At 45.8% G+C, this 144,179-nt stretch overlaps 3 protein-coding genes across 4 annotated transcripts in view; 1 reads left to right on the forward strand and 2 right to left on the reverse strand.

The window, feature by feature from the left end:
• Positions 1–17,367: 17,367 nt before the first annotated feature.
• Positions 17,368–111,332, reverse strand: IFI35 (interferon induced protein 35). Of its 2 annotated transcripts, XM_040434672.1 has the most exons (11): positions 111,247–111,332; positions 82,495–82,543; positions 75,133–75,204; positions 72,435–72,506; positions 42,363–42,521; positions 29,600–29,707; positions 28,533–28,680; positions 26,182–26,297; positions 25,286–25,472; positions 19,027–19,136; positions 17,368–17,583 (listed from the first exon to the last, which is right to left on the reverse strand). In XM_040434672.1, the coding sequence occupies exons 1-11, from the start codon at positions 111,309–111,311 to the stop codon at positions 17,374–17,376; spliced, it is 1,296 nt and encodes a 431-aa protein (XP_040290606.1). In that variant the 5' UTR covers positions 111,312–111,332; the 3' UTR covers positions 17,368–17,373. The 2 variants fall into 2 exon arrangements, with proteins under 2 accessions (XP_040290606.1, XP_040290607.1); XM_040434673.1 differs by lacking the exon at positions 75,133–75,204.
• Positions 60,364–63,644, forward strand: LOC121003097 (catenin alpha-1-like). The gene has a single exon (XM_040434671.1). It carries the CDS (start codon positions 60,516–60,518, stop codon positions 63,222–63,224), a length of 2,709 nt encoding a protein of 902 aa, XP_040290605.1. The 5' UTR covers positions 60,364–60,515; the 3' UTR covers positions 63,225–63,644.
• Positions 111,333–143,483: 32,151 nt separating the features above from the next.
• Positions 143,484–144,179, reverse strand: part of RPL27 (ribosomal protein L27) — a 5,826-nt gene continuing 5,130 nt past the window's right edge. The window contains exon 5 of the mRNA XM_040434674.1: positions 143,484–143,576. Within this exon, the coding sequence (XP_040290608.1) occupies positions 143,528–143,576 (49 nt within the window). The 3' untranslated portion in view covers positions 143,484–143,527. The remainder of the gene's footprint in view (positions 143,577–144,179) is intronic.

Genomic DNA, 144,179 nt, shown 5'->3' on the forward strand with positions numbered 1-144,179 from the left:
GTGTGTTTGGGCAGCTGTCATGTGTATAGATGTAGTAGTGCTGGGTGTGTTTGGGCAGCTGTCATGTGTATAGATGTAGCAGAGCTGGGTTTGTTGGGGCAGCTGTCATATATAGAGATATAGTAGAGCTGAGTGTGCTGGTGCAGCTGTCATGTGTATTAGATGTAGTAGAGCTGGGTGTGTTTGGGCAGCTGTCGTGTATAGATGTAGCAGAGCTGGGTTTGCTGGGGCAGCTGTCATATATAGAGATATAGCAGAGCTGAGTGTGCTGGGGCAGCTGTCATGTGTATAGATGTAGCAGAGCTGGGTGTGTTTGGGCAGCTGTCATGTGTATAGATGTAGCAAAGCTGGGTTTGCTGGGGCAGCTGTCATATATAGAGATATAGCAGAGCTGAGTGTGCTGGGGCAGCTGTCATGTGTATTAGATGTAGCAGAGCTGGGTGTGTTTCGGCAGCTGTCATATGTATAGATGTAGCAGAGCTGGGTGTGTTTGGGCAGCTGTCATGTGTATAGATGTAGCAGAGCTGGGTTTGCTGGGACAGCTGTCATATAGAGATATAGCAGTGCTGGGTGTGTTAGGGCAGCTGTCATGTGTATAGATGTACACTTGGCCAGCTATAACAGTAGAAGTCTCATATTTGTTCAGTCAGTCGCAATGCAGCTCTTATGGCTGTGTGGGTAAGTGCTTTGCCTCTGATACAGAAGGTTGTGGGTTCGAATCCCAGACACATCTCTCCCTCTCCTGAGGACGGCAATACAAATGACTATGCCTTAACGTACATACGTACATATACCGTAGAGACACAAGGGCAGGCCCGGGTCGGAGGTCGGGAGGAGGAGCTAGCATGGCACTGGCCGGCAGACTCAGCAGTAAGTAATAGTAATTGACAGACAAGTCCTTCACTAATGCGAGCAGCGAGCCACACGCCGCTCGCTCGCATAGACAACAAGTGAATGTGGGAGTCGGGAAACGGAGCTGCCCCGGGCCCCCAGGAGCAACTGGGCCCGGGGCAGCTGCCCCTTTTGCCCTGCGGCAAAGACGGCCCTGCTTATTAAGTAGAGTACCTGTACCATCTCCAGATGCTGTAGCCATTCCATCTGTCAGGTTTTTAGTCTGCACTACACAATGTATAACTCCCTTATTAGGTAGAGTACCTGTACCATCTCCACATGCTGTAGCCATTTCATCTGTCTGGTTTTTAGTCTGCACTGCACAATGTATTACTCCCTTATTAGGTAGAGTACCTGTACCATCTCCAGATGCTGTGGCCATTCCATCTGTCTGGTTTTTAGTATGCACTACACAATGTATTACTTCCTTATTAGGTAGAGTACCTGTACCATCTCCAGATGCTGTAGCCATTCCATCTGTCTGGTTTTTAGTCTGCACTACACAATGTATTACTCCCTTATTGGGTAGAGTACCTGTACCATTTCCAGATGCTATAGCCTTTACACCTGTCTGTTTTTTAGTCTGCATTATCGTGTGCATCATGCAATCAGATTACTCCCATTCAGGCAGAGTATTTATAGTATCTCCAAGTGCTGTGCCTTATTGGTACAATCTGTGGTCCATACTGCTCCTGCATTACTGGGTGTATTTTCCTGGCTCTAATGTGTGCTAGGCAATCATGGGGCCCCTCTTCATTCTGAGTGATGGTAGTTTTCTGGTTCTAGTATGCATCTGGCAGCTCATTACCATCGTGCTCGGCGGTGTACTTGTACTATCTCAAGGCACTGTATCTGACAGGCCATCGTGGTTGGAGTATGTATCTGGCAACCATATGTTCTCCCCCCTTTTTGGGCGGAGTAGATTTGCAACTCCTAGATCCAGTATATGGCTGGCCTCTTCAGATCTGACACCCGGTGCAATACCTCCAAGTCTTCTCATTGCCCCTGTACTAGGCATGATTTTTACTTTATTGCTTGTCGCGCACCAGACAACCACACTCCCCTCGCGTACTCAGGTTGTTGGCTGTCATGATAGATTTTCAACCCTATAAAGTACTACTGTATTCCGCACAGTCGCGTTACCGCATTTCATGATGGAGTACTTGCGTTGTTTTTACTGCTTTTCTGTTTTGTTTTCAGAGTTACGTGGTCCAGTCCTGACAGAGTTCCTGGATCTCCACTGAATGCTCTATCCTGCAGGGATACGAAGCTTTGTGAGCACCAGCCGCTACTGCAGTTTTCGGGTCATCGCTGGATGTCCTCGCTGATATGGCTGTGACAGGACTAGTGAGCGCACACCTACTTGGTGGGTGGAATTTTCTGCTACTCGCCCTGGTATCAGATATGGTCCGGTAGTTCTTCCATGGTCCGGGCGTTCTTGTACGCCCTTAGATTCGCAGATGAGTGGTGCTACATGACAGTAGTGCCGTCCCCTTGGGCCTTGCTGTTTTCTGCACCTGTCAGTTTCTTCCCCCTTCCTTGGGGGTTTCATTGTGCTCTGCTGGTAGATAGTTTCTACATGTCAGTGTAGTCTATCCCGGGTTCCCCTGGCGAATTCTGCATCCTCTTCTGACATATGGATGTCTGGCCTTTCTTTTACAAAATCCAGGCTGCTGTACCTTCCCATTTCAGAGCAGTGTTATACAGTATGCTAGCCACTACACTTGGGATGGTTGGTTAACCATGGCCGATTGTTTTTTTTTTTTCCTATGGTGGATACATTTCATTTTTTCCTTGATAATCTGGCTATTATTGTCCTCATGTGGTCCAGTTCTGTGGACCCTACTTGAGCCTCCGTCTGGGTAATCTTGCTTGGAGTCCCTGCCCCAATGATTCTTTGACCATCTAGCTGGCAAGTTACCTCTGGGGAATCTACTCGTGGCATCTCTGACCGCACATGCTTTGTATGACAGCTGCTTCTTTGGGCCCGGTTTGGTTCTTTTCCCTCCTGGGTCCCCATAGTCTCTTTCTGTCTCCCCAGGTCAAGTACCTGGTATCTGGGAGTTTAATGCTACGGTTTGCAATTTGGATCGTATTGGTCACTTTCGGGATGGAGCTTCCCTCGTTTTGAGAACTGTTCCTCCTTAGGCTGTTTGGAGTCCTCTCCCTTCTACTCCAATATTTCTCAAACGTGTGTCTCTGCTTGTATTACCAGGGCCTGCTACTGTTTGCCTTTTCCCTGAGACTTCATGTGGCCAGGTATATCTCTGGTCTAACATTTCACAGAGATATTTTGTTAGTTTTTAGAGGCTCGATCCTAGTCTCTTTTTTTTTATGGGCAGCAGGCCTTATAGAAGCACCTTCCTTTTGCCGAGGGGCGGTCCACAGGGTCTTTTAGCTTGTTTCCAGGAAGTTTTTCTCCCTGGTTAAGGACTCCTCCGTCCTTTTTCCAGGCATTTTTCCTTCTGCCAGGTACCCTCATAGTCTAATTTTCTTGTTGGGTTTGTCCTCTTATGGATTCTCCTCCTGGAGCATCCTTCCATATGCAGAGTGCTAGGTCGTTACCGACAGACGTTGCTGTGCTACTCTCCTGTTTCTTCAGGAGGGGTCCTGGTTCTTCCAGATCCTTCCTCGAGCTCTTTAGTGCGCACTTGTTCAACTCTTGGTTCTTGCACAGGACATCTGCCTTGCTCCCTATCCCACCTCGGGAGAAACCAGGGGTTTCCCCTTGTTCCTTCTTGGTCTCTTTTCCCAGGAACTTGTCCTTGGAATCCTGACTGTCTCCTATATTTTTTCCTTTGAAACCATTTCATGCTATGGCCTCTCCTGGTCCAGTTGGGTCACAGGGTTCTCCAGCACCTGTGCGTCCAACTTTTTGCATGAGATTTCCTTCCCACCCTCGGGGACTGCATTGGGAGGTCCCATGGTGCTGTGTCCCCCAATGACATTAACAAGAAAATTTGATTTTTGTACTTACTGTAAAATCCCTTTCTCGTTCATTGGGGACACAGGTCCCACCCTTTGTTTTGACTTATTATCCTGTCACCGGGCTGCTGTTCTCGTTTCCTTTCCCGGTCCAGGACATGTTGGTTCTTCGCTTTTGTTTCTCTCTCCTACTGCTATTGGTACAAACTGATTAGCCTAGTGGCTGTGGAGAGGGTATAGTCCACCTGGGCGGAGCCAACCTTTTTGATATCTAGTGTCGCCTCCTAGTGGTAGCTGGGCATATACCCATGGTGCTGTGTCCCCCAATGAGAAAGGGATTTTATGGTAAGTACAAAAATCCAATTATTTTCTGATATTTTCCGTTATAACATGGTTATAATAAAGTAATTCAAGAAACACCCAAACTGGGACTTCAGTGAAAAAGTTCGGGTCCGGGTACCCGAACTCGCAAAGTTCGGTACGAACCCGAACTTTGCAGTTTAGGTTCGCTCATTCCTATTCCTTACACAATCTGATGCTGTCAGCACTAGAGGTCATTTATCAAAGACCTCTATTTTACAGCGGGCTTTGACATCGTCTGCACTTAATTAGGCTATACTCTGACAGTCCATGTGCCTAGATTAAAATCTGCTGCAGCTCGTAGCTGGAGTAGATTTCAGTCATAGTTTACGCCAGTAAAATTGTATAAATAGTAGTGAATGTGCCGGGGCCGATGTCCTCACCCACACCATGTCCAATCACTCCCCCTTTTTTGTGAATAATCATTTTTATTAAGTTTCACAGAGGTACTTAGTTAACAATAAAGTGTGTCATTCGGTTAAAAGAAAGTATATGCAGCATACATGTACACAAATTAGAGAGAATACCACAAGTACTTAGATATACATATGAGTTACCTCCGACAATAAAATTGAGACTGAAACATAAACTGTCCAAGGGGAAAGTTTCAAAGTCACTTTCCCTCAGATGTAGATGTAGCATGTTAACATTCAGTTTATAATAAACAAAAGGGAAAAAGAAAATAAACAGGGATAAAAGGAGCATTTCTCTCAGGCAGAAAACAACATTCAGGTGTGTCAAAAAGACACAGATCATTCTTCACGGGGTGTAAAGAGGATGAACCGGACATATGGCCCAAGTTTTATCTCTCTTTCTGGGATCAATGATGGAGGGTGGAAGACGTTTTTCATGTCTACACGTGGTATTTACAGTGAGTATAACTTCCTGTATACTTAGAGGAGTTACTGACTTCCAATGTCTAGTGATAACTAACTTGGCGCTCAATAATATATGTCCCAACAGATTAATATGGGTATGGTGGAATTTGTGAATGCCTATAAATAAAAGGGCTAGTTCCGGGGAGGGTTGAACTGCGGCCAAAGAGATCTGGGACACCAAATTAAAGATTTGTTGCCAGTAGTTATACAGTTTAGGGCAGGACCACAGGGTATGATATAAAGTGCCCGTATTTCCACATTCTCTCCAGCAACAGGCCGATACCCCTGGATACATTTGATTTAACCTGTCCGGTGTGAAGTACCATCTCAATAAGGTCTTCACCCCTGCTTCATAATGCATGATGCATTTAAAGTTGGAGGAAATAAAACCAATGGCTTGAGACCACTCCTCCTCCGGGTAAATTTGTCTTAAATCTGATTCCCACTTTAAAATGGGATTGGATTTGACAAACGTTGCTCAATCATTAATCAGATCATATACATGCCTAGTGCATTGTTTTTTTTTATGTAAAAGAGGTTTTTGGAAGAGTCTAATTATGTCAGGGTTTAACCTTAAAGGTGATTTTAGGCATGTGTTGTAGAAATTTCTCACTCTTAAGTATTTGTAAAATTCCTTATGAGAGATGGAATAACAGCTTTGTATTGACTCAAAAGGAAGCAACGAGCCTCCTTGGACAATCTGATCCAGGGTGTGTATGCCCGTCCAGCGCCAAGCAGATAGGTCCAGACCCTCAGAGCCACGGTTCGGGTGGAAACCAAATTATCCGGAAGGTTACCCATCTCACCATGAGAGTGGTGAAACCGGTGCCACACCAACCCTGCCTAGGCTACAGTGAGTAAGGTAGGTTTGGGAGGCCTGGGGTTCCATAGTAATTGAACCAGGTAGTCTTTCAAAGAGCGACTTATTATGGATTCCAATTCAATTTGGACCCAGGGTTTAGAAAATTAGTCGCTCCACCATTCTCTCAGGAATTATAGGCCAATTGCGCAATGGTAATCTTTCATAGATGGAAGGCCCAATCCTCCCGCTCCCCTCCTCCTTATCATCAAGTTATGAGCTATCGGTGGTCGACCCGATTTCCAAAGAAACCTATTCAGGAGTGTCTGTGCTTTCATAAATAAGGATTCTGGGGTAGGAATGGGAAGGGCTCGGAAGACATAAATCAGTTTAGGTAGTGTCATCATCTGAAAAGAGGCTATTCTACCAACCCAAGATATATTCTTCATAGCAAAGCTGTTAAGATCTTGCGCTAAGATGGACAAGAGGGGCTCGTAGTTTGTTTGTATTGAAGAGAGCAAGGATTAGTAGGTTTGATGCCCTCAACTCTGGCATCAACTCTGAAGTTTGCCAATCTAGAGGATAAAGAGCTTTTAGTTTTCTAACATCAGATAAGGGAATATTAATTGGAAGTGGTTGTGCTTTAGACTCGTTGACTTTTTAGTAGGACAGGGAACCAAAATGAGAGATGAATTTTAATGCGACTCCAAGGGATTCTGTTGGGTTAGATAAGGTAAGTATAATGTAATCCGCATATAATGAGATAGTATGGGTAGATGATCCCACAGCAAACCTGTGTATCCCAACTATATGTCTTATATGTTGTGCTAGGGGCTCCAGTGCTAAAATAAAAAGGAGGGGTGATAGTGGGCATCCCTGACGGGACCCATTAGTGATTGGGAAGCTGTTAGAAATTACACCATCCACGAAGACCTTCGCGGTCGGGGTAGAATATAGGCTAAATATGGCATTTAAAATGCAACCCTGGAACCCCATTCCCTCCAGTACAGAGAAGGCAAATGACCAGTGTAGGCAGCCAAACGCCTTCTCTGCATCCAGTGCCACTGCCAGTAGAGGGGAGTTCTGAGATTCAGCATAGTTGAAAAGATCCATTACCCTACGGATGTTATCGGAAGCTAAGCGTCCTTTAACGAAGCCAGTTTGGTCCGTCTTTAACGAGGGGAGGATGAGGGAAAGCCTAGTGGCTAGTAACTTCGCAAATATTTTGATGTCCGAATTTAACAAGGAAATCGGTCTAAAGTTTTGCGGGATGTCGTTGGATTTGCCTGATTAAGGAAGCGTTACGATCAACGCCTGTAGCATATCTGTTGGGAAAGGAGTGCCCAGAATACATTGTTTAAAAATAGACAGGAGGTGAGGGGATAATACAGAATGGAACTGCTTGTAATATTCATTTGATAGTCCATCAGGTCCTGGGGATTTTCCTTGGGGTAGGGCTGATATTAGTTTTCGAATCTCCAAATCAGTAGGGGGGGAAGTTCAGAGCTTCCAGCTGGACCTGATTAAGCGAAGGCAGAGCTGCCTTTGCCAGGAACTCCAAAACCAGGGAGGAGTAATTCTCCGGCAAACGGCAAAGTGTTAGAGTCCCTTAGATTATAGAGATTCATATAGAAAAGCCTAAATTGTTCAGCAATGTCTCTAGGGTCTAATAATTTTGCCCAAGTATGAGGATAAGTTATATAAGGGATCTTAGATTTGGTTTGCTGGGCTTTTGAGCTGTCTAGCTAGTAGTCGCCCGGCTTTATTGCCTTGAGCATAGTAGGTACGTATTTTTCGCCCTATAAGATGCACCGGCCCATAAGACTCACCTAGGTTTTTGAGGAGGAAAATAAGAAAAAAAATATTTTGAACCAAGTGGTGTGCTTTTGGTGGGCTTTGAACTAATGGTAGCCTGTGAATGACACTATTATGGGGGTCTGTGGATGACACTGTTATGGGGGCGTCTGTGGATGGCACTGTTATGGGGCGTCTGTGGATGGCACTGTTATGGGGGCTTATGTGGATGGCACTGTTATGGGGGCGTCTGTGGATGGTATGACACTGCTATGGGGGGATCTGTGGATGACATATAAATAGCATCTTATGCTATTTGACATCCACAGATCCCCCCCATAACAGTGTCAGCCACTGTGAATGACCCCCAATACAGGGGGTGGGGGCTGGCATCTACACTAGTTTTTAAATGGCAGCGGGGGCCCAGTGCAGTCATTGTATTCCATTGCACCGGGCCCCGCTCACTGTACTAATGGTATCTACTGTAACTGCAGGCATGCAATGGTCAACTATAGATATGTTCGATCCAGCACTGAGAAGCCTGTACTTACGATCATAGCAGGCTGGAGGCAGGAGGCTGGGAGGGCGGGCTGGAGGCTGGGCCGTAACCTTCTACGTCACGTGCCTGCGCCACCTGCTTCATTCATAAAGTGGGCGGAGCAGGCACATGACGTAGAAAGTTACGCTGCCAGTGCCCGCCCGCCCAGCCTCCTGCCTCCAGCCTGCTATGATCGTAAGTACAGGCTGCTCAGCGCTGGATCGAACATATCTATAGTTGACCATTGCATGCCTGCAATTACAGTAGATACCATTACTACAGTGAGCGGGACCCGGTGCAATAGAATACAGTAACTGCACCGGGCCCCGCTGCCATTACAAAACTAAAGGCCGGCCCCCAGCCCCTCCTCGCTGATGCACGCGCCGGCTGCGCTGGGCAGCTTGCGGTCGGCGGTGTATCAGTGTAAAAATGCCAGCCTTCGCCCCATAAGACGCACTGCCATTTTACTCTCACTTTTGGTATGGGGGGGGGAGTGCGTCTTATACGGTAGATCTTAGCCTGAATAGACCTTTTTTGTAATCCTGCAGCAATGCCAATCTCAGTTTATCCCTTTCTAGTCTTAGTTCCTCTGAAATTAGGGCTTCAGGGTTCTGTTTATTTGTCTTTTCTAGTTTAGAGATTTTTTTCTAGTAGTGTTTTAGCCATCTGCTCCTTTCTTTTCCTCTCTATATGGTTTATTTTGATAAGCAGGCCACGAATATAGGCCTTGTGCGCTTGCCAAACTACAAAAGGGTCTGAAACGGATTCCTCATTGAATAGAAAATATTCCTGCAATGATTGTGTGATATCAGTCTTGTAGGAAGGGAGGTTAAACAGGAAGGAATTATTTCTCCACACAGGGGCTGTGTGAGTCTGATATTGATCTTCTAAAGTGATGGTGATGGGAGCATGATCTGAGCCGCTGATGAAACCGATTTCCGACGATGTGGTATGGAAGAGAGTATGACTTGACTATGACTTGTGGAACGGGGAGAAGTAGGTCTAATCCCTCTGAAGACTATGCTGTGCGCGCCAAAGATCTATAAGGCCTTGAGAGCGGATAAAGGAGGACAAACTGCTTGAGGAGCGTCTAGAAGGGTTAGTGGAGTCCAAGGAGGGGTCTATTATAGAATTAAAGTCCCCACACAAGTTTAACTTGCCTTGTTTGAGAGAATGAACTTGCCTCATTACTTTGTGGAGGAAGGATAATTGGCGTTCATTAGGGGAATAGAGATTAACCAAGTGTACACAATATTGTTGATGGAGCAAACCATAATGATGAATCTCCCATTCTTGTCCACCTGATGGGAGATGGGTGTAAAAGAAACTGTGTTTTTAATCGCAATGAAAACACCTCTAGCTTTTTTGGAGTGGTGTGAGTGTATTATGTTAGGGAACAGACTATGTTTAATCCGATGGGCATCACTACTTAAGAGATGAGACTCCTGAATGCATAGGATATCAGTTTTCAAAGACAACGCTTCCCTCCATACAAATGCCCTTTTTTTTTAGGACAATTTAGCCCCCTGACATTTAAGGACATTATCTTGATTCCCATAGTGCAGGATGACTCCGCTTTATAATAATGGGGTACTGCCTGGGAGAATCAACATAATGTGTCTGAAAACCTATTGAAGTAGTCAACAGAATGAAAGAACATAACCATTGTAATAACAGTAACAAGAACATAGCAACCTGAACGGTGTAACCCGTGTAAGGTTAGGTGAAGCAGAGGTCCTTGCAAGAAGCCGGGAATGCAGAACGCAGGGGTGAGTAAACACTTCAGCAGAACAAGTGAAGAAGAAACTGTACCTATAAAGAAAGAATAATATGGAAAAAAAAAACTCTAAATCATCAAACAGTAAGGCCCACCAAGGCTTATTGTCCTCCACAAATAGGTCTATATAGGTGAGAAGCCTTCAGCACAGAGATTTAAATAATAGATGAGAGGCTGTTACAATGCCTCTGAGAGTCTCCTCAGGTTTTTTGGCTTCTCCCGTGGGACACTTGTTTCCATTCCTGTGGGGTCGAGGAGACAGTGAAGGGAGATTTAGATTCCGGATGAGACAGCGGGATTCTCCAGTCTTTGAGCAAGCTTTTGCCTTCTTCCAGGGTGTGGATCACATGCATGCGCCCATCTCTGAGTATCAGCAGCTTTAAGGGGAAGCCCCAACGATAAGGGATATTGGAATTGCGTAGGGAAAGGTAGGCAGATAGGTCTTGGGGGGAGGAACATCTTCTGGTATGCCCCTAAGTTTGATATTGTTCCTACGCGAACGATCTTAAAAGTCGGCCATTTTTCTTTTAATAGCTTCAACCTCCTCTACCATATCGTTGTGAGCATCTATCACAGTGTTTTGAGATGCGGCGAATTCGCCCATTTTCGTTTCCACGTGCAGGACTCTGCATCCAGCATTCTCCCCTGCCTCCATGCTGGATGAGGCATTGGTGTACATTTTGGCCAAAGCTTAATAAGCCACTCACCACGTCAAGGTCGCCTCTATGGAGTGGTCCCTAACACTAGTTCCTACCTGTTTATGGGCCACGACAGCCACACAAAGTCCAGGGAATGCAGGTCAGCATGCACGCCAAGCACACTCTGCTTTTAACCCTGTCCGGTGCCATTACAGCTTCCATCTGTGGGCTCAGCGTGCATGTTGGTACTTGCATCCCTGGATCCGATGAAAGCTGTAATGGCACCGGACGGGGTTAAAAGCAGAGTGTGCTTGGCTTGCATGCTGACCTGCATTCCCTGGACTTTGTGTGGCTGTCATGGCCCATAAACAGGTAGGAACTAGTGTTAGGGACCACTCCATAGAGGCGACCTTGACGTGGTGAGTGGCTTATTACGCTTTGGCCAAAATGTACACCAATGTCTCATCCAGCATGGAGGCAGGGCAGAATGCTGGATGTAGATTGCAATCACATTTGTATATGTATTTTGCCATAGTGATGTGCACCTACATACAGGTTGTGCTGACCCAATCCCCCACATTTTTCTTTAAATTCTTGTTTGAGGGATTTTCATCCATCCTTCCTTGCAAAAGTCTTCCAGTTCTGTGAGATTTCTGGGCCATCTTGCATGCACTGCTCTTCTGAAGGTCTATCCACAGATTTAATGGAACCTGTCAGCAGCACTATGCTGCACTCACTAAGGGAAGCCTAGTGTGTTGACAGACCCGCTGATTTCAGTGGTCTGTCACTACTGTGATGGTGCGTGCCAGCGCTCAGACAGAGATGAGTCCGATGCTGCTCCTGATGATTGACAGGTTTCTTTTTCATGCACAACAGGAAAGGAATCTGTCAATCATCACCCGGACGCAGGAGCATCGAGCAGCATCTGATTCATCTGTCACACGCTGGCGCAAACTGTGGGCCTCGGCAAGTCAGTACTATAAGGATGAATGCACACGACTAGGATTTATGTGTGGACAATCCGCACTGAAATCCGTGCAGTCAATCTGCATCAATTGGTGCGGATTTTACTCTCCTCATTGAAGTGAATGGAGAAAATCCAGACAGGAAAAATTGACAAGCTGTGGATTTTAAAATCCGCACTGCAGGTCAAAACCCGCATCGTGTGCATAAGAATTTCAAATTCTCATAGAATACAATGTACGTGACCTACAGGGCAGATTGTCCGTGCGGAAAATCTGCACGCAATCCTGATCGTGTGCATTTACCCTAAGGCCCCTTGCAGACGAGCATTCCTTCCGCAGAGTCCGCATCGAAGCACCTGGCCTGACCTCCCAGCACTGACAGGATTCACACCCTTATGCCAGTGTTATCCAATACATTCCAGAACTGTAAGGGTTACATAGCATCATAAATCAATATAATGCTATGTGACCCCCGGCAGCGCTGGGATGTCAGGCCGGAAGCTGCGTTGCGGACTCGCTGCAGAAGGAACGCTTGTCTGCAAGGGGCCTAAGGGTAAATCAATGTGTACTGGAAATTGTAGTGGAAAAGTTGCCAATAAAAAATAAAAAAAACACAACAAAAACGCAGGTAGATGTGGGTTCTGCAGTGGAAAAGCAAGGTGATTTCACCCTCTATATTGCAAAGGTAGCATAAGGCCAGAACTACACTGCAACATGTGTCGCGCGACAATGTCACACAGCATACTTTATAATACTAGTCTATGGTATCGCACTGCGACACAACAGTAGCACAAAAATCTATTTTGGATGTTTTTTTTAGCGACTGTGGTGTCGCAGTGCGACACATAGACTAGCATTATAAAGTAGGTTGAGCGACATTACGAATAGTCGCGCAAAAAATGTCATTTTGTAGCTGTAGCCTAAATTGACAGGCTGCAGAATTCAAATCCGAACTGCAGGGCAATTTACGCTGCAGTTTTTGTATGCAGCATGTGGGGCAGACTTCAATCTCATTCACTTTGCTGGTACTGTACAAGGCCGTGGATTTGTCACACGAAAACCGGCAATGGCAAATCCACTGACATCAGCGGGTATGTCAGTACACTGGGCTGCCATTATCAGCCCCCTCCTGCCAAACCTCAGACACTAGCATTGCTAGGAATGTAACTGACGCTGACCCTATAACCTACAGGGGACACAGCTGTTACACGTGGTCACCGGGACAGGTGCCTACCAGTATCCCAGCCATGACATGTACTGCTCAGCTCATGTATGATCAGTCATTTGGGCATCCTCTATCCATGGGAACTATAACTCCCAACATACCTTATTACTTGACGTGAACGATAAGTGTCTAGTGCAAGTGTCACTGGCGTCTGCAGATTTTAGCCTATTCCTATGGGGATGGTCACACAACGGAATTTAAAAACGCTCTGAAAAAATCAGCACAGAATCCGCTAGTTTCTTTTTTTTCTAGCCCATTTTTCACATGTTTTTTTCGTGTGGTTTTTGATGTGGGTTTTTTTAACCAATGAGTGTTCACTTCAATACAAAGCTGCATTTTCAGTTCAAGGTTTTTGGTGTGGATCCGCATTAAAAAAATGCTCGGAAAACGCACAAAAACACATGGACTTACATGGAGCAGTTTTTTTTATGCTCATTCATTTTAGCCCCAAGATATGGCATGCTGCTTCTTTTCTCCACATGGAAAAAAAAAATGCTACTTCCCATTGAAATGAATGGGAGTCTGTTTTGAGGCATTTTTGGAGCTGATTTTGAGGCTGAAACGGTCCAAAATAAACACCAAAAAACTGCGTGTGAACTGGCTCTAACATGTGGCATTTGCTGAGGAGCGACTCTTCTTTCTGCTGTTTGAGGAATAAATTAAAATGGTGAACCCCTCCTTCCCAAACTGGAGATGAGAAGGAAGTCAGGTACGTGGTGACATGTTCTCAGGACCCATCCTTGAATATTCTGGGTTCACGTCCTTCTAAGGACTCATGCACACGAACACATTTTCTTTCTGTGCCTATTCCTTTTTTTTTGCGGACCGTATGTGGAACCATTCATTTCAATGGGTCCCCAAAAAAACTGAAGATACTCCGTGTGCATTCCGTTTCCATATGTCCATTCAGCAAAAAATAGAACATTTCCTATTATTGTCCGCATTACGGACAGGATAGGGCTGTTCTATAAGGGGCCAGCTGTTCCGATCCGCAAAATACAAAATGCACACGGATGTCCTACGTATTTTTTGAGGATCCCTGTTCTTCGGACCTCAAATTACATACGGTTGTGTGCATGAGCCCTTAGTCATTCCTCCTGATGACATAAAAAAAAAGTACTGACAATACTCCCAATGGTGCCCACAAGTGCCTAGAGCACCGCAGGACACGTACCTGTACAAAACTAACATCTCTTGATAGATTGATTGCAGGGGTATTACGCTATACACTGTTATCGAGGGGGTGGTCTCCGACCTGTCAGTGCACATATTGTATAATTATAATTGGTAGAATTAGAGGTTTATTACAGATGGTAATTTTGTCACACCATCTACATTAGCAGGTGAAGTGAAACAGCCAAGCAAATGTGGATTTTTTTTCTATCCATTTTTCACTTTATTAGGCTCCATTCAGACATCCGTAACGTGTTTTGCGGATCCACGGATCTGCAAAACACGGACAGCGGCAATGTGCGTTCCGCATTTTGCGGACCGCACATTTCTGGCACTAATAGAATATGCCTATTCTTGTCCACAATTGCGGACAAGAATAGGACATGTTCTATTTTTTTCGGGAACGGAATTGCGGACCCGAAAGTGCGGGTCCGCAATTCCGTATCCGGGCAGCACTTTGTGCAGCCCCATAGAAATGAATGGGTCCGCAATTCCGTTCCGCAAAATGCGGAATGAAATTGCGGACGTGTGAATGGAGCCTTATGCTGAAAACCTGGTCCATTTTGGTGATGCATGAAGAAGTTGGCTGCAAAACGTGTAAAAAATATTATTCCAAAGCACATCCATGAGCTTAAGGGTCCATTCACCCGTCCGTAGTGTATTGCGGATCCACAATACACCCGGCCGGCACCCACATAGAACTGCCTTTTCTTGTCCGCAATGTTCTATTTTTTTCCGGAGCCGCGGACCAGAAGATCGGGGCCGCGCTTCGGAAATGCGGATAGCACACTGTGTGCTGTCCGCATCCATTCCTGCCCTATAGAGAATAAATGGGTCCGCACCCGTTCCGCAATTTGCGGAATGGGTGCGGACACATTCACGGACGTGTGAATGGACCCTAAGTCATGAAAGCGTTAAAGGGGTTGTCCAGGCTGCAGACATTGATCATCTGTCCTCACGATAGGTCATCAATATCAGATCGGTGGAGTTTCCATCGGGCACACCGCAGCACCCGCAGCGCTGGAAACTATACAGGGTGCGGAGCTGGAAGCAGATAGCTCCATAATCTGTGTAATGGCCGTGCTGGGGTACTGCAGCTCAGTTCCATTTATAAGAAATGAGCTGCAGTATGCCAGCACCAGAAACTACACAGTGTATAGAGCCTTCTGCTTACGTGCCGACCCCACTGTGTAGGTGCCAAAAACAGCTGAATGTGGGTGTGTCAGTTGTCGGACCCCTGCCGATCTGACATTAATGACTTATCGTGAGGACTGATGATCAATGTCTGTAGCCTGGACAAATGACTTTAAATAAAAACTCGGTCAGTTTCTGTAAGGGCTCATGCACACGGCTTTAGGAGTCATGTGATCCGCAAAACATGGATCCCTGCCACCATTTTTTCTTAACTCCTGCAGAGATGTCCTATCCGCAAAACGCACAAAAATAGGACATGTTCTATTCTTTTGCGGGGCTGCGGAATGGACTTACAGATACGGACAGAACATGGGTGTGCTGACCGCATTTTTTGCGGCCCCCATTGAGATGAATGGGTCAGCATTAGATCCGCGTACCAAAACTATGGCCTTGTGCATGGACCCTAAATGTGATAAAATATCAAAAGAAGTGATACCACTTTTTTCTCCTGCTGCTTTCGATCCTCCCTGGCTGCAGCAGTAACCTTCCATGCAGATCACCAATACAGCCTTAGTGGCCTCAGAAGTGATGCTCTGTATATTGCTGAAGCCAGTGATTGGCTGTATAGTGAACATCACTGCTGCAGCCCAAAAGATGACATCAGTGGTGCAGGACCAGAGCGTAAAGCTGGAAGTACCAGGGGAAAAAAGTGGTAAGTATGACTGCATTTATCATTTTATCACATTTAAGGCTGCTACTTGTGTTTATATTTCACTCAGACCCCTTTAAAAGACTGAACATTTATAGCCAGACACTGAGGAGCAACTAAAAGGTGGCCATACACATTAGACAAAGGTACACTAATGGTGGAACAACCACTGAATGACCCTCTGCTGAGCAATGGCTAAAGCAACGCTGCCATACACGTTTTAGTCACTGCTGGTGTTCAAGCTGGCCATACATGTTCAATGGCACCGGGTAAAGGATGAATGATCTTTCTGGGAACGTTCATTCAGAGAAAGATCTTTCATGGACGACTTCTTTCCAGACAATCATTTGCTTTTAATCAGGAGACCTATGGTGTCCTAACCATGGGCAGAATGAACTAGTGACAGACTCCTTTTGAAATGCTGAAAACAATAAAAACAAGCCTGGAATGGGGAGAAGAATAGTGCTGAGCGAACTTGTGTTTTAAGTTCGGCGTCTAAAGTTCGGGCTAACGAAGAATCGCGTTATGGATTCCTCTACCACGGACCATAACGGAATTTAGAATCCATAACGCGATTTTTCGATAACCCGAACATAAAACACACGTTCGCTCAACACTAGAGAAGAATCTTCTGGGCAGCTTCTCACCAGGCTAGGCTAGAACTGGTCTCTCCCTATAAACAAATAGAGACAGCCCTATTGATCTGGCAGGGAGCTGTCCCCTGAATAGGACATATTCTATAATCTACGGATGTGGACTACACATGGATAACATCCGATGCGGAACCAAGGTATGGTTGTATGCATGAGCCTTTTGGGTATGTTCCCATGGCCTAAATGTCACCTGGATTTCATTGTGGAGTATGCATGAAAACTCTAGCAAATTCACATTCCATTGTTTCCAACGGGAATCCATGTGGAAGGTATCTGCACTTAGATTGGCCTCATTGAATGGGCCTAATCCATAGTCGGATCCACACCATGACAATGTGCCCTGTGTGAACATGGTCTTAAGTAGCTGAAAGGATTGTAAACATTACGTGACGACCGTCTCGTTGAACCTTCAGTATAAACCACTAACAGGTACAGAGCTATATACTAGTTTTAACTATGGATGTAACCCACTTCATAAGGGCGTGCATCCATATAAATGAGCTGCTGCTGCTGTCTGCCAGTGTGTAGGAATAGGGAGTCTCTGGTCACACCCCGTGTAAAAACAAAAAACCGACTATATTGTTATCTGCTGTATACCGTAAAGGGAACCTGCCACCATGAAAATGTGTAGTAATCTGCAGGCAGTGTGTTATAGAGCAGGAGGAGCTGAGCAGATTGATATATAGTTTTAACACCATGTTCAGCTTGATGGATTCCCTTTAATGGATTCACCACATTTTTATTTTAAACCGCCCCCAAATCTTTACAACAATTAACCCCATGCAGAGACCGTTTGCATGATGCCCCAATATAAAAATCAATGTATCCCAGATCCCAAACAAAGTAAAGATGCATACTTTCTGATTTTCCAACATATTGAATTATTATTTTGATATATTTTTTTTTTTTGAAAATCACTCTATTTGTGAGAAGTCATCTTCATCATCTTCAAACAAAGCTACAGCGTTCTTCCCTTCTGGGCAGTAAAATAGTTCCAGCACCTCTCCTCCATCATTCTTGGTTTTTTGAAAGTGGAGCTCCAAAAGATCCCTCAGCGTTTCTTCATCCTTGATATCAGGAATCCCTGTTATTAATACTGTCCGGTTACACAGCAAATTCTTCATCTGCACATGAAAAAGCAAAAGATAGGTTACTATAGACCCTAGGTTCTCCCATAGGGGGGGTAGCGCTATCCTCATGCTGAGCACTTAATAGTGTATGTTGTAGGAAGGCACAAGGGTCCGTCGTTGATGGAAGGAATGTGTCACTGAGGTTCCTGGCCTCGGTGAAGTAAGAGCCGGTATTTTCAAGTGTTAGCGGGAGCTAGTACTGGTTGACACGTTGCTATTTTAGTATGGCTGTAAGCTGATCCGGGCCAGCTCTTACTCGGAGTAGCCAAAGTGCTGGGTGGGTGGCTTCTCCCCACGCTCCAGGCCGGGTCTTTACTGGCCTATATCAAACCCAGCCAGCAGTCTCAGCTGGGTGTGTATTACTCCTCTGTGACAGTGGAGCGCTGTCAGTCCGTGTGTCTTTTGAGATCTGAAAACTTGTTCCGTGCTGGGAGCCGCATGCTGAGAAACAGGCCCCTAAAGCCTGCTGTGTACCACAGGTGGAGAAACTGCAAACCAGGTGAAGGTTTTTGTTCTGTGGACTTTTCATGTCACTCCTTATGTGTGACTAAAACACTGAACTGCTTAAGTTAAAGACTTTGTGTTTGCCTCTATACTGCGTCCGCTAGCCTGTTTACCAGAGCAAATCCCCACAATGGTCATACGGGTCCTGCTAGCTAATATTCTACAAAATGGCTTTGCTACATATCAATTTTATTTCTTTTACTGACTGTGTAGCGCATGGACATGTAGGGTCTATTACATGCTGGATACTCCTGAAAATAAGTGCTGCCCACTCATCGATCCTACTCCATAAAAACTATGTGCACATTTAGCGTTAGGAGACAGGCGAGTCTAATGGGTCATTTGTGGCATGTAAGGCTACTTTCACACTTGCGTTCAGAGCGGATCCGTCTGCTGTCTGCACAGACGGATCCACTCCTATAATGCAGACGTTTGGATCCATTCAGAACGGATCCGTCTGCATTATAGTTTAGAAAAAATTCTAAGTCTGAAAGTAGTTCAGACGGATCCGTCCAGATTTTACATTGAAAGTCAATGGGGGACAGATCCGTTTGAAAATTGAGCCATATTGTGTCAACTTCACACGGATCCGTCCCCATTGACTTACATTGTAAGTCTGGACGGATCAGTTTGCCTCCGCACGGCCAGGCGGACACCAGAACGCTGCAAGCAGCATTCGGGTGTCCGCTTGCTGAGCGGAGCGGAGGCTGAACGCTGCCAGACTGATGCATTCTGAGCGGATCCGCATTCACTCAGAATGCATTGGGGCAGTACGGATGCGTTCGGGCCGCTTGTGAGACCCTTCAAACGGAGCTCACAAACGGAGCCCCGAACGCTAGTGTGAAAGTAGCCTCATTCTTTCGACCTATGATCTGGAATAGAGAACTAGATACAACAATCATTTCTGAAGTGTATGGATCCTCATCAGCTTACCACATATCTTGTCATGTCGCCATCTAAAGATGGAGATACAAAGACTTGGTGAGTTTCTTCTTCCCCAAATGGCACATCAAACTTCTTTTTTTCCACCAACTGTGGAGCAACTGTAATGTAGACAAGATCCCATTGACCAGAACATACAGACAAGACAGATTTGGACAGTATTATGCTATAAATGTGGAGACTCTTGTCGCAATCTGACCTACAGCAACGGATTCTAGTCCTAATGGTTAGAATTACTGGATTCACCAGATCCAAACAGTGATATTTTTCCAGGCTGATCATCATCCGCTCTAAAATGCTAGCAAGCACATGGTGATCAGGGGAGGCCGCGCTCCCATTACCTAAATATCTGTGTAAGTAAATGAAGAACTCGGACCAAGATTAATCTACTGGATGACTTGGAGTTAATGAGCCAAGCCCACTGTTATTAAGGGGACAATTGACAACTTACATAACCCCAAAAAGGAGGACCCACACCCCCCATGAAACTACAATACACATCATCATACAGAACACCATTATATAATATTCATCATCATACAGAACACTCACATACTATCCATCATCATATAGAACGCTCACATACTATCCATCATACAGAACACTCACATACTATCCATCATCATATAGAACGCTCACATACTATCCATCATACAGAACACTCACATACTATCCATCATCATACAGAACACTCACATAATATCCATCATCATATAGAACACTCACATACTATCCATCATCATACAGAACACTCACATACTATCCATCATCATACAGAACACTCACATACTATCCATCATACAGAACACCCTTATATAATATCCATCATCATACAGAACACACATAATATCCATCATCATACAGAACGCTCACATACTATCCATCATCATACAGAACGCTCACATACTATCCATCATCATACAGAACGCTCACATACTATCCATCATCATACAGAACACTCACATAATATCCATCATCATACAGAACACTCACATACTATCCATCATCATACAGAACACTCACATAATATCCATCATCATATAGAACACTCACATACTATCCATCATCATACAGAACACTCACATACTATCCATCATCATACAGAACACTCACATACTATCCATCATCATACAGAACACCCACATACTATCCATCATCATACAGAACACCATTATATAATATCCATCATCATACAGAACACCATTATATAATATCCATCATCATACAGAACACACATAATATCCATCATCATACAGAACACTCACATACTATCCATCATCATACAGAACACTCACATACTATCCATCATCATACAGAACGCTCACATACTATCCATCATCATATAGAACACTCATACTATCCATCATCATACAGAACACTCACATACTATCCATCATCATACAGAACACTCACATACTATCCATCATCATACAGAACACTCACATACTATCCATCATCATACAGAACACTCACATACTATCCATCATCATATAGAACACTCACATACTATCCATCATCATACAGTACACTCACATACTATCCATCATCATATAGAACACTCACATACTATCCATCATCATACAGAACACCATTATATAATATCCATCATCATACAGAACACACATACTATCCATCATCATATAGAACACTCACATACTATTCATCATCATACAGAACACCATTGTATAATATCCATCATCATACAGAACACCATTATATAATATCCATCATCATACAGAACACTTACATACTATCCATCATCATATAGAACACTCACATACTATCCATCATCATATAGAACACTCACATACTATCCATCATCATACAGAACACTCACATACTATCCATCATCATACAGAACACTCACATACTATCCATCATCATACAGAACACTCACATACTATCCATCATCATATAGAACACTCACATACTATCCATCATCATACAGTACACTCACATACTATCCATCATCATATAGAACACTCACATACTATCCATCATCATATAGAACACTCACATACTATCCATCATCATACAGAACACCATTATATAATATCCATCATCATACAGAACACACATACTATCCATCATCATATAGAACACTCACATACTATCCATCATCATACAGAACACCATTATATAATATCCATCATCATACAGAACACCATTATATAATATCCATCATCATACAGAACACACATAATATCCATCATCATATAGAACACTCACATACTATCCATCATCATACAGAACACCCTTATATAATATCCATCAGCACAGCTGTATTTGTCCAGCCAATTCTTGGCATATTTGCCGGGTTGCGGACGGATCTCTGCCGGTCCCCATTATAGTCATTGGGATCGGCGGACATTCAGGCAGTGTCCTTTAAAGCCGGATCCAAAGACCGCTAGTGTAAAATTTGCATTAAAGACTCACTGTACTTCAACACAATTTCATTTAATTTAACAGAGAATGGTTTAAGTAGCACATTCCTAAATCACTTCATATCTTTAATAATAAATAATAATTTATAAAAATCTGCCTGTATCCACCTAGAAAAAAAGCTATAAAGTCATGGCCACTAGGGGTCTCACTTCCACCTAATTTGCCGTCCACTGCATGTTGTCAGGCAAGATCTGTCCCAGGTAACAGACACAGAAGATGCTCACAGGAAATGGGGGAGTGTCAGAGCTAGCTGAGATCCGGAGCATGGTAAATAAAAACTGCACTGTGCGATTTCCCCTCCTTATCTGTTCTATGAGCTCCAGGGCTGAAAATAAACACAGTGGGAACGGAAAGGATGTCACAGCAGTACAGTGCTGGTAGATTTTGTAACGCTCCAACGGGCGTGGACCCGCTGTGCCACTTACTGGTTTGGCTTTGGGCCAAACTTGGGAGCGGAATCTAGATGTTCCCCTGGTTTTCACCCTTTATCCCGCTCCAAGATGCGGAAGCTGGTCTTAGCTGCAGGGGAGACACCAGGTCGCTACCGCAAGAGTGGTCCCGGTTAAGTGGCAGCTGGCCGAGCAGACCGGAGCGCCCCAGTGCAAGCACTGGGGATACAGGCAGGTGGAGCGAGATGACACTGGACGGAAGGAGTGCAGCAGCAGAGTCAGATGAAGCAGAGCTGAGTTAGTGATTTAGCAGAGCTGGAGCTGTTAGAACAGCAGAGCTGAATAGCTCAGGTGCAGCAGGTGTAACAAGCTGAACAGCAGACAGAGGCGTGGTCGACAATCCGAATCATACACTTGAGAGCAGCGAGGTACAGGAGGATCAGGCAGAGACGAGGTCAGGATACAGGCTAAGGTCGGAAGCAGGATAACAACACAGGAACCTTCGCTGTAGAAAACTACAATATAGCTCAGGCATCACAGGAAGGGGGAAGCACCCTTATAAAAGTGGTGCCTGGCCGGGATTGGAGAGAAGGCGGAATCAGGGGATCAGGGGCGTGCACGAACCCTTAAAGAAACAGGACACGTGCGGCTCCTACAAGGTGCAACTGAAGCTGTCGCCACCCGCGACAGTGCAGGAAAGCGGGTCCGGAGCCTGCAGCAGAGAAGAGGAGCCTTGTGTGCAGATTTCACAGGAGGAAGATGACTCCTGCTTCTGAGTGAAATGCATTTAGCTCTGCAGCTGAAAGGGAACAATATAGCTGAAGGAAACATTAAGGAAGCCCAAAAAAGACTTGCTCCTTCACAGTTATGTATGTACTGTCGTGGCCAAAAGTTTTGAGAATGACACAAATATTAGTTTTCACAAAGTTTGCTGCTAAACTGCTTTTAGATCTTTGTTTCAGTTGTTTCTGTGATGTAGTGAAATATAATTACACGCACTTCATACGTTTCAAAGGCTTTTATCGACAATTACATGATATTTATGCAAAGAGTCAGTATTTGCAGTGTTGGCCCTTCTTTTTCAGGACCTCTGCAATTCGACTGGGCATGCTCTCAATCAACTTCTGGGCCAATTCCTGACTGATAGCAACCCATTCTTTCATAATCACTTCTTGGAGTTTGTCAGAATTAGTGGGTTTTTGTTTGTCCACCCGCCTCTTGAGGATTGACCACAAGTTCTCAATGGGATTAAGATCTGGGGAGTTTCCAGGCCATGGACCCAAAATGTCAACGTTTTGGTCCCCGAGCCACTTCGTTATCACTTTTGCCTTATGGCACGGTGCTCCATCGTGCTGGAAAATGCATTGTTCTTCACCAAACTGTTGTTGGATTGTTGGAAGAAGTTGCTGTTGGAGGGTGTTTTGGTACAATTCTTTATTCATGGCTGTGTTTTTGGGCAAAATTGTGAGTGAGCCCACTCCCTTGGATGAGAAGCAACCCCACACATGAATGGTCTCAGGATGCTTTACTGTTGGCATGACACAGGACTGATGGTAGCGCTCACCTTTTCTTCTCCGGACAAGCCTTTTTCCAGATGCCCCAAACAATCGGAAAGAGGCTTCATCGGAGAATATGACTTTGCCCCAGTCCTCAGCAGTCCATTCACCATACTTTCTGCAGAAGATCAATCTGTCCCTGATGTTTTTTTTGGAGAGAAGTGGCTTCTTTGCTGCCCTTCTTGACACCAGGCCATCTTCCAAAAGTCTTTGCCTCACTGTGCGTGCAGATGCGCTCACACCTGCCTGCTGCCATTCCTGAGCAAGCTCTGCACTGGTGGCACTCCGATCCCGCAGCTGAATCCTCTTTAGGAGACGATCCTGGCGCTTGCTGGACTTTCTTGGACGCCCTGAAGCCTTCTTAACAAGAATTGAACCTCTTTCCTTGAAGTTCTTGATGATCCTATAAATTGTTGATTGAGGTGCAATCTTAGTAGCCACAATATCCTTGCCTGTGAAGCCATTTTTATGCAATGCAATGATGGCTGCACGAGTTTCTTTGCAGGTCACCATGGTTAACAATGGAAGAACAATGATTTCAAGCATCACCCTCCTTTTAACAGGTCAAGTCTGCCATTTTAACCCAATCAGCCTGACATAATGATCTCCAGCCTTGTGCTCGTCAACATTCTCACCTGAGTTAACAAGACGATTACTGAAATGATCTCAGCTTTTTTTTGGGATTAAGTTAATTTTCATGGCAAAGAAGGACTATGTAATTCATCTGATCACTCTTCATAACATTCTGGAGTATATGCACATTGCTATTATAAAAACTTAAGCAGCAACTTATCCAATTTCCAATATTTATGTAATTCTCAAAACTTTTGGCCACGACTGTACAAAGAAGAACAGCCACTATATAAACTTTTTTTGAAAACTCAGTTACGCTTTAAGACTTTTACCGCTCAGCAACTCCTTCTAGTACACAATAAGGATAGGTTCACATGCCAGAAATACATGGCTACTTTCACATTCGTGTTTTGTGTGGATCCGTCATGGACGGATCCGTTCAGATAGTACAACCGTCTGCATCCATTCAGAACGGATCCGTTTGTATTATCTTTAACATAGCCAAGACTGATCCGTCTTGAACACCATTGAAAGTGAAAGTCAATGGAAGACAGATCTGTTTTCTATTGTGCCAGATTGTGTCAGTGAAAACGGATCCGTCCCCATTGACTTACATTGTGTTTCAGGATGGATCCGTTTGGCTCAGTTTCATCAGACGGACACCAAAACGCTGCAAGCAGCGTTTTGGTGTCCATCTCCAAAGCGGAATGGAGACTAAACTGATGCATTCTGAGCAGATACTTTCCATTCAGAAAGCAAACTGATCCGTTTTGGACCGCTTGTGACAGCCCTGTACGGATCTCACAAACGGAAAGCCAAAACGCGAGTGTGAAAGTAGGCTGACCCTTGGAGCTCTGCTGCGGATTTGCATCTACAACTGCTGCAGGTCTGCATGTAGATTAGCCTCATTCAATGAGGTAAATCCGCATGCAGCTAACCCATGGCATTTTCTGCACATCACATCTATTTCAAGTCTTCGCAAATGGCATGGTTGCATAAGTGGCAAAGCAGCTTCCCATTAAAGACAAAGAGGGACAAATGTTGAAATATGCGCCAAACTCTGCCTGCAAATACCGCCACGTGAACATAATCCAGGGCATGCATCTCTCAACACCTACAGTGACTGAGTACAGCTGTGGAAATCTGATCTGATGGCCTCATCACATACACCTTCACCTACTAGGTGTCTACCGCAGCATTACAAGGACACGTACCTTTCACACACTGTAATATAGACACAACCATGCACAGGAGACCTGTTTTTACTGTATGACATATATTCTATACCTCCTTCATTTGCAAATGTCAGAATGACACTCCTGGAGTCATCGAGAAACTCCCTGCCGTCCACTTCTCCGCCACCATTTTTGGTCTTGGTAAAAAACAGCTCTATCTTGTCCAAAAGATTTTCTTTAGATTTGGAAGCTGGAAGATTGGACACTAGGATCTTCCCGGGGCTCCGGCTTATATCCATCTGTATGTTAGGAAACAAGACTTCAATTACTGCAGTGATCTCCACAATAATCGATAAGGGGCTGCCTGAAGAGATTAAGGTTCTAAAAAGATTATTGTTAAAGGGAATATGTCTCCGGTTGTATGCTCCTATCTAAGGGTCAAGTAAGTGGCCCAGGCTCTGTGTCCCAGTTTATGCTGATTCAGATGGGGCAGCATAACAACGATGACAGATACCTATTAAAAACCCTGCTGCTCCTCACTTAGAAGTGAGCATAAGAAAATCATGCCTGTTTTCTTTCAAAAAATAGCCCCACACCTGTCCAAAGGTAGTGTGTGGTATTGCATCTCTGTCAATGGAACTGAGCTGCAATACCAGACACGACACAATCCATGGATAGATTTGGCACCCTTTCTGGAAGAAAACAGCCATGTTTTTGTAATCCAGGACAAACCCTTTAAACTTTGCTTCTAAACCAGTCCCCAACCAATCACTGGAACTAAGGAGAACATGGACTCCAGTCTTATCTGCCAGGTTTTCTTGATAATTCTTCATGAGTTTGCACAATGTCTTGTAGATGGACACCAACACTCATTTCTAGGTTTAACGCTCCTTTCACCTGACTGACAGTACAGTAGACAGCTACTAAAATTCTCCCGTTTGGTCACTGATGTGCATTTCATAATCTATGTATTACTCCACCAGAACCGGACTCAAGAGAATTACTTACACTGATATCATCCAGGACCATAAGTTCTACAGGCTCAGCCTGCACTTTGATATAGAAGTCTTCAAATTCTTCAAATTCTACCTTTAGATGCTTCTTCTGAATTAATCTTGCAGCAACTACAAAGTAAATAGCTTTATTTAGCAGGAAAATGTTAAGACTGTACAGAATGGCAATCCTACCTCCTTTTCTGTCAAAAACAGAGCCTGGAGACTATAGGCCGATAAGTCTAACATCTGTTGTGGTTAAACTGAAGGCTTTATAAGAGATGCTATCCTGGAGTATCTGAGTGAAAATAGGGGTCTAACACTGAATTAGCACAGGTTTATGAGGGATCGGTCCTGTCAAACTAATTTAATCAGTTTCTATGAGAAGGTAAGTTCTAGAGTGAACCAGCTTGAGTCACTGGATATCATATATCTTAACTTCTCTAAAGCATTTGATGCAGTGCCACAAAAAAGGTTAGTATATAAAATGAGAATGCTCGGACTGGGGAAAAATGTGTTTATGTGGGAACCTGGCTCAGTGATAGAAAAGATCTTTTTATACCCAGGACTGTGACAAGGGCACATCCTCTGTGTCTGTAGGAAAGACTATTGAATTTTCTACCTGAGGGGGTGGTGATGGTGAATTCACTAAAAGAGTGTCACGGTGGGGAGTCAGGGAAAACCCCCCACTGCACAATATCTATATAGACCATGCCACAAGGCCTGGGAGCCAGGATAAAGGAGCAGGTCACCTCCTATGCCTCGCTAAATAAAATTCCTGACTGTATGAGCCAACCCTGATGGTGGGAGGCCTCATACCCGGAACCTAAAATCCTAATTCACCCTGATGGTATTGTCAGGAGAAATAGACAACCGGTTCCTCCAAGACACGGAAGAACCGGAGTCTCCCACAGGTCTAGCAACAAAGAAGGAGAAGAGAGCAAGCATAAATACATAACCGCAGGTAAGAGCCCAGCGCAAACGACACGCATTGCAACAACCACTACTTACCTGCCACAACGACTAGGTGGAACAACTACAGCTTGCTGACTTGTGGTTCACCCCTCCGGGAAACCATGGAGCCCACTTCCGCAGGCACAGACAGACAGGGAAAATGTCAAACAACCATGCTGGACTATAAACACCAAATGACATACAACAAACACCCTGTACATAAACCCACACCAAACATCATAAACAGGTGAGGCAGGGTAAGGGGACACGGGGAAACATCAGGCTGACATTGCCAAAGACCTTGATGTTCCACAAGGAGGCCCTCACGGACAAGTGACACATCCAGAGAGAAGCAAAGCTTCTACTCATACAAAGGCAGACATACCACTACCCTCTACTCACAACTCCAGTATAAGAAGAGCCATGAGGCCACACCCAGTTCCACCTTGCACACTCCTTTAACCCTAAACAAACCAAAATTGGAAGGAACACCAGCCTTAAAGGGGAAGTGTAAAATCATGCTAACAACATGCATGCACGGCAAAAGTGTCACGGTCCACTACCACCAGACCATGACAGCCGTGACAAAGAGTTCAAGAGGGGCCTGGATGTATTTCCAGAGTGTAATAATATTACAGGTTAGGCTACTTTCACATCTGCGGCATGGGATTTTGGCAGGCTGTTCCGGCACAACCAGAATGCCCACCATTACCTATAATGGGTTCCGGCAGAGATACGGCAAATATGCAAAAAATCGGTTGGACAAACACTGCTGAACGCTGTGGCTTGTGTCTGGTCAATTCCCGGCATTCTCTGCTGGAACAAGCAGCCGGATTGCAGTGCCGCAGATGTGAAAGTAGCCTTATAGATATTAGATTTCTGGAGACGGGCCGTTGATCCAGGGAGTTATTCTGATTGCCTGACTGGCGTCGGAAAGGAATCTTTCCCCCTAATATGAGGAAAACTGTCTTCCATCTCATGGTTTTTTTTTTTGCCTTCCTCTGAATCAACTTAAAGAATAACAGGCTGAACTGGATGGACAGAGGGCTTTTTTCAGCCTTACAAACTATGTTACTATGCTAATATGTTACCATTTACAACACATTTAAAAAAAAAAATTTCAGCCGAAGAGTACAAAAGTTGAAGTAATCAATATATATAATACATAGGTCTAAATAACATTAAGAGGCTGCTATTTATGCAGGAAACCGTTACCAGTCTACCGTGATATTGTCTTCTATACATGAATTGCAAATAGAGATAATTTTAAATTTCTGACGTGCCCATGAGATTCACAGCGTGCAGTGCGCTGGTTAACTACATGAAAAGCCTTAATGCGTATTCATACGCATCAGCCTTTTCCCAAGCGTACAGGCGTTATTACGACCTCTGGTACCGTTCATTGATCCTTACCAGACGGCTCTTCAAAGACGATAAGTGCTGTTCCTCCTTTAACAGGATATCTAATCTGATGTTTGACATTAATCGCACATCTGGAAAAAATGTTGTTGCTCACTTTCCCCTTGAAAACCATTTTCCCTTCCACTTCAGAAGAGCAAATCTGCAAAAAAAAATGAAAATGATGGTCATGGTTTCCATAATAATTTCAAAAAGTCAAGGATGGGTATTACCGTCTAAGCATTTAAAGGGGTTTTCCAGTCCTTTCCTCATGATACTAACCCCACACCCCCAAAGATCGTCTGTTCTGCTGTAGCTCTGGAGCTGGAAGTCAGTGCTGGAACTACTACTGTGTGTAGTGAATGAAGCCGGTTACTGAAGCCCTGCTTCCATTGACTTGATGGGGGCAGCACTACAGTAACCAGCTTTGGCCGATACACACAGTGGATGGAGCTGTAGTTTCAGTGCCAGAGATGATGCAGAACAGCGGATAGACGGGGTGTTGGACACCAGTCGATCAAACATCGATGGTCTATCCTGTGAATAAGCCACCAATATAAAGGAACCAGAAAACCTCTTGAAAAGGGTTATGTGACTTCCAAAAAAGAAACTAGCCAGCAAAGTCTATAAAATAGAAACAAACACTACTAAACTCTACAATCCTCCACCAAATCCAGCGCTGAAGTTCCAGTAGTTCCCCCAGACTTTGCACACAAGAGGCCAGCATGTGACCACTGCCACCAGCGAGTGACCTCAGTTGCCATGTGCCATATTACAGGCATCACTGCTCAGTGATGCTAGTATTACAGCATATGCCACTGAGACAATTGATTGGCTGCAGCGGTCACGTGTGGGCCGCTTGTAAACAAAGACAGGTTAGCAGGGTTTCTTTTTTTATAGAATTTGCCGTTTGTTTTTTACATCAATCAATATCAATGCATAATTGCAACCAACAGTTGATTGGTGGGGATCTGACACCGGGAAATCCCACAATAAGCAGTACAAAATTCACATAGTCTGGAGTCCTGCGGCTTCCCTTGTTGCAGTACCACACCCACATAATGGATGCTGAGGATACTCACGGCCTCCAGATTCTCGGTTTCATTTTCTAGATAGATAACCTTGTCCTTCACGCTTTGTTCCTCTGCCTTCAGTTGCTGGTTTTGCTCCCGCAGACTTCTAATTTTTTCCTGTCAGAGAATAAATACAGAGGTATAATGTGATCATAGAAGTACAGGCTATCTTTGTCTCTACCTTGTCCATTCATGATGGTTTTTAAGAAAAAAAAAAAAAAAAAAAAAAAAAAAAAAAAAACAATAAAAAGGGAATCTGTCATCAAAATAGGAACTATAATCTGAAGATAGAACCTTGCAAGAAGACCAAGAGGAAGAGCAAGGGAGCAGGAGGAGCTGAGCAGGAAAGCAGGAGGAGGAGCAAGAGAGCAGGAGGAGCTGAGCAGATTGATACATGGTAAATGATTCCACTAAACTTTTAACTTATTCATTAGCTCAGTAGCCAAGTGGGTGGTCCTATCAGTGATTGACCGTTATCTATGTATACACTCTTATACAGGGAAGACTGTCAATCAGTGGTAGGACCACACACTTGGGCAACTGAGCTCAGAAAGAGCAGAGATTTTAATTAGTATTGAGCGATGCGAGCTTCAGATGCTTCATCCAAAGTCGTTTTGTTCAAAACTTCGGAATAATACTGTATGTATAGTATTAGAACGTATAGGCTCCAATGAGCCGAAGTTAATTATTCTCAAAGTCGTGTGTGACTTCGCTGAATAACTTCAGTAGTTGATTTTTAAAGTCGAAACCGAACTTGGCTTTGGTTCCGACTGGTACCTATAATTTTAGTGACTAAATTACATGTTTTACTGAATCATTTCCACAAAACTATTTATCAATCTGCTCAGCTCCTCCTGCTCTATACTTCCTGCAGATTGCACTCCATTTTCATGGTGACAGGCTCCAGACAATCATGGACTTAAGAAACGTACAGTCGTGGCCAAAAGTTTTGAGAATTACATAAATATTGTAAATGAGAAAAGTTGCTGCTTAAGTTTTTATTATAGCAATTTGCATATACTCCAGAATGTTATGAAGAGGGATCAGATGAATTGCATAGTTCTTCTTTGCCATGAAAATTAACTTAATCCCAAAAAAAAACATTTCCACTGCATTTAATTGCTGTCATTAAAGGACCTGCTGAGATCATTTCAGTAATCGTCTTGTTAACTCAGGTGAGAATGTTGACGAGCACAAGGCTGGAGATCATTATGTCAGGCTGATTGTGTTAAAATGGCAGACTTGACATGTTAAAAGAAGGGTGATGCTTGAAATCATTGTTCTTCCATTGTTAACCATGGTGACCTGCAAAGAAACGCGTGCAGCCATCATTGCGTTGCATAAAAATGGCTTCACAGGCAAGGATATTGTGGCTACTAAGATTGCACCTCAATCAACAATTTATAGGATCATCAAGAACTTCAAGGAAAGAGTTTCAATTCTTGTTAAGAAGGCTTCAGGGCGTCCAAGAAAGTCCAGCAAGCGCCAGGATCGTCTCCTAAAGAGGATTCAGCTGCGGGATCGGAGTGCCACCAGTGCAGAGCTTGCTCAGGAATGGCAGCAGGCAGGTGTGAGCGCATCTGCACGCACAGTGAGGCGAAGACTTTTGGAAGATGGCCTGGTGTCAAGAAGGGCAGCAAACAAGCCACTTCTCTCCAAAAAAAACAACATCAGGGACAGATTGATCTTCTGCAGAAAATATGGTGAATGGACTGCTGAGGACTGGGGCAAAGTCATATTCTCCGATGAAGCCTCTTTCCGATTGTTTGGGGCATCAGGAAAAAGGCTTGTCCGGAGAAGAAAAGGTGAGCGCTACCATCAGTCCTGTGTCATGCCAACAGTAAAGCATCCTGAGACCATTCATGTGTGGGGTTGCTTCTCATCCAAGGGAGTGGGCTCAATCACAATTTTGCCCAAAAACACAGCCATGAATAAAGAATTGTACCAAAACACCCTCCAACAGCAACTTCTTCCAACAATCTAACAACAGTTTGGTGAAGAACAATGCATTTTCCAGCACGATGGAGCCCCGTGCCATAAGGCAAAAGTGATAACTAAGTGGCTTGGGGACCAAAACGTTGACATTTTGGGTCCATGGCCTGGAAACTCCCCAGATCTTAATCCCATTGAGAACTTGTGGTCAATCCTCAAGAGGCGGGTGGACAAACAAAAACCCACTAATTCTGACAAACTCCAAGAAGGGATTATGAAAGAATGGGTTGCTATCACTCAGGAATTGGCCCAGAAGTTGATTGAGAGCATGCCCAGTCGAATTGCAGAGGTCCTGAAAAAGAAGGGCCAACACTGCAAATACTGAATCTTTGCATAAATGTCATGTAATTGTCGATAAAAGCCTTTGAAACGTATGAAGTGCGTGTAATTATATTTCACTACATCACAGAAACAACTGAAACAAAGATCTAAAAGCAGTTTAGCAGCAAACTTTGTGAAAACTATTTGTGTCATTCTGAAAACTTTTGGCCACGACTGTACATCCAAGGGTCGGAGCCTGGATTTCACTCAATGTTTTTAAAAAGTCACATCAGTAAATGGCCATCTTTGATGCCACCCAGTTTTCCTAGAATCCAGAATGGCCAAATCACCTGCTAATGTGGATATATTCCCTTCCCTAAGGTTCATGAACACAACCGTATTATGGATCCATATTGTGCAGTTCTTTAACACAACGTCCATAGAAGTCTATTGGTCCAGACGGTGCCCCTTATGCAGAAGGAATACTGCAGTACTAATCCAATTTTGAATCCAACATAATAAAGATCATGTTTTTTTTATTATTATTATGGATTAATAAAGTTTAATGGAAATTTTGTCCCCCAGGTGGATGTGGTCACATTTTTATATTTCTTTTTGAGCTGTTTGAACCGTGTGGTGGGCATACACTTTTATTTTAATCTTGGTAATGGATATGAATACTTGGGGTGTGCTGTGGACTTTGTTCCTTGAGGACAGCTGATATAGGAGTCACAGATATCTTAAGAACCACAATGAGGGTCCATTCACACATCTGTGAATGTGTCCGCACCCGTTCCGCAATTCTGTGGAACGGGTGCGGACCCATTCATTCTCTATAGGGGCGGAATGGATGCGGAGAGCACACTATATGCTCTCCGCATCCGCATTTCCAGAGCGCAGCCCCGATCTTCCGGTCCGCGGCTCCGGAAAAAAATAGAACATGTCCTATTCTTGTCCGCAATTGGCAGTTCTATGGGGGTGCCGGCCTGGTGTATTGCAGATCCGCAATGCACTACGGACGTGTGAATGGACCCTGACAGTGACTGGTAAAATAAGCGCAGGTCCTGTCTTCATTGCAGCCACGTAGTCATATAATCTCTGTGTACAGTCAGGCTTGCACATATTGCAGATGACTCACTTGCAGTCTGCCTGTATAGCACTCACCATTGGTAAATAGCTTTCAGACCATTCACTGTACACACCCTTAAACCCAAGACAGGTGGGAGGAAACTCGTCCATGTACTGGACAGTAAACATGGACAAGCTTTTAAATGCACAACACACGGGTGGGGTCCATGTGTGGTCTGTTTTTCCTGAAGGCTCACTGATTTGAATGAATGAATGAGTCTTGTGGGAAAAACAGACAAACATAAAAGATGATGTGATTTTCTTGGTATGGACTGATGATCTATGCAGAAAATCAATTTTTTAAAGATACCAATCAGGGATCAGTGTTAAGTCCGGGCGTTGAACATTGTAAACTCAGGCAGCGAAGAAAGGCCTATGTGAAATTAGCCTTAAAGGGGTTGTCCAGTATTTTGATATTGATGGCCTACCCTCCTCCGACACACTACACCCCTGCTGATCAGCTGTTACCTTATAGCTCTGGAAGTCCATGCCTGAAACACACTGCTTTGTCCACTAAACAACAGTAACTGCAGCGTTGCTCCCATTCACTACAATGAATTAGCTGATCAGCAGGCGTATGGGGTGTGGGACCACTCCTAATCTGATACTGATGGCCTATCCTGAAAATAAGCCATCAATACTGAAATCCTGGACAACCCCTTTAAGACAGTTACAGTTACATACTGCAAGCACTAATATTGCCAAACAGAAAGACAGAGTTCACATCAGCGTTATTTTTCCATTTCCGAACCGTTTTTTTAGATGAAAAAAAAAAAAAAGTACTGCATGCAGGATTCTTTTTTTCTGTCTAAGGCCTCCTGCACACGACCGTTGGGTGCACCCGTGGCCGTTGTGCCGTTTTCAGTTTTTTTTCGCGGACCCATTGACTTTCAATGGGTCCGTGGAAAAATAGGAAAATGCACCGTTTTGCAGCCGCATCCGTGATCCGTGTTTCCTGGCCGTGAAAAAAATATGACCTGTCCTATTTTTTTCACGGCCAACGGTTCACGGACCCATTCAAGTCAATGGGTCCGTGAAAGAACACGGATGCACACAAGATTGGCATCCGTGTCCGTGATCCGTGGCCGTAGGTTAGTTTTTATACAGACGGATCCGAAGATCCGTCTGCATAAAAGCTTTTTCATGGCTGAGTTTTCACTTCGTGAAAACTCAGAACCGACAGTATATTCTAACACAGAGGCGTCCCCATGGTGATGGGGACACTTCAGGTTAGAATATACTAAAAGAACTGTGTACATGACTGCCCCCTGCTGCCTGTAGTTAACACATTGGTGGCCAGTGGGCCCCCCCCCCCTGTAGTTAACACATTGGTGGCCAGTGCGGCCGCCCCCCCCTCCCTCCCTTGTAGTTAACTCATTGGTGGCCAGTGGGCCCCCGTAGTTAACACATTGGTGGCCAGTGCAGCCGCCCCCCCCCCCCCTCCCCTGTAGTTAACTCGTTGGTGGCCAGTGGGTGGCCAGTTACCGATCGGTAACCATGGCAACCAGGACGCTACTGCTGTCCCGGTTGCCATGGTTACTTAGCAATTTGTAGAACCATTATACTTACCTGCGAGCTGCGATCTCTGCGTCCGGCCGGGAGATCCTCCTACTGGTAAGTGACAGGTCATGTCACTTACCAGTAGGAGGAGCTCCCGGCCGGACGCAGAGATCGCAGCTCGCAGGTAAGTATAATGGTTCTACAAATTGCTAAGTAACCATGGCAACCGGGACAGCAGTAGCATCCTGGTTGCCATGCAGGGCCGGACTGGCCATAGGGCAGACCGGGCATTTGCCCGGTGGGCTGGGCCGAACACAATCAGCTGAGCAGGAGTGGAGATGAGCGCTTCCCAGTGGCGTAACTATCAGGGAAGCAGCTGCTTCGGGGCCGAGAGCAGTCACTGTACTTCGTCACCCCGGGCCCCTGTCAGAGCAGCTGACTTCTGCACCACTTGCACTCTGTCACTGACCTCCTGACATCAGTGACATTGCTCCGCCTCTCCCCTCCTTAGTTCTTATGACGGACAGTGGTGACCAGCAACAGGACGGCCCGATGTGGGCGGAGCTATAATAGCCCTGCCCCCTTTTATGCCCGCGATTCCTGCAGCCTGAACTTTCCTGCCCACCATGCTGAACATCAGTTGGATTGGAATTTGTCACAACTGCACCAGTGATGTGAGTAGCAGGGGAACTGGGGTTATATTCAGCTTTCCCAGACTGTGCACATGTGACCTGCAGTACAGTAGGAAAGCTGGGTGAATTATATCATGAAATGTCATCCAGCTTCCCTGCTATCCTGCATGGCACAAGTGCAGAAGCATTAGAGTATGGGGGAGAGGCACAGCAGGAAAGCTGGGTGTCTATATATGTGTATTGTATATGTGTGCGTCCATGTATGTGGTGACTGTGTGTATGAGTGCGCCCCTGTATGTGAAGAGTATGTGTATGAGTGCGTCCATGTATGTGTGGAGAGTGTGTGTATGACTGCGTCCATGTATGTGGAGACTGCGTCCATGTATGTGGAGAGTGTGTGTATGATTGCGTCCATGTATGTGGAGAGTGCATCCATGTATGTGGAGAGTGCGTGTATGACTGCGTCCATGTATGTGGAGAGTGCATCCATGTATGTGGAGAGTGCGTGTATGACTGCGTCCATGTATGTGGTGACTGTGTGCATGAATGCATCCATGTATGTGGAGAGTGTGTGTATGAGTGCATCTATGTATATGGTGAGCGCATGTATGAGTGCATCCATGTATGTGGAGACTGCGTTCATGTATGTGGAGAGTGTGTGTATGACTGCGTCCATGTATGTGGAGAGTGCGTGTCTGACTGCATCCATGTATGTGGAGAGTGCGTGTCTGACTGCGTCCATGTATGCGGAGAGTGTGTGTATGACTGCGTCCATGTATGTGGAGAGTGCGTGTATGACTGCGTCCATGTATGTGGAGAGTGCGTGTATGACTGCGTCCATGTATGTGGAGAGTGCGTGTCTGACTGCGTCCATGTATGCGGAGAGTGCGTGTCTGACTGCGTCCATGTATGTGGAGAGTGTGTGTATGACTGCGTCCATGTATGTGGAGAGTGCGTGTATGAGTGCGTCCATTTATGTGGAGAGTGCATGTATGACTGCGTCCATGTATGTGGAGAGTGCGTGTATGACTGCGTCCATGTATGTGGAGAGTGCCTGTATGACTGCGTCCATGTATGGGGAGAGTGCGTGTATGACTGCGTCCATGTATGTGGAGACAAAAAATAATTGTGGAATCGCACTCACCAGATCTTGAGGTCATCCGGAATGCAACAGCCTACCTGGAGTCCAAGATTCATCAGGGCTCCTGCGTAACAAGTCCCAGAAAAGAAGATGGAGGCAGCATGTCCGGACATGCTGCCTCCATCTTCTTTTCTGGGACATGTATGTGGAGAGTGCGTGTATGACTGCACTATGGGGGCATCTACTGGGGGTCCTGTATACTGGCATGCATTATAGGTGGGCACTATGGAGAAGTGGGAGACAAGAGCACTATAAGGGCATTATATAGGGGCATTTAATACTGGCCCCCATTTTGATGCTACTATGGGGATGGGAGGAAAGGAGCATTATGGGGGTATCTATGTGGGGCAGTCTATAGGGGCGTTTTATAGTGCCACATTATGGAGGGCACTATGGAGACGGGGAAGGAGCACTATGGGGGCATCTTCTGGGGGGACTATATGGTAGTATTTTATACTGGCACAAATTATAAGGTCACTATGGGCACCTAAGCTCAACTTGGGGCACTAAGTGTTTTTTGTAGTGGCACATAGTACAGGTCATTGGAACACATGAGGGCACTCTGGGGACATTGGCTCTACTGGGGGCACTAAGAGGAGGTATTTCTTTTTTTACTGCCACACAACGGGGCATTTTTTGTACTGGTGCACATTATAAGGGGGGGGGTTCTACTGTCACACATTATAAAGATAATTATTACTATCGGGGCATTATGGTGGGCTTTATTACAACTGGGGGACTATGGGAGCATTATTACTTGTGGGACGCAATTACTGTTGGGGGCACTATAGGAGCACTATTACTACTAAGTGCACTCTGGCAAAGAAATAATTACTATTGTTGGGACTTTGGGAGCACCATTACTGTGGGGGAACTCTGGCACAGCATCAGCTTAGCACAGCTCTTTTTGCAGTATAGTTTTGGGGAGCACAGCTTCTCAGTATTGGGGGTGCATGATGGGATGTTAATTGGAGGATGATGGAAAAGTAGGAAACTAAGATGTCTGTCAAACTCTGCAGAGACGTGAGATGGCTGAAAGAAATCATCATGGCGGTCTGGTCTGAATGGAGAAGATGAAGAAAGAGAACATCTACATCAGAGGAGACGTCACTGGATATAAGAGGTATGGGGCGCTGTATTAGGCTACCTTCACATCTGCGTTAGTGATCCTGGCAGGCTGTTCCAGCTGAGAATTCACTGGATCTGGCACTGCTGGATGCAGACAGAATGCCCGCCAGCCCCATTAACTATATTGGGGTACGGCAGAGATCCGGCCACAATCTGGGAAAAATGCAGAGAATCAGCGGGACATAAACCGCTGCATGCTGTGCTTTGTGTCCAGTCGATTCCTTGCATTTTCTGCCGGATTAAGTGGCCGGATTGTACTAAGACCCCTAATGTCACCTGGGGACCCCCAAAGAAGCTTGTGTATTGACTGAAGCCTTCCTATCTTACTGGTGGCTGGCCCTGCCTCTCAATTGTGCTTCCGGTTTTGGCTCCGCCCCTAGACTACAAGGGGGTGGGGCCTGTTGGGGGTCATGTGATTGGGCTGCTCAGTCAAAAATGCCCGGGCCTATTTTTTGTCCCAGTCCGGCCCTGTTGCCATGGTTACCGATCGGAGCCCCAGCGATTAAACTGGGACTCCGATCGGTACTCTCCGCTGCCACCAATGATAGGGGGGGGAGATTTTAATTAGGAGGGGGAGGGAGGGAGGGGAGAGGGCCCACTGGCCACCAACGAGTTAACTACAGGGGAGGGAGGGGGGCCCACTGGCCACCAACGAGTTAACTACAGGGGAGGGAGGGGGGGGAGGGGGGGGGGCCCACTGGCCACCGAGTTAACTACAGGGGAGGTCCTGGAGTTGAGGGTGCAGAAGGACCCCAAGATATGCGTGCTGGGATATGTGAAGGAGATTGGTGGGGGAGAGGCGGTTAAGGTGGCAGTTGGGAGACTACTGTATGTAGCCAGGAAATTGATTGCCTTTAGGTGGATCCAGGGGAGTCCGCCAACGGTGGATGAATTTGTGAGAAAGGTGCATGATATGTTAACATTAGAGAAGGGAGTGTTTGTTAGGAGGGGATGTCCTTTGAAGTTTGAAAAGTTGTGGAATGAATGGTTGTCTCACACTCATGTTGTAATATAAAAGGTCTTGGAAATTCATGCTCTGATCCGGGGGGGGGGGGGGTTGGCAGTTGGGGGAGGGGGGGGTGGGTGTTGTTTGGGTTATAACAGTCAAATGACTCTGTAAATGATTTTTCTTTATCTTGGTATATTCATTATGTACAATGACTGTAGAAGATGTAACAAATATATGGACATATGATAATGTTTTTATAATTGTGTGTATATGAGATGTGGAGGGGAGAAAACATCAGGAAAATTGTGATGCAAATTGTATTGTGATATACCAACTTTATTTGAATAATAAAAAACGATTTGATTGAAAAAAAACTACAGGGGAGGGAGGGGGGCCCACTGGCCACCAATGAGTTAACTACAGGGGAGGGAGGGGGGCCCACTGGCCACCAATGAGTTAACTACATCGGGGGGGGGCGGCCGCACTGGCCATCAATGTGTTAACTACAGGGGGGGGGGGCTGCCCCCTGCTGCCTGGCAGCACCTGCCAGGCAGCAGGGGGCAGTCATGTACACAGTTATTTTAGTATACTCTAACCTGAAGCGTCCCCATCACCATGGGAACGCCTCTGTGTTAGAATATACTGTCGGATTTAATGGACGCAGCCGCTATTCTGCAATTACATTAAAGAGCTTCTGTCATCAGAAACATGGTTATTAAGCTGGCTGACTTTAGACATGTGCTAATGTCAGCTGAAGCTAGCAGCCTTTGTCCCTTCTTTTTATGTGCCTCCATTTTAGAGAGAAAAAAAACCTCTTAGTTTATACAAATGAGCCTCTAGGAGCAATGGGGGTGTTTCCACTACTCCTAGAGACTCCGTTTCCCTCTGTCACCGCGCTCTCATCATGTTGATTGACAGGTCCAGGCAGTGTTCACATCATCCTACCTGGCCCTGACTTTGGCTTAGGGTCTATTCACACGTACGCAAAATGGGTTTGCATCCGTTCCGCAATTTTGCGGAACAGGTGCGGACCCATTCATTTACAATGGGGCCGGAATGTGCTGTCTGCATTTGCGGATCCGCACTTCCATTCTGCAAAAAAATAGAACATGTCCTATTCTTGTTTGCAATTGCGGACAAGAAAAGGCATTTTCTATGTGAGTGTCGGCGATGTGCGGTCCGCAAAATGTGAAATGCACATTGCCGGTGTCCTTGTTTTGCGGATCTGCAAAACACATAGGGACATGTGAATGGACCCTTAAACCTTGAGCATGTGCCGTGCAGTATGTGGTAAGGTGTAGTAAAAGATAGGTGCTCACCGGCCGTGGACTTCCTTACTGTGCCTGCGCCGCATACGTAAGGAGGATCCAACGTCGACACAGCAATCTCCCTCTCTTCAGAGTGATGCCGGCTTCAATGTCTTCCGGGTGTACTGTGAAGCATGCGGTGCAGGCGCAGTAAGGAAGTCCGTGGCCGGTGAGCACCTATCCTTTACTACGCCTGAATGGCATGGCGTAGGCGCCAGGTTTAACCCGAAGTCAGGGTCAGATCAATCAACATTGCCTAGCCCTGTCAATCAACATGATGCGCGGCAAGAGAAGGGAGAACAGAGCCACTGGGGCAGGGATCAGCAACCTTTGGCAATCCAGCTGCTGTGAAACTACAACTCCCAGCATGCAAACATGCTCGGCTATTCTGCTAACTCCCACAAAAGTAAATAAGGCATTCTGGGAGTTGTAGTTTCTGAACTGCTGGAGTGCCGGGGGTTGCTAAACCCTGATCTAGGGGTAGTGGCAACACCCCCATTGCTCCTAGAGGTTCATTTGCATAAAATAAGGTGTTTTCTTTCCACAAAAACGAAGGCACGCAGAAAGAAGGGACAAAGACTGTTAGCTTCAGCTGACATTAGCACATGTCTACAGTCAGCCAGTTTAATAACAATGAAGCTTTTTGAAGCCCTTTTTAAAATACTGTGAAAATTAGTGCCCCAAACCGTACAATGCATAGTAGTATTATTTATGCAAGAGGGTAGACATGAAGAGAAAACTCGGGTAACAACTCTGCATTGAGTTATGCCTTGTGCAGGACCTAAAGATGGTGGCGCATAACACAGGGGTTCAAGTAACCGTCAGTCCCTGCACAAGGTGTAATACAGTGCTCAGCTCTACCCCTGGAAACAAAGGGGTTGTCCGAGTTATGGAAAAAAATATATAGCACTGTAAATCTGATAGTCAGCGATATATAACTAAGCTAAGCAAGTTTTAGGCAAAAAAAATATCTATTTCCTCATTTCCCTGGTTCAATCTCTGCCCTTCCCCCTGCACTGCCAAGGGAGTGAATACAAGTGCTGCCCTGAGTTACATGTCTGCCTGCTGGGAGACTCCGCAGCATGTTGTATGTGTAGAACTACAAGTCCTAGCTGTATAATGACACTGCTAATACACACAGGATCTTCCCCCTACCTTCAATGCTCTGCAGAACTTCTCTGTAAGCTCCTGTGCCCAGCATTTGTCTCCTCACTGGCTGCAGCTACACAGTAAACACTTCAGCCCTGAGTCTGTGCAGCTGAAGGGGTTAAGTATCCTGGGAGAGAGCAATAGGCCGCCAGCACAGTGACCTACCTCTCGTGCACAAGCCTGAGAGATCTGTACAACTTTATCAGAGCAGGGAGAGAAGCTGACATCACAGGTCATGTGACCCTCAGAGAAATCTGAGAAACCAGCCACTGGAGATAAAGTGAGTGAATTGGAAAGCTGTTACATTTGCCTAGTTAGAAACATAGAAAGAATAAAAAAATAACTCGAACAACCCCTTTAAGGCTGTATTACACCAGCCGATTCTGTAGGCGATTGTCGGGAAGGAAGCATTTGCCTGCTCGCTAATGAAGGAGACTGCTGCTACTACATGCAGCAATCTCCTCCACAGTATGGGATAATAATAAGGACAGGTTTACATGAGGCAGAGCAAAGTGGCTGTAAATTATATGTGATTGAGCCTATATGTGGTTTTACTGTAACTGGCGCAGTCTTCAGACCGGTGGTTAATGGCTGTGCATTTTTTGTGGATAAACTGCTGTTCACCTGCTACTAACATTCATTCTGGAAATCACAGCAATTTGAGGCAAAATTATACATGTGTGAATTCAACCTTAAAGGGAACCTGTCATCAACTTTATGCTGACCTCACTGAGGGCCACATAAAGTAGTGACAGAAATGCTGATGTCAGCGGTGTAACTCGTGAGCTAAAAGTAAGTGGTTGCCGAGAACCAGCATCATAATCATTGCAGCCCAGGCCTTGAGAAGAGTCAAATCTACCTGAGAAGAGTCCTGGTTATCCATAATCTCCTGCTCTCTCGCCCATCTGCTGATGATTGGCAGTTCTCTCCTAGAGAGAAGGGTAAAAGACTGACGGACATCAGCAGGTGGGCAAGAAGAGCAGGAATAACCATGACTCTTCTCAGGTGGCCGTGACTCTTTTCCAGGCCCAGTCTGCAATGATTGGGATGTTGGTTCTCGGCAACCACTTGCTTTGAACTTATAAATGACAGACCGCTGAAATCAACTCGCCTGTCTCTACTTTATGCTGCCGCTAGTATGGGCAGCATAAAGCTGATGACAGGTTCCCTTTAAAGAGGTTTCCCAGGAATACCCAATACCCACAACCTGCCTCTGCCATTGAAAGATTCACATTCATCTGTTCCCGCTGCGCCGGTCCTGCGCGGTCTGCCATTTGCACATCTTCCATTCCCCGGCTTGTTTACTTTTTCACGGGTATGGCAACCTACTCTGCTGCAGCCAACCACTGAGGTGGCATGTCTATCATGGGCACATCACCGCTGAAGCCAGTCATTGGCTGCAATGGAGCAGGTGACCATGCCCATACCTGGGAGGATGTAAGCAGGGGACCAGAAGATGGACACATGAGAGCCAGTGAGCAGAGGGAACACATAAGTATGAATCTTGCAATAGTGGAGACGGGCTCCAGGCATCAGTTAAAAGTCAGATATTCCTGGGCAACCCCTTTACGATAACCATACTAACCTGAAATTTCTGGTCCAGATCAAACAGGGTCCGTTCATTCGTCATCAGTTTTTTCTCCTCTTTTTCTGCTCTATCATGAAACTTCTGAGCCAGAACCTCTGCTTCGTTCTTCTTCTGCTCCAGTTTAGAGATATCTTCTAATAGGGCTGCATGTTTCTCCTAAAACAGTACACGTGACAATTAATGAGCATTAGACAGACATTTACACCATTACAGCAACCTTTCACAAAAGATTAGGGGTGAGCGAATCGACTTGCGATGAAACATCCGAAGTCGATTCGCATAAAACTTTGTTCCAATACTGTACGGAGCAGTGGGGTAACAGAAGCCCTTTAAACCTTATTTAGTGTTTTCCCCATAGATTTGAATGAAAATAGTGCGGATTTCTTGCGGATATTCTGCACTCAAATCTGCACCGTGATTCACGTTTCTGCACCCAAACCGCACCAAAAAAATAAAATTTCTAACATCGGTTTTTTATCTGTTTTTCTGCAGATCTCACCCTTAATTAGAAAACCGCAGCTAAAACAGCAAACATAATATACGGTACATGCTGAGGGTTTTTAAATCCGCAAAGCAGGTCAATTTCCACAGGAGAATATCCACAAAGTGTACATGAGATTTGTGTTCTCTCATACACTTTGCTGGTACTATATTACACCACGGTTTTTTCACATGTAAATCCACGGGTAAAAATAGCATGTATTCCGCATTGTGTGCAGTTAACCTTAAAGGGATTCTGTCACCTCCTTTTACGATTTTAAGCCGGCACCATCGCTATGTTGACTAAAGTAGCTTATTTCCAGGACTCTTCTTTTTACTTTATTTCGTTTAGTAGTTTTGATGTAAAAGCGATTTTTATGTTATGCAAATTAGGGTCCAAGGTGCCCAGAGGGGCGTTTTTCTCACTCTCCGGTGCCCAGTGACGACCCCCTGCAGTGCCCAAGACAGCCTCCTGATAATCAAAACACCTCCCACAGCCCGGCAAACGGTTCCGCCCCCTCTGCACGTCATAATCTACCTTATAGATATGCCCCATCCTCCTTCCTGTCTGCAGCCAGAAAACTCGTGCAGGCGCAGTACCGCCTGCACGATCATCAACGTCCTGAGGGCAACAGCGCTCAGGTCACATCACTGGGCTCGGCGCATGCCCAGTGAGACTTTTGAGGCTGTTGCCCTCAGGAGGTTGATGATCGTGCAGGCCGCAGGCGGTACTGCGCCTGCGCGAGTTTTCTGGCCGCAGACAGGAAGGAGGACGGGGTATATCTATAAGGTAGATTATGACGTGCAGAGGGGGCGGAACCGTTTGCCGGGCTGTGGGAGGTGTTTTGATTATCAGGAGGCTATGTAGTGTACGGGGACTGTAATACCCGTCACTACCAAAGTGTCACTTGGTGTGCTGTCGTCCCTCCTTAGTTATGGAGAAGTTGGTATATGTCAGTTTTATAAAATGTCATGTAATGCAATGCTATGTGTTTCCCTGCTACTATGACACTTGCATGTACAGGCCTGCTAGGGGTGTCATTCCAGCTTCTAGTCACTAGAGGGAGCTAGAGAGCCCTAGTTTATATAAGGCCCAGTCAGGGAAGTAGAAGGGAGACGGAGTCTAGTGTCTGTAATCTACAGTTGGAGATTAGACAATGTCAGAGACCAGTCCAGGCCAGAAGCCTGCTGCCCAGGAGAAGATCCCCTCCTGAATTCCCATATGCAGAAACAGGAATATCTTAGCTAAAGAGCCTGAGGAAGAAGCAGAGAGAGACAGAGGCAAACTGCAGAGAAGCAAGAGGTACTAAAAATAACAGAGGAGGTACTTTCTAAAGCTATAGCCAAGGATATAAAGCCAGAACTAGGTTATTGGGCCTTGGTGAAGAATTGCTATATTCCAGGATCAGACAGAAATAGAGTGCAAGCTCCTGTACTGCAAGTCCTGCGTTCAACACTCTGTAATCACCTTGCTAAATCTGTAATTGCCTGCATCAACCGTATTGCAAAATCGACTGCATGCCAAGGAACTGCGATTCCAATATTGTCTCTGCATGAAAACTACTAAAGTTGGAGTTCTGTTTTAATACCACGTGTTCCTCAATTTATTCCTGCTATCCGCAAACGGCGTGCCACCGTTCAATTGGCACTGGCGTCACGAACAATTTCTATCATCACCTGCCTATGCAGAGAGTCAGCCGTCTCAGGTTAGTGTCATTGCACTACTACACCCAGAAACTCTATTACACACAACTCGAGTACGCTGCACCTCTCTTTTGGCGTCACGAACAGGATACGCACGCTTTCCAGTGCAAGAAGCGTGAACTTTGTGCCTTATACAGTTGCCCTGTGACCAAAGTGACAAATTACCTGTTTATTGAAAGTGGACTTTGTGGACTGAAAATCGTACCCAAAGTGTACCCAAAACTTCTAAAAAGCGCTGTGCAGTGTTGCGCTACCAAGAGGAAGAAAATCGCCACATTGGAGTGTGTTTTGTGGACTTTTTACATTCCTGCTTGCTGTCAGTGAATAGACAGCGTTTATACCCAAAGATGGCTGCTGGGCTTGCTGAATTTACTGCTGCGTCACCTTCATCCCGAAAAGGCGGGAAAAATTGGCGCCTTTCCGAGAAAAGAGCGGGAAGGAGTTCAAGGTCAGGCGCCACTGCTTATCTGGATATTTGCATGTCTGCCAGCATGGACACCGCCTTCCATATACTGGAATACCTGGGGGGCGGCCTCCCAGTGCAGTGGGAGGAGCTGGCTATTCTGATTGACGCGACCCTATCGCTCTCCTCAGAAGGATCGAGCATGTTGGATAGTGAGCAGAGTGTTACTGCAGCGTCCGCACCTGAAATTGCAAAGATGACTGATATCGGTGTAGAGCCAGAAGAGGCTCCACCGGCCTACTCTCCGGGACCGGAGCAACCCGCCTGCCGCCCAAGGGAGAAAGAACCTGAACCCTGCTATGGCTCGTGGAGGGACTTTTTCCAACCATCTTTCCAATGGTCCTCCCTGATGGCGGAGATCCGAGAGGCCGCTATAAAGCGGAATACAAAGACCAAGATCATCTATGAGGAACTAACTAAGACAATACATGAGAAGCATACGCACACCCAACCCCGCCTGGAAAGGAGAAAAGGAGTGGTGCTGTCATTTGACAAATCCCGTGGCTACGGGTTTATCCAGGACTATCTAACTGGCAGAGACCTCTATGTGAATCGAAGGTCTGTCAAAAGAGACTACCTCCCTTCGTACCAGCACAGCCTCCGCGAGGGAGAAGAAGTGGAGTACACCCCTGCCGAGAGCCTGCGAGGCCCTTATGCGACTGCTGTGACCCGTCCCAAGCGAGCACCTGAGGACTGGGAGGCAGAAGAAGGAGAAGACTACTCTGGCTGCGAGCGGGAACCTGAACGCTCTCCAGAGCCGGCCCATCACGCCTTCCAGGAGCGGAGCTCCTTCATTGGGCCTAATGTCTTCTGGCAGCCAACCGTGTTGGAGAAATGGGTGAGCCCCTATCCTTCCCCCGAGCTGCCTCGTCGGGAGAGGACCATCTCAGAGCTGGAACAGTTAAAAGGACTTAGTGCTACCTTTAAGAACATCCGGATGGGTCGGAGACCAGACGCATCGCCTGAACCTGCAGAGGCCGAGTCCGCGCCATCGGTGACTGTACCTGCGCCGGCGGCGCCAGCAGAGGGCAGCGACTCCGACACAGAGAGCATCGGTGAGCAGATCGTCCGGCTGGAGAAGTTGCGGGAGTTACGCAAGATACACACCGCCAGGATCCGGACACCGCCAAGGCAGGATGAGGTAAGGGTGCCTGTCACCACCCGTAGACCACCTTCTGTTGCCACCGCTCCGTCAGTGCCCCAGACCGGACCCGCGATTGCCGTAAACTGCTGCACCCAGAGCACCGGACCGCTTGCGGCGGCGGTACCAAGCACGTTACATCCTGCAGTGATCATGTCAGGATCGGCACGGTCCACAAGAGGGTTAACCCCTAGGCCTATGGGGCCAATACCTATTAGGGGCCCCTTTACCCTACAGCTGCCCCCTGACACTGTTATGTGGGCACACCCGCCTGTGGAAGAATACTACAGACGATACTTGCCAGCGGAGCCGAGTGGTTATGATATGCCACTGTAAATCAGCCTGCTAGGCCTTTGATTTATTTTATTGCAGAAGTTTGATGTTAACCCTTCCAGGACAGGAGTCCTACGTTTCTGGTCCTTTGTTGCGGCTGCCAGTTTGTCCACGGCTCAGTGGTAGGTGTTGACCACTGAAATCACAAAGTCAGCAATGCCACGTTTGTTTCCAGGACCTCCTGCCTGCTTTTGCTACCCCACGCCAAGTTGTGCCTGTTCCTTTAGTTGCACCTTTTACCCTTCACCCCCTTTTCAGGTTGATCAGGGGTCTTACAGCACTTGTCTTTGCTGTCCTTTTATTGTGCAACTTCATACTAAGGAACCGTGCCCGGAGACAGACTCAAAAGTACCTGAGCCTCTGAGATTCTTACTCTTTTAAAAGTATTGTGCCCAGAGATGGACTCCACCGCACGAGAGCCTCTGTGATGTAATAGGAAAATAACCTGGGTACGGACTCATGTTTGTTCTTTGAGCCTCCAAGAACTTTTATACTGTTTTATCTATTTTGCTGTTCTATCATGGACTTATTCATTGTCATGGACTATCCTGGTTATAATGTTACGCTGTGCCAGGTCAGCGCCCCCGTTCCATTCATTATCCTGAGAGAAGAGAACGACGCCCCTTGTCACTACCCTTCACCTTTGCCAATTGGACCTGATGTAAATGTAAATGCAGATGAATTACATGTATGTATGCCTGCATGTCTCTATTTTCTATTTCAGGTAGAGATTCCAGTTGGGCGACCCATGATGGAGTACGAGGTCGTACTCAGCTTAAAGCAGTGGGGTATGTAGTGTACGGGGACTGTAATACCCGTCACTACCAAAGTGTCACTTGGTGTGCTGTCGTCCCTCCTTAGTTATGGAGAAGTTGGTATATGTCAGTTTTATAAAATGTCATGTAATGCAATGCTATGTGTTTCCCTGCTACTATGACACTTGCATGTACAGGTCTGCTAGGGGTGTCATTCCAGCTTCTAGTCACTAGAGGGAGCTAGAGAGCCCTAGTTTATATAAGGCCCAGTCAGGGAAGTAGAAGGGAGACGGAGTCTAGTGTCTGTAATCTACAGTTGGAGATTAGACAATGTCAGAGACCAGTCCAGGCCAGAAGCCTGCTGCCCAGGAGAATATCCCCTCCTGAATTCCCATATGCAGAAACAGGAATATCTTAGCTAAAGAGCCTGAGGAAGAAGCAGAGAGAGACAGAGGCAAACTGCAGAGAAGCAAGAGGTACTAAAAATAACAGAGGAGGTACTTTCTAAAGCTATAGCCAAGGATATAAAGCCAGAACTAGGTTATTGGGCCTTGGTGAAGAATTGCTATATTCCAGGATCAGACAGAAATAGAGTGCAAGCTCCTGTACTGCAAGTCCTGCGTTCAACACTCTGTAATCACCTTGCTAAATCTGTAATTGCCTGCATCAACCGTATTGCAAAATCGACTGTATGCCAAGGAACTGCGATTCCAATATTGTCTCTGCATGAAAACTACTAAAGTTGGAGTTCTGTTTTAATACCACGTGTTCTTCAATTTATTCCTGCTATCCGCAAACGGCGTGCCACCGTTCAGTTGGCACTGGCGTCACGAACAATTTCTATCATCACCTGCCTATGCAGAGAGTCAGCCGTCTCAGGTTAGTGTCATTGCACTACTACACCCAGAAACTCTATTACACACAACTCGAGTACGCTGCACTGTCTTGGGCACTGCAGGGGGGTGTCACTGGGCACCGGAGAGTGAGAAAAACGCCCCTCTGGGCACCTTGGACCCAAATTAGCATAACATAAAAATCGCTTTTACATCAAAACTACTAAACGAAATAAAGTAAAAAGAAGAGTCCTGGAAATAAGCTACTTTAGTCAACATAGCGATGGTGCTGGCTTAAAATCGTAAAAGGAGGTGACAGAATCCCTTCAAGGGGTTCTCCAGGACTGCTGCTTTCTTCCAAAAACAGCACCTCATCTGTCCACGTCTGGGTGTGGTTTTATAGCTCAACCCAATTCACTTCAATGGAGCCAAGCTGCAATACCACACACAACCTGTGGATAGGTGTGGTGCTGTTTTTGGGAGAAAGCAGCCATCTTTTCGTAGTCCTGGAGAACTCCTTTAGGGTCTGATTACAGCGCCCGATGCCAGGCAAAAAAGAGCACCTATCAACAATATACAAGTCCAGCAGCGCTCTTTTTAATGGCCTTTAACATGGTACCGATGCAAAGTGATGTGAACGAATGAGGGCCACTAAAACCTAAAAAACAAGAATAAGAAGCATAACCTGCTAAGAAAAGTTTGTCCGCAACTCTTTCTGCATGGACATCTGCAAGCAGAGATGGACTGGGAACTTAAAGGGTCCTGGTACAAAAAAGAAGGAAAAAAAAAAAAGAACAAAAATGGTTGTAGGTTGGTCCAAATTGACAGAAGGTGGGGACAAAGGAAGTAGGCGGGGCCAGCAATACCATAGCGTAGCACAAAATTCCCACCCCCCTCAAAAACCAAATACCGTAATGCAGCATAAAATATTGCTGTCCTCGCCACAGTATTCATTTGTATAACCGTCCTGATGCTGCAGGTCAGGGGTGTATAAGTACCTGATACTCCTAGGATTAATTAATGCTGAGACGATCAGATCGTTATGTACCCGGCTAGCAGCTATGAGGAGAGCTCGGGAAGCCCCCTCAGCATCGGCCCACTGGGGAATTTTCCTATAGGGTCTATGGCCAGTCCGTTCTTGTCTAATAGTTGCTACAGAAAGCAGTTTTAGCAGATCTCCTGCTGCCAAAGAAATGCCTTCTTCCTCCCAGCCCCTCCATCTTCGGCTGTGGACTGGCATGAGCTCAATCTGGCCAGGAAGTTTGGGAAAGGGGTGAGGCATAATACTCGTTTTATCTTGATGGACACTCAGCACTGAGTGGAATCTGTAAAACTTCTTAAAAAAACCTCCTCTTGTATATGTGCAGGTATACTAGAGAGTACCAGGACACTGACCCTACAGTTTCCTCCCGCCATTCACTTTGCATATTGTCAGCAGCACATCCCCCGATTACACAGGGTGATGTGCTGCTGACAAATGAGGATTCAGGTGCTGCATGAAAAACTCAATCACCAGACAAATAAGGAGACTTAAAGGGGTTATCCGGGTTCAGAGTTGAATCCGGAAATATCCCCTTCTTCCCCTACTCAGCCCCTCAACATGAGCATCAGAGCATTTTGTGCTCCGATGCTGTCCCTTGCAAGGGCTTTTTCTGGAGATTCGGTGACGTACCGGGCTCTCCATGGGTAAAGCTAGGCGGAGGCTTCTGCCTAATAGTGTGTCTGGCACTAATGGGCCGGCTTTAGCGCTGCCCTAGCCTGTAAAACGGCTAGGGCACCGCTAAAGGCCATCAGGGCCAGTGACGTCACCGGGAACACTGCTAGGCGGAAGCCTCTACCTAGCAGTGTAGAAATATAAACAAAAAAACTCTGATGCTCATGTCAGAGGGGATGAGTGGGAGAAGAAGTGGATATGTCCGGATTTAGCTGTGAACCCAGACAACCCCTGTAACATGGGCGATCGCATGAATGTTCACCCCTAAGGTTTGTATCTGGCCATGATTATTAGGAGGGAAGCTTGCTGCCGATCTGCTGGTGAGAGGAGAACTCACTGCACCTTTCTCAGCCTTGGTTTTGAGATAGACGTGCATTGTGTGCTCAGATCTGGAAACATTTACTATGATATCTGCGCCTGTTTTCATGAGTAAAAAGCCTGTTTCCAACTGTCTTACTATTTAACCACTTCAGCCCCCAGTGCTTAAACACCCTGAAAGACCAGGCCACTTTTTACACTTCTGACCTACACTACTTTCACCGTTTATTGCTCGGTCATGCAACTTACCACCCAAATGAATTTTACCTCCTTTTCTTCTCACTAATAGAGCTTTCATTTGGTGCTATTTCATTGCTGCTGACATTTTTACTTTTTTTGTTATTAATTGAAATTTAACGATTTTTTTGCAAAAAAATGACATTTTTCACTTTCAGTTGTAAAATTTTGCAAAAAAAACGAGATCCATATATAAATTTTGCTCTAAATTTATTGTTCTACATGTCTTTGATAAAAAAAAAATGTTTGGGTAAAAAAAAAATGCTTTGGGTAAAAGTTATAGCGTTTACAAACTATGGTACAAAAATGTGAATTTCCGCTTTTTGAAGCAGCTCTGACTTTCTGAGCACCTGTCATGTTTCCTGAGGTTCTACAATGCCCAGACAGTACAAACACCCCACAAATGACCCCATTTCGGAAAGTACACACCCTAAGGTATTCGCTGATGGGCATAGTGAGTTCATAGAACTTTTTATTTTTTGTCACAAGTTAGCGGAAAATGATGATTTTTTTTTTTTCTTACAAAGTCTCATATTCCACTAACTTGTGACAAAAAATAAAAACTTCTATGAACTCACTATGCCCATCACGAAATACCTTGGGGTCTCTTCTTTCCAAAATGGGGTCACTTGTGGGGTAGTTATACTGCCCTGGCATTCTAGGGGCCCAAATGTGTGGTAAGGAGTTTGAAATCAAATTCTGTAAAAAATGACGAGTGAAATCCGAAAGGTGCTCTTTGGAATATGGGCCCCTTTGCCCACCTAGGCTGCAAAAAAGTGTCACACATCTGGTATCTCTGTATTCAGGAGAAGTTGAGGAATGTGTTTTGGGGTGTCATTTTACATATACCGATGCTGGGTGAGATAAATATCTTGGTCAAATGCCAACTTTGTATAAAAAAAATGGGAAAAGTTGTCTTTTGCCAAGATATTTCTCTCACCCAGCATGGGTATATGTAAAATGACACCCCAAAACACATTCCCCAACTTCTCCTGAGTACGGAGATACCAGATGTGTGACACTTTTTTGCAGCCTAGGTGGGCAAAGGGGCCCATATTCCAAAGAGCACCTTTCGGATTTCACAGGTCATTTTTTACAGAATTTGATTTCAAACTCCTTACCACACATTTGGGCCCCTAGAATGCCAGGGCAGTATAACTACCCCACAAGTGACCCCATTTTGGAAAGAAGACACCCCAAGGTATTTCGTGAGGGGCATGGCAAGTTCCTAGAATTTTTTATTTTTTGTCACAAGTTAGTGGAAAATGATGATTTTTTTTTTTTTTTTCATACAAAGTCTCATATTCCACTAACTTGTGACAAAAAATAAAAACTTCCATGAACTCACTATGCCCATCAGCGAATACCTTGGGGTCTCTTCTTTCCAAAATGGGGTCACTTGTGGGGTAGTTATACTGCCCTGGCATTCTAGGGGCCCAAATGTGTGGTAAGGAGTTTGAAATCAAATTCTGTAAAAAATGACCTGTGAAATCCGAAAGGTGCTCTTTGGAATATGGGCCCCTTTGCCCACCTAGGCTGCAAAAAAGTGTCACACATCTGGTATCTCTGTATTCAGGAGAAGTTGAGGAATGTGTTTTGGGGTGTCTTTTTACATATACCCATGGTGGGTGAGATAAATATCTTGGTCAAATGCCAACTTTGTATAAAAAAATGGGAAAAGTTGTCTTTTGCCAAGATATTTCTCTCACCCAGCATGGGTATATGTAAAATGACACCCCAAAACACATTCCCCAACTTCTTCTGAGTACGGAGATACCAGATGTGTGACACTTTTTTGCAGCCTAGGTGGGCAAAGGGGCCCATATTCCAAAGAGCACCTTTCGGATTTCACTGGTCATTTTTTACAGAATTTGATTTCAAACTCCTTACCACACATTTGGGCCCCTAGAATGCCAGGGCAGTATAACTACCCCACAAGTGACCCCATTTTGGAAAGAAGAGACCCCAAGGTATTCGCTGATGGGCATAGTGAGTTCATGGAAGTTTTTATTTTTTGTCACAAGTTAGTGGAATATGAGACTTTGTAAGAAAAAAAAAAAAATCAGCATTTTCCACTAACTTGTGACAAAAAAATAAAAATTTCTAGGAACTTGCCATGCCCCTCACGGAATATCTTGGGGTGTCTTCTTTCCAAAATGGGGTCACTTGTGGGGTAGTTATACTGCCCTGGCATTTTCCAGGGGCCCTAATGTGTGGTAAGTAGGTAAATGACCTGTGAAATCCTAAAGGTGCTCTTTGGAATATGGGCCCCTTTGCCCACCTAGGCTGCAAAAAAGTGTCACACATGTGGTATCGCCGTATTCAGGAGAAGTTGGGGAATGTGTTTTGGGGTGTCATTTTACATATACCCATGCTGGGTGAGAGAAATATCTTGGCAAAAGACAACTTTTCCCATTTTTTTATACAAAGTTGGCATTTGACCAAGATATTTCTCTCACCCAGCATGGGTATATGTAAAATGACACCCCAAAACACATTCCCCAACTTCTCCTGAGTACGGCGATACCAGATGTGTGACACTTTTTTGCAGCCTAGATGCGCAAAGGGGCCCAAAGTTCTTTTAGGAGGGCATTTTTAGACATTTGGATACCAGACTTCTTCTCACGCTTTGGGGCCCCTAGAATGCCAGGGCAGTATAAATACCCCACATGTGACCCCATTTTGGAAAGAAGACACCCCAAGGTATTCAATGAGGGGCATGGCGAGTTCATAGAAAAAAAAATTTTTTGGCACAAGTTAGCGGAAATTGATATTTTTAATTTTTTTCTCACAAAGTCTCCCGTTCCGCTAACTTGGGACAAAAATTTCAATCTTTCATGGACTCAATATGCCCCTCACGGAATACCTGGGGGTGTCTTCTTTCCGAAATGGGGTCACATGTGGGGTATTTATACTGCCCTGGCATTCTAGGGGCCCTAAAGCGTGAGAAGAAGTCTGGAATATAAATGTCTAAAAAAATTTACGCATTTGGATTCCATGAGGGGTATGGTGAGTTCATGTGAGATTTTATTTTTTGACACAAGTTAGTGGAATATGAGACTTTGTAAGAAAAAAAATAATAATTCCGCTAACTTGGGCCAAAAAAATGTCTGAATGGAGCCTTACAGGGGGGTGATCAATGACAGGGGGGGTGATCAATGACAGGGGGGGGTGATCAATGACAGGGGGGGTGATCAATGACAGGGGGGGTGATCAATGACAGGGGGGTGATCAATGACAGGGGGGGGTGATCAATGACAGGGGTGGTGATCAATGACAGGGGGGTGATCAATGACAGGGGGGTGATCAGGGAGTCTATATGGGGTGATCACCACAGTCATTGATCACCCCCCCTGGAAGGCTCCAGGGAGACGCCTGTATGTGTTTTGCAGATCCGATCCATCTATCAGTGGATCCGTAAAAATCATGCAGACATCTGAATGGAGCTTTACAGGGGGGTGATCAATGACAGGGGGGGTGATCAATGACAGGGGGGTGATCAATGACAGGGGGGGGTGATCAATGACAGGGGTGGTGATCAATGACAGGGGGGTGATCAATGACAGGGGGGTGATCAGGGAGTCTATATGGGGTGATCACCACAGTCATTGATCACCCCCCCTGGAAGGCTCCAGGGAGACGCCTGTATGTGTTTTGCAGATCCGATCCATCTATCAGTGGATCCGTAAAAATCATGCGGACGTCTGAATGGAGCTTTACAGGGGGGTAATCAATGACAGGAGGGTGATCAGGGAGTCTATATGGGGTGATCACCACAGTCATTGATCATGCCCCTGTAAGGCTTCATTCAGACGTCCGTATGCGTTTTGCGGATCCGATCCATCTATCAGTGCATCCGTAAAAATCATGCGGACATCTGAATGGAGCTTTACAGGGGGGTAATCAATGACAGGGGGGTGATCAGGGAGTCTATATGGGGTGATAACCACAGTCATTGATCATGCCCCTGTAAGGCTTCATTCAGACGTCCGGATGCGTTTTGCGGATCCGATCCATCTATCAGTGCATCCGTAAAAATCATGCGGACATCTGAATGGAGCTTTACAGGGGGTTGATCAATGACAGGGGTGTAATCAATGACAGGGGGGTGATCAGGTAGTCTATATGGGGTGATAACCACAGTCATTGATCACGCCCCTGTAAGGCTTCATTCAGACGTCCGTATGCGTTTTGCGGATCCGATCCATCTATCAGTGCATCCGTAAAAATCATGCGGACATCTGAATGGAGCTTTACAGGGGGGTAATCAATGACAGGGGGGTGATCAGGGAGTCTATATGGGGTGATAACCACAGTCATTGATCATGCCCCTGTAAGGCTTCATTCAGATGTCCGGATGCGTTTTGCGGATCCGATCCATCTATCAGTGGATCCGTAAAAATCATGCGGACATCTGAATGGAGCTTTACAGGGGGTTGATCAATGACAGGGGTGTAATCAATGACAGGGGGGTGATGAGGGAGTCTATATGGGGTGATAACCACAGTCATTGATCATGCCCCTGTAAGGCTTCATTCAGACGTCCGGATGCGTTTTGCGGATGCGATCCATCTATCAGTGCATCCGTAAAAATCATGCGGACATCTGAATGGAGCTTTACAGGGGGGTAATCAATGACAGGGGGGTGATCAGGGAGTCTATATGGGGTGATAACCACAGTCATTTATTATGCCCCTGTAAGGCTTCATTCAGACGTCCGGATGCGTTTTGCGGATCCGATCCATCTATCAGTGCATCCGTAAAAATCATGCGGACATCTGAATGGAGCTTTACAGGGGGGTAATCAATGACAGGGGGGTGATCAGGGAGTCTATATGGGGTGATAACCACAGTCATTGATCATGCCCCTGTAAGGCTTCATTCAGACGTCCGGATGCGTTTTGCGGATCCGATCCATCTATCAGTGGATCCGTAAAAATCATGCGGACGTCTGAATGGAGCTTTACAGGGGGTTGATCAATGACAGGGGGGTAATCAATGACAGGGGGGTGATCAGGGAGTCTATATGGGGTGATCAGGGGCTAATAAGGGGTTAATAAGTGACGGGGGGGGGGGGGGAGTGTAGTGTAGTGGTGCTTGGTGGGACTTTACTGAGCTACCTGTGTCCTCTGGTGGTCGATCCAAACAAAGGGGACCACCAGAGGACCAGGTAGCAGGTATATTAGACGCTGTTATCAAAACAGCGTCTAATATACCTGTTAGGGGTTAAAAAAAACACATCTCCAGCCTGCCAGCGAACGATCGCCGCTGGCAGGCTGGAGATCCACTCTCTTACCTTCCGTTCCTGTGAGCGCGCGCGCCTGTGTGCGCGCGTTCACAGGAAATCTCGCGTCTCGCGAGATGACGCATAGCTGCGTGACTGTGCGCAGGGCTGCCACCTCCGGAACGCAATCCTGCGTTAGGCGGTCCGGAGGTGGTTAAAGGGATTCTGTCACTTCTTTTTACCCTATAGAGCTGCGGACATGCACGGCTAGATCGCCGCTAGCATGTCCGCAATATACCTGTCCTATATCTCTGAGTGGTTTTAGTGAGTGTAAAAAAATGATGTAAATCAGCCTGGTAAGGAGCCCAAGGGGCTCCACTAACCGTTCTGGAGACCAGCCATGCCCCCCTGTGAAGGGGCCCAGCACCGCCTGTATCCACAAATCTCCTCCTTGCTCATAAAGTCAGATCGCTGTAATCTCGCGGTGCGTGAGCTCGCGCATGCGCAGTTCCTTCCCTTGAGCTGATGCCAGCACAGGGAAGGAACACTATGCCGGCACTGCGCATGCGCGAGCTCACGCACCGCGAGATTACGGCGATCTGACTTTATGAGCAAGGAGGAGATTCGTGGATACAGGCGGTGCTGGGCCCCTTCACAGGGGGGCATGGCTGGTCTCCAGAACGGTTAGTACAGCCCCTTGGGCTCCTTACCAGGCTGATTTACATATATATAAGATCATTTTTTACACTCAATAAAACTCAGAGATATGGGACAGGTATATACTGCGGACATGCTAGCGGCGATCTAGCCGTGCATGTCCGCATCTCTATAGGGTAAAAAGAGGTGACAGAATCCTTTTAAGGCCTCTTTCACACTACCGTAAGGCTATTTCAGTGTTTTGCGGTCCGTTTTTCACGGATCCGTTGTTCCGTTTTTTTGTTTCCGTTCCGTTTTTCCATTCTTCTGTATGGCATATACAGTATACCGTAATTACATAGAAAAAATTGGGCTGGGCATAACATTTTCAATAGATGGTTCCGCAAAAACGGAACGGATACGGAAGAGATACGGATGCATTTCCGTATGTGTTCCATTTTTTTTGCGGACCCGTTGACTTGAATGGAGCCACGGAACGTGATTTTTGGGCAATAATAGGACATGTTCTATCTTTCAACGGAACGGAAAAACGGAAATACGCAAACAGAATGCATACGGAGTACATTCCGTTTTTTTTTTTTTGCGGAACCATTGAAATGAATGGTTCCGTATACGGAACGCAAAAAACGGCCCGCAAAACGGAAAAAGAAAACGGTAGTGTGAAAGAGGCTTAAGGGTCTATTCACACGTCCGCAAATGGGTCCGCATCCGTTCTGCAATATCGGGAACGGGTACAGACCCATTCATTCTCAAGGAGGCAAAACGGGATGCGGAGAGCACTATGTGCTCTCCGCATTTCAGGAGCACGGACAAGAATAGGCAGTTCTATGGGGGGTGCCAGCCGGGTGTATTGCGGATCCGCAATACACCACGGACGTGTGAATGGACCCAAAGTCTCATTTACCAACTCATTTTGCGCCTATTTAAGAAACTTTTGATACTTTTTCCCAACCTATTTATATAGGTGCGCATAAACAGTACTTCTATTCCACTCCTGACCAGGCTTATTTTCCTGTCTGTATTGAGGGGAAAATTGTGCCATTTTTTTTTGTATTGAAAGAGATAGATATGCGACTTTTTTCCCGTCACTTGCACATTTTGTTTTTCCATGCACAAACCACAGGATAGGGGATAACTATCAGATTGATGGTGGTCTTACCGTTGGGACCCCCACCGATCACGAGAAATAGGGGCCCCGTACCCCCTGCAGGCCCCTTGCTGCTCCCCTAAAATGACCGGAGCAGACGGTTGCACTGAGCGGACGCTTCATACATTTCTTCCGGAAATATTGGAGAATTGTACTATCCTGTGGATAGGGGATAACTTGTACCTACCGGAATACCCCTTTAAACCAAAACAGAAAAACTCGATTTATTAAAGGGGTTGTCTCACTTCAGCAAGTGGCATTTATCATGTAGATAAAGTTAATACAAGACATTTACTAATGTATTGTGATTGTCCATATTGCCTCCTTTGCTGGTTGGAAAAAGAAAAAAGTGCCGGCCTCTCTGGTGGCCAGGACAGTGGGAGCGCACTTTTTCCTATAGTGTGTAAGCACGGCCACTGCTGATGGATTGCAGGGTGGTCGTAACCCCTGGATATGAGAAGTGTATAATGTGATAGAAAAATGAATCCAGCCAGCAAAGGAGGCAATATGGACAATAACCATACATTAGTAAGTGCCTTGTATTAACTTCCTCTGCATGATAAATGCCATTTGCTGACGTGAGACAACCCCTTTAAGGGATAATAAATTAGATGCAAATTAAAGACAGGCATTGCCGATACTCCTGTTTTCTTTTACTCCAAGAAAAAGCCGAGCTTGATAAATGTGCCCCAATGAGGTTTAGCTCATTACAAGGAATTTGAAAGAAAAAAAACCAAGGATCATTTATTATCCAGAAATATTCCTATATTATGCGTATTTCTGGCACAGATTGCGGCGCAGCGGTTAGTTGCGCTGCAGTCTATGACTTTTTCCCGCTCAAGCCAGGTCTAAAAAAGTGGCCGTGGCATGGGCAGGGAAGGGGGCGGGTCGGCAGGCCCATTTCATTCATCATTTTCTATGCCTGTTTTAGGGTGGAAAATGGTCAAAATGTGAGACAGCAAGGAAACTGCGCCTCTTCATAACTTCGGCGGATCCACCGCCAGTTATAGGGGTTATTAATGACCCCCTAGATGCCGTTTGGTATCATGTGATTTATAGAGGACCTTCCACCTCTCCTGACATTTCTGATTTAGCGAATACTGGCATTCTTCCTGAAATAACAATTCTGGAGCATCATTTCTCTTAACTCTGCGTTACCTCGTTCCTCTGTTATTCCTCTTGAACATTTATTAATGAATTCACAACTGACAATACCAAGTACGGCCACTATACCACGGAGGGCGCTGTGCTTGGCATGCTGTGAAGAGGCCGCAGCGCTCACTGGACTGCCACCCCTTCCTATTCTGAGAAAAGGCCTACAATATTCTACTCCTGAAAAATCCATTTAAGGCCTCTTTCACACTACCGTTTTGCGGGCCGTTTTTTGTGTTCCGTATACGGTCCGTATACGGAACCATTCATTTCAATGGGTCCGCAAAAAAAAACGGAATGTACTCCGTATGCATTCCATTTCCGTGTTTCCGTATCTCCGTTCCATGCAAAGATAGAACATGTCCCATATTTGGCCGCAAATCACTTTCCGTGGCTCTATTAAAGTCAATGGGTCCGCAAAAAAAACGGAATGCATACGGAAATGCATCCGTATGTCTTCCGTATCCGTTCCGTTTTTTGCGGAACCATCTATTGAAAATGTTATGCCCAGCCCAATTTGTTCTATGTCATTACTGTATACTGTATATGCCATACGGAAAAAACGGAACGGAAAAATGGAACGGAAAAACAGATCCATGAAAAACGGACCGCAAAACACTGAAATAGCCATACGGTAGTGTGAAAGAGGCCTAACCGTGTACTGCACCTGGATGTAAGTGTACGCCCCAAGGTGTGAGAGGAATGTATGGAGTGGGTGTGTAGTACAGATGACACCCGGCCACAGTGACTAGAGATAATCCCAACCCTGGTCATTTAAGGCTTTTTGCACACGAACGCAGCACGGCCATGGGGCGCACACGTCCGTGTGCAAGAGGTCTAACCCCTCAGTACAGTACAATGCTAAGGATTAGAGGGGAGTGAATTTCCTATTTTGGAATTCGTTCATGCTTCGTTTGGTGGTAAAAGGTGAATTGCGTTATGGATTCCGTTACCACGGACCAACGAAGCGTTGTACTTTCACACTTGCGTCGTTGGATTCCGGCAATCTGTATGCAAGCGGAAACCATTTGTAGACGGATCCGGATTCCGGTTTCATCCAGAAAAATTGATCCAGTATTAAATTTTTTACATTTGTAAAGATCTGCGCATGCGCAGACCGGATCCGGCACTAATACATTCCAAAGGAAAAAAACTGCCGGATCCGGCATTCTGATAAGTGTGCAGGATTTTTGGCCGGAGAGAAAAATGCAGCATGCTGCGGTATTTTCTACGTCCAAAAACCGTACAGTGACTGAACTGAAGACATCCTGAACGGAACGCTCTCCATTCAGAAAGCATTAGGATAAAACTGATCAGTTCTTTTCCGGTATTGATCCCCTAGGACAGAACTCAGCGCCGGAAAACTTTGACGCAAGCATGAAAGTACCCTAACATGAATTCGCTCATCTCTACTAAAGATCTATTCACACGCAAAAGTTAATAACCACATAAAAAACGCTTCTGAAAACCCACACCCAGTTTTGCTGACAGGGGAAACACATTTTCATACTTCGCCTGTAGTAAAAAAAAAAAAAAAAACTGAGCAATTACCACATGTGGCTTTTAAGATGCGTTTCCACTGCTGTGTGTGAATTCACTCTTACTGTCCCCGAGTATTTTACACAGCGAGCATATAGTTAGGCTATGGACACGCTATTGTAGACCTTCAGATAGCCAGAGAGTTCGGCTGTGGGACCACAAGTCCCAGCACGCCCGGCTGCTCCTCTGGTCGCTGCGCCCTTTCACCTCCCTAGTGTTGTGCTGGCACGCCCGCGGGTGTAACGCATGACGTCATGGCAGTATCCCGGGGTGGAGGAGGAGGAGGTGGAAGAGGGGGGGCTGAGGTGAGCCGGAAGTTCCCGGCCCTCATTCCCTGGGATTCGGAACAATACTCGTCGCGCAGGGAGGAGCCTCCCCTCCCCCGCCGCTTTCCTACATTAGTTTCGCCCGTTTGCAGTCAGTCATTCGCAGCCGCACAGACAGGGCGCAGCCATGAGCGTCAATACGGCCGAGATCAACTTCAAGTGGGACCCGAAGTCCCTGGAGATCCGCACGCTGGCCGTGGAGCGACTGCTGGAGCCGCTGGTCACTCAGGTCACCACCCTGGTCAACACCAGCAACAAAGGCCCCTCCGCCAAGAAGAAGGGCCGCTCCAAGAAAGCCAAAGTGCTGGCCGCCTCCGTGGAGCAAGCGACGCAGAACTTCCTGCAGAGCGGCGACAAGATCGCCCGAGAAAGCCAGTTCCTACGGGAAGAGTTGGCGGCGGCGGTGGAGGATGTCCGCACTCAGGGCGAGCAGATGAGGTCAGCCTCCGGGGACTTCGCTGATGACCCCTGCTCCTCGGTGAAGAGGGGGAATGTCGTCCGAGCCGCCCGCACCCTGCTGTCCGCGGTCACCCGGCTGCTCATCCTGGCAGACATGGCCGATGTGTACAAGCTGCTGGTGCAGCTGAAGGTGGTGGAGGAGGGCATCCTCAAGCTGAGGAATGCGGGCACCGAGCAGGACCTGGGCATCCAGTACAAAGCCCTGAAGGCAGAGGTGGACAAGCTGCAAGCCATGACTGCAAAGCGCCAGCAGGAGCTCAAGGATAGTGGGCACCGGGACCAGATGGCAGCAGCCAGGGGCATCCTGCAGAAGAACCTACCCATCCTCTACACTGCCACCCAGGCCTGTCTCCAGCACCCAGATGTAGCTGCCTACAGAGCTAACCGAGACCTGGTCTATAAGCAGCTCCAGCAAGCAGTGACTGGCATCTCCAACGCAGCCCAAGCCACCACCTCAGAGGAGACCACTGCCCAGCATGGAGGTGAGCTTGCCGTTGCCTTAAATAACTTTGACAAACAGATTGTTATGGACCCCCAGGGATTCAGCGAGGAGCGTTTCAGGCCAACTCTAGAGGAACGCCTGGAGAGCATCATCAGTGGCGCTGCCCTAATGGCTGATTCTGCTTGCACCCGTGATGACCGCCGAGAGCGGATTGTGGCCGAATGTAATTCGGTGAGACAAGCTCTGCAAGACCTCCTCACAGAGTACATGGGAAATGCCGGGCGTAAAGAAAGGAGTGATGCCCTCAATATCGCCATAGACCGGATGACCAAAAAGACCAGAGACTTGCGCAGGCAGCTACGTAAAGCAGTTATGGATCACGTTTCTGACTCCTTTCTTGAAACCAACGTGCCTCTTCTGGTCTTAATCGAGGCTGCCAAGAACGGGAATGAGAAAGAAGTCAAAGAGTACGCCCAGGTATTCCGTGAACATGCAACCAAATTGATTGAAGTGGCCAACTTGGCTTGCTCCATATCCAACAATGAAGATGGGGTTAAAATTGTCCGAATGTCTGCCAACCAGCTTGAAGCACTCTGCCCTCAGGTTATCAATGCAGCCTTGGCGCTGGCAGCTAAACCTCATAGTAAAGTGGCCATGGACAATATGGACATCTTCAAGGAACAGTGGGAGAAGCAAGTGTGTATCCTGACCGATGCTGTTGATGACATCACTTCCATTGATGACTTCTTGGCAGTCTCCGAGAACCACATATTAGAAGATGTCAACAAGTGTGTCATTGCCCTCCAGGAAAGGGATGTTGATGGACTCGATCGTACAGCTGGTGCAATCCGTGGTCGTGCTGCAAGAGTCATCCATGTTGTCACTGCTGAAATGGAAAACTATGAGGCTGGCATCTACACTGAGAAGGTTGTTGAGGCCACCAAACTCTTGTCAGATGTTGTTATGCCACGTTTTGCAGAGCAAGTAGAAGCTGCAGCCAGTGCTCTTACTGGAGACTCCAACCTACCAGTAGATGAGAATGAATTCATTGATGCCTCCAGACTGGTGTATGATGGCATCCGTGACATCCGCAAAGCCGTGCTTATGATAAGAACACCCGAAGAACTGGATGATTCTGACTTTGAAACTGAGGACTTTGATGTAAGGAGTCGTACCAGTATCCAGACTGAAGATGATCAGCTCATTGCTGGGCAGAGTGCCAGAGCCATCATGGCCCAGCTTCCACAGGAGCAAAAAGCTAAAATTGCTGAGCAGGTGGCAAGTTTCCAGGAAGAAAAGAGCAAGTTGGATGCAGAGGTATCCAAATGGGATGACAATGGCAATGACATTATTGTCCTGGCCAAGCAGATGTGCATGATCATGATGGAGATGACTGACTTTACAAGGGGCAAAGGACCCCTCAAAAATGCTTCTGATGTCATTGGGGCAGCCAAGAAAATTGCAGAGGCTGGTTCACGGATGGATAAATTGGGCCGGACCATTGCTGACCACTGCCCTGACTCTGCCTGCAAACAGGACCTTCTGGCCTATCTCCAACGCATTGCCTTATACTGCCATCAGTTAAATATTTGCAGCAAGGTCAAAGCCGAAGTACAGAATCTTGGTGGCGAGTTGGTTGTCTCCGGAGCTGACAGCGCCATGTCCCTCATACAAGCTGCCAAGAATCTGATGAATGCTGTAGTGCAAACGGTGAAAGCATCTTACGTGGCCTCCACCAAATATCAGAAATCCCAAGGCATGGCTTCTCTTAACCTACCTGCAGTGTCTTGGAAAATGAAAGCCCCTGAGAAGAAGCCCCTTGTCAAGAGAGAGAAGCCTGATGAGACCCAAACTAAGATCAAGCGAGCATCCCAGAAGAAGCATGTCAACCCAGTGCAGGCTCTTAGTGAGTTTAAAGCCATGGAGAGCATCTAAACGGACCTCTATGGACACTTGCAGATTATTCCCACTGCCCATCATTCTCTATTGTCCCAATTTCAGCCCCGTCTCTTTCCAGATTATCAAAGTTTTCTAACGACTAATAGAAATATTTAAAGGGAGGGTCCATATAAAATACCCTATTGCCGCTTCTAACTTGAAAACCTATACAGATTCCTATGTCTTGATTGATTTAGGGGTTATTATGAGCACCCCTTCAAAACCGCCTGCAGCATAATAACCCCACCCCAAGTAAATGCAATTATTGGTAAGATTTTTGTTGGGTTAAGGCTATCAAAGGGGTTGTCCGGGTTCAGAGCCCGGACATACCCATAATTTCACCCCGGCAGCCCCCCTGACTTGAGCGTCGGAGCAGTTTATGCTCCGATGCTCTTTTTTGCCCTGCGCTAAATAGCGCAGGGCACGGGCTCTTTTGTTTACAATAACACTGCCGGGCAGAGGATTCCGCCCAGCAGTGTGTTCGGTGATGTCACCGGCTCTGATGGGCGTGCTTTAGTGCTGCCCTAGCTGTTTTACTGGCTAGGGCAGCGCTAAAGCCCGCCCATCAGTGCCGGTGACATCACCAGGCTTCCTGGCAGCCCCATGGAGAGCCCGGGACGTCACTGGATCTCCCAACAAAAATGCCTTTGCCCTGCGCGATTTAGCGCAGGGTAAAGGAGAGCATCGGAGCAATAAACTATTCCGAGGCTGAAGTCGGGGGGGGCTGCCTGTGTGAAAATGGAGGTATGTCTGGGTTCGGCTCTGAACCCGGACAACTCCTTTAATACTTCCGTATGTCATTGATTATTAATCACTGTGAATGCGAATGTCTATGGCACAAAGTTTATATTTCCAGAATGAACGTATAGACCTTTACTGTTTGCTTATGACCATACCAGCGGCCATATTGTTCACTGGACCAGTATTCAGGCTGTCAATCCATCTGGCCGAATATAGGGTTCAGTACACTGGCTTCTGTATGGGGTGTGGGGGCCCTCTGAATGCTGTTACTGATATCTTTTGGGTATATGCTTTGCCTCTTATGTTGTAATATGGTGACCTTGTTTATCATTTTTTAGGCCCCCTATAGATGTTTAATTTATTAACCATATTTTACATTTGCTGTTTGGCAGCAGTCTGCATCCCTCTGGTTGTGGTGTAACTATAACCCCCAGCATGCCTTGCCCACTAGTGGTGGTCGGAACATGTTGGGTGTTGTAGTTCCACGGCAGCTGGAGGACGACAGTATTGTGTAGAAGATAGAGATGTCAGAATGCAGCTCATATGAGAAATTTCATTTTTTCCGGATTATCGGACTAGTATATAAGGGTTAGCAATAATTTAGTATGAGGGTATGTGTAGTTTGGAGGATACAGTTGGGGAGGGGAAATTCTGGGACTTGTAGATTTACAAAATAGTGGAGACGCCCCCTCCCTGCATCCCTCTACAAGGGTCTACACCTGTGATGGCTAACCTCTGGCACTCCAGCTGTGGTAAAACTACAACTCCCAAGATGCCCACGTGCTTGGTTGTTCTCAGAACGCCACAGAAATGAATGGAAACTACGGCTCCCAGCATGCTCCATTAATTTCTGTGGAGTTCTGAGAACAACCAAGCACGTGGGCATCTTGGGAGTTGTAGTTTTACCACAGCTGGAGTGCCGGAGGTTAAAGGGAACCTGTTGACTGTATGCTGACCTCACTGAGGACAGAATTAAGTAGTGACAGAAATGCTGATGTCAGCGGTGTGTCACTTGTGAGCTAATAGTAAGTGGTTGCTCAGAACCAGCATCATAATCCTTGCAGCCCAGGCCTTGAAGAGTCACATCTACCTGAGAAGAGTCCTGGTTATCCATAATCTCCTGCTCTCCTCGCCCATCTGCTGATGATTGGCAGTTCTCTCCTAGAGAGAAAGGTAGAAGACTGATGGACATCAGCAGGTGGGCGGGAGAGCAGGAATTCATGAATAACCAGGACTCTTCTCAGGTGTCCGGGACTCTTTTCCTGGCCCAGGAATGATTGTGATGTTTGTTCTCAGCAACCACTTACTTTTAACTTATAAATGACAGACCGCTGAAATCATCTCACCTGTCTCTACTTTGTTCTGCCGTTAGTATGGGCAGCATAAAGCTGATGACTGGTTCCTTTTAACCATCACTGGTCTACACCAAATGACTGCAATAAGGGTTCACATAGTTTAGTAGTTTCATGGATTCCTCTAAAAATGTATATACTTTTTTGGTCTGGCCAGATTCTGTGGCATTTACTGCACAATTCTATCCATATAATCTATGCATTAATAACCTATATAAGACCCCCATACTGTGATGGCGACCATGTATATGCTCCTATATAAACATTAATCAGGTTAGCGGTACAGAGCGTCATGGCTTCCTTCTATAATCGCCTTATATTACAATTATATTCAGCGGGAAGCTCACAGTGCATGAGTGTTAGCAGTTGCTTACCTAGCTGTTACTAAGGGCTATTGCACAAGAAAATACATTTTTTTTTATATTTCTTCACCAAAGGAGTTTTTTAAGCGATTTATCATTGAGTACTTCTCACCTCAGAGGCAGCCATTTTATGTGCACATGAGTGAATTGTTTATACATGTAAGGCTGTGGTCATTCCCGCCCCTGGAAGGAGACTCCAGCCTTGAACTTCCTTAGTTATATTAATTGCTCATGAGCATGGGTGACAAAATGGCTCCTCAATGCCTTTTTACTTTCCTTAGTCATCCCCATGACTATTCTGAGGAAAGTTACAGCAGGGGATGCTCTATGCTTTGCCTTCATGTTCATTGACTGTCTTTGTAGATGGCTACTGCCGTGTATCTTGTATCACTGAGTGAATTGGGGGTTTCACGTGTTACACATCTATCTGCATTAAAAGGGGTCCTGTACTTTTGTCTTTGCTGTTGCACCTGAAGTAAGCAGCCATGGCTGCCCTCAGCGGCGTCCTGCATTGGAAACACTACGTCATCAGTTCTGTGTTCCCTATGGAGGTTCCTTTTACATAACGCAGGACTGGTCCATCATGTACTGCCCCTTTTAATTTTTATGAAATGTGTCTCGCTAATGTTTTATCACTATGCAGAGTCACAAGAGGTGTCAGAATGTAATGGAAAATGGCGGACGACTGTTCTAGTAACTAAAGGAGGGAACTTATCATGAGAGGAATTTTTCCCCAGTCTGCCTTCCTGTCCTTTGTTCCAAAGGACATTTGATAAATTTGGTGCATCTTTAAACAGTTTTGTCAAGATTTTACCCCATTTCTTTCCTTTTTATTCCACTGATTATAAATCTGGCGCACACCTAATTAGCATAGCTAACCACACCCCTTTAGCACCCACTTTTCAAGAGTGGCGCAAAATCACAAACAGTTGTGCGCCAAAATCAGATTATATTTATTTTTTTTTGTCACTAGAATTTCCCAAGGAAATGATTAAATTCCCTCCTCGAGGCAGAACATGAGGCCTCGTGTATAAAAACTAGGGCAGCGCAAATGTGGAGCGGTTGCCCAGAACAACCAATCAGAGAAGTGTTTATTGCTAGTTACAAAATAGAAGCAGTGTTCTGATTGGCTGCTGTGGACAACCGCATTAGTTTATACGTACAAGGCACAGCTGGTGAAGTACGAAGAATATTGTGCAACTTCCCCGACATACACCTGTGGGGGGATTTGTACTGGACCTTTCAGCAGTTTAGCGCACGGTATTGGCAGTCCTGGTTCAGCTGCTTGAGATCCATTGGGTTAACCTCTTAAGGTAGGTCCACATCACAGTTTCATTTTCTGTTCTTCTGATCAGAAAACAAACTGATCCTCTAATTTAAGCATCAGTTATGCACATTTTGCGTCCGTTTTAGCCATTTCCGTCTGAGATCCGTTATTTTAGATGGGGGGGGGGGGGAGAGAAAGTCCTCCACAAAGTACTTTCTTCCGTATAAAATAACAGATCTCATTCGTAAATGGCTGAAACGGATGCATAACTGAGCATAAGGGCTCATTCACACAACCATTTTGCAGATATCTGTGTTTTCCCTATTTTTCTGACCGATCAGAAGAATGAAAAAGGAAACTGATGTGAACCTACTCTTACATGTCTATTTGTTTGTGTGCTCCTCACATTTCAGCACATGGAGTGTTTTACATTGGGTTTGCGTTAATGAGGTTTTCTGGTAGAAAAACCATTCTATAGTGCTGACTCTGCAAAAATAAAAGCCGTACTCGCCTCATGGATCCCTTACCGCTCCTGTACTGATGCCGCTCTCTGCTTCCTGGTTCAGAGATGTTGTTCTGACACGGGTAGGTGACCGCTGCAGCAGTGTCATCGCATGCCCCATGTCAGAATGTCATTGCGGCGGGGTACCTGGCGGCATCCATACAGGTGCGGCGGGGGATCGGTAAGGCGAACTGCTGCTTTGGTTTGTACAGCTCCCTCAGCACTATAGAACATCATTTTTTAACTACCAGAAAACCCCTTTAAATTTTTCATTTGTGTTCCTTTTACAACTTTTGTTGGGTTTTTAAAGTTGCTTGTTTGACTGTAATATTCTGGAGTTTTTATTTGTACATTAATAAATTTTGATTTTACTTAGAAAAAAGGTGTGACTTAATTTTTGGTGGCAGAGCTTGGGCAGTAAGATGTTTGGTCTCACCAGGAAGACCTTCCTAGGCTAGTTACAGATGAAGAGTCCAATGCAAGAAACGCACTACGCATAGCAGGGTAATTGCCTGTGTGTGACCCTGCTAGACCAGTATCTCCTGAATCATACTGACTGCATTATGTCAGTACAATTCAATAGATCTGAGGTTGGACAGAGACACACAGCATTATAATGCTGTGTGGTCCAGTGAAGGGAGCAGTGTGCATAATGGGAAATCGTGCTTCTGTGCGTTTCTCACATTGAACTTATTCTTATCTATTACTAGACTTAAAATTCTACAATTTTAGTGGGCACATTCAGGAGTGGGGTGCAAACATGGTGCTGTATGGTTGGTTTACTTTAGGGGTGTTCCAGTCTGAATATGGCCATGCAGATGGCTACTCTGTAACACCAGACGAAGTGCTGATTTACACAACTGCTCGGATCGGGAATCGCGGCCTGTCTGTTGGCCACATCTTCTGGACGACTGTGGTTCCCCTGACCCGAACTGACTGCATCATAGTGATTTATCTGATTGCGGGTCTTTCGTGCTGTGCTCACATGATGATCTGGGCTGCGGGCGGTCCGGGAGCTGTGGTTGACACATGGGCAGAGTTTCCCAGACCAAGGACAGTCATGTGAATCAGGCCTAAAGTTGGCATGCACTTAGAAAGTGCTGTCACAACCAGGATTGCTCAATAGGGGTGATCCCATAGAAATTAATGGGATCACCGCAACAGTCGTGGCAATCTTATTCCTAGGAGATCACCGATACTTGGTGATCCTGGCTAGAACAGCTGTCGTGTGACCAGTGTAGCCCTAGCCTAAAGAATGGAGGCAGAACGCCATAATACTAAGTACTAGTAATTATAGTTTATTCTAGATGCCACATTTTGTCAAGCAGGCTGCCTCCATCCTTAAAGGAGTATTCCCATCTCAGACAATGGGGGCATATCGCTAGGATGTGGCCAATTGATAAGTGCAGGTCCCACCTCTGGCACCTACAGCGAGAACGGAAAGGGGAATGTGCTGGACAGAGGAACCGTTTTCCCAGGGTCCGTCCACTGCCAAACGTTCTCTCCATAGTGAATGGGAGCGCACTGCGCTTGCATGCTCACCGCTCCCATTCATTTTTATAGGGCCGACGGCGGCCCCATAGAAATGAATGGAGGGCGGCTGCGCAGTGCGCCCTCCACAACTTTCAGGGATCAGTTCACCTCTGGGACCCGCACTAGACAATGGGGGCATATCCTTTGAGATGGGAATACCCCTTTAACTGTTTTGGATTATCTGCATTATTTAGGGGATTTGAGCTTGCACCGTGAGGGTTGGATTATTTTCAGTGCTATTTGACTTTGTACATCGCCTGCAGTGATGAAATCCAGCTGCTCAATCCCCCTCTCCAACATCTGCCATCGGGGGAGCAGAGGACACCCCATGCACTTTATGGTAGAGCGGCCCCACTGAAATCAGTGCTGCCAGCCTTCAAGTGAATAGGGCTGAGAGCGATACCAAGCACTGCCTCTATTCAATGTATAGCACTGTGCTTGGTAAGCACGGAGAAGGCCGTGGTGCTCACAGGAGCGCCGCTGCCTTCTCAAACAGTTGATCAGTGGGGATCCCAGGTGTCTAACCCCCACCAAATAAACGCTTCAGTTACCATAATACAACCGCTTGCCTCAGTCATGAACGGATCCGGTTGTATTATGTCTTCTACAGCCATGACGGATCAGTCATGAACCTCATTGAAAGTCAATGGGGGACGGATCCGTCCCCATTGACTTACATTGTGTGCCAGGATGGATCCGTCTTGCTCCGCACCACACCGCGAACAGAAAACCGCTGCTTACAGCGTTATTCTGTCCGCGATGGGAGCGCAACCAAACGGAATCTATTTTGGTGCGTTCAGTTTTGTCCCCATTGACAATGAATGGGGACAAAACTGAAGCGTTTTCTTCCACTATTAAGATACTATGACCTCAATAGTGGAATGAAACCACTAATGTGAAAGCTGCCTTATCTGTATCAGAAACCCCCTTAGATATGCAGCATCTCCCACTGAACCCAGCCTTCAGGGGGCCCTGTTCTCATGATTGGTGGGAGTCCCAGCAGTAGGACCTCCACCAACCTAATTCCACATAACTGGAATATCCCTTTAAACACTATTGCCCTAAGCTGAAGGGGGCTCTACTGCTATTCTCCGACACAGCACTGTCCCCAAGCAGGTGCTGTGTATTGTATTCCAAAAAAGACCCATTCAGCTTATTTAAAGACTACCTGTCACCCAAAAAATGCAATATGACATCAGAAGGCGCTGAGCAGATTGATATAAAGTTTTGTAGAAAAAATCAGTAAAACTTGTAGTTTACATCTTGGCTTTTTCGACTTCCTGTGAACCGCTATCTGTGACTGATGGCATTGTGTGTATGTGTGCTGCAGATACAAACGGAAAAATGACAGGTTTTACTGAATCTTTTCCTACAAAAATATCTATCAATCTGCTCAGCTCCTCCTGCTCTATAACACGGTGCTTTCAGATTGCATTGCATTTTTTTGGTGACAGGTCCTCTTTAAGGATATTTTTCCATGTGCTCCAGAAAGAGCCAGTGCAAAATCTCACACTGCAATCTGATGCATTCGATTGGTAGAATGGTCCCCGATACCTTAACCTGATACCCAGCATGTTAATATTCTATCTGCCATCTCTATGTGTAGACATTAGCACATTGCAATATACAGCATCTCGGACCCTTCTCCTGCCCATGCAGACATTCTTTTTTTGTCTTCTGTATATATGGCAGTTTCAGATTTTTTTGGTATGCTGTTCCCTATCAGCAGTGCTTGAGTGAAGAATGCGAGCCATGACTCATATCTAGGAATGCTGTAACATGTTTCATATGACAACTGTTCTGTGGAAGACTGAAGCTTCCAGCGTTAAGGTTTCCAGGAATGTTATCATTTCCCATCGGGGGCCCCAGGCAGTAGATGGTATCTCCATTGTGTTTACAGGTTAGGAGGGGGCAGTCAATGCTGCCTGATTTGGTAATGAGCAGCTCCTATGTGCAAGGCACAGAATTTGCTCACATTGGTTGGGTATTTGGACCCCCTGGAATTGGGGTTCTGTGACGTTCCACACACTGAGGAACATCTCCTTAATTCACAGATGTGCAGAATGTCACCTAACCTATTGGGGCCTGGAACTGTGACCCCTGATATAAGAACTCAGTAAGTATACTATTTCATGTCACAAATCCCAAAGGGAAGGATCGTGCTGCTGTGTGTCACATCAGGAGCACCCCTCTAAGAGGCACACGGTGGTGCTCGGCACATAAGAAGGCATAGTAGTTCAGTTATCCATAGATTCAAAAAGAAAACTGCAGTGTTCCAAATTCTTAATTGCAACATGGTGACAAGATGCAGCAACAAAGGTGGCGACAGCCATTCTGTTACTTCACGTTTTACCCAGGCCACCTAATGTGTATGGAGCCTCCTGACTTTCCTCACACCAGCGGAGATAAGGATAGTGAATTTGGATATCAGCTGCGAGATAAGGGTCCATTCACACGTCCGGAAGTGTGAATGGACACTTGCAATTTGCGGACTGCACATCGCCGACACTATAATAGAAAATGCCTACTCTTGTCCGCAATTGCGGACAAGAATAGGACATGTTCTATTTTTTTGCGGATCTGCAGATACGGACAGCACATTCCGACCCCATTGAAAATGAATGGGTCTGCACCCGTTCCGCAAATTGCGGAACGGATGCGGACGTGTGAATGGACCCTAAGGGTATGTTCTGGCAGGCCCTTCCCGTAGCCTGTTCCGTCATAAATGCCGGCCGGACAAAAGCCGCTGCATGCAGTGCTATTTGTCCATCTGAAACCTGGCATTTATGCCGGGATGCGTCTGGAATGGTAGAATCCGGCAATGCCAGATGCGGCAACTGCATTGGTGAATGTATCCCAACCCGTTACCAGAGTTGTCTGGTAACCGCTTTCTCCCTCTGCTTCGCGTGCATGTGTACAGAGGAGTTGGGAGAGAAAGTGTGTTTGGCCAACAGCTCTCTAAAATGTATTGACAACCTAAGGGCCCTTTTACGTGTGCCAATTAAGCAGCCACAGATCAGGAATCGGGAACGTTATCTGCATTTCAGCTGGCCATACACGAGATAAAAGATGTCCAATTTCGACAAACTCTCTTTTGAAAAGCTAGCAGCAATGGTCGCTCGCAATGGTCGACTACAGATTCTTTGCTTAAAATTTCAACCGCTTTCAGCTGAAACTGCACATTTATGTCATGATTGGTCAAATCCAGCCGATCATTTCCCATTGTGCTGAAGGACAAGGGGGCCAGTTTAGTCTGCAATGTTACTGGTGGGATCATTCACACGAACAATCCCACCGACGACTGATCAGCTGCAACGCGACCAATCGTCTGAAGTGTAGCTTTGCATGCAGCAGCTATTATCATCTTGGCCCAGGTACCACCAAAACCAGCATAGAAAGGAAATGTATAATCAGACACCCCCTATAATTGAGGAACCAAGAGCTACATACCTTGTACATCTTGATCTCCCTTATTAAGTATTCTTCTTGTACTTTCTCATTTCCAACATGTACAAAATCTTCCTAGAATGATGGAGACAGTTATGTCAAAACGTATTTGTGTGTGTGTGTGTGTATATATATATATATATATGTATAACCAAACGCAATTGTAAACTACAGCCATATGTGAACAATAATATCATACTGCAATTTTTGAGCTGCTTACCTTTAGTATTGCAGTTAACACGAAGTTCCAGTATGGGTCCCCTTATAGTACTGTACTATCTAATACTACCTCTTATAGTACAATACTATCTAATACTACCTCTTATAGTACAGTACTATATAATACCAGTATAACATTATCATAATTGCTTACATTACAAGCAGGAGTAATCCGGCAACGGGAAAGTACTATGTAGAACACAGGTTCCTGTTCATTTAAATGGATCACATCAATCTCTTTCCACTGAATGTATTTGAGAATCTTACCAAAATGTGATATGTCAGGTTGGATTCTTTTGACTGTTGATGGCTAAATCTACTAGGCATGATTGGCTGATCATTTAGCACTACCATTTTCAAATATGCAAATGAGCTGTTCAGTGCCCCAAGAGTGGCTTGAACCTGTTGGAGCACCAAAGTGCTGTCCTTCTGTAAAGTTAAAAGTAAGAGAGATACCACCGCACACTCAGGGTTACATGCAAATAAAAATTATTTTATTGTGACATATCCTCCAATGAGTACATAGGTAATAACCAAAGAATGCCTATATTGTGACTCAGAGTCTTGATGTTTCGGTCACTTTGGACCTTGGTCACATAAGTCACAAGACTAGGGAGGAGTATGGAGAATGTCCTTCATGGAAATTCCTGGAGGGCCCCCGTGGAACAGCATGAACTCACTGCGGGGGAGGCTGCAGGCCAGTGTCAGCGCGTTCACGCTGTTCCATGGGGGCCCTCCAGGAATTTCCATGAAGGACATTCTCCATACTCCTCCCTGCTCTTGTGACTTATGTGACCAAGGTCCAAAGTGACCGAACTCGGAGTCACAATATAGGCATTCTTCCGTTATTACCTATGTACATATTGGAGGATATGTCACAATAAAATATTTTTATTTGCATGATAACCCTGAGTGTGCGGTGGTATCTCTCCTACTATTGTCTATCTGGATTGTATTCACTCCACTGAAGCACCTCACAAATTGGACAACAAGTGCAACCCAATCAATTTACTTCTTCTGTAAAGTTAGCCACTCCAGTTACCTTGTGATTGACAGGGCCAGGCATCAATCCTGCTCACACCTGGCCCAGTAATCTCGCACATGCCCAGTACAGCCTCTAGTTTAGGCGCCAGAGAGACAAACTGTACTGGGGCTGGTGCACTGCGCTTGCGCAAGATTTCATTGACTGACTCCCTTTAAAGTGTCACCGGTTTAGTCTGATAGGTTGATGGTTAGAACATTTCTACAAACAATCCAAAGGATGATTGATCGCACATTGTGGCCTATCATAATCTGATGTCCACGGCCAGCTTAGGTGCGTCAGACACACGTCAATTGGCTGATTACCGGGGCAGATTGCTTTAGAGAAGGTGTTGTCCATATGGCACATCCTTTTTAAGAAACTATCATAGAATACACAAGCAGCAGGAAAAATATCTTCGTGACCAGTTTTAGATCCGAAGTACATGTTCTGGTCTATATCCGGCATGAGAAACAGGATAAGAAGACATGGCTGAGTATACAATGGCTCGTAGTCAAGATAGTCAAGGTCAGAAGTTCTACATAACAGTGTAAAGACCCCCCATACACATTAGTGTAATGTCGGCCGAACACGCTGGTAACTGTATGTTCACACGGCAGTCTAGTCGCATGGATGGGCAAACTGCGGCTCTCCAGCTGTTGTAAAACTACAATTCCCAGTCTACCTACAGCAGGGCATGATGGGATTTGTAGTTTTACAACATCTGGAGAGCCGCAGTTTGCCCATCACTGGTCTAGTGTGTGGTGAGCTCCCAACTCTCTTCTGACATTTGATGTTGGGGGTGAGAAGGATTGGGTAAAGTTAATATTTTTGCCTCATCCTTTGGTTCTCCAAGGCGATAAGCCACCGCTAGAGGTGTTTGGCAGTAGCTTTCTCCCCATTCACTACACATGCACGTTCAGCCGAGCCAGGAAGGAATCCAGAGAGTTTGGACAAAAGCCATTTAATATGTAGGGCAACCATTATGTTTAGGGTGGGAGGGTGGGGGGAGGGGCATGAGCTGGTCTTATGAGAGTAATGCAACACGGTCTGATGCCACATATGTCTGATACTCTGCCCCACTGTGATGACCAATAACGGCACAATTTTACTGCAAAATCATGTAGTCATTGGCTACTGCAGGTGGGCATGGCTTGGCCGTGTATGGCCTCACCTTGGGCAAACTTTTTTCTGCCACAGGTGGACATATAGCTTTTGTACGGATGTTTCCAGGTGGCTTCCAAAACTGCTTGGTCTCTGTCTTGTAGGGCGTTACCTCTGAGGCTGTAGAATTGGATTGACTAAAATGCTCACTAGATTTTTAGATGAGTATATTACCAACCCATGAATAACAAATCTCTTGTAAGAATATGAACCTTTCTTTTAAATATTACAAAGTTATTTCTGATGGGGCACATGTTATGACGGCTCTCCCAGGGTGTTGGCATTTAAACACAATACCTGCATCTGGCTAGGGCATTGAGTGCGAAGTGTAATCTTGAGCTTCACTGGGTCGCCTCCATCAGAGGGTATCTAACAAATGAAATGTGTGTAACTAATAGTAAATGAGGGTGCTATCCCACATACACTGAGCTACATCATATAGTAAATGGTCTAATCAAACCATAAGTCATACTGGGAAATGTTAACTTGTTTTTGAAATCCTGGTTTCCCAGTAAGTAAGAAGTCCTAATTTAGAAGGTCTGCCATTTTTAGGCCTCATGCCCACAACCATATTTTCATTTCTATAGGGCCACAAAAAATGTGGACAGCACATGGATGTTATCAGTGTACTGTCCACATCCATGCAGCCCTATGTCCGTTTTAGGACAAAAATAGGCATTTTTACAATAGGGCGGGGCGCACACTATATTCCTAAATTCGTCTTCCGTGGATCAGCAATTAGCAGACCACAAAACAAACCTAACATGAGCGTTGGCAAACTGATCTTGGCCTGCTTGGTGTGCGTACAGGCACAGCAGGGAACAGAGAGAATATAAAATGCTTTACCCTCCCATACACTAATAGTTGAGGTAGGAACGGTGGTTCCCGGGGTGTGGACACATTTGTAAGAATTCCTCCGTGGTAATAAGGTTGAGAATTACTGCCATAATGAATAATCAATGTACGTGACCCAGCAGGTTTTATCGCTAGTAGTAAGTACTAGCTGGAGCTCCATGCCCATGGTTCTCTTTTGTATTACTGAAGTGCTGGTGTACCACCAGAATTTCCACTCCCTGCATTTTGAAAGGGAAGATCATCGTTATCTCCCTGATTTAGATCTACCATGTCCATTCTGCAGACCATTAGAAAATGACCCTCCAGTTTCTTCTTTGCCTAGCTTGTGTTGACAGAATGTTGGGGGTTTCAAGGACTTTGTTGGAGCAGGCTAGAAGGCTCCAGTTATCACTCTGAATGGTTATGTTTGGCCAGATTATAATTTAAAGGCCCCCATACACATTAGTGTACGGTCAGCCAAACTCATCGAGAACGACAGGTTTGGCCAACAGTCTATGTGTGTGGAGACCTCCAGAAGAGTAAAATGAATATTCTTACCCAATCGTGTTGTTCTCCCAGGTAAATGGCCACCTCCAGAAGTGTCTGGCATTGGCTTACTCTGCCCTCCCCATAGAATACACTTACATGTCTGGCTGAGCCAAACGTATATGGGAGACTTGGGAGAGATAGCTGTCGGCCAAACAATCATTCAGCTAATGACTATTGAATGTGTATGGCCGCCCTAACTCCAGAGGTGGGCTGACAGGGCCTGGGCTAGATGGAGGTCAGTACGTTACTATCTTGATGTAGGCCTAGGGCAACAAACTGAATCTTTACCCTTGGAGCAGTAAAGCCGAGGTTTCTTCTGCCCTTTAACAAGCACCGATTAATGATCTAGCAAGTCAATACTGTGCTCATCTAAGGACCCTTTACATAAGCAGATAATTGCCTAAACTAATGGTCGCATATACAATCGTTCACATTTTCGGATTGTCCGTTTGGCCATTATTGTAGGCAGCACATCGCTGTGTACACGGGGAGATGGACTGCCAACAAATGATCCGTTTTATGTGCACATAAAAGATGCGGTCGCAGGCACCTTTACACGGGGCGATGATCTGGAACCAATGTTTGAAATGGTGATTGTTCACCAGATTATCTGCCGGTATGAAGGAACCCTCAATCAATGCATCTTAAGCAAACTGCTGATCTGCAAAACACAGATACCGGCCGTGTACGTTCCGCATTTTGCGGAACGGCCAGCCCTATAATAGAAATGGCTATTTTTGTCCACAATTGCGGACAAGAATAGGACATGTTCTTGTCCACAATTGCGGACAAGAATAGGACATGTTCTTTCTATTTTGCAGGGCCACGGAACGGCCCTATTGAAATGAATGGGTCTGCATACACAAACATACAGTTGTCTGAATGAGGCAGGCTAGACAACAGCTGTGCCTCCCTCTGTGCCGATCCTTGTACCAGCTGCTCCACCTATGTGAGTGACCTTTAACCCCATTCTTTAGGCTGGTAACCCACCCCATATGTAGACCTAGGGAAGTCGGATTTTGCTGCATGCCATTTGGGAAAATCCTCTCTATTTTAAACAAATTGGAAAACAAATGTTAATAGTGACAGTTTTTCTACAGCATTGCGGGATATGTGGGCGCTATAGAAGCAACGGGAAATAAAATAAAGACAGTTTTGACCAGCATTTTTATGTGACAGAGGGGAGGATAGATCGCAAATGTAAGCGAAATAGTACGCCAGCCACGGACTGCTGCAGATGTGTCTAATTTATGATGAGGCGTTCGCTGTATTTTCTAATAAAACTAATAGAGTACGGCCAGACGGTCAGGTTTCCTTATACAGTTTTGGAAGCCAAAATTAGGAATTAATTCAAGAAAGAGAAGTCGTATCTATTATATTTTCTCTCCTTTTAGGATCCACTCCTGATTTTGGCTTCCAAAACTGCATCAGGAAACCGGACCGCGTTTTATTAGAAAATACAGCGTACACCTAATCATAAATTAGACACATCTGCGGCAGTCCGTGGCTGGCGTAATATTTCGCTTACATTTGCGCCTGCTTCCAAATGGCAATCCGCAATGCACGGACACCGGCCATGTGCTTGCCATTTGCAGATGCGGACCCATCACTGCATGTTCTATTTTTATGGTGCGGAGGCACGGACTAAAATCCCACAAAAGTCATTCGTAGTGCCTCTGCTCTAGATCTTATGGATTGCGGACCCATTCAAGTGAATGATACGGAGCGGACACGGCCGGTGCCCATATATTGCAGGTGCGCTGTTTGCAGGCCGCAATACGGGAACGGGCTGCACACGTGTACATGAGTCCCAAATTAGGGGTCAGAAGCCTCCGTCACTCCAGCTGTTGTGAAAAGACACCTCCCAGCATGCACACTGAAAGGCGTTGTCTTGCTTCAGCAAGTGGTAGGCAATTAAGAGTGCCGCATTTGTGTGAGGGGAGGCGGGGCGTTCACTATTTAAACCTGGCCCTCCTCCCCCCACTTGTCGGTTCGAACGATTTCGAATCGGCTTGTGGGTTGGTGCCAGAGAAGGGCATGCGTCACTGGAGGATCGGCTGCGTCGAGCTCGTCGCTACGGTGATTAGGTAGGCAGGGTGGCTTGCACACCCGTCTCGCTATGTATAACATGTGGGGCTGCCGAGCGTGCCGCCGGTCCCCAGCTGTGCTGGAGACTGCCCGCACTCCCGATCGCTTCCGGCACCCCGATCCGCTCCAGGCCCTGCGCTAAGCACCCCCGCTCCCACATGCAGCGTCCCCCAGGCAGGCACCCCTCACCTGTGGCTCAGCAGCGACGGGTCACGACGTCCGCTCGCATACCCTGAGCATCGGTCACGCCGGCCGTCGGCTCCACGACGCAGCGTTATATATCACTCACTCCCGTATCAGAACATTCCGCCGTAGAGGAAAACGCCGTCCGCTCACACAGGGATCTATTCATTAGCTGCAATCAGTAAGCGGAGGTCCAGCTGCAGGATCAGGGGACGGAACCCGAAACCTATAGGCGATTAATACGCCGCGGCTTTCCCTGTACAAATAGTCGATAGCGGTGGGCACGGGATGCAATGTTCCACATGGCGGAGCGCAAATCCCTCGCAGCCGATCCTGATGCACGTTCTCCTGGTAATTACAATTAGCGAGGCTGTGAAGGTGGACATGCTTATGTGACTTTCAGTCATGTCTAGGAATCCGCTGCAGAATAAACTCGTCTTCTTTACTGCGCCAAACTCAGGCAAGACGAGATAAGCAGATACTCAGACATGTGCACTGTATAACAAGTTAGGATTTCAATGGTTAATTCTAACCTAGAAGGGAATCACTGGCTTGCTGCGCTCCAGCAGGTCCTGGCTTGAGAGAGGGCGGGGGATGGTCGACACCTACAGGCCCATACTGGTACTGCAGTCCAGGTGCAGGGCTCCTCTGCTCAGGCACAGTGGCTAGGTACTAAGGCAGGAGTATAAAAAAAAAAAATTATATATATATTTAAATAAAATTTGGAATATGTTCAAGGATCAAATATAAAGAGGGCTTCAAGGAGGGGGGCTGGCCACGTCACTTTACGCACGCAGCCGGGCCGCCCGTAAGCCCATACGGTCAGTCAGGGGGTTGGTTCGGGCGCAGTCACAATAATCCGGTGGTTAGCTAGGGAGCGGTGGCATGAGTGAAGTGTCGCCCAGCTGGCGTGCGCTCACTCACACGTCTGTTCTTGGTTGTTCAGGTCCACAGGTGGTGGGCTAACTTACGATACTGTGGGGTTCGTGGCTGTCATGGCCGCCAGGTGAGTCAGGGGTGGTGCATGCGGGGGCCAACCCCCTCTTTTCTCCTGCATAGGCTTGAGGGGTGGTGGACTATTATGTCCAGGCCTCTGGCGCATCTCTTACAGGGTGGCGCCTACAGTCGTGGCCTTTGGTGGGGGGGAAAAGAAAAAATAATAATAATGGTATAGATAGGAATGTTGCTTTGCCAGGTCTGTCACGACTACAGACTCCTTATAAAGCCCTGCCACGACTGCAGGCATCAGTCTGTCACGACTACAGACCCGCTCTAAAGCCCTGCCACGACTGCAGGCATCAGTCTGTCACGACTACAGACTCGTTATAAAGTCCTGCCACGACTGCAGGCATCAGTCTGTCACGACTACAGACCCGCTCTAAAGCCCTGCCACAACTGCAGGCACAAATCCGTTACGACTACAGACTCATTATTAAGACCGGCCACGACTGCAGGCATTAGTCTCATGTCAACAGACTCATGAGGTAATACTACCACGTCTACAGGCGATGGTCCGTTACCGCTACTCTCGATGTAGGGTCCCCTCACGACTACAGGGGCTAGTCGGTCACATCCACAGACTCGGTCGCACTGCCGTTAACTACAGGCACTGGGTGGGCATCTACGGGTAGTTGCGTCACGACTACGCACGTGGGTCAGCCACGGCCTGGGAGGTCAGCCTTCACGGTCACAGGTAGGTCCAGTTAGGCTTCAGTCTCCCAGCGGGTTCCAGTCACAATAACCAGCCCCTAGGTGAGGGGGGGCACTCCCGCACCGGCGCACAATGCCAGGGAGCTGTGCGGCTCCTCACGCGGCACACGGTTCAAACCAGCGGGGGCCGGGGCCCACGGTAAAGGAAGGGCTCCCTCTGATCCGGTGCACATTGCCAGGGAGTGGCGCTGCTCCCCACGCGGTACGAGTGTCCAGCCGGCGGTGGGTCGGCCCTAGCTGCGGAGGGGGGCTATAGTGTCCAAGCACGGCCACCTCTGCTGGATTGCAGGGTGGTCGTAACCCCTGGAAACAAGCAGTGTATAATGTGATAGAAAAATGAATCCAGCCAGCAAAGAAGGCAACATGGACAATCACAATACATTAGTAAGTGTATTAACTTTCTCTACATGATAAATGTAACTTGATGAAGTGAGACAACCCCTTTAATCAGTTGTTTTCGGAACTCCCACAGAAGTGAACGGAGCATGTTGAGAGTTGTAGTTTCACAACAGCTGGAGTGCCTGAGGTTGTTGAACCCTGCACCAGATGCATACTTACCAACACTGTAGTTGATAAATTCAGTGTGGAGCACATGAGCCTTGATCCATCAATATCAAAGCAACTGAGACAGACATCTTGGATTTCAGGATGCCCGATCCTTTTGTTCTCGAGAGATAAACTGTTGCCAGAGATGTCTGGCAGAGGTTTATTGCCCTCTCCCCGATTATAAAACATGCATGCTAGGCCAAGTGGGTATGGGAGAAGTTGGGGAGGGGGGTTGTTTTGGAAACAGAAGGCTATAGCTTTATGCACACGACCATATGTATTTCCATAAATTGTGGATCCGCAAAATACAGATACTTGTACGTGTTGCATACGCATTTTTTGCATACCCAATGACTTCTGTAGGTTTATGGTCCACATTTTACGCCCAAAAATAGAAAGGGCATTCAGATGCGCAAAGCACACTGATCATCCTTGTTCTTTCCGCATCCATGTGTCCGTTCCGCGGAAAGATACTATATGTCTGCAAAATGCGGACCACAGACCCATTAAAGTCAATTGGTCGGCTAAAAAAAAATGCGGACGGCACACAGACCGTATCTGCCTTTTGCGAATATACAAGTTGCAGACTACCAAGCGGTTTCATTCGTGTGCATGAGGCCTAATACGGAATAATACAGTAAATCTGCCTTAACCCTACAGCTAATGAGATTAAGACAACTGTAATCTGCATCATACGTACTTCAAGGCATTAATCCATTATCTAGAAAGCAATGACCCGGAGCCCGCGCCTTGCTCATATGCTCAATGCTTTGTTCTTCTATCCTAGCTTTAGGGCATCAAAAATGTTGTCCTGCAGAAATACTCCCCCATACCATAAAGGTAAAAATTGGTTTCACTATCCTTCCCCCTCCTGGGACAAATGCTAATGTATCACTAAACAGCCAGCCACAGGCACTGCATGCATTAGCATCAGCCTGCAATTTTACCCCACCCGCATTTCAAACTCTCAAATACCATCCTTGTCCCGCCCTGCCGCAGGGCAATCGAAATTGTGAAATCTACTGCAAATCCGCATCATTTCTGCACCGAAATTCACAGAAGCAGATATGTTGTTAACTATGAAAAGACGCAACATTTAAGAACTTCCCGTCACCTATAATAGGGTTATATTAGTAGGCTATGTGGTTTTTGTGTCCATGTATGTGACTGTGATACCATGGCTGCGCATGCGCTGGCTGTATGTAAACTATGGCACAGATTTAATGAGGCTAAGTTCACATATGGGATGTGAATTCTGGCAGCCTGATCCGAGTTCACCATATTCGGGTGGGGCCACGCACCAATGGATTGCCATTGTCTACAGTGGTACCTGACTGGTATCCGGCTGCTTTCTGACAAATGCCTGCTTTCGGCTGGACAAAAAGTCCTGCATGCATGTTAATATTATGGATCTGAAATTCCACCCACCCCCATAGAAATCTTCGGACCCATGGTGTATCTGTTTCATATAAATTGTTCTATGGGATGCCACATGTTGGTAGAAGTATGGTGTCTATGAGAGAATGTGCTACTGTATGGAGACAGCAGACATGGTACACGGGGTCCTTACGGGTCGGTATAGCCGCCGTTCACCGATAAACAACTTACCTGGGCCGGCTGCCCAGAGCAAACATTATGCCGCCATTTGAACATACAAATCATTAAGCTCTTCTACTACTTAAACTATAAAATAGGCAATTGGTATCACAGATAAGTGTCACAAGGTTGTAAACATTTATTTTATTTTACCTCTTTGCTGGACGCCATCTTAGTACTTTCAGTGTGACCGCTATGATATCTGTAATCAAATCAGAAATCAGTTTAGTAAGAAAATTATTAAAGGAGTTGTGCAGTGCAAAAGTACTGATGACCTATGCTCAGTTCGGCGGGGGTCCGACTCCTGGTAACCCTGCTGATCAACTACCGGTATATGAAGGGGTGGAGCCACTTGCGCTCCATTCACTGCTATGGGCCTTCTAAAAACAGCAGTCGGTTGGTACTTTTGGAAGTCCCATAGCAGTGAAAGGAGATGACACTGAACACGCATGGTGTGCTCTTCTTCATTTCAGGTGCCTCCAGGTAGGAGCCCCTTTAACCACTTGCCGCCACTGTAACGCCGATAGGCGTCCGGGCGGCAGCGCTCTCAGGTCTCAGCGACGCCTATTGGAGTCATCTCGTGAGACCCGAGATTTCGCGTGAACGCGCGCATGCGTTCACAGCGGCGCGCAGCTCTTAAGTTAAACTACAGCCTGGCAGGTTGTAGATGTTTAAAAAAATCGCATCAGAAAGGTATATTAGACGCGGTTTGGTTAACAGCGTCTGATATACCTGCTACCTGCTCCTCTGGTGGTCCCTTTTGCTTGTATCCACCACGAGAGGACACAGGCAGCTCTGTAAGTAGCACCAAGCACCACACTACACTACACTACACCCCCCCCTGTCACTTATTAACCCCTGATCACCCCATATAGACTCCCTGATCACCCCCCTTTAAGGCTCCATTCAGACGTCCGTATGTGTTTTCCGGATCCGCAAGACACGGACACCGGCAATGTGCACATTGCCAGAACTATATAGAAAATGCCTTTTAGAATAGGACATGTTCTATATTTTTGCGGAAAAAAGTGCTGACCCGGAAGTGCAGATCAGCAATTCCGGATCTGAGCGGGACAAAGTCTGTCCCCATAGAAATAAATGGGTCCGCAATTCCGTTCCGCAAAATGCGGAACAGAATTGCGGACGTGTGAATGGGGCCTAAGGGTCCCTTATCACCGCCAGTTAGTTAGCTACTTGTTAGGTAGTTAGCGCCCACCGCACCGCAGTCGCTGATTAGCCTCATCGCTGTCACTATATAGTACTAGTGCTGATTAGCATCTGTAAGTGATCAAGACTGATCGCAATCAGATCTATATCAGTACATTAGGGTCACCTTAGGCTCTACAAAAAACGCAGTGTTCGCCCGATCAGGCCTGATCTTGTGCTCAAACTTGCGTTCAGTCCGCCCCACCGCAGTGACAGAATTTTTTTTTTCTGATCACTGCAAAAACACCGTAAAATCGCTGCGGCGCTATAAAGATCACTTTTGAGCTTTTTGGATCTTTATTAGCGATCGCAGCTTTACTTCGCAAGCACTCCTTTTTACTAGGCAGGTGTGCTCTTTTTCCTGGGTAGTCTCAGAGGAATACCCTCTAAATTTAGTTAGCCCAAAATGTCAAAAAAGGGGTATTCCGCTGAAGAGTACTTTTAGGATTTCACAGGGCATTTTTACGCATTTGGATTCCAAACTACTTCTCACGCTTTAGGGCCCCTAAAATGCCAGGGCAGTATAAATACCCCACAAGTGACCCCATTTTGGAAAGAAGACACCCCAAGGTATTCCGTGAGGGGCATGGCGAGTTCATAGAAGATTTAGCGGAAATTGATTTTTGAATTTATTTTTTCTTACCAAGTCTCATATTCCACTTAGGGCTCATGCACACGACAGTATTTTGCGTTCAGTATACTGGCCGTTTTTGGAGTTCAGTATGCAGTACATATACTGAACCATTCATGTCAATGGTTCAGCAAAAAAAACTGAAGTGTCTCCGTGTGCATTCTGTTTCAGTATTTCCGTACCGTGAAAAGATAGAACATGTCCTATTCTTGTCCGCAAATCACGGTGCTTGGCTCCATTCAAGTCAATGGGTCTGCAAAAAAACGGAACACATACGGAAATGCATCCGTATGTCTTCCGTATCTGTTCCGTTTTTGCTGAATCATCTATTGAAAATGTTATGCCCAGCCCAATTTTTTCTATGTAATTACTGTATACTGTACATGGCATACTGAAAAACTGAACGGAAAAACGGAAAGGAAACGGAGACACAACGGAAACAAAGCCTGAAAAAGCCATACGGTCGTGTGCATGAGCCCTAACTTGTGACAAAAAATAAAATTTTACATGAACTCACCATACCCCTTACGGAATACCTTGGGGTGTCTTCTTTCTAAAATGGGGTCACTTGTGGGGTATTTATACTGCCCTGGCATTTTAGGGGCCCTAAAGCGTGAGAAGTGCCCTGTGAAATCCTAAAAGTACTCATTGGAATTTGGGCCCCTTTGCGCACCTAGGCTGCAAAAAAGTGTCACACATGTGGTATTGCCGTACTCAGAAGATGTAGGGCAATGTGTTTTGGGGTGTATTTTTACATATACCAATACCGTGTGTGAGAAATATCTCTGTAAATGACAACTTTTTCATTTTTTTTTATACAAAGTTGTCATTTACAGAGATATTTCTCACACACAGTATGGGTATATGTAAAAATACACCCCAAAACACATTGCCCTACTTCTCCTGAGTACGGTGATACCACTACTTTTTTGCAGCCTAGGTGCGCAAAGGGGCCCAAATTCCAATGAGTACTTTTAGGCTGGGTTCACACGAGCGTGTCCGGATGCGTCTCGGTGTGTTGCGGCAAACCCGCGCGAGTAGGAATGCAATTGCAGTCAGTTTTGATTGCGTTCCGATGTTCAGTTTTTATCGCGCGGGTGCAATGTGTTCTGCACGCACGTGATAAAAAACCGACTGTGGTACCCAGACCCGAACTTCTTCACAGAAGTTCAGGTTTGGGTTAGTTGTAGTGTAGATTGTATTATTTTCCCTTATAACATGGTTATAAGGGAAAATAATAGCATTCTGAATACGGTGATGGACCATGTGATTGGAGCATGTGATCTGACGTCTCCAAAGGTCCTTTAGCCCACAACTCATCATACCGGGAACTTCGCGAACAAGAGGAGAAGGTGAGTTAATTTGTTTATTTTTTTAACCCCTCCAGCACTATTTTACTAAGCATTCTGTATTCAGAATGCTATTATTTTCCCTTATAACCATGTTATAAGGGAAAATAATACAGTGAATAGACTGTCACCTAGCAACCATGCGTGAAAATCGCACCGCATCCGCACTTGCTTGCGGATGCTTGCGATTTTCACGCAACCCCCATTCACTTCTATGGGGCCTGCGTTGCATGAAAAACGCAGAATATAGAGCATGCTGCGATTTTCACGCAACGCACAAGTGATGCATGAAAATCATCGCTCATCTGAACAGCCCCATTGAAATGAATGGGTCCGGATTCAGTGCGGGTGCAATGCGTTCACCTACCGCATTGCACCCGCGCGGAAATCTCGCCCGTGTGAACGCAGCCTTAGGATTTCACAGGGCATTTTTACGCATTTGGATTCCAAACTACTTCTCACGCTTTAGGGCCCCTAAAATGCCAGGGCAATATAAATACCCCACAAGTGACCCCATTTTAGAAAGAAGACACCCCAAGGTATTCCTTGAGGAGTATGGTGAGTTCATGTAAACATTTATTTTTTTGTCACAAGTTTGTGAAATATGAGACTTTGTAAGAAACAAATAAATGAAATCAAAGTCTCATATTCCACAAATAAAATTTTTACATGAACTCACCATACCCCTCACGGAATACCTTGGGGTGTCTTCTTTCCAAAATGGGGTCACTTTTTATACAAAGTTGTCAATTTACAGAGCTATTTCTCTCAACCAGCATGGGTATATGTAAAAATACACCCCAAAACACATTGCCCTACTTCTCCTGAGTACGGCAATACCACATGTGTGACACTTTTTTGCAGCCTAGGTGCGTAAAGGGGCAGAAAGTCCAACGTGTACCTTTAGGCTTTACAGGGTTGCTCACAATTTAGCCCCGCCCAAAATGCCAGAACAGTAAACACACCCCACAAATGACCCCATTTCGGAAAGTAGACACCCCAAGGTATTCACTGAGGGGCATAGTGAGTCTGTGGGAGATTTTTTTTTTTTGCCAGAAGTTAGCAGAAATGGAAACTTTATTATTATTTTTTTTTTCCTCAGAAAGTGTCATTTTCCGCTAACTTGTGAAAAAAAATTAAATCATACATAAACTCACCTTTCTAAAATGGGGTCATTTGGGGGGTATTTATACTATCCTGGCATTCTAGCACCTCAAGAAACATGACAGGTGCTCAGAAAGTCAGAGCTGCTTCAAAATGCGGAAATTCACATTTTTGTACCATAGTTTGTAAACGCTATAACTTTTGCGCAAACCAATAAATATACACTTATTGGATTTTTTTTTATCAAAGAAATGTAGCACAATACATTCTGACACAAACTTGTATAGAAATGTAATTATATTTGAACAATTTTACCAGAAAAAGTTAAAAATACACTTTTTTTTTGAGAAAATTGCGGTCTATTTTGATTAATATCAGAAAAACGAAAAATCTCAGCAGCAATCAAATACCACCAAAAGAAAGCTGTATTTGTGAGAAGAAAAGGAGGTAAAATTCATTTGGGTGCCAAGTTGCATGACCAAGCAGTAAACCGTTAAAGTTGTGAAGTGCCGATTTGTAAAAAAAAGGGACTGGTCACTAGGGGGTATAAACCTGTGGTCCATAAGTGGTTAAGGCACCTTTACATTATCTGGAATGAAGTTTCTAGGAACACTTGTTCCCGATAATTGCCCTGTGCAGAGCAAATGCTCGTTCAAAGGGTGAAAGCATGGTTGATGTAGTCACAAAAATTATTGGGTGTCATTTAAGAACATTTTTACGCCAGTTTTTGGCGGTAAAAATGTTGCACAACCGCATTTTTGAACATCCATACGACAATATTTTGTTCCATGGGTGTTTTTTTGCCGTATTTGATGGTGTGCTGGATGCCAGGTCGGGCCTTACCAAAATTTACTCCTGGAAATAGGCGTAAATCTCAGCGAGAAACTACTCCAGACACATGGGGGCACATTTTTCAAGCTCGCTTGTTTTTAGGCGTAAAATTAGACTGGAGTATTTCATTCGGCTGTCTTTCTTTTGCCGAGTATTTATTAAAAGTCACACAGCTCTTCCTGAGTCACACTAGGCGTATTGTTAGCAGTCTGACCTCTGGTCGTTGTTTTTCAGTATGACAGGTTCAAAGTCACATAGACTGGTCTAATCTATTTGTGCATGAAAAAAGTTCCATCTTTGTGAAGAAAAGCTGCATGTCTCCTAGAAAGTACAAAGAAAAGGACGCCAGCCCTGGGGTGGAGTCGAAATTAGGCTCTTTCTGCAACAAATTCAGATGCAAAAAAAAAAGGCGCACCTACATAAACAGGTCGCAAAAGTTATAAAACTTCTGAATAAGGCCCCTTTCACACGGGCGAGTATTCCGCTCGGATGCGATGCGTGAGGTGAACGCATTAAACCCGCACTGAATACCGACCCATTCATTTCTATGGGGCTGTGCACATGAGCGGTGATTTTCACACATCACTTGTGCGTTGCGTGAAAATCGCAGCATGCTCTATATTCTGCGTTTTTCACGCAACGCAGGCCCCATAGAAGTGAATGGGGTTGCGTGAAAATCGCAAGCATCCGCAAGCAAGTGCGGATGCGGTGCGATTTTCACGCATGGTTGCTAGGTGACAGTCTATTCACTGTATTATTTTCCCTTATAACATGGTTATAAGGGAAAATAATAGCATTCTGAATACAGAATGCTTAGTAGGTGATCAATTGAGAGTTATAAAAAAAATAAACTCACCTTCTCCTCTTGTTCGCGTAGTTCCCGGTCTCTTCTTTACTTCTTAAAAGATGAACTACCGGCTAGGACCTGTGGTGACGTCAGATCACATGCTCCAATCATATGGTCCATCACCACGGTGATGTACCATGTGATTGGAGCATGTGATCTGACGTCACCAAAGGTCCTTTAGCCCACAGCTCATCATTAAAGAAGTAAAGAAGAGACCGGGACTACGCGAACAAGAGGAGAAGGTGAGTTAACTTTTTTCTTTTTTTTTAACCCTCAATTGATCACCTACTAAGCATTCTGTATTCAGAATGCTATTATTTTCCCTTATAACTATGTTATAAGGGAAAATAATAACATCTACACAACACCGAACCCAAACCTGAACTTCTGTGAAGAAGTTCGGATTTGGGTACCAAACATGCCTGATTTTTCTCACGCGAGTGCAAAACGCATTACAATGTTTTGCACTCGCGCGGAAAAATCGCGGGTGTTCCCGCAACGCACCCGAACATTTTCCCGCAACGCCCGTGTGAAAGAGGCCTTAGTCTAAGAAATCGAAATAGTTGAACGAGGAGCGAAAGCCTCCAAAGCAGGCGTAATTTCAGTAGTAAATGTGACAAAAAAATAAGACAATCTAAAACAGCATTTTTTAGACTAAAAACAGGAGGAAATACTTTAGTGAATGTGCTCATTGGACTGTTGAAGGTGCGCCTGATTTATGATGAGGAGCATGCCTTGACATAAATTAGGCGCATCTAATGCTGGCAAAGCCAGCGCAAATAGGAAACAAAGACCAGTGTAAAAAGCCGGTCTTAGTAAATGACCCGCATTGTTTCGTGCAGCAGGGTGTCCTGTGTAAACAGTGATTCACTAGAAGACGAATAATAACAGTAGTGATTGCTCATCCCCATAGAGCGGAAGTGATTGCTGAATGCAAATGTAACTCTCACCATCTCTGACAAGCAGGCAATTATTGGGAACAAATGATTCGTTCACGATAATTGCCTCCTGAGTCAGCCCATGGAACAGTCTAATTCATTGGAAACACAGAAAGTTCCAGCATTGCGGTCATATCGTGGACAATAAAATGCTAAAACCAGACTCTTACTGTGTTTATTATATTGCCATTCTATTTAATGGTGAACACGCACCCATGGTCCCTTTGCTGCCAAGAATGGAAGTGATGGGGCCGTCGGACACTTCCGGAGGTAATAGCTTACCTTTTTTTAAGAGGTATCAGCAATAAATGTATATATTAAACAAGACAATAGCACCATGTACAACATTTCACCGAGGATGACTATACATACTAGGTGCCAGGGAGACATCTGCCAGTCATTCACCTCCCTACTACAACAGAAAGGAGAAGAAGGAGGGGCGGCTGTCAGACACCATCGGAGGTGGGGAAACAAATGATTAAAAATACTGAGATCCAACATGACCGAAACCTGCTTCCCTGCCAGGCACGTTGCACCCCTACACATCACTGTCAGCAGATTCCACTGGAGCACTGTGTGGCTGGCTGACTACATTTGTGAAATGTTTGCCCTTAGTAAACAATAGGGCTCCACAGAGCTCTATTGTATGACTGCGGATAGGCTGTAGTGCTTGTGCCAGTAACCTGCAGGTAAAGCAGGCTGGAATTACATCAAGGAGAAATGTTTTTTTTTTTTTGTTTTTTTTTGTATTAATAATTTTTATTTTCATAAAAAACATACATGTAGGAAGAACGTATCACATGTAACAATACAGGTACACATATCTCATTTACAAAATGGTTTTAAGAGAATTCAGTGAAGTAAAGACGTTGTCATCTATATACTACTTCAGTAGTACTGGTGGGTCAGATATTGAAGAAATAGTACAGTGCGTATAAGTCGGTTGACATAGTGATCAAGAGGAGGGGAGAGGTGGAAGGGGAGGTATGAAGAATAGACAGGGGGACGGAGGGGGGTAAGGGGAGGCAATTCTATGGTAAGAGATATCACACACTCATCTGAAAAACATTATGAGAAATGTCTGAATTCCTTCCACGGGTTCCAGATTTTTAGAAAAACAGATCTTGTTCTCAGTTCCCAATGGGAAATTTCCTCCATTTTATATATTTGGTCTATCTTAGCAAACCAACTCTCGTGGCTGGGAGTATCTTGTGTAAGCCATAGTTTTGGGAGAAGTAGTCTAGCTGCGCTTAACATAAGTAGGAAGAGAGAGGCTTTATATTTAGGGATTTTCTGGACTCCCAGAGAGAGAAGGGCTATTTCCGGGGTACAGGAAATATTCGTCTGGCATATTTTGTTGATGGTCCTCAGTATCTCCTCCCACCATCTCTTGACCACACCACAAGACCACCACATGTGGAAATAAGAACCCTTCTCTGATTGACATCTCCAACAGAGATCTGAAGAGTCCCTGCTATATAGGCAAGTTTTGTCTGGGGTTTTATACCAGCGTGATAAAATCTTATAGCTATTTTCTTGGGCTCGGGTACATCTAGAGATTTTATGTGGGGAGATCAGCATGGAAGAAATTTCAGCTTCTGATAAGGAGCGATGTAGATCTCTTTCCCATAGGCCTACTATAGCAGGTTTGGGATCAGAGACTGGGCTTTTTAAATTCTTATATATTGTGGAAATAGTCTTGGGATGGTATAGCTTAGTATTTAAGAGTTTTTCAAACCAGAAGAGTTCGGTATGGGTCGGAGTGCTTTTGAGTAAAGAGAGAGTTTCTGCTTTCAAGAAGCTCAGTGTGATGGTGTTGCTGGGCTTAATTTTCAGGAGGTCGTATAACTTTTGGTCAGATAGTAAGGTCCCATCTGTGTCCACCAGTGTCTCTATAGGGGAGTCAGAGGCGCGCAGGGAGGGGGGAAAGCTATCTCTAAGTTCTTTCGGAGCAAGGGAGATTATGTCTTTAATAAGTAGTAAGGGGGAGGGGAGGGACATGGAGCTTTTATTAGTTATAAACCAATTCCAGGTTTTCAAAGTATTCCTAATCACAGTGTTAGGAATAGAGCGCAGGCCGGGGAGAGGTTTTCCTGATAGTAATAGGGCCCTTAAAGGGGTGGTTAGGTAAGAGTTTTCCAGTGTAACCCATGTTTTGGAGGGGGGGGATCTAATCCAATCTATAATCCTACAGAGGAGAATAGATCTCATGTATATTTCAGGGTCGGGCAACCCTATTCCCCCAGCTTTTTTTGGTTTGGAAAGGGTGGATAAGGAGATACGGGGAGCCTTGCCTTGCCAAATAAACTTACGTATTAGTTTGTTCAGGAGAGTAAAGAATGACCTAGGCAATTCTATAGGGAGAGACTGCATTAGATATGTAAGCCGTGGCATAATGAGGGACATTAGAAGGTTTTTTCTCCCAAACCAAGATAGAAAGGGAAAGTCAAGTGAGTCTAATTGGGCAGAAATGGATGATAATAAGGGTTTAAAATTTAAGGCATAAAGGTCGGTTAAAAAAGGGGTAAGTTTAACACCCAAGTATGTTAATTGCTGGGTATTCCAGTTAAAGGGGGTGGAAGCTTTGAGGGAGGAGAGAGTCGCGCGGGGCAGACCCATGTGAATCACCTGGGATTTAGTGGGGTTAACTTTAAAGTTGGATATGGACCCAAATCTGTTCAAAAGCGAGAGAATTATGGGCATGGATTTCAAGGGGTTAGTAGTAATAATCAAGAGGTCATCCGCGAATGCAGCCAACTTAAACTCCAGACCCCCTACATGAAGGCCTCGGATGTCTCTCTCCTGCCTCAAAGCCTGCATAAGTGTCTCCATAATAAGGACAAAGATAAGAGGGGAAAGAGGGCATCCCTGCCTAGTCCCATTGCTAATTGGGAAGTTAGATGAGAGGGTTCCATTGACCGACACGGACGCCGAGGAGTGGGTATACATCGAGAAGATTGAATTGACAAAAGAGTCTGGGAATTGAAATTTTTGCAGAGTGAGACGGATATATGACCAGTCCACCCTGTCAAAAGCCTTTTCGGCGTCCGTGCCAATCAAGGTTAAGGGCGAGGATCTGTAAGAGGCGTAGAAAAGAGAATTCAGGACCTTGGCAGTATTGTCCTTGCCCTCTCGGCCCTTAACAAAACCAACCTGGTCAGGATGGATCAGTAAGGGAAGGTAGTTGTTCAAGCGAAGGGCGAGCATTTTGGCTAAAAGCTTCAAATCCACATTAAGTAAAGAAATGGGACGATAGTTGGAGCAGGAGGAGGGGTCCTTCCCGTCCTTAGGGATTATAGTGATGGTGGCCCTAGTCATGTCTGAGGATACTGGTTTACCCTCCAGAGAGGAATTATAGATTGGGAGAAGGAAGGGGGTCAGAATGCTCTGAAAAGCGGAATAGTATGGAATCGGGAGGCCATCCGGACCCGGGCATTTCCCATTGGGGGTAGATTTTATGGCTGATTCTAGTTCCTGGGTCGAGAAGGGCCTAGCGAGAGACTCTTTCTGGGAGGGGGTTAGGGTTGGACATCAAGGAGAAATGTTAACGTCAATTTTGCAGGAGTCTGCACTGCCATAATTTGAGCCAAATGTATCAAATTTTGGACAATGTTAAGGGGACAGTGACATCAACGCACACAGGGATGACGTGCTCTGTTCACCAGGGAGGGATAGGTGAGCAGTGGTCCTTTATTTTATTTTAACTACAGGGAGGTACTAAGAGGAGCAACAAGTGGACAGCACAACTGTGAAGGGGCACTAAGGGGGTGGCACTTTTGTAAGGAGGCAGCAGTATTATGTAGGGGCACTAGAGGGGCAACACTATTGTGAAGGGGCACTAAAGGGGCTTTCTACTGTGTGGGGGCACAAAGAGGACTGGACAGGATTGGGAGTGTATAGATGGTCAGTGCGCAGAAGTGTGGCTTAGTGGAAAACAATTAGCCGCAGATTGGTACTTGAGCCCCTAGTTTTGTCCCTCAGGCTTATAAAGACTTGGGAGGTATGCTTTAAAGGGTTTCTATCACTTGGTATGACATAATTAGCTGTCAGACACTAGCGATCCGCTAGTGTCTGCTCTGGCCAACCATCCTACTATAATCACTTGTGGGGCAGCGGTTTTGCTAAAAAACTAACTTTTATAAATATGCTAATGAGCCTCTAGGTGCTATGTGGGCGTCATTAGCACCTAGAGGCTCCGTCTACCTTCATACACAGCCGCCGCCCAGCACGTCCCTCCAGCCCGCCCATGTCCTCCTCCGTGTGACGCAGCGGCCGAATTCTCGCGCATGCGCCGTGCGCGGCTGTATTCGGCGCATTTGAGATGTCTGAGCTCGGAGCGGTCAGACATTCAATGCGCATGCGCCGAATACATCCGCGCATGCGCATTGAATGTCTGACCGCTCCGAGCTCAGACATCTCAAATGCGCCGAATACAGCCGCGCACGGCGCATGCGCGAGAATTCGGCCGCTGCGTCACACGGAGGAGGACATGGGCGGGCTGGAGGGACGCGCTGGGCGGCGGCTGTGTATGAAGGTAGACGGAGCCTCTAGGTGCTAATGACGCCCACATAGCACCTAGAGGCTCATTAGCATATTTATAAAAGTTAGTTTTTTAGCAAAACCGCTGCCCCACAAGTGATTATAGTAGGATGGTTGGCCAGAGCAGACACTAGCGGATCGCTAGTGTCTGACAGCTAATTATGTCATATGAAGTGATAGAAACCCTTTAAGTCTAAGGCCCCTTTCACACGAGTGAGTTTTCCGCGTGGGTGCGATGCGTGACAATAGCACCCGCACTGAATCCTGACTCATTCATTTCAATGGGTCTATGTACATTTTTTTTCACGCATCAGTTCTGCGTTGCGTGAAAATCGCAGCATGTTCTATATTCTGCATTTTTCACACAGCCTTGGCCCCATAAAAGTGAATGGGGCTTCAGTGAAAAACGATTTGCATCCGGAAGCAAGTGCGGATGCAATGCGTTTTTCACTGATGGTTGCTAGGAGATGTTGATTGTCCATTCACACGTCCGCAATTTGATTGTCCATTCACACGTCTGCAATTTCGTTCCGCATTTTGTGGAACGGAATTGCGGACCCATTCATTTCTATGGGGCAGCACTTCCGGGTCCGCAATTCCGTTCCCCAAAAAAAAAAAAAGAACATGTCCTATTCTTGTCCGCATTTTCCATTAAGTGTCGGCGATGTGCGGTCCGCAAAATGCAGAACGCACATCGCCGATGTCCGTGTTTTGCGGATCCACGGATAGATGGATGAATGGACCCTAAACCTTCAGTTTTTTATCACGCACGTGAAAAACACATTGCACTCTAGTGGAAAAAACTGAACGCAATCGCAGACAAAACTGACTGAACTTGCTTGCAAAATGGTGCGAGTTTCATTGAACGCATCCTGAGCCAATCCGTATAGTTCGTGTGAAATAGACCTAAGGGTATCCGCACATGATATGTAGTTGTATGCAGAAAATCTGCATTAAAATCGCATCAAAAACACAATAAAATTCACACATAAGGGTGCATTGACACGACTGTATGTATTTTGCGATCTGCAAAACTCAGATCCCAAAAAAATAGGGAAGACGTCCTTGTGTTGTCCATGTTGCACCAGTTTTTTTTTTTTTTGCTGACCCACTGTAACAATGCCTATTATTTTCTGCAATAGTAGAAAGAAAAGGACTCTGCACTCCTATATTTTTTTGTGAGGTGCCGTGGTGTACGGGACTCTGCCCATAAATACTTGAGTTGAGAGAACCACGCACACTCAATCGAGTATAATATGGCATGTGGATTTATTGTATAGCACTCAAAATTGGTGAAAAAATAGGTGAAAAAAATTGTAACAAATAGGTTTGAGATGAATTCACAGATTGTCTTGAACAGCAGGCAAGTTTTGTTAGGTGACAACCATATACAGTTGCAAGAAAAAGTATGTGAACCCTTTGGAATGATATGGATTTCTGCACAAATTGGTCATAAAATGTGATCTGATCTTCATCTAAGTCACAACAATAGACAATCAGTCTGCTTAAACTAATAACACACAAATAATTAAATGTTACCATGTTTTTATTGAACACACCATGTAAACATTCACAGTGTAGGTGGAAAAAGTATGTGAACCCCTAGACTAATGATATCTCCAAGAGCTAACTGGAGTGAGGTGTCAGCCAACTGGAGTCCAATCAATGAGATGAGATTGGAGCTGTTGGTTACAGCTGCCCTGCCCTATAAAAAACACACCAGTTCTGGGTTTGCTTTTCACAAGAAGCATTGCCTGATGTGAATAATGCCTCGCACAAAAGAGCTCTCAGAAGACCTGCGATTAAGAATTGTTGACTTGCATAAAGCTGGAAAGGGTTATAAAAGTATCTCCAAAAGCCTTGCTGTTCATCAGTCCATGGTAAGACAAATTGTCTATAAATGGAGAAAGTTCAGCACTGCTGCTACTCTCCCTAGGAGTGGCCGTCCTGTAAAGATGACTGCAAGAGCACAGCGCAGACTGCTCGATGAGGTGAAGAAGAATCCTAGAGTGTCAGCTAAAGACTTACAAAAGTCTCTGGCATATGCTGACATCCCTGTTAGCAAATCTACGATACGTAAAACACTAAACAAGAATGGATTTCATGGGAGGATACCACAGAGGAAGCCACTGCTGTCCAAAAAAAACATTGCTGCACGTTTACAGTTTGCACAAGAGCACCTGGATGTTCCACAGCAGTACTGGCAAAATATTCTGTGGACAGATGAAACCAAAGTTGAGTTGTTTGGAAGAAACACACAACACGTACTGGCCAAATATTCTGTGGACAGTTGAAACCAAAGTTGAGTTGTTTGGAAGAAACACACAACACTATGTGTGGAGAAAAAGAGGCTCAGCACACCAACATCAAAACCTCATCCCAACTGTGAAGTATGGTGGTGGGGGCATCATGGTTTGGGGCTGCTTTGCTGTGTCAGGGCCTGGACGGATTGCTATCATCGAAGGAAAAATGAATTCCCAAGTTTATCAAGACATTTTGCAGGAGAACTTAAGGCCATCTGTCAACCAGCTGAAGCTCAACAGAAGATGGGTGTTGCAACAGGACAACGACCCAAAGCATAGAAGTAAATCAACAACAGAATGGCTTAAACAGAAGAAAATACGCCTTCTGGAGTGGCCCAGTCAGAGTCCTGACCTCAACCCGATTGAGATGTTGTGGCATGACCTCAAGAAAGCGATTCACACCAGACATCCCAAGAATATTGCTGAACTGAAACAGTTCTGTAAAGAGGAATAGTCAAGAATTACTCCTGACCGTTGTGCACGTCTGATCTGCAACTACAGGAAATGTTTGTTTGAAGTTATTGCTGCCAAAGGAAGTTCAACCAGTTATTAAATCCAAGGGTTCACATACTTTTTCCACCTGCACTGTGAATGTTTACATGGTGTGTTCAATAAAAACATGGTAACATTTAATTCTTTGTGTGTTATTAGTTTAAGCAGACTGTGATTGTCTATTGTTGTGACTTAGATGAAGATCAGATCACATTTTATGACCAATTTGTGCAGAAATCCATATAATTCCAAAGGGTTCACATACTTTTTCTTGCAACTGTATATTACAGCTCTAAGTTTTCAGTATTGCCATGTGTTGGATCATTGATCTAGTCCAATGGTGCTACGATTTAAGGTGCGACATTTCGGTCTTTCTCGACCTTTACCAAGTTATCGCAGAACAAGAGTAATGGCAGTCTTGTTGTAGAGATGTTAGTAACATAGTAACATAGTACATAAGGCCGAAAAAAGACATTTGTCCATCCAGTTCGGCCTGTCATCCTACAAGTTGATCCAGAGGAAGGCAAAAAAAAAAAACCCTGTGAGGTAGAAGCCAATTTTCCTCACTTTAGGGGAATAAAAAATTCCTTCCCGACTCCAATCAGGCAATCAGAATAACTCCCTGGATCAACGACCCCTCTCTAGTAGCTATAGCCTGTAATATTATTACACTCCAGAAATACATCCAGGCCCCTCTTGAATTCCTTTATTGTACTCACCATCACCACCTCCTCAGGCAGAGAGTTCCATAGTCTCACTGCTCTTACCGTAAAGAACCCTTTTCTATGTTTGTGTACAAACCTTCTTTCCTCCAAACGCAGAGGATGTCCCCTCGTCACAGTCACAGTCCTGGGGATAAATAGATGATGGGATAGATCTCTGTACTGCCCCCTGATATATTTATACATAGTAATTAGATCTCCCCTCAGTCGTCTTTTTTCTAACGTGAATAACCCTAATTTTGATAATCTTTCAGGGTACTGTAGTTGCCCCATTCCAGTTATTACTTTAGTTGCCCTCCTCTGGACCCTCTCCAGCTCTGCTATGTCTGCCTTGTTTACAGGAGCCCAGAACTGTACACAGTACTCCATGTGTGGTCTGACCAGTGATTTGTAAAGTAGTAGGAATATGTTCTCATCACGGGCATCTATGCCCCTTTTGATGCAACCCATTATCTTATTGGCCTTGGCAGCCGCTGCCTGACACTGTTTTTTGCAGCTTAGTTTGCTGTTTATTAAAATTCCTAGATCCTTTTCCATGTCAGTGTTACCGAGTGTTTTACCATTTAGTATGTACGGGTGACTTGCATTATTCCTTCCCATGTGCATAACTTTACATTTCTCAGTGTTAAACCTCATCTGCCACTTACCTGCCCAAGCCTCCAATCTATCCAGATCCCTCTGTAGTAGTATACTGTCCTCTTCAGTGTTAATTACTTTACACAGTTTAGTGTCATCTGCGAAAATTGATATTTTACTATGCAAGCCTTCTACAAGATCATTAATAAATATATTGAAGAGAATAGGGCCCAATACTGACCCCTGAGGTACTCCACTAGTGACAGTGACCCAATCTGAGTATGTACCGTTAATAACCACCCTTTGTTTTCTATCATTGAGCCAGTTACTTACCCACTTACAGACGTTTTCTCCGAGTCCGAGCATTCTCATTTTATATACTAACCTTTTATGAGGTACAGTGTCAAATGCTTTGGAGAAGTCCAGATACACGACATCCATTGATTCGCCGCTGTCAAGTCTAGTACTTACCTCCTCATAGAAACTGATTAAATTAGTTTGACATGACCGATCCCTCACGAAGCCATGCTGATATGGCGTTATTTGATTATTTCCGTTAAGATGCTCTAACATAGCATCTCTCAGAAAACCTTCAAACAGTTTACCCACAACAGATGTTAAACTTACCGGCCTATAGTTTCCAGGCTCTGTTTTTGGACCCTTTTTGAATATTGGCACCACATTTGCCATGCGCCAATCCTGTGGGACATTCCCTGTCAGTACAGAGTCCGCAAATATCAGAAATAAGGGTCTGGCTATGACATTACTTAATTCCCTTAGGATACGGGGGTGTATGCCATCCGGTCCTGGCGATTTCTCTATTTTGATTTTTTTAAGTCGCTGTTGTACTTCTTCCTGGGTCAGACAGGACACTTTTAATGGCGAATTTATTTCAGCATTCAGCATTTCATCTGACAGTTTATTTTCCTCAGTGAATACATTGGAGAAAAAAATATTTAACAGCTTTGCTTTCTCCTCGTCGCTCTCTGCGACTCCCCCCTCATTACTCTTTAAAGGGCCGACACCTTCAGATTTATACTTTTTAACATTTATATAATTGAAGAACATTTTAGGGTTAGTTTTACTCTGTTTGGCAATTAATCTCTCGGTCTCTAGTTTGGCCGCTTTTATTTGTTTTTTACATGTTCTGTTTTTTTCCTTATAGTTTTTCAGTGCTTCCGTGCTACCCTCCTGTTTTAGGGTTTTATATGCTTTCTTTTTGTCATTTATTGCTTTCTTTACAGTTCTGTTTATCCACATTGGTTTCTTTTTGTTCCTTAACCTTTTATTCCCATACGGTATGTACCTCTCACAATGAGATTTTAGGATGTTTTTAAAGATATCCCATTTTTTGGCTGTATTTTTATTTTTGAGGACTTTGTCCCAGTTAGTTAGGCCTATGGCCTCTCTTAGTTGGCTAAATTTAGCTTTTTTGAAGTTTGGTATTTTTGTTTCTCCCTGTAGAAACGCTCTTTTGAATGATAATTGGAAGGTTATTACTTTATGGTCACTATTTCCCAGGTGTCCCCCAACCTGCACGTCTGTTGTTCTGTCAGGTCTATTGGTTAATATTAAGTCCAGTATGGCCGTCCCTCTAGTCGGGTCCTGAACCAGTTGGGAGAGATAATGGTCTTTGGTTATTGCCAAGAATCTGTTTCCTTTATGAGATATACAAGTTTCAGTTTCCCAGTCTATATCTGGGTAGTTGAAGTCCCCCATAATAACCACCTCATTATGATTTGCCGCCTTGTCTATCTCGTTTAGTAGTAGATTTTCTGTGGACTCTGGTATATTAGGTGGTTTATAGTAGACTCCTATTAGTAATTTATTGTTGTTTTTAGCTCCATGTATCTCTACCCACAGTGACTCCACATGTTCATGTCCCTCACTTATATCTTCACGGAGTGTGGGCTTTAGACAAGATTTTACATAAAGGCAGACCCCTCCACCTCTCCGGTTTTGACGATCCTTTCTGAACAGACTGTAACCTTGTACATTAACTGCCCAGTCATAGCTATCATCCAGCCATGTCTCAGTTATTCCCACTATGTCATAGTCCTCCTCACACATCACTAATTCCAGTTCACCAGTTTTATTAGTCAGACTTCTGGCATTAGTATACATACATATGAGAGGTTTATGTATATTTTTTACCCTACACCTTTCCTTCTGAACTGTTCTTGTCCCTCCTTCCATTTCTCCCCCAGTCCCACTACCTTGCCCCCGGTCTCTATCTGCACTATCTTCCCCTTCTATAGTGTAATTACCCTCCCCCCCAGTCCCTAGTTTAAACACTCCTCCAACCTTCTAGCCATCTTCTTCCCCAACACAGCTGCTCCTTCCCCATTGAGGTGCAGCCCGTCCCTACGATAGAGGCTGTAGCCGACAGCGAAGTCGGCCCAGTTCTCCAGGAACCCAAACCCCTCCATCCTACACCAGTTCTTGAGCCACTTGTTAATTTCCCTAATCTCCCGCTGCCTTTCTTGTGTGGCCCGTGGTACCGGTAGTATTTCGGAAAATACTACCTTTGAGGTCCTTGCCCTAAGCTTTTGCCCTAAATCCCTGAAATCATTTTTAAGGACTCTCCACCTACCCCTAACTTTGTCATTGGTTCCGATATGGACCATGACCGCTGGATCTTCTCCAGCCCCTCCCAGTAATCTGTCAACCCGATCCGCGATATGTCGAACTCTAGCGCCAGGAAGACAGCACACTGTTCGGCGATCACGGTCTTTGTGACAGATTTCCCTATCTGTTCCCCTAATAATTGAGTCTCCCACTACCAGCACCTGTCTGGCCTGCCCTGCTCTCCTGGTCCCCTGCTTACCGGAGCTGACATTCCCCTGACTGGCAGAGGAAGTGTCCGGCTGCGGCAGTGCCGTCCCTGGACTGACATCCCCCTCATCTGCCAAACGTGCAAACTTGTTGGGGTGTGTCAGATCAGGGCTAGCCTCCCTGGCACTCTTCCCTCTACCCCGCTTTCTAAATGTTACCCAGCTAGCTACCTCACTTTCCTCAGCCTCCTCTCTGTCACCCTCTCCCTCATCTACCCCAAAGAGTGCTTGCTCGGTGAGAAGCAAACTTTTTTGCAAATTGTCAATGCCTCTCAGTGTTGCAACTTGCCCATTTAGAGACTCGATTAGCGATTCCAAACGGGTAATTTGCTCACATCTTGAACAAAGAAATTCACCCTGGAACGGCTGTTCCAGGACTGCATACATCATGCAAGATGTGCACTGGACTGCGTTGTCAATTGTGCAACACATACTAAATGGGGATTACACCACAAAAGAAAAAAATACAATACAATGTAGTAATAATATACAGGCTAATTGCAGTCCCCCTCCGAAGTCCCTGAATCTAAAGTCACACACTTACACAACCACACTTAATCAACCACGCGTCGCGGTCAAACTCGCGTTATATATCTGCTTATATTAATATAAATGCAGCTCACTGCACCAGCCTGGTTTGCTTCCCCTCTGGAATCAAAAAGGCTGTGCTGTTCTTACTGCTGAGTTTTTAAAGTCTCCTAATTAGACAGCCACACCCTAATTAAACAGCCACACCCTAATTGCTCACCTGTGCAACCCCTGGAGAAAGAAAAAAAAAAGTGTTATCACAGCACAAAATACAGTCAAACACAGCCACTTATCAATGTCCACAAATAATTTAGCTCTCAGATACTCCCTCACTTAATCTTAAGTCACACACTTAATCAACCACACTTAATCAACCACGCGTCGCGGTCAAACTCGCGTTATATATCTGCTTATATTGATATAAATGCAGCTCACTGCACCAGCCTGGTTTGCTTCCCCTCTGGAATCAAAAAGGTTGAGCTGTTGTGTTATTATTTTCCACAAAACGGACATACAAAATACGCAATGTGCACATGAGATTTGGCAAATCTCATTCACTTTGCTAGTACTGTATTATGCTGCCGTTGTACACAAAAATCCGCATCAATGAGCAGTTACCCAACACTTCTGTCTTCAGATGTTACTCCACTTTCTATGGCACCACTTTACTGGAGTAAGATTGCAACAATTTTTATATGCCAGCCTTGATTCCCTGTTACATTGAGGTTACTTTAACATCTCCGGCATGGCTGGACAGAAACCGCATCATGCAGTGGTTTGTGTCCAGCCGCTTCTTCACATTGTCTGCCTTAGGCCTCCTGCACACGAACGTGTACGCCCCGTGGCCTTGCTGCGGCCCGCATTTTGCACGAACACCGACCATGGGGCAGCCGCAGTGCATTGCAGACCCATTCACTTTAATGGGTCCGCGATCCAGCCGTTCTGCAAAAAGGTAGGCCATGCGGGCTGCCATCTTGACTCACAAGTCCGGTGATGCACAGGTAAGCCCTTACCTGTGCCAGGAGCCGGTCTGAAACAAATGCGGTCACCGGGAGCAGGCAGTTCCGAGAACAGCCCGATGAAGGCCCCCCGTCGGCTGTTCTCGGAACTGCCTGCTCCCGGTGACCGCATTTGATTTCAGACCGGCTCGCGGCCCAGGCAAGGGCTTACCTGTGCATCGCCGGACTTGTGAGTCAAGATGACCATCATTGCCAAACACGCTAAAAAACATTACCCTTTCAATAGGGGTGGGTGGATGGCGGCACACAGATCCAGGGCTCCACAGACTGGTACAGACAAAAGGCAAGCCAGCCCGCGGGGCCAGGACACTTATAGCCCCACTCTTTAACCCCCCCCCCACCAAACAGGCACCCGTTACCAGGGTCCAGGTATCTCTACCCGAAACCCTGGAACATAACAGGCCCAGACCTCAGCCAATCACGGCCATCACTGGGCAGAATGACCACTCTGCCCAGCCACCCACTGCAAAGCGGTGGAAAATTTTCCCTCCAAAACCTGCCCTAATAATAGAATCTTAATCACTGGGCAGAAAACAACCTTTACATGGGACAAATGCTGATATGGCCATGTGGATCCCCCCTTAATGTCTGGGATCCGGCCAATAATCCCATAAACATGCTCCATTCAGACAAAAGAACCTCAATTCTCGGGATTGCTGGGGTCCCAGTGGTTGGACGACCTGCAGTCTAATACTTATCACATATGTTTTGAGCACATGGTCAGTTTTCATAGTTTCATGATGCCGCACGCCCAGATTGTACAGCGGGTTCAAGCCATGCACCCAAAAACTCCATTGTAAAACTACAGCAAATCGCGGTAAAATCATGTACGGTTTTGCTGCAATTTGTTTGAATGCATGAGCAAAAAAGTATAGTGTAAAACACGTTAAAGGGGTATTCCAGTTATATGAAATTATCCCATATTCACAGGACAGGAGATAACTATTAGATCCAAAATGGGGATCCCCACTTATCACTCTATCTGCAAAATTCCCGTAAAAATTAATGGAACAGCCTTGAGCATGCCCCCACCAATCTAATATCCCGTGGATAGGGCATAATTTTGTATAACCAGAATATCCCTTTAAAGCTGGCAGCCCCAGCTAATTCATCATTTACACTGAGGCCTAGTTCACACGAACGGTTTTTTTGCGAGTGTACGGGCTGTTTTTTTTGTGTTCCGTATACGGTACCATTCATTTCAATGGTTCCGCATTAAAAACGGAATGTGTTCCGTAAGCATTCCGTATTTCAGTTTTTCAGTTCAAAGATAGAACATGTCCTATATTTGCCCACAAATCACGTTCCGTGGCTCCATTCAAGTCAATGGGTCCGCAAAAAAAAACGGAACACATACGGAAATGCATCCGTATGTCTTCCGTATCCGTTCCGTTTTTGTTGAACCATCTATTGAAAATGTTATGCTCAGCCCAATTTTTTCGATGTAATTACTGTATACTGTACATGGCATACGGAAAAACGGAACGGAAAAACGGAAAGGAAACAAACACAACGGATCCGTGAAAAAACGGACCACAAAAAAACTATAAAAGCCATACGTTCGTGTGAACTAGGCCTAATTCAGGCATAAATAAATGATGCTTTAACCACCTCCGGACCGCTGTACGCACAGACGCGTCCTGGAGGTGGTTGATTCATTCCTCCTGGACGCATATACGCGTCCTCTCGCGAGACGCGAGATTTCCTGTGAACGCGCGCACACAGGCGCGCGCGCTCACAGGAACGGAAGGTAAGAGAGTTGATCTCCAGCCTGCCAGCGGCGATCGTTCGCTGGCAGGCTGGAGATGTGTTTTTTTTAACCCCTAACAGGTATATTAGACGCTGTTTTGATAACAGCGTCTAATATACCTGCTACCTGGTCCTCTGGTGGTCCCATTTGTTTGGATCGACCACCAGAGGACACAGGTAGCTCAGTAAAGTCCCACCAAGCACCACTACACTACACCCCCCCCCCCGTCACTTATTAACCCCTTATTAGCCCCTGATCACCCCTGATCACCCCATATAGACTCCCTGATCACCCCCCTGTCATTGATTACCCCCCTGTCATTGATCAACCCCCTGTAAAGCTCCATTCAGATGTCCGCATGATTTTTACGGATCCACTGATAGATGGATCGGATCCGCAAAACGCATCCGGACGTCTGAATGAAGCCTTACAGGGGCATGATCAATGACTGTGGTTATCACCCCATATAGACTCCCTGATCACCCCCCTGTCATTGATCACCCCCCTGTCATTGATTACCCCCCTGTAAAGCTCCATTCAGACGTCCGCATGATTTTTACGGATCCACTGATAGATGGATCGGATCCGCAAAACGCATCCGGACGTCTGAATGAAGCCTTACAGGGGCATGATCAATGACTGTGGTGATCACCCCATATAGACTCCCTGATCACCCCCCTGTAAAGCTCCATTCAGATGTCCGCATGATTTTTACGGATCCACTGATAGATGGATCGGATCCGCAAAACGCATCCGGACGTCTGAATGAAGCCTTACAGGGGCATGATCAATGACTGTGGTTATCACCCCATATAGACTCCCTGATCACCCCCCTGTCATTGATCACCCCCCTGTCATTGATTACCCCCCTGTAAAGCTCCATTCAGACGTCCGCATGATTTTTACGGATCCACTGATAGATGGATCGGATCCGCAAAACGCATCCGGACGTCTGAATGAAGCCTTACAGGGGCATGATCAATGACTGTGGTGATCACCCCATATAGACTCCCTGATCACCCCCCTGTCATTGATTACCCCCCTGTCATTGATCACCCCCCTGTAAAGCTCCATTCAGACGTCCGCATGATTTTTACGGATCCACTGATAGATGGATCGGATCCGCAAAACGCATCCGGACGTCTGAATGAAGCCTTACAGGGGCATGATCAATGACTGTGGTGATCACCCCATATAGACTCCCTGATCACCCCCCTGTCATTGATTACCCCCCTGTCATTGATCACCCCCCTGTAAAGCTCCATTCAGACGTCCGCATGATTTTTACGGATCCACTGATAGATGGATCGGATCCGCAAAACGCATCCGGACGTCTGAATGAAGCCTTACACGGGCGTGATCAATGACTGTGGTTATCACCCCATATAGACTCCCTGATCACCCCCCTGTCATTGATCACCACCCCTGTCATTGATCACCCCCCCTGTCATTGATCACCCCCCCTGTCATTGATCACCCCCCCTGTCATTGATCACCCCCCCCTGTCATTGATCACCCCCCCTGTCATTGATCACCCCCCCTGTCATTGATCACCCCCCTGTCATTGATCACCCCCCTGTCATTGATCAACCCCCCTGTCATTGATCAACCCCCCTGTCATTGATCAACCCCCCTGTCATTGATCACCCCCCTGTAAGGCTCCATTCAGACATTTTTTTGGCCCAAGTTAGCGGAATTATTATTTTTTTTTCTTACAAAGTCTCATATTCCACTAACTTGTGACAAAAAATTAAATCTCACATGAACTCACCATACCCCTCACGGAATCCAAATGCGTAAAATTTTTTAGACATTTATATTCCAGACTTCTTCTCACGCTTTAGGGCCCCTAGAATGCCAGGGCAGTATAAATACCCCACATGTGACCCCATTTCGGAAAGAAGACACCCCCAGGTATTCAGTGAGGGGCATATTGAGTCCATGAAAGATTGAAATTTTTGTCCCAAGTTAGCGGAACGGGAGACTTTGTGAGAAAAAAATAAAAAAATATCAATTTCCGCTAACTTGTGCCAAAAAAAAAAAATTTCTATGAACTCGCCATGCCCCTCATTGAATACCTTGGGGTGTCTTCTTTCCAAAATGGGGTCACATGTGGGGTATTTATACTGCCCTGGCATTCTAGGGGCCCCAAAGCGTGAGAAGAAGTCTGGTATCCAAATGTCTAAAAATGCCCTCCTAAAAGGAATTTGGGCCCCTTTGCGCATCTAGGCTGCAAAAAAGTGTCACACATCTGGTATCGCCGTACTCAGGAGAAGTTGGGGAATGTGTTTTGGGGTGTCATTTTACATATACCCATGCTGGGTGAGATAAATATCTTGGTCAAATGCCAACTTTGTATAAAAAAATGGGAAAAGTTGTCTTTTGCCAAGATATTTCTCTCACCCAGCATGGGTATATGTAAAAAGACACCCCAAAACACATTCCCCAACTTCTCCCGAGTACGGAGATACCAGATGTGTGACACTTTTTTGCAGCCTAGGTGGGCAAAGGGGCCCATATTCCAAAGAGCACCTTTCTGATTTCACTGGTCATTTACCTACTTACCACACATTAGGGCCCCTGGAAAATGCCAGGGCAGTATAACTACCCCACAAGTGACCCCATTTTGGAAAGAAGACACCCCAAGGTATTCCGTGAGGGGCATGGCGAGTTCCTAGAATTTTTTATTTTTTGTCACAAGTTAGTGGAAAATGATGATTTTTTTTTTTTTTTTTTTTTTTCATACAAAGTCTCATATTCCACTAACTTGTGACAAAAAATAAAAACTTCCATGAACTCACTATGCCCATCAGCGAATACCTTGGGGTCTATTCTTTCCAAAATGGGGTCAATTGTGGGGTAGGTATAATGCCCTGGTATTTTAGGGGCCCAAATGTGTGGTAAGGAGTTTGAAATCAAATTCTGTAAAAAATGACGAGTGAAATCCGAAAGGTGCTCTTTGGAATATGGGCCCCTTTGCCCACCTAGGCTGCAAAAAAGTGTCACACATCTGGTATCTCCGTACTCAGGAGAAGGTGGGGAATGTGTTTTGGGGTGTCATTTTACATATACCCATGCTGGGTGAGATAAATATCTTGGTCAAATGCCAACTTTGTATAAAAAAATGGGAAAAGTTGTCTTTTGCCAAGATATTTCTCTCACCCAGCATGGGTATATGTAAAAAGACACCCCAAAACACATTCCCCAACTTCTCCTGAGTACGGAGATACCACATGTGTGGCACTTTTTTGCAGCCTAGGTGGGCAAAGGGGCCCATATTCCAAAGAGCACCTTTTGGATTTCACTGGTCATTTACCTACTTACCACACATTAGGGCCCCTGGAAAATGCCAGGGCAGTATAACTACCCCACAAGTGACCCCATTTTGGAAAGAAGACACCCCAAGGTATTCCGTGAGGGGCATGGCGAGTTCCTAGAATTTTTTATTTTTTGTCACAAGTTAGTGGAAAATGATGATTTTTTTTATATTTTTTTTTTTTATACAAAGTCTCATATTCCACTAACTTGTGACAAAAAATAAAAACTTCCATGAACTCACTATGCCCATCAGCGAATACCTTGGGGTCTCTTCTTTCCAAAATGGGGTCACTTGTGGGGTAGTTATACTGCCCTGGCATTCTAGGGGCCCAAATGTGTGGTAAGGAGTTTGAAATCAAATTCTGTAAAAAATGACGAGTGAAATCCGAAAGGTGCTCTTTGGAATATGGGCCCCTTTGCCCACCTAGGCTGCAAAAAAGTGTCACACATCTGGTATCTCCGTATTCAGGAGAAGTTGGGGAATGTGTTTTGGGGTGTCTTTTTACATATACCCATGCTGGGTGAGAGAAATATCTTGGCAAAAGACAACTTTTCCCATTTTTTTATACAAAGTTGGCATTTGACCAAGATATTTATCTCACCCAGCATGGGTATATGTAAAATGACACCCCAAAACACATTCCCCAACTTCTACTGAATACGGAGATACCAGATGTGTGACACTTTTTTGCAGCCTAGGTGGGCAAAGGGGCCCACATTCCAAAGAGCACCTTTCGGATTTCACTGGTCAGTTTTTACAGAATTTGATTTCAAACTCCTTACCACACATTTGGGCCCCTAGAATGCCAGGGCAGTATAACTACCCCACAAGTGACCCCATTTTGGAAAGAAGAGACCCCAAGGTATTTCGTGATGGGCATAGTGAGTTCATGGAAGTTTTTATTTTTTGTCACAAGTTAGTGGAATATGAGACTTTGTAAGAAAAAAAAAATAAAAATAAAAAATCATCATTTTCCGCTAACTTGTGACAAAAAATAAAAAGTTCTATGAACTCACTATGCCCATCAGCGAATACCTTAGGGTGTGTACTTTCCGAAATGGGGTCATTTGTGGGGTGTTTGTACTGTCTGGGCATTGTAGAACCTCAGGAAACATGACAGGTGCTCAGAAAGTCAGAGCTGCTTCAAAAAGCGGAAATTCACATTTTTGTACCATAGTTTGTAAACGCTATAACTTTTACCCAAACCATTTTTTTTTTACCCAAACATTTTTTTTTTATCAAAGACATGTAGAACAATAAATTTAGAGCAAAATTTATATATGGATGTCATTTTTTTTGCAAAATTTTACAACTGAAAGTGAAAAATGTCATTTTTTTGCAAAAAAATCGTTAAATTTCGATTAATAACAAAAAAAGTAAAAATGTCAGCAGCAATGAAATACCACCAAATGAAAGCTCTATTAGTGAGAAGAAAAGGAGGTAAATATCATTTGGGTGGTAAGTTGCATGACCGAGCAATAAATGGTGAAAGTAGTGTAGGTCAGAAGTGTAAAAAGTGGCCTGGTCTTTCAGGGTGTTTAAGCACTGGGGGCTGAGGTGGTTAAAGGGGTTCTGCAGATTTTTTCTTTCAGATGATCTATCCTCTGAATAGATCATCAGCATCTGATCGTCGGGGATCCGACACCCAGAACCCCCACCGATCAGCTGTTTGAGCTCCAGTAGCGCTGCGGCCTTCTCTCCGTTTACCGCAGGCCCAGTGACATCACAACTAGTATCACTGGCCTGGCTAGTGAACAGGGCTTATTAGCTGCACCCAGGCCAGTGATGCAAGAGGATAAATCATCCGAAAGAAAAAACTGCAGAACCCCTTTAAATGTACTCCAGTCAAGGACTGGAGAACATTTCAATCTAGACCAGGCATGCTCAACCTGTGGCCCTCCAGCTGTGGGAGTGGTAGTTTAACGACAGCTGGAGGGCCGCAGGTTGAGCATGCCTGATCTAGGCGAACGGACTGCCTGAGAAAGGGCCTCGTCAAAGGGGTTGTACAGCCAGTACACATCGATGACCTATCCTCAGGATCTGTTTTTTGCGGACCGCAAAATATATACGGTGTGCATGAGCCCTAATAAAAATGCGCCGAATCTAATTCATCAACTGCTGTGCAACTTTTAATAAATACTCGTCAAAAGAAAGACAGCCGAAGCAAATAAGGCCTGTCTGATTTTACGCCTAAAAACAGGCGAGCTTGATAAACGTGCCCCAATTATTTTTCAAGCCCAACAGCTAAAATACCTATCCTTTGAGGCTGGGGTCACACGTGACTGATTAGATTCAGATTTCCGTGCGGCAATTCCGCAGCATAGCACAGTACCAGCAAAGTGGAAGACAAATTCAGAATTCTCATTCAAACGCTGTATAAATTTAAAAAAAAATATATATATAAAAAACGCAAAAGAAAAGTTGAGGTTTCAAAATCTGCAGCATGTCAATTTATACAGCGGATTTCTCTTACAGAATTTCCGTCACGTGTACTCGGCAGAAAAAACAAGTTCCCTCAAACACTAATTGTGGCCTACGATGGCGAAGTCGCTTGTGACTTCCAACCAAAGATCCTACAGTATTTGCCGTTGCGCCATCTGACATCGTGACTCCACAAGCAAACATTACATGCGATGTTGGTGTGACACGTGTCACCCAAGCCCTATAAAATTATTTATATTAAAGTGACCTTTCAGCCTCTTATGGTATGTATCATACAATAGGAGGGCAGCCCCATTATGTAGTGTAATGTCGCCTGGACTGACCCCCACCACCCCTTATCACAAAAACCTATGCTGCTCAAACACAGTAGATAAGCGGTCAGCCCCATAGACATCCCCCATTTCCCTTTTCAAGCACATCTATAAAAGCAAGACTACCTTTGGTGTGGAGGAGTCTGCTCTGTCCATGAATGCAGGTGCTCCATCCCCCCCCCACTGCTGATTGCCACCTCCACCTTACTGCACATAGGGCTGTCAATCAGCGAGGGGGGTGTATAATGAATCCTCCTCGCTGGCAGCACTGGCACTGCAAGGAATACCCTGCAAATTCACATATATGTAAGGCTACTTTCACACTGGCGTTTTGGTTTCCGTTTCTGAGATCCGTTCAGGGCTCTCACAAGCTGCCCAAAACGGATGAGTTTTGCCCTAATGCATTCTGAATGGAAAAGGATCCGGATCAGTTTACCTCCGTTACACTCTGGAGGCGGACACCAAAAGCGTTTTCACTGACACAATATGGCACAATAGAAAACGGATCCGTCCCCCCACTGACTTTCAGTGGTGTTCAAGACGGATTCGTTTTGGCTATGTTACAGATAATACAAACGGATCTGTTCTGAACGGATGCATGCGGTTGTATTATCTGAACGGAAGCGTTTCTGCGGATCCATGACGGATCCGCACCAAACGCGAGTGTGAAAGTAGCCTTACAGTGGCTGAAAACTTTGGGGCACGTTTACTAAGAACGCCTTTTTATGCCAGTCTTAGGTCTAATTTATCACCAGGCGCGCACCTCGTCATAAATCAGGCGCATCTGTGGCAGTCCTTGCTCCTGGCGTAGTTTACGCTCACATTTATACCTCTCTCCGGGCATAAATGTTTGTAAATTTGCCAGAGCTTGAGACCCGGCCCTGGCACGACCCCCGACACACCTATCTGACGGACCCGGCGTAAAATTAAATATTGTCGCACAGCTTGTTAAAAAAAAAAGGGGACTTGCGACTATTTTAGGCAAGTCCCTTAGGAAATGTGCCCCTTTGTGTCTGTCTTCTGCTACCCTCAGGGACTGACAGGTTCCCTTTGAAGGGGTCCTGTTGCTGGCAGGGGCTGGCTCTACAAAGACAGGGCATCAAATCTAACCGGTGTGTTGTGGAATATAGGAAGAATTCGGATGAAATAGTGACGTTTCTGTACCTCTCCTCTGTCAGCTCGGTCCCGTCGTCTTCCTTGTGTCCCACTCTGTTAGCTTTCACTTTCATTTCTCTGCCATTAATAGAAAAAACAGCTGCAAGCAGCTTCCTGCATTCCTCAGACCGCTCTACGTGAAGGAGCCTCGCTTCCCCAGCTCAGGGTACATTCATATGCAACAGATTTAGGCCTCATGCACACGACCGTTCCGTTTTTTGCAGTCTGCAAACCGCGGATCCACAAAAAATGGAAGCCGCCCGTGTGCCTTCCGCAATTTGCAGAAAGGAACGGGCAAAACGGACAAGAATAGGACAACGGATGCAGACAGCACACTGAGTGCTGTCCGCATCTTTTGCGGCCCCATTGAAGTGAATAGGTCCGCATCCAAGCCGCCAAAACGGCGGCTCAGATGCGGACCCAAACAACGGCCGTGTTCATGAGGCCATAAGCCTCATGCACACAACCGTGGTGTGTTTTGCGGTTCGCAAATCGTAGATACACAAAACACGGATGGCGTCCGTGTGCGTTCCGCAATTTGCGGAACGGCACGGACAGCCTTTAATATAAGTGGCTATTCTGAATGACCCACTGAGGAAGAAATAGGGATCTATTCATAAAGAGTCCAGTACACCATCATGGCCATGCACTACTGAAAGACTACCTACGAAAAAGATCGTCGTGGTGTCAAGGTAATACTTTGCGATAAAACGAGCGAAGACTCACTGCAGATCGAAGTTATTTACGGCATTATACGAAAGAAGGGTAATCCCCTATTTTCGTGATAATACGAACAAAGATTTACTGTTCATCTCTGAGAATAGGAACGAGTCATCGGTGTTCCGATCTACTTCATCAGCGATCAACTACACCCTGCCGTATATATCTGATCCACCTTGCATCGAGGTAAGCGCTTCTACACGTGGGACGCCACAAGTACGCGCACTACCGAACAGTGAGTACCAAAGAGCCATACATTGTTATCTATCACCACAAACTTTATGAAACAGGAACTAAAAAGTTACCAGAGTAACGGGACCGTTTTTTCCGCACTTGTACGCTTTATTTGGCATTTTTATCTAAGCAGCTGCAATTTACCGTACCTGCAGATCTTCCAGCGATGATTATCAGCATGCGGCATTGCGGATTCCTTATATGAGATTGCATATCTATTATTATCCCACCTTTATGTCATTGTATGTCTTATTTTAATGAGATTTTATTGTGCATATAGTTATAAAGTATATTTTATTACACATCTCCTGGGTCTCCTACGTGATTCCATATGGTCGAGTGCTGGTCTATTTTATTAGCGCGGATGAGAATAGGACATGTTACATTTTTTTAGCAGGGCCGCGGAACGGAGCAACGGATGCGGACAGCACACAGAGTGCTCCATTGAAGTGAATGCGTCCGCATCCGAGCCTCCAAAACGGCGGCTCGGATGCGGACCAAAACAACGGCCGTGTGCATGAGGCCTTATTCTGTGATTGTCCTATTCATCTGAATGGAGATTCCAGAAATCTATGCCCTTGCTGCTGAAACACCCCAATTCAGATTAAAGCCTCATTCACACGTCAGTGTTCCACGGACGTGCGCTCTACGTGTTCTCCGCGGACAGCTCACGTCCCCATTCATTTTAATGTGTGTATTCAGACACCAGTGTTTTAGCACGGTCCGTGGGTCAGTGTTTTGAGCACGGATGCATGCTCTATTTTGTCCATCACGTCCATTATAGTCTATGGGTCTGTGAAAACCACTGATGCCATCCGTGTTTCTTCCGTGTTTCACGGATCATTAGGAAGAGATGCTTTGAAAATTATTTTTCAGCTGTTCAGTGTCAGTGAAACACGGATGCAACACGGACAGCAAAAAACGGACACACAGACCCAACACGGATTCTTCACGGATGCATCACTGACCACCTGCTCACGGATCTGAGCACGGACATGTGAATGAGGCTTAAGGGGTAAATGTTCCAGATGTAAATGTTAATAAATTGGCCGGTGCCCGGACACAGCCCCCAACAACACGCACAACTGTTGAACGGGGCATAAACCGGCTGTGCGACTATATATTGTTGCACAAATTATAATATAGAGTCCAAGATTTGGTGGCACTACGGCAAACTATCGCTTTCACCACCGGTCACATGGAGAAAACAGGGGCCACGGTACTCTCGCAATCTGGTGGTGCACAGCTTGTGAGATGCAAATATGATTCCACAAATAGAAATAAATAAGCGGCACTCACCATTCGATGCGAATATTTCTTTTATGCTGTGTACAGAGAGGGGAAGAACAAATTTAAACTGAAAAACCGTATGGCCAAATGAAGCGGTGATCCGCGAAACGGCCTTCGCCATGTTCTTGTGATTGCACTGTTTGTTCTTCCCCTCTCTGTACCCAGCATAAAAGAAATATTCGCATCGAATGGGGAGTGCCGCTTATTTATTTCTATTTGTGGAATCATATATTGTTGCACAGCTGATCAAAAAAGGGACTTGCTAAATGACCCCTGAAAAAAAATCTAAGTCCCTTGATAAATGACCCCCTAAATGCGTGCATGACAACTGCTTTTGGTGATGTTTTTATGCACTTATGGCATTTCTAGTGAGGTTTTTTGCACCTACGTACTTTTGTGCAATTTAAAACGCACAACACACAAGTTTTTTTTTTTTTTGTTTCTGCCGTTTTTGTTTGATCCATGTTTTGTCTTTCTGGCTTCTTTTCCAAAACGCAGCATGCTGAAGCTCTTGCCGCTTTTTCAGTAGTTTTCACATCACCTACTCTATAAGAGAAAAACGCCATGGATGTGGTTTTTGTCCACAACCAATCTGCATGAGCCCTAAGGCCTCATGCACACGGCCGTTGTTTTGGCCCGCATCCGAGCCGCAGTTTTTGTGGCTTAGATGCGGACCTATTCACTTCAATGGGGCTGCAAAAGATGCGGACAGCACTCTGTGTGCAGTCCGCATCCGTTGCTCCGTTCCGTGGTCCGCCAAAAAAATATAACCTGTCCTATTCTTGTCCGTTTTGCGGACAAGAATAGGCAGTTATATTAATGGCTGTCTGTGCCGTTCTGCAAATTGCGGAACACACACGGACGCCATATCCGCAATTTGCAGACCACAAAAAACACAACGGTCGTGTGCATGAGGCCTAAGACTGGTGTTACAAAAGCCAGTCTTAGGCCTCATTCACACATCAGTGATTCACAAGCGTTCGCTGTCAATGTTCTCCACGGACAGCACATGTAACCATTCGTTTTAATGTGTGTATTCCTACATCCGTATTTTAGCACGGTCTGTGGTTTTAGCATGGAAGGATGCCCTATTTTTGTCCGTGTTTACAGGTCCATTACAAGTTCTCAATTCGCTCAGTGGACCGACAAAAAGCCCTGTAGGGGTCCTAAACTAAATAACTTTATTGTTACATATCTAAAATCGAAAGACCTACAGGGATAGGTTAAAACTATCAGGAATGAGAGGGGGGTGACGGTTCCTCACTTGCAATTGGCGCCACCTCACACTTTATGGACCATTTGGTTATTTTCTGGGCGCAGAGCCTGTCACAGAACTGAGGGTAGACTACATTAAGGATCAGGTGTGGTTTACATGTGTGGTACTGCTGTGAGAGACTGAGAGTGCATTGATAAACAATTAGGTGCAATCTAGGGTGCTACCATTGAATGTTATCTTGCAGTCTCCCAGAAACTCGTAGCAATTATTGCCAATGGTAATGGAATTGTTTGATTCGTGCAACTCACATTTGATCAATTAGCATTCAGACCAAGGGTACTAATCAGTTCTGTATTGCGGTCCGCAAAAACAGGGTTCCGTGATCCATTTCCGTTTTTGTTTCCGTGTGTCTTCCTTGATTTTTGGAGGATCGCCAGACATGATAAGTGAAAAAAAAAATCTAAGTCAAGTTTGCCTTGCAAATGATAGGAAAAAAAACGCGGACGCGCGGACGGATGCGGACCCATTTTGCGGACGTGTAAATGGAGCTTTAGGGTGCCTTCACACGTTGCAGATTTTGTTAAAGAATTTTCTGCGACTAAAAATCCGTTCTTGGGGAAGGGGCTTGCACATGGATTTCTGCAAGCCTCATTCAGGTGAAGGGAACTGATTTTCAGTCGCAGAAATTTCTGCAACATGTGAAGGCACCCTAAAAAGTCGGTCTTTGTAAATGGGATCTGTTTCAGGAAAACGCCCTTATCCCACACTGAACTGTGTTGTTTTAGCCATAGTGTAATCATGTCTGTGGGGATGATTAGATGGTGGAGCAAAGTGATGTTACACAATACACATTCATTCAGCCAACAGCTATCCCTACCGTCTCCCCCATACACATTCGCCAAGATAATAGTTATTGTACATTATTAAGTTATTTTACCCACACAGGGCGCAGTAGACATGAGCCAAAACAGCCTTCGTCTTCACCAGGACAGGCACCCACTCACATACACCCTTTCTTTGCCTACAACTAGGTTGTGTCAGAGGGTGTTGCCAGTGTACTAGCTTTATACACCAAGCTGCACAGTGACATCTGCTGCTAAAACGTGGAACTACACACCATCATGTTGGTGAACAGGAAAGTTAGGCCAGAACCACGTGACTGTGGATTTGCCGTTGCGGATATTCGTGCGGCAAATCCGCAGTGTTGTACAGTACATATCCAGTGCAGCGTCTACTCTGCTGTATGGGGACGAGCGATGGCATTAGCTATCGCTCCTCCCTATACTGTGGAGCAGTCTCCTCTGCAGACGATTAGGACCTCTTCCTTCCCGACAATCACAGACTGTATCGTCCCATCTAAATGGCCATGATACATAAAAGGGCCTTAAAGAGGTATACTGGTTAGACTGTTATCCCTTATCCACAGGATAGGTGTAGTGTACGGGAACTGTAATACCCGTCACTACCAAAGTGTCACTTGGTGTGCTGTCGTCCCTCCTTAGTTATGGAGAAGTTGGTATATGTCAGTTTTATAAAATGTCATGTAATGCAATGCAATGCTATGTGTTTCCCTGTTGCTGTGAAACTTGCATGTACAGGCCTGCAGGGGTGTCATTCCAGCTTCTAGTCGCTAGAGGGAGCTAGAGAGCCCTAGTTTATATAAGGCCAGACAGGGAAGCAAAAGGCAGTCTAGTGGAGAGCTCAGAAGTTTCTAGAGCCTCAGGAAGCTAAGAGAGACCGAGGCAAAGTGCAGAGAAGCAAGAGGTACTAAGAATAACAGAGGAGGTACTTTTCTAAAGCTATAGCCAAGGATATAAAGCCAGAACTAGGTTATTGGGCCTTGGTGAAGAATTGCTATATTCCAGGATCAGACAGAAATAGAGTGCAAGCTCCTGTACTGCAAGTCCTGTGTTCAACACTCTGTAATCACCTTGCTAAAACTGTAATTGCCTGCATCAACCGTATTGCAAGATCGACTGTATGCAAAGGAACTGTGATTCCACTAATGTCCCTGTATTGATGATGACTACTAAAGTTGGAGTTTGGTTTTAATACCACGTGTTCCTCAATTTATTCCTGCTATCCGCAAACGGCGTGCCACCGTCTAATTGGCACTGGCGTCACGAACAGTTATTTACCATCACCTGCCCTTGCAGAGAGTCAGCCGTACCAGGTTAGTGTATATTGCACTACATCACCCAGAAACACCTATTACACACAACTTGAGTACGCTGCACCTCTCTTTTGGCGTCACGAACAGGATACGCACGCTTTCCAGTGCAAGAAGCGTGAACTTTGTGCCTTATACAGTTGCCCTGTGACCAAAGTGACAATTTGCCTGTTTATTGCAAGTGGACTTTGTGGACTGAAAATCCTAACCAAAGTGTACTCAAAACCTCTAAAAAGCGCTGTGCAGTATTGCGCTATCCAGAGGAAGAAAATCGCCGCATTGGAGTGTGGTTTTGTGGACTTTTTACAATCCTGCTTGCTGTCAGTGAATGGACAGCGTTTTGCTAAAGATGGCCACCAGCTGCCTGGAGTAAAGTTTCCCGCGCCGCTGAGGACCTTCGTGGGCGGATCCCTGCAAAGACACAGAGAGTCCCGCCCCTCTTCATCATCGCACCGCCGCGGCCCTGCTTCTTCTGCGTCATCGGGTGCTCAGGACATCCGGAACCTCGCGAGACTTGGCCTGCGCAAGCCCGGCGATAACGGTAAGCACTGGTAACCGGAGGGAAGGGGAGTGTACCGGCCCCTTTAGTCGCCAGCGGCCACCTCTCAATAGACTACCATGTCAGAGCCAGGAGTGCCTGAGCAGCCGGCCCCAGGAGAGCTTGCGGCTCCTAATCATCCTACAGCCCCCAGCATGATGCCCTTTACCATGCCTTACTACTTCGGGGCCCCATGGTTCCCTCGTTACAGGGGAGAGACCCATACCCTAAGGGACTTTAAAGAAAAGTTGCTGGCACTATTCCGATTGTACCCTATAAATGCCGACCAGCAAATGGAAATCCTGCTGGCACAACTGGAGAGAGCTGCCCGTAGAGAAGTGTTATCCTGGCCGGCTCCTGAGCGGAGTACTATAGAACAGATATTCACCCGCCTCAGGGCCACTTTTGAAACTAGGACTGCCTCAGAGATAAAGATGCACTTCTTTGGCAAGAAACAGAAGTCCGGTGAGTCCCTCCGTGACTATGCCCTATCACTTCAGGAGGCTTTAGGGGCTGTACTCCAGATAGATCCCAAAGAGGCTGATAATCAGGACCAGACCCTAAGGGAACAATTTATCAACGGGGTGTCTAGTGAACAAATAAGGACCCAGTTAAAGATGCCGTCTGCCCAGCACCCTAACAGTACCTTTCTGGACTTTAAAGAACTGGCTATAAAAATTCTGGGGTCCGCAGTATCTCCTGAGTTGAGCACCCCACCTGAATCATCAGCCTGCAGGCCAAAACCGCTTATCACTAACCGAGCTGAGGCCGGCCAAGCTGTTCAAGTGTCAGCTACTGATACTATTGCCATGCTGACAGAGCAAGTAAATCACCTCACTAAAAGTCTAGAGAAAGTGTGCAGAAAAATAGAGGAATGGGAAAAACCCATAATGCTAGAAGAAGAGTTCCTGTCACCTCCTAGGCCGTTCCCACCTTCTTACCAAGAGACTCACCCCAGGGATCCTGGGAGGCGTAATGGAGGTCGCAAGAAGCCCGTGTGTACATACTGCAAAAAGCTGGGACACACAGAATCCACGTGCTGGCAGTTAAACGGGCAACCCCTGAGGCTGAGGACCACCCCTCGGGAGGTAGAACACTAGGTCCAGAGGATCCAAATTGGATGCCACGTTATGTAGGATCCCATCCTAAAATCAATATAGAGATCAACGGGATCCCCTTTGAAGCCCTATTAGATACTGGGTCTCAGGTCACTACTATTCAGCTGCCTGCATTTGAAAAGTTCTGGGACACCAACCAGTTGACCCAACCGCCTGAATCCTGGGTGGAAATTATCGCCAGCAATGGCAAACCAGTAAAGGTTCATGGATACTGGGAACCCACCCTGCAGGTGGGAGAAGTAACCCTGCCTCAACAGGGAGTGATCGTAGTGCAGGCCGGTGACAGAGGAGGACATCCTGTCATTCTAGGCACCAATGTCTTCAAAAACTGTTATTCAGAAATACTTGCCGTATTACACCAGACTTTGCCCACAGCTTCCTCTGCATCCAGGAGGGTGATTCAAAAGACTATTACTGTGTTAAGTGCCCAGCAGAGGTTTGCTAATGGGAAAGGAGAAATTTGTACTGCCAAGATCCGTGATAATAAACCTGTGACTTTGCCTCCTAATTCTCAAACTCTTTTATGGTGTCGTGCTGTCCTGGGAGTCCAAGGCCGAGATTATCCAGCCCTGGTGGAACCAATCCAGATGGAGGATTATCCTTATGTGAGAGCTGCCAAGTGCCTGGTGAACGTCTCCCAAGGTAAAGTACCTGTCCGTCTGATTAACCTGAGTAATCATCCTGTTGCGCTTACTAAGCATTGCAGTGTTGCCCAGCTGTCCCAGGTGTCCTTCCAAGACATCATTCGTCTTCCAGTGACGGAAAAGCCGCCAGCTGCAGTCAGCGGATGTTCGCCGGTGACCCAGCCACAAGTGCCCTGGTGGGAAGAGCTCCATGTAGGGGACGAGACTACCCCCCAACATCAACAAGAAGGGATTCTACAGCTTGTCTAGGAGCACCACCAGGCCTTCAGTAAGCATGCTACTGACTATGGAGAGGTTAGTGCCATACAACACACCATACCTACTGGCTCTCATCCTCCTATCAAGGAGAGATACAGACCTTTACCACCTACTTCATATCAGACTGTAAAAGAAATGATCCAAGAGATGAAAGACTCTAATGTAATCCGGGACAGCCGTAGTCCGTGGGCTGCACCCCTGGTCCTTGTAAAGAAAAAGGATGGTGGTATCCGTTTCTGTGTGGATTATAGGAAAATTAATCAAATAACCCACAAAGATGCATACCCACTGCCCCGCATTGAGGAGTCACTAACTGCTCTGGGCTCCTCTGCCTATTTCTCCACATTGGACTTGACCAGTGGCTACTGGCAAGTACCCATGGCCCCTGCAGATAGGGAAAAGACTGCTTTCACCACTCCCATGGGCCTGTATGAATTCAATTGTATGCCGTTCGGGCTATGTAATGCCCCGGGGACTTTCCAGAGACTAATGGAACGGTGTTTGGGTCACAAAAACTTCGAAACAGTGCTGCTGTATCTAGATGACGTCATTGTGTATTCAAAAACATATGAAGACCATCTGAAACATTTGGCAGAAGTATTTGAAATCCTTATCAAATATGGCTTGAAGGTAAAGCCATCCAAGTGTCACCTGCTCAAACCTGCAGTAAGATACCTGGGGCATGTGGTAAGCGGAGAGGGAGTGCAACCTGACCCTGATAAATTAGCAGCTGTCCGTAATTGGCCGGTTCCTACTACCGTCAAAGAGGTGAGGAGTTTTCTTGGTTTTGCCGGCTACTATAGACGTTTTATCCCCCATTTTGCTCAAATAGCTGATCCTATCCAGGAACTCTTGAGGGGGCAACCCAAAAAGAGTCCTAGAACTCCTGTGCCCATTGAGTGGAATGAGAAAAGAGAGATAGCGTTCCAATTGCTAAAAAAGAAACTGACCGAGCCTCCAGTGTTAGGGTATCCAGATTATAGCAAGCCCTTCCATCTCTATACTGATGCTAGCAAGCGAGGCCTGGGAGCTGTGTTAGCCCAGATCCAAGAGGGAAAAGAGAGAGTGATAGCATATGCAAGCCGCTCCCTGAAAGGAACTGAGAAAAATGACCAGAATTATAGTTCCTTCAAACTAGAGTTCCTGGCATTAGTGTGGGCGGTGACAGAAAAATTCAAGGATTATCTAGCCGCCACCCCGTTCATTGCATTCACTGACAATAACCCTCTGGCACATCTAAATACAGCTAAATTGGGGGCCTTGGAGCAGAGATGGGCCTCTCGCCTTGCCAACTATAATTTCTCTGTAAAGTATCGTGCTGGACGTACTAATGATAATGCTGATGCTTTATCCAGGCTTCCCACAGAGACAGCTCCTGATGATGTGCGAGATGCTTGGGAAGATGTAGAGATGCCGGCTTTCTATAACAAATTTGCTCAACAGGGTCAGGCTCGAGCTACCAATAACAGAGCTGCAGTTCCTTCACCCTCCAGTAGGCCTGATCCTAAAGAAGAAAGGTGGGTGAAACTACAGTCTGAAAGTAGAGTGCTGGGTGAGTTGTTGGACTTCATTACTAGTGGCAGAGCCCCTGAGAGGATTCGGCGGAAGAGTGCAGATCCCGAGCTCATCAAACTGTGGAGACAGCGCCATCAACTCTTCATACAAAAGGGCCTATTGCTACGGAGAAGCCTAGACCCAGTGTCCAACGAGAGAGTGCACCAGATTCTCATACCCCGACGAGATGCAGGTATGGTGTTGGAGATGTACCACAATCAATCCGGTCACTTTGGGGTCCAAAAGACTGAAGCTACTATCCGCCAGCGGTTTTACTGGGTAGGCATGAGAGAAGACATGGAGAAGTGGTGTCGAGAGTGTGTAGCCTGTGCCTTGAAACGAAGTGAGCACCATGATCAGAGGGCACCACTGAGACCCATTGTAAGTACCCGTCCTCTTGAACTTGTCGCCATCGACCATGTAAAACTAGAGCCTAGTCGCTCAGGGTATGCTTATGCCATGACTATTATTGATCATTTCACAAAGTTTGTTGTAGCAGTGCCTGTGAGAGACCAAACAGCCAAGACTACAGCCGAAATGTTCTGGAAGCTCTTCCTCCTGCCCTATGGATGTCCAGAAAAGATCCTCACCGATCAAGGACCTGCTTTTGAGTCCCATCTGTTCCATGAACTGTGCCGCTTACACAACTGTAAGAAGATCCGGACGACGGCCTACCATCCTCAAGGTAACGGATTATGTGAAAAAATGAATCAGACCTTGATAGAGATGCTGAGGGCCGTGCCTCCTGAGAACAGAGGAGATTGGCCCAGTCTGTTGCCACAGCTCATGTTCACATACAATCATACCATACATTGTTCCACCGGGTATACCCCTTTTTACTTGATGTTTGGGCGCCAAGGGACATTGCCTGCTGATCATTCATTGGACATACATGTACCTGATTGCATTAACCCATTACCTAACACCGACTGGGTTGCTGAGCACCAAAGGCGATTGGATGCAGCCAAAGCCATTGTTCAGGAACAGATGGACTTTGCTAGAGACCGACAGCAGAGAGACTATGATCAGACAGCCCATGCAGAACCCTTGACCATAGGGGCCGTGGTATGGTTAAAGAATAAACGTCGTACCAGCAAATTGGACAGTAAGTGGGAGCGAAGTCCTTATGTTGTCACTGCAATCCCAAATGTTGGAACTCACACTTATGAGATCACCCGGGAAGACAAGGGATCCCAAATTGTACACCGAAACCGGTTAAAGCTCTACCTGACACCAGAACCTAGCGACGAGAGTTCTGGATCTGAATATCCTGTGTCAGAGTCAGCACTACAGCCCGAGGATCCTATGCAGGCTGTCAGTAATCTGAGGTATGACGCTGATCCCATGCATTGGCTTCTGACACCTTGGTTGAACTTGCTGGTGCCTGCTCCGGCACCTACTGTAGCTTCACCTCCAGAAGAGCCGGTTCAAGATGCCCTGGATCCAGTTCCCCCTCTAGTGGATCTAATGTTTCCAGTTGTTCCAGTTGTTCCTGACCAAGATCTCCCTGTTGGAGACCCTCCTGTTGCTCCTCTCCCTTCTACCTCGTTGCTAAGGGAAGAGGAGACCCCTGTTTTGAGAAGGTCTACCCGGATGACCAGGGGACGCCCGCCAGTCCGTTTAGGAGACTTTGATTATTCTGGTGGTGTCTCCTCCCAAACAGTTGCCACGGGCAATACTTTACTTGACATTTGTGCGCAAGAATGGACTCCTCCACGTGAGCCCTTGCCTGTGATACACCCACAGGAAACTCCTGGGTAGTTCCGTTATTTTGCTGTTCTATTATGGACTTATTCATTGTCATGGACTATCCTGGTTCTAATGTTACACTGTGCCAGGTCAGCGCCCCCGTTCCATTCATTATCCTGAGAGAAGAGAACGACGCCCCTTGTCACTACCCTTCACCTTTGCCAATTGGACCTGATGTAAATGTAAATGCAGATGAATTACATGTATGTATGCCTGCATGTCTCTATTTTCTATTTCAGGTAGAGATTCCAGTTGGGCGACCCATGATGGAGTACTCAGACCCATGATGGAGTACTCAGCTTAAAGCAGTGGGGTATGTAGTGTACGGGAACTGTAATACCCGTCACTACCAAAGTGTCACTTGGTGTGCTGTCGTCCCTCCTTAGTTATGGAGAAGTTGGTATATGTCAGTTTTATAAAATGTCATGTAATGCAATGCTATGTGTTTCCCTGTTGCTGTGAAACTTGCATGTACAGGCCTGCAGGGGTGTCATTCCAGCTTCTAGTCGCTAGAGGGAGCTAGAGAGCCCTAGTTTATATAAGGCCAGACAGGGAAGCAAAAGGCAGTCTAGTGGAGAGCTCAGAAGTTTCTAGAGCCTCAGGAAGCTAAGAGAGACCGAGGCAAAGTGCAGAGAAGCAAGAGGTACTAAGAATAACAGAGGAGGTACTTTTCTAAAGCTATAGCCAAGGATATAAAGCCAGAACTAGGTTATTGGGCCTTGGTGAAGAATTGCTATATTCCAGGATCAGACAGAAATAGAGTGCAAGCTCTTGTACTGCAAGTCCTGTGTTCAACACTCTGTAATCACCTTGCTAAAACTGTAATTGCCTGCATCAACCGTATTGCAAGATCGACTGTATGCAAAGGAACTGTGATTCCACTAATGTCCCTGTATTGATGATGACTACTAAAGTTGGAGTTTGGTTTTAATACCACGTGTTCCTCAATTTATTCCTGCTATCCGCAAACGGCGTGCCACCGTCTAATTGGCACTGGCGTCACGAACAGTTATATACCATCACCTGCCCTTGCAGAGAGTCAGCCGTACCAGGTTAGTGTATATTGCACTACATCACCCAGAAACACCTATTACACACAACTTGAGTACGCTGCATAGGGCATAACTATTAGATTGTATGCGTGCGGCCGCTTCATTCATTTCTATGAGAATTCCGGAAATAGTCGAGCGCTATACTCATTATTCCGGAACTCCCATAGAAATGAATGGAGCGAACACGTACATGTCGACTGCCCGCTATGTTCATTTCAGGGGGGCTGCAGGGAGTAAGGGGCTCCCATTCTCGTGATCGCTGGGGGTCCCAGCAGTAAGACCCCCATCGATCTAATATAACTTCATCTCACGAGAATACCCTTTTAATTGGGTTATCCCACACATCTAAGACTTTTACTCACTTGGGCCTCTTGCACACAAATGTTGTGTGACCATGGCCCGCACCGGCCCGTGTGCACTCCGCATCACGGATGCAGACCCATTCACTTGAATAAGTCCGCAATCACGGAGATGCAGAACAGAAGCACGGATCGGAACCCCGCGGAACTTGTTCTTTTTTTTTGTGGTGCAGATGGATCACGTACATATTCAAGTTAATTGGGTCTCAATCCGGCCCAGTTGCCGCACGGACGTTGCCCATGCATTGGGGACCGCAAATTGCGTTCATGTGCAAGAGGCCTTATCTGTAGAACTTTCTTTCCTTTCTCACTGAGCACCTGCATTGCAATTAGCTCGTTATCCTCTTCGACCCTACATATAACCCCAGAGATACATTTGGTATTTAATGCCCCCGCAATTTCCTTCTCCGCGGTCTAGAGAGATAACTTTATATCTGTATGAATTTTTAAGTGGGGATGAATGAAGAAAAGGTGTCTAGGCCGCTTCACCTACTTCTCTATGCCGGCACTGAGAGGAGCAGTGTAGGGAAGTTACTGAACATGTTAGTCCACCACTGGACGTAGGAGAAGGTGGAGCAGAAGGATAAACAGCAGGGGGCTCTACCAGAGAGGAAAATGTACAGTCGTGGCCAAATGTTTTGAGAATGACAAAAATATTATTTTTCACAAAGTTTGCTGCTAAACTGCTTTTAGATCTTTGTTTCAGTTGTTTCTGTGATGTAGTGAAATATAATTACACGCACTTCATACGTTTCAAAGGCTTTTATCGACAATTACATGCCATTTATGCAAAGAGTCAGTATTTGCAGTGTTGGCCCTTCTTTTTCAGGACCTCTGCAATTCGACTGGGCATGCTCTCAATCAACTTCTGGGCCAATTCCTGACTGATAGCAACCCATTCTTTCATAATCACTTCTTGGAGTTTGTCAGAATTAGTGGGTTTTTGTTTGTCCACCCGCCTCTTGAGGATTGACCACAAGTTCTCAATGGGATTAAGATCTGGGGAGTTTCCAGGCCATGGACCCAAAATGTCAACGTTTTGGTCCCCGAGCCAATTAGTTATCACTTTTGCCTTATGGCACGGTGCTCCATCGTGCTGGAAAATGCATTGTTCTTCACCAAACTGTTGTTGGATTGTTGGAAGAAGTTGCTGTTGGAGGGTGTTTTGGTACCATTTCTTATTCATGGCTGTGTTTTTGGGCAAAATTGTGAGTGAGCCCACTCCCTTGGATGAGAAGCAACCCCACACATGAATGGTCTCAGGATGCTTTACTGTTGGCATGACACAGGACTGATGGTAGCGCTCACCTTTTCTTCTCCGGACAAGCCTTTTTCCAGATGCCCCAAACAATCGGAAAGAGGCTTCATCGGAGAATATGACTTTGCCCCAGTCCTCAGCAGTCCATTCACCATACTTTCTGCAGAAGATCAATCTGTCCCTGATGTTTTTTTTGGAGAGAAGTGGCTTCTTTGCTGCCCTTCTTGAAACCAGGCCATCTTCCAAAAGTCTTCGCCTCACTGTGCGTGCAGATGCGCTCACACCTGCCTGCTGCCATTCCTGTGCAAGCTCTGCACTGGTGGCACTCCGATCCCGCAGCTGAATCCTCTTTAGGAGACGATCCTGGCGCTTGCTGGACTTTCTTGGACGCCCTGAAGCCTTCTTAACAAGAATTGAACCTCTTTCCTTGAAGTTCTTGATGATCCTATAAATTGTTGATTGAGATGCAATCTTAGTAGCCACAATATCCTTGCCTGTGAAGCCATTTTTATGCAACGCAATGATGGCTGCATGCGTTTCTTTGCAGGTCACCATGGTTAACAATGGAAGAACAATGATTTCAAGCATCACCCTCCTTTTAACATGTCAAGTCTGCCATTTTAACCCAATCAGCCTGACATAATGATCTCCAGCCTTGTGCTCGTCAACATTCTCACCTGAGTTAACAAAACGATTACTGAAATGATCTCAGCAGGTCCTTTAATGACAGCAATGAAATGCAGTGGAAAGTTTTTTTGGGGATTAAGTTCATTTTCATGGCAAAGAAGGACTATGCAATTCATCTGATCCCTCTTCATAACATTCTGGAGTATATGCAAATTGCTATTATAAAAACTTAAGCAGCAACTTTTCCAATTTCCAATATTTATGTAATTCTCAAAACTTTTGGCCACGACTGTACATAAAAAACTAAACATGCATGTATATTACAATACTACTTCATTTGCAATGCCCTAGTCATTGCATAGTGATAGACATAGTAGAGCTGGAGAGGGTTCAGAGGAGGGCAACTAAAGTAATTACGGGAATGAGGGAACTACAGTACCCTGAAAGATTATCAAAATTAGGGTTATTCACTTTAGAAAAAAGATGACTGAGGGGAGATCTAATAACTATGTATAAATATATCAGGGGTCAGTACAGAGATCTATCCCATCATCTATTTATCGCCAGGACTGTGACTGTGATGAGGGGACATCCTCTGCGTCTGGAGGAAAGAAGGTTTGTACACGAACATAGAAGAGGATTCTTTACGGTAAGAGCAGTGAGACTATGAAACTCTCTGCCTGAGGAGGTGGTGATGGTGAGTACAATAAAGGAATTCAAGAGGGGCCTGGATGTATTTCTGGAGTGTAATAATATTACAGGCTATGGCTACTAGAGAGGGGCCGTTAATCCAGGCAGTTATTCTGACTGCCTGATTGGAGTTGGGAAGGAATTTTTTTAACCCTTAAGGCCTCTTTCACACGAGCGAGTTTTCCGCACGGGTGCAATGCGTGACGTGAACGCATTGCACCCGCACTAAATCCGGACCCATTAATTTCTATGGGGCTGTGCGCAGGAGCAGTGATTTTCACGCATCACTTGTGAAAATCGCAGCATGTTCTATATTCTGCGTTTTTCACACAACGCAGGCCCCATAGAAGTGAATCGGCCTGCATGAAAATCGCAAGCAAGTGCGGATGCGGTGCGATTTTCACACACGGTTGCTGGGAGACGATCGGAATCGGGACCCGATCATTATTATTTTCCCTTATAACATGGTTATAAGGGAAAATAATAGCATTCTTAATACAGAATGCATAGTACAATAGGGCTGGAGGGGTTAAAAAATAAATAAAAAATAATATAACTCACCTGAATCCACTTGATCGCGCAGCCCTGCTTCTCTTCTGTCTTCTTCTTTGCTGTGCACAGGAAAAGGACCTTTGATGACGTCACTGCGCTCATCACATGGTCCGTCACATGATCCATCACCATGGTAAAAGATCATGTGATGGACCATGTGATGAGCGCAGTGACGTCATCAAAGGTCCTATTCCTCAAAGAAGAAGACAGAAGAGAAGCCGGGCTGCGCGAGCAAGTGGATTAAGGTGTTAAATTTTTAATTTTTTTTTAACCCCTCCAGCCCTATTGTACTAAGCATTCTGTATTAAGATTGGTATTATTTTCCCTTATAACCATGTTATAAGGGAAAATAATAAAATCTACACAACACCTAATCCAAACCCAAACTTCTGTGAAGAAGTCCGGGTTTGGGTCTGGGTACCAAACATGCCGAGTTTTCTCACGCACATGCAAAACGCATTACAATGTTTTGCACCCGCGCGGAAAAAACGCAAACATGGAACGCAAAAGCAGTGAAAACTGACTTGTTTTATTGTCAAAATCGCACCATTTTCCCTAAACGCATCCGTCCCCAATCCGCAACGCCCGTGTGAAAGGGGCTTAACAGGCCGAACTGGATGGACAAATGTCTTTTTTCGGCGTTATAAACTATGTTACTATGTTTTGTCGGATTATCTCTTTAAAGGGAACCCATGACCATGAAACTGCAGTATAATCTGCAGGCGGCATGTTAGGAGCTGAGCAGATTGATATATAGTTTTGTGGGAAAATATTCAGAATAACTTCTATTTTATTCATATAAATTTCTGCTCATTCTGGGCTTTGTAGTCCAGGAGGCGGTGCTATCAGTGATTGACAGCCTTCTCCCTATGGCTGTGTATACAGAGATAACTGTCAATCACTGATAGGACCATCTCCTTGATGTCAAAGCCCAGACTCAATCTTTTTTATATATATACTCCCCAGTCTGGGTTCCACAAAGGTTGTTTTTTAAAATCCAAGGGATTTTTAGATCCCTAATTTGGAGGAAAAAGCAGCCGAGAATAAGTATTGTAACGCTCCAGAAGAGTAAAGAGGGGGGCGGACTATCTTTACCAAATCCATGGTTCTATTTCATAGCTGCAACATTTTAAAGGATGGCTCCAGACTGAAGAGCTGGACTCTTCGGCGGCTATTATTTCATCTATAACAAAACAAAGGGCTCCGATTGCCACAGTGGAATTAGGTCTCTCACGCTCGACCACACTCCCTACCCTGTCCCTAGCGACCAAAGTATGGTCTAAATTTAAATGCATAATTGGTATCAGCGGTTTTTGTGATGTTACCCCTTTATGGCGTAATCCCCAAGTACCTGAGATTTTCCGTCTGGAGGGTTTTTCTCCATGGGAAAGGAGGGGTCTATTGTTCATGGGACAACTTCTATCAGATGGAGTCTTCAAATCCTTTACACAGTTGCAGGAGGAGTTTAGCTTACCCAACAAATATTTCTACCAGTATTTGCAATTGAGACATGCGTTTCAGAAGCAATTTCCCAAGGGTGTACGGATTTCTAATTCTTCCCTTGTGGTCAAACAGCTATTAAAAGGTTCCTCCACTAAGGGCCTTATATCCTTGCTATATAGACATATTATTGATATTTCCTCCTCCACTACTACCATTAAGGCAAAGGTCCAATGGGAAAAGGATCTTGGAGCATTGTCCCAGGAGCAATGGACAGATATTCTGGCCCTTACCCCCTCTCTGACGGTTAGTGAATCCCAGCGACTATCACAACTGTACCTTATACATAGAGTATATAGAACCCCACAATCCTTTTCAGAATTGGTGTGCGCGCAGATTCCAAATGTCCTCGTTGTGGGGAAGAATGTGCGACATTGCTCCATATGATCTGGAACTGCTCACGATTGCGATCCTATTGGGAGGATGTCAGAAGTATTATAGTGACGGCAACTCAGATACGTTTACCCAATGACCCTAGAGTCTGTATACTGGGGATACTGGACTCTCTGGAACTGGGAGACAAGAACTCCATTTGTATTCATAGACTCCTGTTCCAAGCTAGGGTATTAATAGCCAAACACTGGATACGAGAGACCCCTCCCACAAAACAAGAATTTGTTAATTGGATGTATGTAATTCTGAGATTAGAAAGGGGAGTATATGTTAAACAAAAATGTCCAAATAAATTTCTATCTTTATGGCAGGGGTGGGTGGTGTCTGCGCACTTGGCTTCTCAGGCATTAATTCAAGATTGTATACGGGGACAAATGTCTTTCTTACACTCCCTCTCTAGAGGAACCACATAGTCATAGTACACTGTTTGAACGACTGAGTTAGGATAGCTAGGTGGAAATGTTTTGATGCCAAATTGTATAATTATCATTAAATCTACAGACACTGATGTCTCTCTGCTCAAGTTGGGGTGGGGTGGGGGGAAGGGTGTTATTGTGTTATTATATGCAATGTTACATTACTTCGATCATTTAACTGCTGTAATGTACACGGGAATTTTGATCTCCCATAATGCCATGGGTGTCTGCGTACACCAATATCTTTGTATGTAGTTGTACTTATTTTCAACTATACAAAAAACTGTGAAATCCTTGATGATGTTCATGTGATACTGTTTATTTCAATAGAAAGTAAACTGATTTTAAAAAAAGAAGAAATTAACTATTCCCTTACATCCTAACCAGTGGCACAAATGGGGATCTAGCAAGAAGAAACCCCCATGGGAGGGTCCTCATGCCTGGCGGAAGCCAATACTGTCTGGCCAAATGAGGAATAGCTATGTATTCTAGAATTCACTCTATAGTGTGAGATAAAGGTGGAGTGAGAACTCCAAGAAGCTGACTTACAGATCACATCCAATGGAATCGAGCTTCTCTCTGCAAAAGAAGTAGCCACTGCCCGTGTAGCATGGGCCCTTACAAACTCAGGAGGCTCTGAACCCTGAGAGATATAGGACTCCCGAATTGCCTCCTTAATCCATCGACTGATGTAGGGCTTAGAGGTTTTCCTCCCCTTGTGGGTACCGGAAAAGAGGATAAGGAGAATTTCATCTCTCCTAAATACCTTGGAGCGTTCCAGGTAAATCCTAAGACATCTCGAAATGTCGAGGGTGTGAAGCCCTCTTTCCTCAGAGGAGGGGAGTGGAGCAAAAATCGGAAGGGAAATCACCTGATTAATGTTGTTAAAGGAAGGCACCTTTGGAATAAAGGTAGGGAAAAATCTCAGTAGCACCCGGTCTTGCAGGAATTTAGTGTATGGCTCAAAGGCGGAAAATGCCTGGAGTTCCCCAACTCGCTTTGCAGAGGTAATGGCCAACAAAAAGGCGATCTTCAAGGTAAGGAACCTGAATCCCACCTTGTCTAGGGGCTCAAAGGGGGGAGGTGATAACCCCCTGAGCCCGACCGTTAGATCACAAACAGGGACAGGTCTAATTACCGTAGGTTTTAATCTTGAAGCTCCCTTCAAGAACCTCTTAATAAGGGTCTCTTGAGAAATAGACCTGTTGAGACAGGCTGAAATCGCTAAAACCTGCACTTTGAGGGTAGAAGGTGACAACCCCTTATCCAGACCATCTTGCAAAAACGGAAGAATGACCGGTATGGAAGCTTCAGTAGATGTGTGCTGATGCAAAGAACACTAAGACAATTTTTTTTCTCCAAATTCTTGAGTAGGACTTGTTAGTAGCTTCCGATCTGGAGTGCTCTAAGGTTCTCAAGACAGACCCCGATAGCCCTTCTATCCTTGGAAGGGACTGATCAACCTCCAGGCCGTCAGGTTGAACATTTGAAGATTTGAGATCTGAGTGTCTCCCGACACCAGTGCTCTCTCTGGGGGAAGCCTCCAAAATTGACCCCGACTCATCTGGAAGAGTTGGGTAAACCAAGCAATCTTTGGCCAGTATGGAATGATGGCGATGACTGACGCTTGGTCCTGCCTGATTTTCATCAAGACCCTTGGTATCAAGGAAATTGGAGGGAAGATGTAGGCCAGCCTGAACCTCCAGGGGATTGACAGTGCATCTATTGCCACCGGGTTGTCCTCCCTGTAAACGGAGCAATACCTCTCCACCTTGGTGTTAAACCTCGTTGTCATGAGATCGATCTCTGGCATGCCCCACCTGAGTGTTATCTCCTTGAAGACCTATGGATGAAGTGACCATTCTCAGGTTGGAAGACCTCGGCTCAGGCGATCCGCGATCACATTGTCAACTCTGCAAATGTGAATGGCTGATAAGTGGGTGAGGTTCAGTTCTGCCCAATCCAATATCATCCCTATCTCTCTCAGGAGACTTTGTGACCTCGTGCCTCCCTGCTTGTTGATGTACAGTACAGCGGTCATGCTGTCTGACTGTACCTTCACTGCCTTCCCTCGAATGAAGGGAGCAAAATGAAAAAGAGCTAATCTGATCGCTCTAATCTCCAGGAGATTCAATGACAACGATTTCTCCTGTGGAGTCCAAGATCCTTGGATTGTCTTGTCCAGAAGATGAGCTCCCCAACCTACTAGGGATGCGTCTGAAGTAAGTATGATCCATGAGGGCTGGATCAGGGACTTGCCGTCCTTGAGGTGAGACCACCATCTTAGGGAGGATCGGGCATGGTAAGACAGGGAGTGCACGGCATTGAGTCCCACTGGACTGTGATTCCACTTGGCTAGTACCTCCGACTGAAGCGGACGCAGATGCCATAATGCCCAAGACACCGCCTGTGCGGTTGAAGACATTAGTCCCAACATTTTCATCAATGTACGAATCGTTACCTCTCGTGGCATGGAGAGAGAACGGGCTGTCTGCTGAATGGATCGCCTTCTCTCGGGAGTGAGATGAATAGTCATCTTTACTGAATCCACCACGAACCCCAGGAACCTTACCGAGGTGGCTGGCAGAAGTTGAGACTTGTCCCAGTTGATTATCCATCCTAGCTGATGAAGGAAGGCAACAGCCAGTTGAATGTGTTGGGACAGGATCGCTTGAGAAGGGGCTCTGAGGATCCAATCGTCCAGATAACGAACTATGCTCAGACCCTGAAGCCTTAGAGCGGCCACCACCACCTTGGTAAAAGTGTGTGGGGATGAAGAAATCCCAAACGGGAGGGCCACAAACTGGAAATGTTTTAGGACCCCCCCCTTCCCCATCTGTACTGCGATCCTTAAGAATCTTCTGGACCCAGGATGGATGGGAATATGGAGATAAGCATCCTTGAGGTCCAAGGTTGCCAAGAAATCCCCCGGCAAAAGAAGATTGGTCACTGACTGGATGGTTTTCATAAAGAACTTCTTTTGTTTGATGAAACGATTGAAGTACCTCAAATCTATGATCATCCTCCACCCTCCGGTACCAGAAAGACTGGGGAATAGATCCCTGCTCCCCTCTCTTGGAGAGGGACCTCTTTTAAAGCCCCTTTCTGAAGATATTCTAGAACATAGCTCTCTAGAACTCTTTGCTTGCTGCAGGGAAGTAGCCTTGTCTGAACAAACTTGTCCGCGGGCGGACTGTTCAAGTCCACAAATTATGCGAAGGACCCATTGGTCCTGGATATGATCCTGCCAAAAACGTAGGAAATGTTGTAGGCGACCACCTACGGGAATGTGGGGAGTAGGGAGCACTGAACATCCAGTCAGACCGGCTAAATACCAAGAGCCTCGAGGAGGCCCGCAATCAGAGCGCCAAGGACTTCTTGGCGGGGCCTAGATCCCCTAGAGGATCTTCCTCCTCTCCAGGAACCCCAGTCTCTCTGGGCTCTGGGTTGAGGTTCCGGCCTGGAACCATACCTCTTGCCCCGACCACGAAAGGACTGTTGGGGAAGGGACTTGCCCTTCTTGTCCGACAGCCCCTCCATTATCTGGTCCAGCTCTGCCCCAAAAAGCTTGCCGGGTTCTTAAGCCATAGCGCAAAGGTTGCTCTTGGACGTAGTGTCCGCTTTCCAAGGTTTCAACCAGAGCGGACGCCTGCCCGCGGTTGAAAGCGCCACGGATTTGGACGCCAACTTCAACTGTTGTGGAGCAGCGTCACACAGGAAGTCGATGGCTAAGCTGGCCGTCCTACAGGAGGCCAGGATGTCATCCCTAGAGACCCCCTGGTCCAGGTCAGACTGTACCTGGGCGAACCTCGTTCTGAGAAAATTCGCCACTTCCGAGGACGCAATAGCGACTGAGGCAGCGGCAGAAGCCGAGGAATAAACACGCCTAAGAGCGGAATCCGCCTTCTGGTCCATTGGATCTTGGAGGCTTGAACCCGTCGTCCGATGGAATTAAGGTCCTCCTTGACAATTTGGAAATGGCCATGTCCACCTTTTGGAACAGGCCCCCAGGACGACATCTGATCTTCCTTCAAAGGAAAAACCGCCTTGAACCTCTTGGTCAATACAGGACCCTTCTCCGGTTTCTTCCACTCTGTCTTCATTAACGACAAGAGGGAACTATTTAACTATCTGCTTTAAAGGCCCTGGGGCCCCTTAGAGGCAGAAGATGAGGCTTCCCCCGGATCAACGTCTTGGTTCCCCGACCAGATGGATCTCAACAGCCGCAGGGCTTTCTCAGGAGGAAAAAGATAAGAAAAAACATCTTCGTCCTCAGAGGAGGAAGAGACCGATCCCTCTCTCACATCCTGAGCCCCAGACACCTCCATGGCCCGATGAGGAGAGGAAGGTCGTCGGCGTTTGTACGCCAAAGCATGCTTCAGTTCTTCTATGGAAGAGTGCATCTGGCTTATGTTCGTTTCCATGTAGCCCTTCACCCAGTCTACCACGTCATGGACCGTCGGTTCCTGCTGGGGAAGTGCTTTGGCCCTACAGGGCGGGCATCAGGAAAACGCGTAGCTGTCTTCCAGCACAATCTGGCAATCATGGCATTGCAGGTGACGTCTTTTGCCAGTATTTTTCCTGCTGGGCTCCCGATCACCGTCCCCGGTAGAAGACATGGCTGCAATATAAGAAACAGAATTAACCGCAAAATTCGGAGGAAAAGCCAATTATCAAAAAAACCCTCAGGATCTTTACCCAGAGATCCTAACAAGGTCAGAATTGCTAACTGCAAAAAAACAGCACTCGCAAGAATTTGCAAGCAAACTGCAACAGTAACAATCTCAAAGAAACAGATTCAAGGTAAATCTGCGCTCTAGGAGACTGAACTGGGAGAAGCCCCAGCTTTAAATAGTCTAACTGGCGCCAAAAAGCTCAGGCTCCGCCGCGAAAGGGGCGGGGCTTCATGAGAGTATGCAAAAAGACACACAGCCCGAACTACTATTGGCCGGGCGGAGGAGGGAAGTGACGTGACATGACGACACTTCCCCAAGATGGCGGCGCCCAGCTGCACACGCGGACAGCGCCGAGCGAGGCACTACTGCAGAGGTGAGTGCCCAGAGTAGGAGACCACCCCCGGTCTCAGCACAGTCAGGACGCAACCGAGCGTCCCGACCAGAACGGCAGCAAGGCGCTCTCCCCGCCGCTTAAAGAAAGATAAAGGACAACCACCACCCCTCCAAAAAAACAGAGGAGGGGGAACCATCCATCCTAGCTGTCCAGAGGACAGAAAAAAAACACAAGGGCCTGGGGGTGACGTACCCTCTTTATCGGGGGAGGGAGGGCGTGTGTTCATTTAGTTTTATTAAAAGTTCCATCTGTCCTAACCAGTCCACAGGGGCAGAATCCCCCATTTGTGCCACTGGTTAGGACGTAAGGGAATATGTCAGTACAGTTTAGCAGGCTCCTGGTCAGGAAGGAATTCACAACATTATAAATCATTATGATGCTGCAAATCCACTTCAGATGAGCAGTGTCCATAATGGGAAATACAGCTCCCGCACGGAGCATTTCCTGGAGTGAACGCTTCGTCTGATACTGGCCTTACTTCAGTAGAGAAGATGGAGTTGAGTGACAAACTGGATTAACAGCTCAAGCAAGTGTTGTCAGATTGCACCAAATATGTCAAACATGCAAAGTTTGACAAATTTGGTATAAATTCCTGTGTCAATCTCATGTCTGCTTAGTATACAGCATTCACACTGAAAGGCTGGTTTCACATGAGCGAGTATCACGCTCCGGACTAGCAGCGCAGCAGCCGTCCTGAACACCTAGCACTGCCGGGGTCGCATAGCATTATATTGATTTATGATGCTATGTAACCCTTACAGTCAGGGCTGGGAAAAGGTCCCCCACCAACAGAGGCTGAGCTGCCCAAGTGCACCCCTTGTTTGTTATTAATCATCTACCCACTCATAGGAGGCAACCTTTGTGAGAGTAAGCCAATGCAATTTGATCAAGACATATACTAATGCCTCGTGTACTGTATGTAGATTATTATTATTTAGGCCTCATTCACACAGCCTGCAAACAGTGGGTCCACAATGTATGGGCACCGGCCGTGTGCACACCATATCATGGATGCGGACCCATTCACTTGAATGTCCAGAATCCGGGAGATAGAGTGCGGAACGGAGGCACAGATCGGAAGCCCACAGAAGCACTAAGGATTTTATAAACTACTATATAAATCTAATTATACTGAGCCGCAGAATGTCATTTTTAGCACACAGTAAGCACCATAACACCAATATAAAACACGGTAAAGTAAATAGTGACATAAAAAATACAACTTGGTCACCAAAGCCCTCAAACAACTATGTGACAACCTCCTAAAAAGTTATGGCTCTTGGAAGGAAAATGAAAAAATTGTTAGGTTCTGAAGGGCTTAAGCAATTAGATCAGTACATTTTTTTTATCCTAATTTCCTCATGATTTCTACAGTAAATGGAAAGAATAGCATGCTGCACAACCCCTACATTTAATAGGCTTCATTCACATTTCATACAGACAGGCTGTGGATCTGGCTTCATGTGTTAATTTCACAGGACCAACAAATTGGATGAGGTTTAAGGAAATCTCATCCATACTATGTGAAAAAAACTGTGTAAAGTGACCTGCTCTGCAGAATTTCAATTTAGCCCGTCAATTTATGCTGTGGATATCTACCATGGATTTTCACCCTGAGCAACGCAGAGACTGAAATACACAGCAATTGTGGTAAGATCTGCCTATTTATGGCTAAGGGCTCTTTCACACTTGCGTTGTCCGGATCCGTCGTGTACTCCATTTGCCGGAATTACACGCCGGATCCGGAAAAACGCAAGTGAACTGAAAGCATTTGAAGACGGATCCGTCTTCAAAATGCGTTCAGTGTTACTATGGCAGCCAGGACGCTATTAAAGTCCTGGCTGCCATAGTAGTAGTGGGGAGCGGGGGAGCAGTATACTTACAGTCCGTGCGGCTCCCGGGGCGCTCCAGAATGACATCAGAGCGCCCCATGCGCATGGATGACGTGTCCATGTGATCACGTCATCCATGCGCGTGGGGCGCCCTGACGTCACTCTGGAGCGCCCGGGGAGCCGCACGGACGGTAAGTATACTGCTCCCCACTACACTTTACCATGGCTGCCAGGACTTTAGCGTCCCAGCAGCCATGGTAACCACTCTGAAAAAGCTAAACGTCGGATCCGGCGATGCGCCGAAACGACGTTTAGCTTAAGGCCGGATCCGGATTAATGCCTTTCAATGGGCATTAATTCCGGATCCGGCCTTGCAGCAAGTGTTCAGGATTTTTGGCAGGAGCAAAAAGCGCAGCATGCTGCAGTATTTTCTCCGGCCAAAAAACGTTCCGTTCCGGTACTGAAGACATCCTGATGCATCCTGAACGGATTTCTCTCCATTCAGAATGCATTAGGATAAAACTGATCAGGATTCTTCCGGCATAGAGCCCCGACGACGGAACTCTGTGCCGGAAGAAAAGAACGCAAGTGTGAAAGGGCCCTTATCCTGTGGATAAGGCCATCAGATTGGTGACATCCTGTGCTCTCCAATCAGCTATTTCATTGTAACACCAGAGCCAGACGGAGCTGGTAACTGCTCTAACTGGAGTGAACAGGAGCAGCGCTGTGTACTTCTGATCGGTGGGGTGGTGTGTGTGATCCCTGCCAATCTGATATTGATTACATACCCAGAGGACAGGCCATCAATGTCAAAATCATGGCCATCCCTTTAAAGTTCTGGTTAAATTGGCATCTTGACTATGTGTGCTAAAGTAAAACGCCTGTAAAGTAGTTTCACTTATATTACCAGCATTTATCTGTCTTATTACAGGAACTACTTTTATACAATATGACAATAGGAAGGGTATCCATATCTTATGATATTTTGGCTTCTCAGACACTGACAACTGCCTGCATTTTCAGTCCTTAACAAAGTTACATTTTACCAGCCATTGCTCAGGATGCAACTTAAAGGGAACCTGTCATCAACTTTATGCTGCCCATACTAATGGCAGCATAAAGTAGAGACAGGTGAGTTGATTTCAGCGGTCTGTCATTTAATAGTTAAAATTGGTTGCCGAGAACCAACATCACAATCATTCCTGGGCCTGGAAAAGAGTCCCGGACACCTGAGAAGAGTCATGGTTATTCCTGCTCTCCTTGCCCACCTGCTGATGTCTGTCAGTTTTCTCCCTTCTCTCTAGGAGAGAACTGCCAATCATCAGCAGATAGGCGAGGAGAGCAGGAGATTATGGATAACCAGGACTCTTCTCAGGTAGATGTGACTCTTCTCAAGGCCTGGGCTGCAATGATTATAAAGCTGGTTCTCAGCAACCACTTACTATTAGCTCACGAGTTACACCGCTGACATCAGCTTTTCTGTCACTATTTTATGCTGCCCCCAGTGAGGTCAGCAGACAGTTGATCACAGGCTCCCTTTAACCACCTCAGCCCCCCTAGCTTAAAGGGAACCTGTCACCAGGATTTCGGGTATAGAGCTGAGGACATAGGTTGCTAGATGGCCGCTACCACATCCGCAATACCCAGTCCCCATAGCTTTGTGTGCTTTTATTGTGTATAAAAACCGATTTGATCCATATGCAAATTAACCTGAGATGAGTCAGAGCTTGAAAATATGACTCTTCTCTGGTCACACAAGTAAGATATGACTCCTTTATGTTAATTTGCATATGTATCAAATCGTTTTTTTTACACAATAAAAGCACACAGAGCTATGGGGACTGGGTATTGCGGATGTGCTAGCGGCCATCTAGCAACCCATGTCCTCAGCTCTATACACAAAATCCCGGTGACAGGTTCACTTTAAACCCCCTTAATGACCAGACCACTTTTTACACTTCTGACCTACACTACTTTCACCGTTTATTACTCGGTCATGCAACTTACCACCCAAATGAATTTTACCTCCTTTTCTTCTCACTAATAGAGCTTTCATTTGGTGGTATTTCATTGCTGCTGACATTTTTACTTTTTTTGTTATTAATCGAAATTTACCAAAATTTTTGCAAAAAAAATGACATTTTTCACTTTCAGTTGTAAATTATTATTTTTTTTTTAACTACATTTCTATATAAATTTTTCTCAAAATTTATTGTTCTACATGTCTTTGATTAAAAAAAATGTTTGGGTAAAAGTTTTGGCGTTTACAAACTATGGTACAAAAATGTGAATTTCCACATTTTGAAGCAGCTCTGACTTTCTGAGCACCTGTCATGTTTCCTGAGGTTCTACATTGCTAGACCGTAGAAAAACCCCACAAATGACCCCCATTTCGAAAAGTAGACACCCTAAGGTATTTGCTGATGGGCATAGTGAGTTCATAGAACTTTTTATTTTTTGTCACAAGTTAGCGGAAAATTATGATTTTTTATTTTTTTTTGGTGGGTGAGAAATATCTCTCTAAAAGACAACTTTTCCCATGGGAATGTGTAAAAAGACACCCCAAAACACATTGCCCAACTTCTCCTGAGTACGGCGATACCACATGTGTGACACTTTTTTGCAGCCTAGGTGGGCAAAGGGGCCCAAATTCCAAAGAGCACCTTTAGGATTTCACAGGTCATTTTTTACACATTTTGATTTCAAACTACTTCTCACGCATTAGGGCCCTTAAAATGCCAGTATAAATACCCCACATGTGACCCCATTTTGGAAAGCAGACACCCCAAGGTATTCCATGAGGGGCATGGCGAGTTCATAGAAGATATTATTTTTTGGCACAAGTTAGTGGAAAATTATTTTTAAATTTTTTTTCTCACAAAGTCTCCCTTTCCGCTAACTTGGCACAAAAATTTCAATCTTTCATGGACTCAATATGCCCCTCAGCGAATACCTTGGGGTGTCTTCTTTCCAAAATGGGGTCATTTGTGGGGTGTTTGTACTGCCCTGGCATTTGAGGGTCTCCGCAATCATTACATGTATGGCCAGCATTAGGAGTTTCTGCTATTCTCCTTATATTGAGCATTCGGGTAATGATATATTTTTTTTCCGTTCAGCCTCTGGGCTGAAAGAAAAAATGAACGGCACAGATTTCTTCATTCGCATCGATCAATGTGGATGAAAAAAATCTCTGCCAAAAAAGAAAAGGAGGGGAAAGGCGTCTGCCAGGACATAGGAGCTCCGCCCAACATCCCAACCCACTCAGCTCGTATGCCCTGGCAAACCCGATTTCTCCATTCACATCAATCGATGTGGATGAATAAATCATTGCCGGGATTTTTTTATATACAAAGTGTTTGCCAAAGCATATGAACACCGCCCCTCAGCTCATAAGCCTCGGCAAACGTATCTTTTACTGCAGAGGAGAAATCTCGTTTTGCAGCGCCGCATACACCGACTTGCGTGTAATCTGACAGCAGCGCAATGCTTCTGTCAGAATGCACATCAGTGCTGCAGCTCGTTCATCGGTTGGTCCACCTAGAAGGTTATAAAAAAAAAATATAAAAAAAACAGGCCGCAACGCAATAAATTTATTAACATTAAGTTAATAAGTTTTTATAACATTTGAACGGAACATTAACTTTTTTGCTTACCGGTGATTATTTTTTTTTACCTTTATAGAACAAACCTCTCCTTCCCCATGGGACAATGTGCAAAGCGCAAATCGCCCAGAGATGTGACAAAGTACATTATGCACTTTGTCCCAGGTGAAAGGAGAGGTTTGCAGCAGCTGTGAGTGTAAGGGCCCTAATAGCCCTGTGTGCCTGTCCTGTGAGATGCAATCCCTATGCTAAGTGTACCTGTGTGTGGTACTTCCGGAAACACTCCCCTAAGCATAGGGCAGGGTGGTCAGGACAGAAATAGCGGGTGTCAACCCTTATTCCACTCCTGCTACAGACATGACATTTTTTTCGGGGTGGCGGTCGGTTTGAGGTACCAGCAACGACACTGGGGAAATGTCGCTCGTGTAGACTGCTCACTACACTGGTGGATGGGGCCACGGAACCTCCTGGATACAGGAGGTTCTCGATGATCTCTTCCTGAAATTTTAGGAAGGATCCCGTTCTCCCAGCCTTACTGTAGAGAACAAAACTATTATATACAGCCAATTGAATTAAATATACAGACACCTTCTTATACCAGCATCTGGAAAGTAAATAAGGAGCCAACATCTGGTCATTGAAGTCCACCCCTCCCATGAGCGAATTATAGTCATGGACACAGAGGGGCTTTTCAATGACACGGGTTGCTCACGGGGCTTTTCAACAACACGGGTTGCTCACTCAATTTGGATTGTCGTGTCTGCGTGAATGGAGGAGAGCATGTAAATGTCACACTTGTCTCTCCATTTCACCGCGAGCAGTTCTTGGTACACAAGGCAGCCCTCTCCCCCCTTGCAAGACGGGTGGTAACGAGCCATTGGGGGAAGCCCCGGCGACTAGGTCACGCGGTGCCACAGCAGCCAATCTGTTCTAAAAACAAATGCCTGAAAAGGGGCACACTTGTGTAAAAATTGTCCACATAAAGATGGTACCCCTTGCCAAATAAGGGTGACACCAAGTCCCAGACTGTCTTCCCACTGCTCCCCAGGTAGTCAGGGAAACCGACTGGCTCCAGGCTCTGATCTTTACCCTCAGATCCGAAATTTGTGGGTATAGCCTGTGGCCCTTTCACAGAGCTTATACTATTTGACCCCATAATAGGCACGCTTGCTTGGGATGTATTGTTTGAAGCCAAGGCGCCCGGTAAAATGTATAAGGGACTCGTCTACGCAGATGTTTTGCTCAGGGGTATACAAATCTGGTGTTAAGGTGGTCTATGAGGGGCCGAATTTTGTGGAGCCGGTCAAAAGCTGGGTGGCCTCTGGGACGAGAGGTGCTGTTGTCGCTAAAGTGCAGGAAACACAGGATGGTCTCAAATCGTGTCCTGGACATGGCAGCAGAGAACATGGGCATGTGATGAATTAGGTTCGTGGACCAATATGACCGCAATTCATGCTTTGTTAGGCCCATGTTGAGAAGGTCCAGAAAAATTTTACATTCGGAAACTTGGACGGGTTTCCACCGGAAAGACTGGGCATAAAAGCTTCCCAGGTTGGCGGCTATAAATTGTGGCATACCGATTTGTTTCTGTCACGACTAACTCCAAGAGCTCCGCAGTCAAGAACAGCTCAAAAAACCCCAGTGCCGAAACGATCTGAGCTGTCGCAACCCAAACTCCAGACTAATTGGGGTTTGCCAGCACCTCAGGGACTCTACGGGCCTGTCTTTGCGGTGGCTGCGACGGGGGAACTAATGCACGTGCCACCGTACCAGCTTCAACTGCACTTCTGGTGCTCGCCACTTCACCATGTTGTACAGCAGTGCTGGTACTAGGTCCAGGATGGGCTGCGCTGCTGGTGTATGCCTCACCATGTAATCCGACAACGCCAGCCCCACTCTGCTGCCCTTGAAGCGGATCCTGCGCAACCTGTGGTCTAGCAACACAGGGCTTGGTGCTATCAGGGACCTCAACCTCCTCGTCCGAACTTTGGGTCAGACTGCCACTGCTTTCTACAGGTTCATATTCTGACCCGCTGGATTCATCAGATGAGGGTTCCCATTCCTCATCCGACTGGGTCAGAATCCAGTAGGCCTCTTCAGAAGAATACCCCTTATTTGCCATTTGGTTAACTAAATTTAGGGGGTATTCCCTGAGACTACCCAAGAAAAAAAGCAAGCCTGTCTTACAAATGGGAGGCTAGCGAAGTATCGGAAGCCGCTGCGATTGATAAAAAATATCAAAACTTGTGACACTGCATTTTTGGTGGAGGGCGAACTAAGGTGACACTAATAATATTTATAGATCTGACTGATCACTTACAGATACTATAAAAGTACCAATGCTGATTAGCGATACGCTAATCAGCGGGTGCGGTGGGCGCTAACCGACGCCAACTACCTAACAAAGGGGCCTAAACTATCCTAAAACCTAACCGTCAATACTAGTGAAAAAAAGTGACAGTTTACACTGATCACTTTTTTCCCTTTCACTAGGTGATTGACAGGGGCGATCAATGGGTTAATTGGGGTGATCAGGGGGCTAAGTGTACTGTTTCGTGTACTCACTGATGTGTGCTCCTCTGCTGGGACCAACCGACGAAAAGGACCAGCAGAGGAGCACAGAAGCCATTTAACACCTTATATTTATAAATATAAGGTGTTAGATGGCTTCTGATTCGATTTTTTTTAAATTGCCAGCGATGATCATTGGCTGGCAGGCTGATGACGAAACGCTCCTTTAACTTTTGCCGGCCCGCAATGCGCATGGGCGGGCCGGCTCTGACCGAAATCTCGCGTCTCGTGAGAGGACGCGGCGGCACGTCCAGGAGGAATAACAGGGCCGCCGCAATCCTGTAGTGGTTAAAAGCGTTTCCTGAGATTTCACTACTGGTGACCCATTCTCAGGATAGGATTCATCAGTATCTGAACCGGGAGGGTCCAACACCCAGGGTCTCCACCAATCAGCTGTTTGAGAAGGCACTGGTGCTCCTGTGACCGACGTGGCCTTCTTCGTGCTGACCAAGCACAGCGGGTTCGTTGTAGAACAGTTGTGCTGGTATCGCAGTTCAGCCCTATTCACTTCAAAAGGGGCTAATATGCGCATATGCCATGTGACCAATGAACGTGTTTTCACTGGCCTAGAAAAAACGGAGAAGGCCGTGGCACTACTGCAATACTGATGATGTCTCCGAATAGATCATCAGTAAATAAAATCTCAGAAAACCCTTTAAAAGGCAATGACTGGCTTTGTACCCAAGAGAAACATCCTTATGAAATCAGAAGAATGCAGAGACACAGTAACAGCCCCATTCAAGTCTATGGGTGACCAGTTACAACTTATGGGTTATATACATTTATGCAACAAGGCAGTTTTACTGACGTCTTTTACAAAGGACATGTAAGCATAAAAGTTTTTCATAAACTTTAATGTTGGACCAAACGAACAGATTTAGAAACACAGCTTCTGGAAGAACCACTTGTTTTTGCCTTGTTTGTACCTGCAAGAGACAAACGTTTGAGAAACATTCAATTACTACATTTGTTCACCACTATAAAAGAAATCTGGATCTGACAGCTACTACAGGGGCAGCATGAAGCTGGCAGATGTCCTTATGATGCAGAGGTCTCCCACCCCACAGCTTTCAAGGGATTCCAAAATAATTTGTAACCTGCAAGCCCCAGATGAACACGAGGGAGGCAGCCCCATTCTGACAAGTTACTACATACTTCAAGTGCTGCTTAAATGCAAAGTAAGGGCTGTTTCACACGAGCGGATGCCGTGCGTGACATCCGCTCCGTGAATGACAGCCAAGACCCGATGCGGACAGCAGAAGCACGGAGCATTAACATGACCGATAATGCTCCGTGCCTCTCTGTGATCTCTTTACTACGAAATCACAGTGAGATAAAGTTGTCATTGTGATTTCGTAGTAAAGAGATCACAGAGGCACGGAGCATTATCAATCATGTTAATGCTCCGTGCTTCTGCAGTCTGCATCGGGTCTTGGCTGTCATTCACGGAGCGGATGTCACGCACGGCATCCGCTCATGTGAAACAGCCCTAAATGGTTTTTCTGAAAAGGGCTGACTGTCTCAGTGCT

This window comes from Bufo bufo, chromosome 6 (assembly GCF_905171765.1).
Source record: "Bufo bufo chromosome 6, aBufBuf1.1, whole genome shotgun sequence".
Classification (NCBI taxonomy): Eukaryota; Metazoa; Chordata; class Amphibia; order Anura; family Bufonidae; genus Bufo; species Bufo bufo.

Excerpts from the sequence above, each read along its gene's own strand:
- LOC121003097 (XM_040434671.1), top strand. The coding sequence starts at position 60,516 with ATGAGCGTCAATACGGCCGAGATCAACTTCAAGTGGGACCCGAAGTCC.
- IFI35 (XM_040434672.1), bottom strand. The coding sequence starts at position 111,311 with ATGAAAGTGAAAGCTAACAGAGTGGGACACAAGGAAGACGACGGGACC. Across the intron at positions 29,708-42,362 it reads ATCTGGACCAGAAATTTCAG|GAAAAAATTAGAAGTCTGCG; the intron begins GTTAGTATGGTT and ends ATTCTCTGACAG. Across the intron at positions 19,137-25,285 it reads GACATTTGCAAATGAAGGAG|TTGCTCCACAGTTGGTGGAA; the intron begins GTATAGAATATA and ends TCTACATTACAG.